General features: G+C 38.9%; 4 protein-coding genes across 8 annotated transcripts; all 4 read right to left on the bottom strand.

The window, feature by feature from the left end:
- Window positions 1–4,535: 4,535 nt before the first annotated feature.
- Window positions 4,536–24,787, bottom strand: LOC127511140 (tripartite motif-containing protein 16-like). Its single transcript, XM_051891751.1, has 6 exons — window positions 23,692–24,787; window positions 20,109–20,204; window positions 19,789–20,022; window positions 16,873–17,032; window positions 16,672–16,719; window positions 4,536–5,378 (listed from the first exon to the last, which is right to left on the bottom strand). The coding sequence occupies exons 1-6, from the start codon at window positions 24,262–24,264 to the stop codon at window positions 4,858–4,860; spliced, it is 1,632 nt and encodes a 543-aa protein (XP_051747711.1). The 5' UTR covers window positions 24,265–24,787; the 3' UTR covers window positions 4,536–4,857.
- A 12,597-nt stretch (window positions 24,788–37,384) lies between these two features.
- On the bottom strand, window positions 37,385–143,804 carry LOC127511084 (tripartite motif-containing protein 16-like). Of its 5 annotated transcripts, none has more exons than XM_051891527.1 (14): window positions 142,439–143,804; window positions 54,036–54,131; window positions 53,716–53,949; window positions 51,114–51,273; window positions 42,191–42,250; window positions 42,068–42,112; window positions 41,680–41,976; window positions 41,438–41,587; window positions 39,568–39,722; window positions 39,290–39,409; window positions 39,043–39,194; window positions 37,940–38,057; window positions 37,577–37,695; window positions 37,385–37,488 (listed from the first exon to the last, which is right to left on the bottom strand). In XM_051891527.1, the coding sequence occupies exons 1-13, from the start codon at window positions 143,009–143,011 to the stop codon at window positions 37,588–37,590; spliced, it is 2,268 nt and encodes a 755-aa protein (XP_051747487.1). In that variant the 5' UTR covers window positions 143,012–143,804; the 3' UTR covers window positions 37,385–37,488; window positions 37,577–37,587. The 5 variants fall into 5 exon arrangements, with proteins under 5 accessions (XP_051747487.1, XP_051747486.1, XP_051747485.1 ...); XM_051891526.1 differs by lacking the exon at window positions 54,036–54,131 and adding an exon at window positions 140,332–140,427 and having other exon boundaries at window positions 142,439–143,802; XM_051891525.1 differs by lacking the exons at window positions 53,716–53,949; window positions 54,036–54,131 and adding exons at window positions 140,012–140,245; window positions 140,332–140,427 and having other exon boundaries at window positions 142,439–143,799.
- On the bottom strand, window positions 66,367–89,767 carry LOC127511099 (tripartite motif-containing protein 16-like). The gene is made up of 6 exons (XM_051891614.1): window positions 89,113–89,767; window positions 83,531–83,626; window positions 83,211–83,444; window positions 76,517–76,676; window positions 76,316–76,363; window positions 66,367–68,851 (listed from the first exon to the last, which is right to left on the bottom strand). Exons 1-6 carry the CDS (start codon window positions 89,683–89,685, stop codon window positions 68,259–68,261), a joined length of 1,704 nt encoding a protein of 567 aa, XP_051747574.1. The 5' UTR covers window positions 89,686–89,767; the 3' UTR covers window positions 66,367–68,258.
- Window positions 100,213–116,251, bottom strand: LOC127511144 (tripartite motif-containing protein 16-like). Its single transcript, XM_051891756.1, has 6 exons — window positions 115,604–116,251; window positions 113,208–113,303; window positions 112,888–113,121; window positions 105,544–105,703; window positions 105,343–105,390; window positions 100,213–101,301 (listed from the first exon to the last, which is right to left on the bottom strand). The coding sequence occupies exons 1-6, from the start codon at window positions 116,165–116,167 to the stop codon at window positions 100,775–100,777; spliced, it is 1,629 nt and encodes a 542-aa protein (XP_051747716.1). The 5' UTR covers window positions 116,168–116,251; the 3' UTR covers window positions 100,213–100,774.
- Window positions 143,805–144,179: the final 375 nt, after the last annotated feature.

Below are 144,179 nucleotides of genomic sequence, written 5' to 3'. Positions count from 1 at the left end.
CAGATACATATTAGACAAAATGTCAAAAGCTGAAGGACTCAGCGCTTGGAACGAGTTTACTCAATCGCGACTCATATAAGTATTACATGTCTGCACACACTGAATTTTCATTACAAACATTTGGTTTTAATCTTTTCACGTACATATTTTTGTACGCTATCATTTTATCATTTTTAATATATTTGTCGCTATACATTTTTATCACGTTGTTATAGTCATAACCCCTGGCCATATGATACAGAAAAAACACACAGTGCTGTCCGCAAGTATCCGATTCAAAATCCTGGACGCGTCTGTCAAAATATATAGTGTCAACAGAGTTGGTTAGCAGAAAGTTTTTGATGGTGGGTGGAAAGCGGTCGCTGTCGAGGCGATTGCCAAAACTGTCGAAAAAACAAGCCAACGCATCATGCTTTAAATAAACAGCCATATTCTCCCGGTAACTCTGCTGGATGGGTGTTAATTATCGCCATGGACGGTAAGTTCCTTAGTGCTGTTTCAGGTAGTTGATCGCTCTGAAGAACACCGAGAAAATGAATGTTGCACAAAATTTTGTCCATGATAGCCGCGAGTTGCACAATGTTCATTTTTAATAGTAATCGACCAGGACCTGTCTGCGGTTACCTGTCTGATACTGTCAAATACGGCGTTGACAATTAAATTAATAGTATGCAGCAACGGCTGTCTGAAACGTGCTTTGAGTCTGATGTTGCCTGACTTGATGAGTGATATGTGCTGACCGCAGTCTTCGTCAGGCGTGAGGTTAAAGGCATAAAGGGTGTATCCCAGAGCGCCTGGTTTTTCAGATATCTTCCGGACGCCATCGCCAACTGATAAAATTCTCATACCGCTGACCCTGATTGAAAATTCGGCTGTAGCGGCTTGGCGGGTAATTGCTGACCGTCGACGTAGATGGCTAGGAACTCCAAATCATAATGTTTGAACGTGAATGGGTTTTTATCATACAATGCTGTGAATGCATCGTTATCGACCATACCCAGAAAGATAGATTTAGGTAGCATTCCTAAAAACTAATTTTTCCTTCAGTTCAATGGTAATATCTGCGATGAGCTCCTTGTTGATCGATGCGTAATGCGGTTTGTCATATCTAACACTGACGGTATCATTGTTTTCACCCGTTATGTGTACACATCTCAAAAGGGGGACATACGAATCACAGACGATTGATATTGAATAATATTGGTTTAAATGTACATCGTATAGAAACCTGCGTTGATATCGGCTTGATGAGGAGCGTATGTAATATGACTCGTTGTAAAATCAGCATCTTGATGGTAGGCCGAACGTCCGTGAGGATCATCCGGTTTAATTCCTAAAATAGTGGCAAGTTTCCCTTAGAAGGATACTGTGATGTTAGGTTTTGCAACCAGATACACTTTTTTTTTAAAGGATCGTAAGTCAAGACAGCCGATGGTACGAGAGCATTAATTATTGCATGGCTCACATCACGAATGTTCTCGTAGTACCCACCGTCTATCTGCATCTTCCTTGATACAAAAAACCCTGATAACTCTTTAAGCACTTTTTCGCCGGGTTTATTTGCATGTTTCTGGGATGGTGCTGGGGCAGTGTGTAGGATGAAAAATCCATCTTCATCATTAAAGGAGTACCAACTTCTAGGATATTCAATTTCAACGAGACCAACCTCCCATTTACCTTTCAAGTTGATAGGACTCGCTAACTTTGTTCTGTAATTAGAGATACGATTTTCCAGATAAACCGACGAAGAAGCGTTGCAAGGCAGCGTAACGTAGAAACCATCGTCGCCCATGGTAGCCCTTTACTCAAATGATCTTATCCTGTATGGGTTCAAGTGTTTTAAGGTGATTGCAAGTCCATCAGAGCTTTTTTGTCTACATAACTATTAAATTTTGATGGCCATCCTAACCATTTCACTAAAACAAGCGTGGATCCCCCGTTTTTTCTACCCTAAAATCTTTTCCACCTTAAACGTTTTGTTTTTGCTCACAATTATTTTTTGTAACTCTTTTTCATAAAAAACTCGATGACCTCCCCGTCATAATCAGACAGTCTGTAGACAGGCGGTTGGCATGGAATACATGAGGCTATAGTGAAAAATTCTTCTGTGTAGTTCTGTTCATATCCTTTGGTGAACGGGCCTCTCACTTTAGAAATTCGAACAACGTCTCCGACTTTATATTTAAATAAGACTTTTTCATTCTTCTTTATATCCCCGTAGAGATTTTGAAACACCAGAGCCTCATTTTCTCTGTTGACGTCCACCGGTCTCATCCTTATACTTCGGTGATAACTGGTGTTGTAGCCCTGCAAAATATCTTGTAAAATGTCTATGTATCGTCGGGAATTTGTAGCTGTTAAAAATCGCCACAATCAAATTTTTAGCGTTCTATTAAATCGTTCCACGATGCTGGCTTTCAAATCAGTAGCCATTGCAAAATGATTATATCTTGATTATCATCTTGAAAATATTTGTTGAAAAATTCCTTTCCCTGGTCCGTCTGCAATTTCTGAGGTACACAGCCATCTTCGAGTATAGACGAAAACGCTTTAGTCACTTCGACCCCGCTCTTATTCTTTAACATGCGAGCCCATGCATATTTGCTAAATACGTCGATGCACGTTAGTAAATACATATTATTGTCATTGTTCTTGGAATAGGCCGACATGTCAACAAGATCCACTTAAAACTGGGTATCCACACAGTACACGACGACTCTATTGCGTTTGTATTTTATAGGACAAATGCCATGGCAGTCCTTAACATACAGCTAATCAACATTATATCACTAGCATTAATGAAGACAAACAGGTTAACCATGGAAAACCAAACTTATTTTATTGAATTAATATAACAGCAATAAAACTACAAAGCTGACACAGGGGCATGTATAATCACAAACTAAAGTTACTATCACTGTTATCTATTTCTAAAGTAAGCTACATGCAGGATATATGTATGTGACAGCTGTTTCAGCTCCAGCTCTCTGACACACGGTGTAATACATCACTGTCTGAATTTATCACTTAATTTTGTTCACTCCTTGCTGATATAGTGCACTCAACTGCCATGCACTACATAGGGATCAATTTCAGACACAGAAACAGTCGACAATGAGAGTGGATTCCTGTGCTGGAGTCGTGACAATCAGAAGATTAAACTACAGTAACAAGGAAATAAGTAACATTTAATATACAAAAAATAAATGACAAATGAATAATAATAATAAAATGAATAAATGATAAAATGATAAAGTGATATGACAAATACAATCATGACTGATGATGATAAATGATTATACTGAATATAAAAAAAAAGAAAATAAAGCACAACACAGATGTATGGTTGAAGTAACACACACAGGTTTGAGATCCTCAGATCCTGCATTTACACAGGAATTGATCAATAAACTGTGGGATCGATTCATTCTCTTCAATCTGTCTTAATTCCCTCAACTTTGAGTTAGAAGCAACAATGAAAGAAATACATGAACAGAACGTCAATGTCTTCTTTAAACTCTGCAAATTCACTCTCCATTTGTCTTTTGAGATCATCTTTGAATGTGTTAAATTCAGTTTTGAAAGTCTTGGATTTGCTGGTTTCATCCAGACATGTTTGCAGTGAGTTTCATTGTGTCTCCATCTTCTTCTGTCTCATATTTCCTCTCTCTACTCTGTTAGTTTCCTTGCCTGTCTTTTCTGGGTTTCTCTTGCTCTTCATCTTGTTTCTCTCACTCATCCTTAAATGTTCTCTGACATTTATTATGGAGTTTAGTGGGATCTCATCGTTTACTCAACCAGTACAGCTCTAGAGCTCGACCGGAAGAACCTGAACATGTTTTTTCAGTGACAGAAGTTCAGCTGTAGTATTAATGTAATGAAGAGACTCCATTACATCTCACTGTTACTGTCAGGATTACCTGTATGTCTCTCTCTTAACGGAATCCTTACCAGTAAGGTTCATTCTCGTGCATTACGCAGCACGTTTGAGATTCCGGAAGAGGTTTGTTCTTGTGTGTTATTCAGGTTAGGTTGAGCTTCTGCTTATGTTCGCTGATCAGTGTTTACATGCGAGTAAAAGCCTAAATTAAATGTGTTCATCATAAGAAGTGATCAGAAATAAACCACTCGATTCATATGGATTCGTTTTCCGATCGCTTTATAAAGTTTTTGAAGCATCAAATTGGTAGTTACGAATGCAGTCTATGTTAGGAAATCTGAGCATTCTGTCATCAAAAAGATCTTCATTTGTCTTCAAAAGATGAACGAAAGTCTTAAAGGATTAGTTCACTTTGAAATTAAAATTAGCCCTTACTTTACTCACCCTCAAGCCATCCTAGGTGTATATTACTTTCCTCTTTCTGATAAACATAATCACAGAAATATTAATAAATATCCTGACACATCCGAGCTTTATAATGGCAGTGATAGGGATCAATGAGAATGAGCTGAAGAAAGTGCTTCCATCAATAAAGCTCGGATGTGTCAGGATATTTAATAATATTTCTGCGATTATGTTCATCAGAAAGAAGAAAGTCAAATACACCTAGGATGGCTTGAGGGTGAGTAAAGCTTGGGCTGATTTTCATTTTAAAGTGAACTAATCCTGGGGGTGAGTAATTAATAACAGGATTTACATTTTGGGGTGAACTAACCCTTTAAACCCTCAGTCATCTTATGTTCATTGTCTTGTGTTAATGTTTCCTGCTGGTGTTTATTAAATATAAGTGTTCATCGTCTTTCTGTGTCAAGCCTCTTATCTTGGATTATCTATTCAAGCCAGTGTGTGACAGTCACTGATTTATCATGAGCTCAAAGCATTATGGGTAGAATCTCTCTAGAATCTGTTCTGATTCATCAACACAGTTTCACTGATGATCCTTTATAAACCCTAAATCCAGGATAGAGCGGTTGAGTGAATGTGGTCTGGACTGTGTGGATGAGGCTCATTGTGTCTCCAGAGATGCTGTAGAAGGACAGAGTTCCTGCACTGTGATCCACATACACTCCTACTCTACTGCTGATGGACTCTACATTGAGTTCAGTCTCTTTGTTTTTGTGTATGAATAAGTCACTGTCAGTAGAGCAGAACAAACTCCAGGACTGATCATTACATCCAAACTGACACTCATTTCCCCGTCCCTTCCTGCTGATGCTCTTATATGACACTGATATAGCCACATTATACCCACTCCACTCAATCTCCCAGTAACAGCGTCGATCACTCACACTCTCTCTACAAAACACTTGACGATAATAATCAAATCTGTCTGGATGATCAGGATACAACTGATCTGTGCGAGTTGATTTAATCTCTCTGTTCCTCTCAGACAGGTATTTATGTGCTGTGTTTAGATCCAGAGTGAGCTGATGGGAATCTGATGGAGATAAAACACATGACAATCAAGAATTATCAATTTGATCTTTTAATGTACACTGTAAAAATGATTTTTGCTGCTTGTTAAATTTACTTAATTAAAATTAGTTTAAACCACACAATTACTGAACATTTTGTCTTTACTTAATTTTGTGTAAAATTCACTTAACTATGTAAAACTGAAGTTTACTTAATCCATTTGTGTTGGAACTACCTGAAAAATTAGTGTTGAATTAACTGAAACTGGGCAGTGGATTTTTAGTTCCCAGCATGCTTTGTATAGCTCTGGATCAGGAGAGTAAATGTTGAAATCAAGTGTTATTTTATGTTTTTGAGGGAAAGACCTGTTAGTGTTTAATGTTCAGTTACTGTGTTTGACATGTAAAGAGTTTCTGTTATGTTAGTTTTTGTTCAGAAGAGTGTTTGTGTTCAAGCTGTGAGAGGCGACATGACAAACATCATGTGTGTCGCTTCATTCAATGAGCAATAACTGTGCTCATACCAGTACTGAGACTATAGTCTCTTCTTACTTCCTTATCCTGTATATTACATACTATAATAATTAACATATCTTATTATATATCATATACTGTATATTAACATCACATGTCTTTAGCATTTGCTAGTAATTATGTAGAACAGGAAATGATAGCACCAGCGTAAATTCTACCAGGAAGACTTTAATGTCACGTCATTCATTCATAATAATAGGTCTGATCACTGCTTGACACCTGGAGTATATGAGCACTGAATTCTCTGTTTCACGTTTGCAGTTGATTACGCTGACGTTCCCTTCTCAGCATGGGATACAGCTCATTTAAAATTTAGTCTGACTTTATCGTAATCCATTAAATTACTGACATATTTTAATAAAAAATGTAAGCTTCTGTGAATGACTGCGTAAGCAATGTTCCTTTCACGATGCACGTTACAGGCCTATTATTGCGATTATATAGGCTAATAGTAATTACACAAATAATGCTGTCACAGCAATGAGAGCAAAAACTTGTGTTTCAAATTTCAGAAGCATGCAGGTCCTCTCTTCACGGATTTCTTTGTTCATTTTCGAATTTCGTTTCTGCAATCACTTTCATTGAGGACTCTCCGGGCCTATCATCTAAGACACGGCTGCAATCTTCACCATTCTGGCGTCATCACGACATCAGCCATTTCATCTCAGTGATATGTATTTTCATCATTTTATGCACTTTGATCTTGGTTTGGTGTAGAATTGTACTCTTTTGCTCTTTAACTCTTTCACATACATCAATGTCAAATTTATCATAAGTAGACCTGTACAGTGCAGTCACACATTTGTTTGAGACAGAACGCTCGTGCAACTTGAACACTTGTTGTGCTTGTTTGCACTGTAACCTATAGTGTGCTGTTAATGATCCACATGAAACAGGTTACCGTTTACGATAATATTTCGTTTTAGAAAAGCACAAAGCAGAGAATGGCGTAGCATATTCGCCTCCATCATTTGCAAGGCTCGGGGAAACCCCAAACATGGTTTTTAAAGCAACATACACCCAGACAGTAATTGGAGGCTGCATTATTGACTGGAATAGGGAAGTGGCTCAGTGAAATCGCTATGTTCTAATTAAATATGCTAAGTATATCTCAGCGTGTTTTTGAAGAAAACTTTCTGTGCTCATATTTTTTCAGTTAATATGTCTCTATCTGCATTTTATTCTGCTACAGCGTTACGTGCACCAGATTTTCTAAGCGTGTATGGAAAGGGACAGTCTATTTTTACGGCTTCAGATCATTCCCAACAAGACACAATAGACGCACAAGTATGTATCAAAGCTGACAGCAGCACTAATTTATTTCCATACACGACTCAACTCGTTTAACCTACTGCATCTGAACAGCACCCGGCATAGCAGCATGTAAAACATAATATTTATTCAAACTGTGAATGGATGCAGAAAACGAGCAAGTTCGCTCCCTTTATAAACACTGCAAAAGGTGTCGTAAATATAAACCTTCAACGCTCTTCAGAGCATAAACAAATATGCAGGGTAGCATTTAAACGGTTATATGATCCGCAGTCCGCTCGTTCCTATTGACTCCTGATCCGTACCGCAAAGGACATATGCACCTACCCACTTGCAGGACTCTAAGGGTGTACTCACACTAGGCATGGTTGCCTTGAAACAAGCCCGAGCGCGATTGTCCCCCCTCCCTACTCCCCCGCTGGCCTGCACTAACACTGCACTTAACGTTCCAGGCCGGAGCACGCTTACGTCATATACAATGCAACTTTTTGAATGGAAGAAAACAGGAAGAAATGCACTTTTGCTAAGATACTGCCTAATATATTATAATTTATGCCGCGCATCGAGTTTCACTTGCACGTATCAGAGGATTACAAAGGCAGCTGATGTTAATGGAGGAATTTGCAGCTTTACTCGCAAACTACTATTCCTGTTCATCAAAGGCAGACTCATTATAAACCCAAATACACTTGAATTAATTACATGAATTGAAAAGTGTACTATCAAAGTAGTAAAAAAGATGTTTGCTGTCGTAATGATGGCTGTAGTACACACAAATGTAGTAACTGTTCCGTGCTTAGGCACGGTTAGCGCTCACACTGCATGCGAACCGCGCTCGAGCCCAACTGAACCACGCTCTGGCCCACCTCTTCCAAGCGGGCCAGGGCCGGCTAAACGAACCGCGCCCGGGCACGGTTTGGAGCGATCACACTAGTCAAATGAACCGGGCTTTGGGGGTCAAACACGCTCGGGCACGGTTCAGAGCACCTAGGGTGAGTACACCCTAAGATGTTGTTTGGATTACGATTAGATATTTCAGGCTATTGTTCCTGCAGTCTGCCATTTTGGAACATGAAGAAAATTTTGTCTGGAAACAATTAAATTAAAATTCAGATTTTGTGTGTCCTCATTAATCCCATTTGTCAGTTGCATGCCTGTTTAAGTGATGAACTGCTTTACGGTTATTTTCAGAGATGGTAACAAATGTTTTTATACCTGTGCTACACTGGCGTGGCCTGTGCAAATTATTATGTATTTCTTTTTTCCAACCTTGGTAGCCACAGCAATGTACTATGTATCATTGCTGTAGGGGTGACCCCGAATAGAAGATTCAATGCTTTGATAGGAGGAGCCTGATTCGACTACAAATCTCACAGTCGAATATTCGCAGAGGTGTTATGAAATGAGGATCATGCCATTTTGGCCATATGGGGGTGCTCAATGTCTGATTTCACATAGTACTACCGGTTTTCACCCAATAAGCTAATATACAGCCTATTATTATAATGCTGTAAATAAAAATGTGAAAAGAAAGAAGCTTTTAATAAATATTTTTAATGTGCGTGAATAAATCCAACCACCCCTGTGGCCTATCAGGACCCTTCGTATAACACAGTTGACCAGAGCCCCTCGCATTACTTGGCCTATCACGGCCACCAAGTAAGACTGGTTATATTTGTAACCCGGCCTATCGTGGCCCTTCGTACAGCGCAGCCTATCGGGGCCCTCTGCATAGCACGGCCGATCATGGCCATCAGGTAAGACGGGCTGTTATTGTTTAATGTAACCCAGCCTATCATGGCCCATCGTATAGTACGGCCTATCGTGGCCATCAGGTAAGACGGACTATTATCATTTACGAAACCCAGCCTATTGTGGCCCTTCACATAATTGGCCCATCATGATCTTTCATCATTTACATAATTGGCATATCACGGTCCTTCGCACAGCATGGCCTATCGCGGCCTTTCATGTAATATAATCTACATGGTCTTTGTGTAAAGCTGGGTGCACGCTGTGCGATTTATATTAGTCCTTTACGATTGTTGCTTGTCAGACTGTATGAACATGATCCTCATGTCACACTGTGGGATCTCAGCTGTCATTTATGTCAGACCGTACGACAGTCAAGACACGTTAAAAACGGACGTGCACATGAAAACTCGTCCAGAGTTTTACATCATCAACCCACACACGTTCAGTGACTGTGAGCTGCATTACACACGGGACTGAAATGGTGGCTAACAAAGACATCTCTAGCGTTCATTTTGATCACAGTTTATCTTGAAAAACGAATACAATTTGACATTCGTCGTAGGAGAAGTCACACTGCAGAACTGTGTGCCAAATCTTCGTCGGAGGTAAAATTCGATCGCAACGGTCATTAATCGGCTGTCTGTGAACATGTCAAACTAGCGATCAACGACTACAGATTTTAGCCTAGGATTATAGGAATCTTTCAGGATTCTCAAAATTTGTCTCAGACGACCAAATCGTGGCCAAAATCGCACAGTGTGCACCAGCCTTTAATCGGCCTTATGTGGCCTCTCATGCCCATAGCCTATACAGTCATTCGTTCATAAATATTTACTATTACTAAATATGTACTATTACCAATATTTACTCATTAGTCACACAATTTTATACTAATTTTCGATTTTCCTTTTAGGTATTCTAATTAAGAAAAGCCTCAACTGGTGAGTATCAATTCGAATTTCTTTTGGGGGTAGGCTCTGCACCTGCCTTCATTTTCAGGCAGGATCAGCCAAATCTGCATCCCCAGGATTTGGACTAAGGACGGGGCCTACGCCAAAGAAGTTTTCTATACAACTAAACATGAATCATTGTATCTCACTACTATCTGTTTACACTTTGTGGAATAAACTGGCTTTTAAAAAGAATGGGAGATAAGACTCTGATTGGTTTATTGCACGTTATGCCCAAAACACACCCATTACTCATTAAGAGAATAGGGACAACCATTTTAGACCATGCGCCGGGTGCACCGACCATTTTTCCCATCGTTAAACTAGCAAAAGTGGATTCGGACATGCCTTAAGTGCACCTGCGCCGTGCGCTTTAGACTATGCAGTTCTATCGGTAAAATAGGGCCCTCTATGGTAGAACTTAAATCTATTAGGTTTGTTCAACAAAAAATTATTTGTTTAAATGAACTTGTTGTAGTCTTGTTGTAAGGACCTAAACTATTTTTGAGTGTACAGAATAATTTTAAATGATGACATTTCAAAAATATTTTGTTCAATCTGAAAAAAATAAAATAAAATAAAATAAAATAAAATAAAATAGCTGGCTCCAATTTTTTGAAAATGATTTTCCTTGGCAAAGAAGGAAATCAATGTTAGGGTTGAATCAATGTTAGGTAATACTTTATTTTAAGGGTCCATAATCACTTGGTAGCATTAACACACCAGTAGTTAATGATTAACTGAATATAAAGTAAAGGAATATTAGCCATTTTTTTATGCAGTAGTTAAGCATAAACACACCAGGAATTGTATTTAGTAGTACTGTATTACTGGCAACTTAGCCATAATTACTGGCTTATTCTGGCGAATAAACTTGAACATCACTCAATAAGTGCCATACAAATCAATAATTAATGTGGATATACTTTTCACTTTAGATCAGGGGGTCAAATTGTCTTTATGACACAATTTTAACAATTTATTACTCAAAAATTTAAAGGGGTGGCTCATTGTGATTTCACTTTTTTAACTTTAGTAAGTGTGTAATGTTGCTACTTGAGCATAAACAGTATCTGCAAAATTACAGTGCTGAAAGTTCAATGCAAACGGAGATACTGACTTTTAAAGTTATGGCAGTTTAATGCCTACAAAAATGACTGGTTTGGACTACAACAAGCTTCTTCCTGGGTTGGTGACGTCATAAACCCTGCAATTAACATAAACCCTGCCCACAGGAACACACAACAAAGTGGGCGAGGCCATGTCGCACGGCATTATGGAAGCGGAAGAGTTGTCTACACTGGACACGTCAAAAGATAATAGAACAAGTTATAATCAGTGATATTGTCTACACTGGATATGGCACAGAAGACAGCTTCCAGAATCTACACGAGTTCAATGCTGGATTTGCACAAAGGCTATTACTGAAAGATGGAGCAGTTCCCACTTTAAAAGCAGAAGCTGTTTGGTCTTGGTTTAATATATCTGCTACGCTGCTGCTGATTTTATTGCTGCTGCTGCTGCAGAGCAAGTACGGGACTTGCTACTGCCACTACATACACGACACACTGCTGTGAGCAAGTAAGACATGCTGCTACTGTACAATATAGCGTACATGAATTACCCCCCAAAAGAGCAGGTGACATGATTTTTAAACAATACAAGTCAAATGTACTATATGTCAGAAGCCCCCCATCACGCAGCAGGCAAGATGACAATCAGCCCTCACCCCCCAGCAGATCTACTGCCAAAACATACACTATATTGCCAAAAGTATTGGGACACCCCTCCAAATCACTGAATTCAGGTGTTCCGAACACTTCCATGGCCACAGGTGTATAAAATCAAGCACCTAGGCATGCAGACTATATGAACAACAGCAACACAGCCACGAAATGGTAGGCCATGTAAAATCACAAAGCGGGATCAGAGCATGCTGAGGAGCACAGTGCGCAGAAGTCGCCAACTTTCTGCAGAGTCAGTAGCTACAGACCTCTAAACTTTGTGTGGCCTTCAGATTAGCTCAAGAACAGTGCGTAGAGAGCTTCATGGAATAAGTTCCCATGGCCGAGCAGTTGCATCCAAACCTTACATCACCAAGTGCAATGAGAAGCATCAGATGCAGTGGTGTAAAGCACGCCGCTGCTGGACGCTGCCTGAATCATAATCCCGCACTGTTCGCTGTTGGCCAGAGGAGAACTGGCTCCTCGACTGAGCCTGGTTTCTCCCAAGGTTTTTTTTTTTCTCCATTTTTATCACCTGTTTGTCATCTGATGTTACCTGATGGAGTTTGGGTTCCTTGCCGCTGTTGCCTTTGGCTTGCTTAGTTGGGGACACTTGATATTCAGCAATGTTTTTGATCTGCCTGCATTGACACCATTGTATGGAAACAGAACTGAGCTGGATGATGACATCACTGTTTTCTCCAGTGCTGATATATAGATAAATTAACTAATTATTGATTCTTACAAAGGACTAAATCAATACTGAATTTACTTAAGCTAGACAATGACACCATTTTCTTTAAGCTGTGCAGCCAAATTATTTACCAGTTATCACTGTAAAGCTGCTTTGACACAATCTGCATTGTAAAAAGCGCTATATAAATAAAGGTGACTTGACTTGACTCTAGAGCAGTGGAGACGTGTTCTCTGGAGTGACGAATCACGCTTCTCTGTCTGGCAATCCGTTGGACGAGTCTGGGTTTGCTGGTTGCCAGGAGAACGGTACTTGCCTGACTGCATTGTGCCAAGTGTAAAGTTTGGTGGAGGGGGGATTATGGTGTGGGGTTGTTTTTCAGGGGTTGGTCTTGGCCCCTTAGTTCCAGTGAAAGGAACTCTTAATGCTTCAGCATACTGAGACATCTTGGACAATTTCATGCTCCCAACTTTGTGGGAATAGTTTGGGGATGGCCCCTTCCTGTTCCAACATGACCAGTGCACAAAGCAAGGTCCATAAAGACATGGATGAGCGAGTTTGGTGTGGAGGCACTTGACTGGCCTGCACAGAGTCCTGACCTCAACCTGAAAGAACACCTTTGGGATGAATTAGAGCGGAGACTGCGGGCCAGGCCTTCTTGTCCAACATCAGTGGATCACAAATGTGCTTCTAGAAGAATGGTCCAAAACTCCCATAAACACACTCCTAAACCTTGTGGAAAGCCTTCCCAGAAGAGTTGAAGATGTTATAGCTGCAAAGGGAGGGCCAACTCCATATAAAGCCCAACAGATTAAGAATGGGATGCCATTAATGTTCATGTGCATGTAAAGGCATACGTTCCATAACTTTTGGCAATATAGTGTATGCATCCCCGCTACCGACTTCCTCTCTTTTCCCCCTGACTCTAGTCACTGAAAGTTCACTAAGAATGTCTATATACTGTACCACATATGATGTATCTTGTGAATCTATTGTTTTTTTCCTTTTCATGTTTGGTATCATTTTAAATGTCTCATTTTAAAAGTGTGATTGGTAAAATGGTCTCAGTTTCACTGCAGTCACTTGTATTATGAGAAAGATTGACAACCTGAGAATTCTGTTCTCCTTTTTGGGTGGTGTCTCTTCAAGACATCTGATAATCCTCTCATCTCCCCCAAAACCAGGTGTCAGTATAGTAAATATTTACAATCCTTTGTTCTGGTCTGGGTATTTAAGGGAAGGTGGCAGAGCAGCCATTTGGGAAATTCTGTAGCCTGAAACCCCCATGCAGTGATGTGTGAGTGTCTTAAAAACACTCACCCACCACTGTGTCCCATGGTCACTCAGTCAGGTATGCATTTCTTACTCTTAGAGTCATCTTTGAGCAATTGGCATTATGTATCTATTATTTGTGAATTGCATTCTAATTGTTTAATTGTGTAATCGGCATGATACATTTTTACCTGACAAAATGTTTTTTTTAATTAATTCTGTATTGTTCTTAAATCATTATTTCTAGTAGATTAACGTGGAGTCTGGTGTTACCGCAAATCTGTTCAGAATAGATCATATGGAAGGCTTATGAATGAATGGAGCTATCACTGCCTTAGCAAGTTGCAGTTTTTGTGACCATAAAAAATTACACTTTTTGTTATGAGCAAGCAGAGCGCAGCCTACTAAAAGTTAAATAGTTCACCCTGCATCCTCTGTCTAGGATCAGAACTGACAAGTTTGTGTCCATGAGACTACCTTCCGGGCAGTGTAAGTTCTCTGTGCGTAAGTTCATCGGGTCCCTAATGAACGAATAATTAAAAGTATGTACCCAGAATGATCAAATATCTAAATTAATACATAACCATTAGTTATTATTAATTCCTAATTAGAAACACAATACAAATATAATAAGCATTTTAAATTGGAGTCAGATTAAACATGCAGGTAAAGTAAAATTAAACTAAATTCTAAAAATGTAGTGAACTTCACAGGAGCGCTGTAAAGACATACACACATTCGCCCACGCTGTTGGATTCCGTTGTTGGGCTGATGGGTGGTGATCCCTATACTAATTTATTGTATTAAATTATAATTTACGTGGCATCTGCTCTCACAACGACCCCTAGCCTACCTATTTGGCACACTTATTAGCCTACTTATTTAGCTGACCAACTCTCAAAATCTGTGTGCCGGAGCTGTGCGACGCATTGGAGAGGGCAGAGAGAATGGATAAGCTATTGTAGTGAAGCACAGAGCAGAATCGATTAAAGGGTAGACTATGAAATAACACTTTGAACAATAGAGCCAGAGATGAAGAGTATTTTTATATTTCTTGCCATCTATCACTGTCAGAAATTAATTAAGCCAACTACCTAGATTTTTTTCTAATCTTATGCATCTTGCGCTGCAGAGGTGGCATAGAAGCAGCATCTGAAGTTGCTTTTAGATGTATTTACACAATTTAATGCTGCTCAAAGAGGTCATTAAATGCATTTACACAGCAACTGCAAATGTATAATGGAATGAGATTAATTTTATGTTTTAAACATAATGTTTTAAATACAGAATCATGAAATAAATTACAAGATGAAACGAATAGGAAATATCACCAGTAGGTGGCAGCAAGTCACTGTGTTAATGAATGAGTCATTTTATTCAATTGATTCACTCAAAATGCTGATTCATTCAGTAATAAAAAGGCTGTATGTCTGGTGAATCACACACTCAACCAATTTGTTCAAAGACTCTATGCTGCGAGTCGCACAATGATCTGTGACTTTGCTTTAGAAGTTTAGCTGGCAGAACTGTGTGACATCACTTAGGCTAATACATACTGTTAATGAAATAAACTCAGTGTATTGCTCAAAACAACAGTCAGGACTGCTGCTCTGCACTTTACTACAATGTAATCTAACATTCTCTCTGCGCTGTTCAGTGCGTTGCACAGTTTTGGCACATAGATTTCAAAAATTGGTCAGCTAAATAAAACAGGTGGTGTTTCAAATAGGTAGGCTATGGGTAGTTGTGATAGCAGATGCAATGTAAATTAATAATTAATATGATAAAATAATTTCACAACACGCAAATTTATGTGTATGCAGAAAAAAGTGTCAAGCCATTCATTAGTCTGGTTGTTTGATGAGAAAGATGAATTGTCCTTGCAGTGGATGATTTAAGAATCTGTACAACTGTAGCAGATGACTATTATTCTGTTGTGTGGAACTGAGAAAGAACTGATGACAGCAGCTTGATCTTCACTGTAAATACATTCTCTCTGCGCTGTCCAGTGCGTCACGCAGCTTCAGCACACAGATTTTGAGAGTTGGTCAGCTAAATGTGCTACGTGCACTGTGTTATGTCTGAACTGATTGCACTGTATTTAATGTATCCTCTATTTTTACTCTAAAACTGTTTTAATACATTTTATATCAATTTTAATTCTCTACTTTTATTTCTATTTCTATTTTTAGGAACTGATTGCACTGCATTTTCTTAACTGTTTTAATGCATTTTATATCATTATTTAAATTCTTATGTATTTGTTTCCTTTCTATGTAAAGCACTTTGAATTACCATTGTGTATGAAATGTGCAATATAAATAAACTTGCCTTGCCTAAATAAAACAGCGGTGTGCCAAATAGGTAGGCTAGGGGTAGTTGTGGAAGCGGATGCCACGTAAATTAATATTTAATACGATAAATTAGTATTTCACAGTACCGAATTTATGTGTACACAGAGGAAAGCTCTGTCTAACACAGCTTGATCTTTTGTTGACCAATCAGCGGAAAGGGGCGTTTTATTCTTACACATGTAGAGATCGAATATTCAAGCTGTTTATCCATTTTGGTTTTATTGTTTTTCCATTTGGTGGATTAGAATAAAGTGTGATATAAACAAAAATAAAAATATTAAAAAACGACGCAAGATTTGTTTATTTATGTTCATGGGTCGAATATGTGATAAATTAATGGATTCTTCATTTTTCCATTAAAAAAAAAAAAAAAACGAGAAAACAAATTATCCGCAGGTACACGGACCTAGAAGGCATTTACTGTACATTCAGTTTACCATTAATTATTGGCTTATTTCTGCTTATGCTAATAAGCCCTTAATATATCTTCAGTTCATTATTAACTGTGGTTGTGTTAATGCTTAAATACTGCATAATTATGGACCCTTAATTGTTACTCAGCGTTATAATTTTTTTCAGTGTAGCTGAATTATGAATCTGTCTAAAATTTTAATGTAGCTGAACTCTTCATGTTCAATATATCAACAGTGTCTCAGACATGATCAACTATAAAACTCTTCTGTCATGTTTTCTTTCTCCTTCTACAGGAAGAACATGAACACACTCAGTGAGTTTTTCTGCTTGTTTTCTTAGTGACTTACATTGTAGGAAGTTGTTTCTGGTCCTGGGAACAATGTTGGTGAAAGTGACTGTGGAAATCAACAGACATGAAGAGTGTGATTATCATGTCAAGAGAAAATGATCCCTGCATCCGTTCCTAAGACATTTCTAATATGATCTTCTACATGATATGAGATGATGGAGGATCATTTCTGAGAGCAGATGAATCTCCAGGACTTTACCTCTGTCAGAGATCTTCTTGAGCTCCTCTTTGCAGAAATCCTCCAGTTTGTCTCTCAGCTGAAGGACAGATTCTCTCACGCCATCAAAAGAGGAGAGAGAACTGAAGGGATTGTCATTTACGTCTGTAGATTCAGGAGGAGCTGAGAGAGACTGGAAACTCTACAGAAAACAGAAATCAAAGCTCATCGCCTCCACACTTCAGCCAATAACCTGCACTACTGTCAGATTTGTGTGGCTCTTGTTGATCTTTAGTAACTCTCCTCAATCCAGCACTTCTCATATTCATTGTATGACATTACAGCTACAAATTCTAGCATTTGCCATTTACATTATATGTGAACTTTCTTGGAAATCATTTGGATGATAAAGCATCTGCCAATACACTGATGCTCCAGAAGGAAACACGATGCATTAAGAGCTGGGGGTGAAAACATTTGAAAAGGATGAAGATGTCCAAATTTTTCTTATTTTGTTTAAATATCTTTTTTTTTTTTTTTTTTTCATTTAGTACTGCCCTTCGGAAGCAACAGAAGATTCTTCCATGTTTTCCGGGAGACAAATTAAGAACAATTTACCTTGATCTTCAAATTCAAAATTCAAATGTTTTCACCCGCCGGCTCTTAATGCATTGTGTTTCCTTCTGGAGCATCAGTAAAAGTTTGAACTTTTTTTAATAGTTGTGTTTGAGTCCCTCAGTTGTCCTCAGTGTGAAAAGATGGATCTCAAAATCATACAGTCACTGCTGGAAAGGGCTCAAATATGCAGAAGATGCTGGAAAACCAAAGAATGTGCAAGATTTTTCTGAAGAACACTGGACAGTTTAACTGATCAGGACAAACACACAGTATAAATTCAGCTATTTTCTTGTCTTGTGGACTATATGTAAACATCTTTTATGTAAAATATCTAATTCAGGACGGTACTAAATAAAAGATAACATGCATTTTGTATGATCCCTCTTATTTTGTTAAAATGATTTTAATAATTAATTTAATTATATATATATATATATATATATATATATATAAAGTTTTCCATTTCTCATTATCTCTTTACCCATTTACCATTTTGTATTATCTAATAGACTACTTAACTACTTAATAAATAAATATATTTACACGCGGAAAGACGCGTTCGGCGCATGCGCACTATGTAGTGGACTTTTCAAGCGCCGAAGTCACTCGCACATGCGCTGTTGTGCGGTCACAAAAATACGGCTGCACACGGACGGGGTGTGCAAACATCCACCGACCCTCCTGATAAAACGCAGACGGACCAAGTATACTTTGGGCTTGAGTTAAGCCACCACAGTCAGCGCATGTCCTGAGCGAGATCCAAGTTCACATGAATGGCCTGTTCAGGGCACAAGCAAGAAAACTCACTGTTCAGAGAGTCAAAACTAGTCTAGTAAACGTTGGCAACCTCGTTTCCTGGCTGTGCTGATGAACATTGCATCGTGTGAAAGAAAATTTTCTTGCTCGCTTTGCTTGCGCTGACTGAAAACATACTTAAAAAACACCAGGAGACAGGAGAGACTCTCGGACATTGCAGCAGTCTATTGAACAGTGAATGGGCCATGCATGTGGATTTGGATATGGCGTGCCTGGTGGACACCGTTTAGTCCTTTGCCCCGCAATAATTTCATAGTGCATCACCACATAACCGACGCGCTGCGAGGATAATAAAAGATTAGTTAGAAAACAATGTCAAAAACATCTTGTTTAACACAAAATACTTATCGATTCATGAAAATTCTCATTTTTTCACTATGGCCCACAAGAGAAATATTAAAATTAGATTCATCTCTCATCTTCTCTAAGAGAATATGTGTCGTTAATGCAGCGCCAGATGGCAGATGCTCAGTCAATTTTTACTTTTTAGTTTCTGTAGTGAATAGTTGACTGGTGTTTGAGACTTCTGCACCGACATTTACTCTCACGCAAAGTTTGCATGACATTGCTTGTGATATCCACTGGCTCGCCTTCATGGATTAAAATGGAAATATTTTCAATATTGCAACGTGGCATTTTTCTTCATCACCAGTTGCTCGCAAAATGATTGATGAAATTATTAAATAAATGAGTAAATAAACAAGTAACAAGCAAACTTCAACTTGATTTCTTAAAATTTCTGTGAATAATTTGCTGATGCAGGTAAAAAAGTCCAGTAGGCCTGGTGGGACCGGTGGAGAAGAAGAGAGCTCAAGGTTGGGAGAATAGGCAGGAGTCCATTCCAGGATATGTAGGTCAGTGAGTGCTAGCTCCGGGAACACCGTATTTGGGATCCTTCTCCTCTTCACCCACTGTGAAGGGGCAACACAGCTGGAGAGCACAGTCTCCACATACTCACAGAATGTCCCTTGAGGGCCATCCAAAGGCAGGAACGCCTCTGACAGCTCTTTGAGGCCGGCATGATATAAGGTGCACAGGGAGTCATCTGGGTAGTGAGCCATGTGATCTAGATGGAGATACTCATGGTTGTGATCCTCATGCAAACAATTATGAAAATGCAAATCCATTTGATCAGGTTTGAAGATCACTTAAAGCAACTTTGGTGAACATTACTCAAAATTGGTACCATCAAGATTTCACCATGATGTAAGAAACCAGAAGGGAAAATTTGGTTAAAAAAAGTTTAAATGTTCTGGAAGTTTTCGTGGCACTAGTGGAGTTTGGCAGCTAAATATATATCCCAGAAGAGCTCAGAACATTTTTCCTAAGAGATTTCCAGAGCTGAAATGCATTTATAAGCGTTGTCTATTTTAAAACAATACGATCAGATGAGGATCTACCTTATGATTATATAACACAACACACAGAATTTCTGACAACGGCTCATTCTGCTCTCATGAAATGTTTCTCTGTGAGTCTCTTGCTCAAGTCCACTATGACCCTGTTCTTCTAGATCTCTGTTACCTGCAGGAAATGGATGTGATCCTGTGTGTGTGAAAGCTGCTCCAGCTCAGCGTCTCTCCTCCTCAGATCATTGATCTCCTGCTCCAGTCGCTCCAGTCGTCCTTCGGCTCGACTCAGTGCAGTCTTTTTCTGATCTCTGATCTGCTGTGTGGCCTCAGAGCAGCTTCTCTCAATGGAGCGGATGAGCTCAGTGAAGATCCTCTCACTGTCCTCCACTGCTGTCTGTGCAGAGCTCTGTTAGGATACACATCACAATCACACAGTGACTTCAGTGAGTCCTGACTGAGACTTCTCAAACTTCTCTTCTTCTCCAGACTCACCTTATGAGACTCCACAGCCTCTCTCAGCTGCTGAAGATCTTTCTCTCTCTGCTGGATCCTCTGCTGGAACGACTTCTGCGTCTCCTTCAGCTGGTTCTGCAGCACAAACCAATAACAGCAAATGTCATATTATACTACTGTCACTATATCTGTCAGGGTTCTGTCACTTCAGTCTAGTTTATTCTTGGTTTTGTGACAGCCCTGACGCTTCTGTATTATCTTGTCTTAGTGTGAGTGTGCAATCACTTTACTGTGTGCCCCCTAGTGAAAAAAAATATACTGAAATGTATTTGAAATACATTTATTTTATGCTAAGTATACTACAATTGCATTTACATATTTATGTACTTAATATAAATACCCCGCAATTGCTTTTATTATACTAAATTGGTATACTTAAAGTCTGTTAAACTGGAACAAGTATTTTTGTGTTGAGGTCCAACTACAGATATACTTAAGTATATTTGATTGTGCTAAAGTGGAACTATTGCAAGTATACTTTAGGTACACTTTATATATCTTGCATTCAAATTACACAGTGATCATACTATCCTTACTAATAGTGATATTAAACACATTTTAGGCTTAATATTAAGAAATATGCATTGTGCAATAAATAAGAACTCCAAATAAAGTTTAATTAAAATATTTATGTCAGTATGTCAGTAAATATAGTAGTCAACATTTGAAGTGGATCAAAACCTTTCATCAAAGTTGTCCTAAAACATTCTTCTTAGGACAGCTTAGTTCTTAGGACAACTTTGATTAACTTTTTTGATCCACTACAAATGTTGACTACTGTATATTAATGGGTGTGTAGTTAGTATGAAATGAATGTAGGCCTATTTTAAATATATTTTGGTAGGGTTTTTACTTGGGCAGACTCTGCATCCATTGCCTCTGACATGATTTCTCACCGTCACGCACCTAACTCTTAAGAAAATCTAGAGTTACCTAAACTCATAATTATGAGTTGTGCTGATGTTGTTACATGTGTCCTAGGTCCGTGTTCTATTTTCATCATATGGACTCCATTTCCCACAATTCCCCATCTAGGAACCAATCATGCACCTGTTTCCCATCAGTGACCCTTTATAAGCTGCACTCACACACACACACACACACACACATGGCTGAGTATTGTTTCTACCTTTGAATTTTACCTTGTCTCCATGTTCCTTGTCCTTGCCTAGCCTAGCCTTGCCTGTGTTTTGACTCTGGACTGTTTCCTTGTTTGATGAATGTTTGCTGTCTATCTTGACCTTTGCCTGTATTTGGATTACTCTTTCAACAAGCTCCGATGGCAGCGGAGCTTGTACCATTGCAAAGTTCTATGCCTTTCACTCTGATTATCGCGACCCCGATACTCTCCGCACCTCCAAACCCAGTAATTCCCTCACCAGGGCCTGTTCTTGTGATGGCTACATCGGAGTCCGTTCCTGTATTTGCAGCCATTCCAGAGCCTCGTCACGTCTCAACAGATCTTCAATCTATGAGTCCATTCCTGAGTCCACCTCTGTCCATGAGTCCAGTCCAGTGTCTGTCCCAGTCCTAGAATCCAGCCTCGTGGTTGTCCCTGAGTTTCCTGTCTGCCTTGACACGACCACGGAGATCATCCCTGAGTTTCCTGTCTGCCTTGACATGACCGCAGAGGTCGTACCAGAACTGTCTGTTCACCGCAACATGACCAGAGAGGATATGCCGGTCAGAGCTCTGGAGGGCTTTTCTGAGCTCCCCACCTGTACTGTCTCTCCTGGGTCCGTGTTCTATTTTCATCATATGGACTCCATTTCTCACAATTCCCCATCTAGGAACCAATCATGCACCCACACCTGTTTCCCATCAGTGACCTTTTATAAGCTGCACACACGCACGCACGCACGCACGGCTGAGTATAGTTTCTACCTTTGAATTTTGCCTTGTATTTTACCTTGTCTCTGTGTTCCTTGTCCTTGCCTAGCCTTGCCTGTGTTTTGACTCTGGACTGTTTCCTTGTTTGATGAACGGTTGCTGCCTGTCTTGACCTTTGCCTGTATTTGGATTACTCTTTTGCCTTGCCTTCCTGTATCTGTTTGCTGGTGTTTGACCCTCTGCCTGTACGACTACGCTCATTCTGTTTATTAAAGCATGCACGTGAATCTCCAACTCCGTTGTCCCGCTCCCTACATTACAGATGTTCATGTGCATTTTATCTCATAAATATATCCTTCCTGAAATGATTTGAAAACACTGTAACTGCTGATGCTAAACCTTGACCCTTATTGGCCTGCCCCAACGTCCTACCATTGGTTGAACCAGAAGTTGACACATATAGACCGCAATGATTGATGTAGGTTTCGAACACACCATAAAGCCAATGCCATCACACTCACCAACAATCGGTTTAGCTGTACTTGTGCTCAACAACCGAACTCTGGAGTGCACACTATTGGGAATCTGTGTTGCAGTTACATTTGTCAGAAAGAAGCTGGGTCTAGAAACTCATTGCAGCTAAAGACACAAGTCTTACCATGTATTTCACAATGATGAAATTATTTTTAGATGATGCTATATCATTTTTTAGATGAGACTTTCTTTTTGTGCAAACCAAAGAAAACGTGAGGTATGAACTGAAACATCTAGTTTGCTTCTGTTAACTGGCTGTAAAGGCAGAATTTTCAAACCCAACTTTTGCCTACAGCTCAAATGTAACAATGAGCAATTAATTAATGAGCAAATAAATTGATTTAATTTGTTAAATATTTAAGTAGCCTACTACTTCAGTAATTTATTTTTGTTAAATATTATGTTGACCTGTTATGATTAAATGTACAATTCAATTAACTGTATTTGAGTTATAAAAATAGTGTTGGCCTAGATAAAAATTTACAGGAAATGTATTTTGAGTTGCAAAAAATAATCATAAGTAAGTTTTATAATTATGACCTTTACCTTTTCAATAATTTGAAAACTTCACCAAAATGCATTTGAAGTTTATGCTGAGTGAATTCTGCATTTCAAAACTTAAATACAAGAGTATATTTAAAGTGTACTTAAGTATACTTGGAATAGTTCCAAACAAGTATTTTTAATACAACTTTAGTTGAACTTCGGCACTGCTTTTGGACAACTAAAATGCATTGTGTTTCTTCACAGTGTTTCTGCTGCATAACAGAGCTGTACATATTTTCATCAAAACTTGATTTTGAAAACACAGAACAGAAGCCAAAGCCTGAAGTGAAGCTATAAATAACTGAGTTCATATGGACTGAGACAGATTTACTCAAAAGAATAGTGTTGTCACTGCATTTAATTTGTTTTTCTTGACAGAGATATATTTTGTCAAACAACCGGTGAATATTTTATGTTGCTCCATCAAAGCCTGTTCTACAAAAATTTGTGTTGATAAATATGTTTATGGTGCCTTTCAATATATTTTCTGTTAAGTTCAATGTGGAGCACAAATACAGTCAGCAGTGAAAGTCCAGCAGCTACTGTTTACTTCTGCTGACGTCTGCAGTGTGAATGATGTTACCTGATCATATGGGTGACAATATAAATACTGTCAACATTATTCCATCAGTGTCTAGTTTATAGTTCATACCTGTTTCTCTGTCCTCTGTGCTGCAGCTGATACAGTGTCGTGGTTTTTATGTTCATCCATCGTACACAGCACACATATACACTTCTGGTCAGTGCGGCAGAAAACCTCAAGGAGTTTATCATGTGTTTGGCAGATCATCTCCTGCAGTCGTCCAGTGGCTTCAGTCAGATTGTGTCTCTTTCTTTTAAAGAAACTCTCATGTTCTTCAAGGTGATTCTGACAGTAAGAGTTCAGACACCCCAGACAGGACTTGATGGCTTTGTATTTTCTTCCAGTACAGACGTCACACTGCACATCTCCAGCTCCAGCGTAACAGTCAGCAGGAAGCTTAGTCTTCTTCAGTTTCTCCACCACTTCAGCCAGCATGGTGTTTTTAACTAAAGCAGGTCTTGGACTGAAGGTCTGTCTGCACTGAGGGCAGCTGTAGACTCTCATCTGATCCTCCTGATCCCAGCAGCCTGTAATACAGCTCTTACAGTAACTGTGTCCACAGGGAATGGTCACTGGATCCTTCAGGAGATCCAGACACACTGGACACTTGAACTCATCCTGAGAAATTCTGGCTTCTGCCATTTTACTGCATGAGTTTGAGTGTTTGAGTGACGTGTGAAAAACGTGTGTCTGCAATTTTATTTATTTTTTTTTTTTTTTGAACATTCTCTTTATTGGTTTTTAACATTGGCACATAGAAAAATTCCAACAAAATTCACTTTGCTGATACAGTATGCAATAATATTCTTCCATATGCAAATTATTTATATTTGAACACAGGTAATGATATAGAAGGAAAGAAAAAAAACAGTTTGACTGCATCTGAACAGAAAACATCTTAGAGAGCTTTAGTTTAGACAGGTGAAGTCTATGTAAGATCTTGAATTGTATTAAACCATGTCTAATGCACAAAGAAGAAGAGTGAACCCATTCTTGTGCTTCTTCCCATTGCCAGTCTGCAATATCTATTTCAAGATTTTCTTGCCATGCTGCTCTTAAATGCTCTAATGAAACATCACATTCCAACTGTGATAATTTATTATATATAATAGATATTCCTCCTTTAGTAAATGGATCCTGTAAAAACAGTGAGTCCATCTGAGAGGTTAACGGCTCATTAGGGAATGATGAAAAATTCTTTTGAGCAAAACTGTGAGCTTGTAGATATTTAAAAAAAAATGTGAATTAGGTAGATGGAATATCTGTTGTAACTACTGAAATGTTGGAAAGCATTTATTTATAAACAAATTTTGGAAAGAACGTATTCCTTATTCCAGGTCTGAAATACTGAATCAATTTGTAAAGGGGGAAATAAATGATTAGCAGTTAATGGGCTTAAAATAGAGCACATCTGCCATTTAAAATGCCTTCTTATCTGGTTCCAAATTTTGAGCAAGTTGGAAACCACCAGATTACTTAATCGAGTTAGAGGAGGAGTAGACAAAGCTGAATAAATTAAAGCTGGCCAAGAGGAAGGTGAGCATGATTTATTTTCCATATCACACCACTCTATCGACCCCTCCTGTAAACCAAATGAGAGTGCTCTTATATTACATGCAGTACAGCTGGAAATGAGGCAGACACATCCCACTTTTCGGTTTAGTCCTCTGTAAATATATCTTCTTGAGTCTGGGGGTCTTCCAGTCCCACTTTATATTAGGTGGCCTTAACTACTATGTACTTACATCAAAAAAATAAGAACAATGCACTTATTGTGTTTATATTGTATTGCAAAACACACTGCTATTGAGTTGGGATATGGGTAAGATTAAGGACAGGTTTGGTGGTATGGGTAGGTTTAAGGGTGGGTTAAGGTGTAAGAGAAGGGTCAACAGTGTAATTATAAAATTACAGAAATTAATTACAGATATAATAACATGCAGGTAATTACAATGTAAAAACATGCATGTACACAATAAGTGCATTGTATCAAATGATTAATTTAAATGTAAGTACATAGTAGTTAAGGCCACCTAATATAAAGTGGGACCCAGTTTCCTTATTCCTGGTTATTCCTGGATATTGATACTGCTATTTACCTGCTTCAAAGAAATGTTACTGAGTGGAAAGTACCTAAAACACTTAAATCCTTTAACGAGTTGAAAGTACATAAGATACTTCATGGAAATTACCTAAAAACCTAAAGAGATGGTTGTTGACTTCAGAAGAACCCGAGCCGCCCACATTCCTTTAATTGTTTATGGATCTGTTGTGTCAAGAGTCTACAGCATTAAGTTCCTTGGTGTGCAAATAGTGGAGGACCTCACCTGGACACTCAACACCACCACAATTGCCAAAAAATTCCAGCAGTGTCTACAGAGATTGAAGAAACCAGCCTCCCTCCTCCCATCCTCACCACCTTCCACCAGGAAACCACAGAGAGCATCCTCTGCAGCTGTATCTGTAATGGCACTTCCAGACACTCAAACAGCTTTTCCCTCAAGGCTGTTGGGCTGCTTAACTTCCTGCCAGTCCCTCCTACCCCACTGAACTGAACTCCAACAATCCTTAACCCCCCTCCGGCTGCTAATTGTTTACAGTTTACATTATTTAAATGACCATAGTTTACATTAAGACAAAAATGTTTACATGCCTCTTGCACATCTCTGGCTGTTTTCACATGAATTGCAGTCAGTACATTTATGTTGTCCTTTCTGAGTTCACTTATGTACATTTATTGTTGTTCATCATTTTTCTTGGCACCTGATGGTACGTGTTACCTTGATGTTCTGCACTGTCTCTCTATGTTGAGTCCATTTGAATGTTGTACCGCAGTAAAAAGCTGCATCCACAGGCAGCATACAGAGATAGGAAGGCAACAAGGCATGTCCGAATCCATCACTTGTCCATGTCACATCCTGTATTCCAATGCAGTCTCAATGTGTTTCATTTAGGATTAAGCTGTTCTTTGATTTAGTTAAGAGGTTTGTATGTGACAAAAATGTGAAAATCTAGTGGTGAAAAATGTTAATATCCCACAATCCTGTGCATTCTGTGACAGTTGAGCTAAAAAAAAGAAGATTAAAGGTGGCATCTGAAAGTTGTGATTGGTGGTCAGTTTGTGAGCAAATGTATGTCTTTTGATGTCATTTCTAGTGCAAATTAATATTGTAGTGATTAAATATTCACTTATTTATCACCAAAGCTCTCTCTATTTTCTTGTAGATCATTGAATTGCCTCAGAAGTCTGTCTGAAATCAGTTTCGTGAGGTAACTTCTTGCACAAACGCTGCCTTCAACTGAATTATGCATTATTTTATACACTTATTTAATTCAGCTGCTCAGGTAATGTCAATGGTGTGACCCATTTTAGTGGCGGCCAAATGACACATGAGTCAGAGCTATAGAAATGTATATTCATATTTTAGTAGCGAGCAGTGACTTCTTTAGAAATGAGACAGACAGTGTTTGAACGAATCTCTTGAATAAATGACTGAATGACAAATGAACAATTTTATCATTCACTTTATTTATCAGTTACTTTCAAAAGCTGCTTTACTCACTACTGTAGTGTTTATATCTGAACTATAAACTTTTATATACTTCTGTGAGATTTTTAATTATTATAAGACAGAAATAATGATATTGTGATGTTAAAAAGACTGTTTGTGAAGCTGTTTCATACCTGTACATGACAACTGCTCTCTTTGGCTCAATGGCAGCGGCGATAGACAGAGGCGAACCGTTGACATTTAGGAATAAAATCACGTCAGTGTTTGAGATCATGATCTTTTAACAATTAATCATGCAGGTCGAACTTATAGTATAATATAATAAATATATTATACTTTTAGTGTGATAAATACTTGTATATTAAATATAGGCTACTATAATAAAATAAAGTATTCTTTAAAAAGTGAGATAAAATGAAATGCAAATTGATGACTTTAACAAACGCATATACTATCATTAACAACCTCAGATAGTTACAGTATGTCTGTCTTTAACAGTTTTTAAGTTTTTGTAAAAAAAATATATTTCTCTATGGAGAAATTGAAATGCTATCAAATGCTTTTTTCCATTTGATTTAGTGTAGTTAGTTTTGTATCAAGTACAATGTGATTTTCTTTTAATCGAGATCTGGCAGCACCAGCACATTTTTCTGCTTGGGCGAGTGATTTGCGGACAGCTTTCCCTGCGCATGAAATCCCCCATATGCCAGCAAACCAAAGAGAACGCGGGACAATGATGGCGATACATAACAACAGAGCGTAGGCGCCAAAGCTGCTGTGGATCCGCTTACCTGAAACCCCCCGTAACTGGCAGATTTATAGAAAATTACCGTTGTTTGGTAAATAAATAAATGATGGACAGTTACATATGTATTACCAACATTTTATCATGAAATATGGTACACATCAAACAAGGGAATTTATGGTAATTTATAGTGTTATATCAATTAGCGAGTCCACAGACTCATTCTCTCAAATTGCTTGGGTATACAAAGCATTCACAGCTTATATGGACAGCACGCCCTGTCTTATTTACATTAAACCTAAAGATACATATTCATGAAGATATATATTTGCAAATATTCTGCCTGTTTTCATGTGTGTGATTGTCAGCTTCTGCTTTTCCGCTACACATGAAGCTGCCTTGTGAGTGTATAACGCACCTCGCCATTACTTTCATTTTCAAATCCTGTAATATTCCCAATGCAGAAGGGTCTTTCAGCTCCCTGGACTTCACACTCAGGGCTCATTACGAGTCCAGTAGAGACCCCGTCAAACATCCCATCAACCTCAGCACTTGCCTCAAGGTCAGGTCAGGGACATTTCTCTTTCACAAGGCCAGCATCATCTGAATCTGAGCTCGCAACACCAGCCCGTGCAAGCTGAACTTGGACAAGGTTTGAAAACATTTTTATTTGATAGATTCTGATATTATGATTGTTTTTAAGAGTTTCTGTTATGAGAACAGGGTTTATATGTAAATTAAATACTGTGTGAGGATTAATCAAATGTTGAATCTGTTTCCAAACATGAATGAACATCAAAAAGTATGTTGAAAGTACAACTTGCTGAAATGAATCCATCTCTAATGTAATCACTTAATCAGAGTTTCAACCACAGAAAGACATCAATAAAACAGCTTGCAAACAAGTATGTCACAAAATGTTACATTTACCTCAGGAAAGCCATTCAATGACTATAAATTCTATAGTTATTACAAAATAAATAAATAAATAAAGAAAGAAATCTAGAGAGTAGCATTTTTTCAAAAAATATGCACTATTACATATTCATATTTTTACTCTTATTAACAAGTTATTATTTCAATTCCCAGATTTAATAAAAACACAGTACCAGTCATTGTAACAGTTGGACTATTGATAACTTCTGAGGAGGAAAGAAAACCTGAAGGTGTATTCAGTTGGCTCAAAACTCATTAAAAACACACTTTCAAAAGCTGAAGTGATTCCCTTGTTTTATTTATTGAAGTATCTAGTAAGTAAGATCTAGAAAAAGGAAACTGAGACATTCTGCTTGTCTTCCTTATTTGAGTGTCTTTTGTAAATTTATGAATGATGTCTTAACAGTTTAGTCTCTTAGAAGGAAAAAGAAAAAAAAATCAATATAAATATAAAATAATTAAAATAAAATACAGTCAACCAAACATACAAAAACATTACACTGCTCAATTTAAATAGTCTGTAATACAATCTGTGCTGTTTACCACCCGTGACAACCACCTCACTGTGCTGTTATATGTGAAGGATGATGTTTTACGTCGATAATGTGAGTGAAGTACAAAGCTTACATAATAAATAATAGTTTAGCATGCGTTGGATTCGTGGCGAATGAGAATTTTTCCAAGATATTTTCAGAGATGTTAGACAAGATGTTATAGAATAATAATTGAATGAAAACCCAATTTTGACAAAAAAATTGACATTCAACCTATTTTCTGACCTTCCTGAAAACGTTCCATCGTGACATCTGACGGGTGTCATGCCTGTTACTGATCAAAATCATGATCAGTAACAGACATGACAATTTGGGAAATAGGGTCTTCATTCTGAACATCCGGTACAAGTCATGTCTCATTATTTGATGCAAGGCACAAGGACACCAAAGGATTAGACAGTCTTTCAGAAATGTCTTGACACTCCATCCCATCCCTGCAACTTCATCTAAATCAGCAATCCATTGAGAAGTTCGGTCTGCAATATCACTCTTCTGTCAGTCAATATATGATGAATCACACTTTGAACTTAATTCACAGTCTGAATTCACTAAATCATCCCAAGCAGGCAATGGTAAAAAGTTCACAAGGCATTAACAGATTCCAATGAACAGTTTTGACATGACCATTAACGGTGATGAATCTTGTATGTGTTTAAAGAACAGTTCTTACTGACTACAATATACATTGTGCTTTCCCAACGATCTGCTAATTTCATTTTTCCCCTGCTCCCCTTTGTTTTCCAAGAGGACATCACCCAATTCCAATGAATGACCATATGGCGTTCTGGTAAGTCTGTGCAAGATCTTAGAAGTAGCAAAAGGTTCCCGGCTCAAGCAAAACTTGCTTCACCAGCGCCGCCTTCAAATTCTCGGTAACACTTTATAATAACTGCACACTATGAAGCATTAGTTAAGCATTAGTAAACAGTCAATTCATCATTTATAAAGCATTAATAGACATTAATAAGCAGTTTATAAATACACCTATAAATGCTTTGTTCTTGATTCATAAGCATATCTATAATGTGTTTCATAATTGTATTTTCATACTTTACAATATTTACATTATTTACAAACCAGTTATTTAGGAGTTTCAGTGGTTCATAAGATCATTTAGGAAATGCAAGTAAATGATTAATAAACTATTTAAACATTCATTTATACATCTTATTATTTAGACATATAGTAATAGTTACTCAGTGTGTGAATAAATGCTTTATTAATACATATTCCTACTGTAATTCATGATTAATTCTAAAGTGAGGACTATTCATGACTCAAAGCTTTACAAAAGAGATTTAAAGGCTCAGTGATCTTCTGCACTGCTGTTCTCTAATGTTTTAAAGTTAGTACTGAGGTAGTTTTGACACTATGAAATATTTTATTACATTATTATTGTTTTATAAAAAACATTATTTGTTGTATTTTGGCACTGCTGTAATCCAGTGTTGGCACTGGTAAAATTTTATTCAGCAATGTTTACACTTTACAGAAATTTATTTTTATATCAGATTGTAAAAGCTTAGTTTCATTTTACTGCAGTTATTTTTTTCTGGAGGAGTACAGGGATTTTTATTTTCTTTGAAATTGCAGAGGTTTACTTTTAATCAAGTTACCTATCGTAAAGATTCATTTTTTTCCTTGAAATAAATATTTCTATGTTCTGTATCTCTTAAATCTCCTTTATAAAGGCTTTACGAGGCATGAATAGTCCTCACTTTAGATGAGCTCACAAAAATAGTTAACTGACAACTACTAAATGTTTTATAACTACCTGAATTAATCATAAATTGCAGTAGAAATATGTGTCAATAAAGCATTTATTAACACATGGAGTAACTATTACTATATGTCTAAACAATAAGATGCAAAAATGTACATTTAAATTGGTTATTAATCATTTACTTACACTTTATAAATGATCTTATGAACCACTGATGACAACTAAAGAACTGGTTTGTAAATAATGTAATACTTAATTTAGAAATGATAAATTGATCATTAATAAAGTATGAAAATACATTTATTAAACACATTATAGATATGTTTATAAATCAAGAACAAAGCATTTCTAGGTGTATTTATAAACTGCTTACTAATGTCTATTAATGCTTTATAAATGATGAACTAACTATTTACTAATGCTTAACTAATTCTTCATAGCATGAGTTATTCTTAAGTGTTACCAAATTCTCAAATGCCCCTTTACATTCATCTATCCAATCATCGGGAGTGAACTTCCAGACAGCCCCTGACCTTCTTCCTACACCCCTCACTTTCCTAGGTCTCTTCAGGCCAGACAACAGCTCAAAAAGAGGCCTCACAATCATGGAGCAATTCTCAATGAAATGCTGATAATATACAATCATGTCCAAAAATGACCTGATTTTACCATCGGCTTCCATCAAGTCTTCCTCCAATACATTCACAATAGCTTCTACCTTCATTGGGTCACTAGCCACATCCTCCTGTGAAACAATGTGTCCCAAAAATTTCACTGACCTGCGCAAAAACCTACACTTGGAAGGGGACAGTTTCAAATTATGATCCTTGAGATGTTGAAATGCCATTTCAAGTCTCTGCAAGCTTTCTTCCTCAGTCTTACCAAAACTAACAGGTCATCCAGGTAACAAAGCTCTGTAGTATTGTGTAGACTCTGTAGTAAGCGGTTGTACTCATGCAACTTAAGAGGAGAGCTGAAGGCCGTAAATTTCTTATCCTCCTCATGTAAAGGGATGTTGTAGTACCCAGACATTAAATCCATGGTACTAAACAAAGCATTCCCCCCAAAAGCTACCAGCATATCTGCCCGGTGAGGGAAAGGATGTGCGTCCTTTACCGTACAAGCATTCAGTCAGTGAAAGTCAGTGCACAACCGTAAATTACCGTTCTTCTTCCAAACTAACACTGACAGTGATGCAAATTCACTGGATGATTTCCTGATTATCTCCTTCTGTTCCATTTTAATCAAGCATCTCTCTCAACTTGTGATAGTGTGCTGGAGAAAGTTTACGGTAAGGCAGTCTGTCATCCGTCAAACAAATGCGATGACAGAACCCCTTCGCTTCACCACAATCCAACAAGTGCCTAGAGAAAACACACTCATATTTTTTTTTATCAGATCAACAAGCTTGTTTCTCCAGAAAGGAGACACCTCACAGTCATTCACTTTTAAATCTTTGAGGCCCAGTTCATCCAATCGAATGTCATTGATGAGCCTAACACCAAACACTGAGCTCTTTGCTGTCAAGCTTCCACAAGGACTGCCGCTTCTCATGGCCACATTCTGGAAAACTCTTTGCTCTGGCACATGGTCAAAATCTTCCAAAGCGATGCATGGGAACACATCAGCCAGTTTCGCATTCATGCACAACACAGTTTCAGAGTTAGTTGGGTTTATCATTTTCACTGGGAGCCAACCATCGCCCCATAAATGCAAGATCACTCTACCGACAAGAACGTTGCGGTGGACACAGCGATAAGTACTCAGCTCAATCACAACAGTGCTACCCACTGAGAGTTTCAGCCCTGGTGGCGGCTGACCAAAACCAGGTCACTCAAAGGCTGCAAGACCACTGCAAATTTGGACTTTGTGCTCACCTTGTCAGGGATCTTACTACCCCTCCACCTCTCAATTATGTCATAGACCCGCTGTTCCTGTGTAACAGGACCTGTATTGTACATACATCCACTAAGTAACTAACGATTATCCCAAATATAATCATAATATTGTCATATCTTACAGGTGAAAGGTGATCCCACCTGCACAAAAGCCTGGCATCTTCTCCTATAAAGCCAGCAATTTCCTGTATCATAATGTAAGATGTTTTTAACAAACCAAACCAATTGGAAATCATGTGCAACTTAAGTTATATTGAGAAGAAAGAGCCTCTCCCACTGATGTAAAATTGTTTTTCAAAAAGAAAAGCTGCAATTTCAACATGTTCAAGCATCCAGAATTATAGCCACGTTAATAACATTTGTAAGAAACCAAACCATTTGTAAATCCGTCAAGATTTCAGCGAGATAAGAGTATTTGTGTTCGTGCAGATCACTCACCTTACATCAGGTACCACAGAGCCCGCCAGAAAGCTTGCCTGTGACAAGATGGCCGTCGGTGATGACGTTAGAGACTCCGCCGTAAGACATCTAGCCTTTATTATGTATATCTATGGTTATGTCACTGTGCTCTCGCGTGAGTTTGAAAGTGAGATTTTCTTGTGAGTGATGGTGTGTGATGGTTTGCGCCACAACTAAAACCTTTAATTTCTGTTTTACAGGTAGGCTGGTGTGAAATGTGTGAGACTTGTGTATGTTCCTGAAGTGTTTGCATAGAGTGTGAAGCGTGTATGTGTTATATTTACCGTGCTATGCGTTGATTTGAGTTTGCATGTGTGTTTAAATGTTCATGATAACACGAATGTTGTTTAGAGAGACTAGAACAGAGATATTGTTACAATTATTTCATGCTGAAATGAGGATATTTGCACATTTAAAAAGAAATGTTTGGCACGTGTGTGTGTGGAGTCTCGTGTGAGTTCGAAAGCCAGATTTTCTCATGAGTGATGGTGTGTGATGGTTTGCGCCTCAACTAAAACTTTTAATTTCTGTTTTATAGAATAAATTCACTTTAAATGTGCAACCACCCTTTGTGATTTATTCACTGCACACTGGGAAGTGTTACAGGTGCATTATCAAGTATGATGAAGATATATACTCTGGGACTATTCTTGAAATCAGCTAAACATATGTGAGAGTGAAATGCATGCACAGAATCGCTTTTATTAGCCCAGTTGAGGCGATGTGCTGTGTTACTTGTTTGAGGATGTTCTCAGGTTAATTCCTCCCCCAAAGCGAGTGACATTAGTGATGTGACGTTCAACACCGAAGCTTCGATCAAAAAAACTTAACATCTCACAGTGAAGCACTGTATCGTAGCTTGATTCATTTTGCCATAACCACGTGATCTGTGACGTCCGAAGCTTCGCTTTCGAACACAACCACGTGACTACTTCAGATTCTGATTCAAATAACGCGAAACTTTGCCCAGGTGTCAAGTGTCATTCTCTTTTTTGATAAGAATAAATTATAATACGAATAAATATTTACATGTGTAGTTTTGTGCATGTTCAGTTTGTATTTATTCCCAGTTCATAAGTACTTCAACTGAACATTCTATGATAATCTTCGTTTATTTTGATAATATATGCCTAAGCTTGCCTATTTTTTCCCCAGAAATTTATTCACAGACTCATTTATTCAAGTTTTGTAAGTAAAATGACACGTGAAAGACAATTTTTTATATAGACAAATTATTTTTAATTTTTTTGTACGTTTTTCATAGCAGAAACAGATTTATTACATGAAACAGTCCAAAAATGGCTGGGTCTTCTGGGACACAAAGGCAGCCTTTTCCACCTTTTGACCACAAGATGTCGTTAGTGTGCACTGTTTTGAAAAGCTTCGAGTAATGAGCCTTTTTATGATACAGTTGAGGGGAAAACCTCGGTGCTTCCCAAAGCTTCATTTCGCCATCACTAAGTGACATCATGTCATGTTCAAATAAGCAGAGAAATATGGGAGGAGCTCTCAGAATATATGAGATTTGACTGCACATCACTTGCACATCGCATCTTTAAGCATTAAACTGTTCTGTCTCTTTCTTTCTTCTTTCCCACTCTCTCACAAACAGACACCAAATATGAGCTATTTTGGTGTTAGATCACTTGGAAGTTAGCATGCTGGATCTATATTTTTTTCAAGATTTTTTGAAGACTTTTCAATGAACGCAACACATAGACATTGTTTCATTCAAGAACTTGTTTAATAAACAATTTAAGTGGGTGCAAACTTGTTCAATAACCAAATTCTGTTCAATATCCAGCTGCAGTGTGTGCAACCTTGTTTAATAACAAATAATAAAAAAAATGTTGTTGCTGTTGTTGTAAATATAACCTGTGATCTATTGTTTCTTGCTCATTTCTCTACTTTTTCATGTCCAGGCAACTGTGTTACCTTTGTCAACTATGTTTCCGTATGGTCAGCTGTGTTACTGCTGAGTTTTTAATTTTCAAAAATACTTAGTTGCCTACTGTACAACATGTTTAGTGTTAATGATTATCAGAGGTGTCCTTCATCAAGGTATTTTTCTTCTGTTTGAGAAAATGTGATGACCATTTAACTACTTTTGTGAAAATAGAGAGGCATTATACCTCTAAATATTTTTTCCATAAAGTGTTAATGATTATAATTTTTTTTATTTTGGTAAGTGGATACATATTCTGTCAATCAGGTGACTAATTAAATTGTAGGTATTTTTCTAAGCTATAAACAAATACTTATTTTGTCAGTAAAGCTGGGTGTGATTTATAATAGTCCTTTATGATTGTTGCTTGTCAGACTGTACAAACATGATCCTCATGTCACACTGTGGGATCTCAGCTGTCCTATATGTCAGACTGTACAACAGTCGAGACGTGTTAAAAACAGACGCGCGCTTGAAAACTTGTCCGGAGTTTTACATCATCAACCCACACTCATTCGGTGACAGTGAGCTTCATTACACACGGGACTGAAATGGTGGCTAACAAAGAAATCTCTAGCGTTAATTTTGATCACAGCTTATCTTGAAAAACAAATACAATTTGACGTTTGTCATAGAAGTCACACTGCAGGACAGTGCGCCAAATCTTCTGACACTGCCAGAATTTCGTCGGAGGTAAATTTGATCGCAACGGTCATTAATTGGCTGTACTCCAGTTTGAACATAAAAGGCTAAACAGTTTCTGACATTTTCAGTGAGTCTGAGGTAATCAGCGCTGCTAACACAAGCTCTTGAAACTCCACCCTCTTCGTAGGAGCAGCAGCTCATTTGCATTTAAAGGGACACACACAAAAACTGAGCATTTTTGCTTACCCTCAAATAGTGACAAATTCAACATGCTATAAAAAATAATCTGTGGGGTATTTTGAGCTAAAACTTCACATACACACTCTGGGGACATCAGAGACTTATTTTACATCTTGTAAAAGTGGCATTATGTGACCCCTTTAAGACAACATCTAGATGACAGAACAAGAGGCAGAACCAGAACGACAGTTATGACAGAACAAGACGACAGTAAGGACGACAGAACAAATCGACATAAACTGAGAACATACAATCAACATATACTAATTTATCTGAAAAAGTAGGACCAACACAGTAAGGATGACAGAGCAAATCGACATAAAAATAGAACATAAACATCAACATATACTAATTTATCTGAACAACTAGGCAATGACTGTTGACAAGGACAAATGTATAGTACAAAGCACAAAGCAGTTGACTTATTTTTGGCACAAATGAAACCCCATATAACCCAACAGTCTACCAAAACTCTGCTAATACTCTAAATAGAGTTAGTGGACATGCTGTGGCAAAGTAACTTATAGTTAGTAGAATGTCTAAAGTGGACCATCAAAACAAAGTGTAACCCTAAAAGGCATTTACTGTACATTCAGTTACCTGTTAATTATTGGCAGCGGCTATTTGCACTAAGTTTGCACTAAGTGCAAATAGCGATAGATGCCATTTACACTTACCATACTTTTTTTGTTGCTATTTACGCTAAGTAAAAATAGCATTCATTGCTGTTTACACCATGTGTTAATAGAAGGTGGATGTTATTTACACTAGGTGCTTATATCAAGTTTTAAAAGATTCAGCAAGATGCTATTTCATATATTAGGCGGTTTATTTACACTTTGTAAAATTTGTAAAATGCTATTTGTGAGAAGGGTAATATGAGATATTGCACATCACCTACCAAAGAAAAAATAAAAGATGCTAGTCAGTGAAATACAGAGATGCGGGATTACTTAGTGTAATGTACAGCAGTGTCAATGATGCAGTGCATGAGAGGACATACTATACATGTACAAATGTTATGTTGTGTTATGTTATTTGCATTAAATATATATAAAACATTACAAAATTTAATACATTTTGATAGTAATAAACACAAGACACATTTTAAAATATACATCAATTTATTATGGTTTTGCCATCCAAGAAAAGTTTGTCTGTATTGTATTTTTTGAGCACATTATTTTTCTGCGGCAAGGACTTTACATTCTGGGAAGAAAAAAAAAACTTATGAGTGGCTTACTTGTAGTAGTCTCTGCATATTTAGCTGGGATAGGGGACACCAAAATGTACATACCTTGGGTTATATTACTTGCCTTCTTGCAAAAGTTTGTCTTTAATGTATTGTCTGAGTGTGCCAGTGTCTTTCTGCTGGGAGACATTGGGCTTTCCATTCTGCAGCAGGGACTCGGCATTCTGGGGAAAACAACAACAACAACAACAACACTACTTAGAATGGCTTGTTTGTAGTCATCTCTACATATTAATCTGGGATAGGATGGCACAGAAAAGGTTAAACCTTGGATTAAATTCTTAAGATTAATTCTAAACACAGTCAACATTTTAAAGAAAAAGACAAAATAGAACCAATAGAACCAATAGTTGAAACAAACTGCATTGTATAAATTGGCAGGCTGTCATCAAATAGTTGGCAACTAACCATCAAAAGAAAAATGCCACAGCTTGACCAATCTGTTTGGACTGCAACATCGATGGAACTCAGAGTCCAACCATCTAGGGTTTCAATTCCCAAAGAGGCTCGTGTCTTCATGAAATTACTGTTGGAAAGAGAAGAGTCAACGTACACCAGGTGAAATAAAGTAACCAAAAACTAAAGGCACTACAGTAAAAGACCAGCAATAAAGATTCACACAAAATGACAAGTAAGTCTAAATTATTCAATGGTTAAATAAATGATTCATATGTCCACCCTTACAAAAATAAATATACATCAAGTTCATTTTATTAAGAATAGCTAAGTAAAGTTCAAATATATTTTAAGTTTACTTTATGTAGTTAGTATAATATACGTATACTTGTAAGTGTTCTATTTCAATACTACTTGGGACTAAACTACCCAATTTTTAGTGTATAAAAACATACTTTTCTGTATACTTTAAGTGTAAAAATACCAAACTTTAAGTACACCACTAGTTTACATTTATGTTCTTTAAGCACAAATAGACTAAAACAAGATTTTTTTTTTCTTCTAATGATCCACAGACATCAATACTCGACATACAAAACACAACAATGGTGAGACTCACAAATAATAATAATAATAATAAAAAGATAAATTCTGAACATTACAAAATAAACAAACAACACAAACTGGTAAAAGTGAACCAAAAAAAAGTTCAGCAGCACAGATAAAACCATCAAGAATCAAGAAACTCCACAGCATAATCTATTCATGCCGCACTGCATGCTGGGGTGCCTTCATAGTACATACGCACTGTAGAATTACAGTATGATATTCCAAGAGTGCAGTTAGATACAAGAGAAGTCCTGCTGTGCAATTACTGTGAAAGTCATGCAATTATTAACCTGGAATATACTGTAATTTCACACTAAAATTTTGAGCAGTGTATGAATTAAAGATAACCAGGGTACTGAAGACAGGTCAAGCGTTTAAGTCTAAGCATCTGACAATAAATGAAGCAAAGAAATGAGTCTTAAGCCTGACTGTAGACATGTGAAAGAGGGGTAATAAACACAACCTCCATACATTACAAAATGTTGAGTATAGCATACAGTACATACCACCAATACGTCAGGAATTCATCGTGCTTTGATGTGCTTTTGAGTGAATCAAGTACACAGACTTTGCGCTCTGGTATATTAAATGCAATTAAGAACCAGTGATTGAACCTGCACACTGGCAGAAAAGCCCAATGAAAATCCTGAAACTGCACCTGTCAAAAAACAGAAAGATGTACTTATTAAAAAAAAAACAATTTATATATATATATATATATATATATAAAAATACTTAAGAGTAATTATCTGCCTTGTGATATTTCCAGTGTGTATAGTCTTCCTTCCTCCACAATTGCACAAGGAAGGACTGAAAGACAAAAACTTTAGTCTCCGACTTCGAGGCCAGGAGGTGAAGATAAGCATGAACAACCTGAACAAGATGACGAAAAGACAACGGTTATTGAAAAACAATCTGCATTGATTGCTCCATTAGTACAATAAACCAAAGAAAACAAGGTACTCTTTACTCTTGAATATTAAAAACTGAAACACATTTACATACTGAAGTAAATAAATGTAAAACTTTACATTGTCATTGAGCCATTGACCAGGATTCAGAGTTTCTAAGTCTTCTGAGGACAGTGTTATCCCTCCTACTGACAGGGTTTCAGTGGCAGAGACAGCTGGTTGTTCTTTCACTGGGGTTAAAGTGTCTTCATCTGGCAAAGTCACACTGCATTCAACTGATGCCATAAAAATAAAAAAGTCACACTTTAGATTAGGGTCCAATTCTCACTATTAACTACGACTTTTGCCTCAAACTCCTAATTACTGCTTATTAATAGCAGTGGTGTAAAGTATTTGAGTAAATGTAGTTACTGTACTTATTGAGTATCAAAGATATTAGCAACTTTTACTCTCTACTTGACTACATTTTTGAACAAGCTGTTTATTTCTGCTATAAAGAAGCGATATCGCCATCTACAGGGCATTGAAGGTACAGCACTATATCTTGTGCGTTTTGCCTTTACTCACCAAAACTTGTCAACAAAGTTACTTTACATGAATGTGAGTGCATGAGCAGGTAGTTGCTGAATCACACGTGTTTGATATAAGAGATGAGGTCATGACTGCAGCCGGTGATGAGGCAGAAACCAGCACATCCAGTGCAAGAAGGCTTACTTTCTTATCTTATTTATCCACTATACTGACGAGACCTTTATGAAGGATATTGGTTCACTTATGGCCTTTTTGTGCACTTGAGCTTAACTGAGACTTGAGAATCTGTAGATGTTTAAGAGGCTGTTGTGTCGACCTTGATTTATTGCAATATTGAGGTGTTGAGTTTTATTAGAGCAAGACAATACAAGACATACAAAGTACAAAGAAAAGAAACATATAAGTACAAAACAAAAACAATTTAGTTTTATTTAGATTTTAGAAAATAAACATGATTTCTCATCTTATAAATCAAGTTTATTATTTTCACTGGCATATCTCTTAGTTGTCGAGGACTAGTGCATCTTTGAGCCTATATTCAGCATGAATAAAAGAAGAGAAATCACGTTTATTTTCTAAAATCAAAATAAAACAACACAATATTGCAATAAATCAAGGTCGACACAACAGCCTCCTAAACGTCTACAAACTCTCAAGTCTCAGTTAAGCTCAAGTGCACAAAAAGGCCATAAGTGAACCAATATCTTTCAAAAAGGTCTTGTCAGTATAGTGCATATAAGATAAAAAAGTAAGTCTACTTGCACTGGAAGTGCTGGTTTCTGCCTCATCACCGGCTGCAGTCATCATCTCCTAAATCAAACACCTGTGATTCAGCAACTACCTGCTAATGCACTCGCATTCATGTAAAGTAACTTGTTGACAAGTTTTGGTGAGTAACGCACAAGATATAGTACCTTCAATGCCTTTATGTAGCAGGGATATGTTGTTACACCAGAATATAAACCATTTTTATTTCTTTTATATTATATAATATAGATTATTTGTTTTTGTTATTATTTGTTTTAGGGCATTTTATTTTGAAAAATTTGTGCTACTATTAAATAGCAGTGTGTACGTCGGCTGACGTCATACGTAGGTGAGGGGTTCAAATCGCAGCGCAATTGGAAGTTCGTTCTCTTTCCTGCAATGACACTAGAGAGGAGAGGTACAGATAACATTGCCAGTCTGTTTGTGTGTTTTACCACACAGGCACTGAAATTAAATCACCCATAAAAAAACATTTTTGTGTGGAAAATCCTTTTATTAACATCAAAAATCAACACAACGCAGAGGAACAACCGCTACACTTAGACAGTGATATCGCTTCTTTATAACAGAAATAAACAGTTGGGTGCCATGAAAAATGTAATGTGTAATTGCATCACTCATCACAAACGTATGGGTGTAAAAAGTACATTTACTTGTTCAAAAATTCTTTCAAAGTTATGGTTAGCCTTACTTATCATCTCGTAACTAAGTCGTGAGATGGCTCGTTCGATTGGAGGACCTGGGTCGCTCTCATCCGAGCTGGACTCGTCAAAATCAGCATTGCACACCTCCAACTGAGATTCCTTATGAAGTTCTAGCCCTCTATCCTCGTAATCTTGTTCTGAGGGGAAAATAATATTTAATGATTATTTTTTTAAATAAGTCTGTGGCAGGTAAAAATTATAATAAGCCAGGCGCTGTTTAATATCTTACCGTTATCTTCCAACGTCCTTAAACGTGAAGCGCTGGGTAGCTCACCTGCACCGGGTACGTCCCTAAGTTGCTTATGCCCACGTCTGGGCGTGGACAGGGTACATTTCTTAACATGTCCGCTGGTCTGCGAATGTGATATGATAGGATCACAGGACGTCTCGCGAACAGGGTCTTCTGGGGGAGATACACAGGAGCTGGACCTCTCAGTGACGCTGTTTGGCGAGTGATCTGATTCCGCGACAGGAGGTTCACCTGGCTGATTTTCATGAGATTCTCCTGATGCAACATCACCATCTACTGATGTATTGTAAGCATATGATTATAAACTGTAGAAAATCTTTCAACACATTAACAAAAACCTAATTGTACTTAGACATAGCCTACTCACCATGAACAATATTCTGGACACTCTCTCCAGAAAGCAGTACATCAACTAAAGAGCACATACATTATTTAGTATAGAGTCGTTATCAACCATAAAATCATTTTAATATAGAAAGAGAATACTTACGAATCTCATCCAAGGTGATGTCTGACCCTATGTCAAAATGCAGATCCGGTTCATTCACATCTGGTGATGTTAAAAACAGTGAAAAATCATGATAATCGAAGCATGATGTATAACCTAATTATGAAATAAAGTGTTACTTATCAACATGATTTGCAGTCATCATACAAGCTGATGATAAATTTTGTGCGAAAGATCCTGTCAAGATTTTTGTTGTAAATGTTGTTCTGACATTTTTAAACTGTAATCTGGCTGAAGGCATTTCTGCTATGCCATAAAGTTTGGGGGTATCCTAGATTGTCACCTAATGATATCACAAAGGCCTAATGGAAGGAAACTGCTGGAACATTGAAAATGATGGACTGGCCCCCTTAAAGTTCTGGCCTCAACTCCATTTATCAGAAAATAAGTGTACTGATGTTTGAAAGTGTTGGGCTTGAAAAGATGTACAAGCTAATAACTGTAGTGAACTAGACATGTTAAAGCAATTTTATGATTTTTATAAACCTTACTTCATTTATTTACCATTTTTCAACCTGTACCTCATGATCATGTTAGCAAGCAAAGGAGCTATCTATCTATCTAAGATACTATCTAAAATATTAATAAAGATAACAAGTTATATCATTAGAAAGTTCTAAAGGTTTACTGTCAATCAACAGTTTTTTTTTTTTTTTTTTTTTTTTTTAAGATATAGATGCTCCAACACCTGTAATTAATTTGTGTCAGGTGTGCAAATAACAACATGAAAAATTAAATGGGATTTCATACCTTTATAATGAAATAGGGATCGTAAAATATGAGTGTCCATTGCAAAACAAAAAACAGTACTTTTTGTCCACAAAAGTGTTAAATCCATGAAATATTGATATATTATCCATTGTTTGCATCACATTTCTTATGAATGATCTGCCCTCCATTATCGTTATTCAAGAAATAATGCAATCTGAGCAGCGTTTATGATGTAAAACTGTATCGTATCTAACAAACAAATGAGCCCGCGTCCAAAGGATAATTTTTCAAAATAGCGCAGCAGTTTTAGTTATAATATCGAAGCAGTGCTGTCGGAGTTTTATATCCTCCAAAAGTGAATTTTGCATAATAGGTCCCCTTTAAAGGGTCATGAAACCCCAAAACACTTTTTTTGAGATGTAAACAGATATGTATAGGCTGCACATCATTGAAAACACTAAAGGTAATCATTAATGTTATTCATAAGTGAAAAATAGTTATTTTTGCATTTTTCAGAGCGATTTCTGTCTTCCGGTTTGAAAAGCTGAGTCGGAGCAACGGCACAAATCTGACGTAATCGTGTACTTTCGGCCCAAGTATGGGCATGGTCGAACATGCTGACATAGACCGTTTCGAGCGATTCTCGACATATATTCATGACATAAAGCTCATTTAATCCAATCACTGCGCTGTAGTATGCATAAGATTATAATTGCGGTATTATGCATGAGGAAGTATCACTTTTCTCGCCTCGGTCTCTTGTCATTCAGAGAGGTGTCGTTGGTGCTACAACACAATGCGTTCCCTTTCGAAAGGGAACTTCAACTCTGCGTTTACTGCATATGGGGAACGGTCACTCGTGACAGGTGTTCGAAATGCCAAGAATCACACCACTCCAATCCTATTGGCCGGCGACAGCCTATGATGTCATTACAGCGCGAACCGTGACGTATAAAGGGAGCGCCTGGGGAAGCAGTCAACATCTTCTTGTCTTTTCGGGACTATCTTGTTCATGCCATTGTTTCATAATACCGGTAAGGAATTACTCCGTTTATGTATGCAAACGTTCAGGAGAATGTGTTCATCCGTGTCCCAGGGGTTTGACACTTGATTTACACGTTTCTGGCGTTTTTTCTGTCTGGAGAGGAGCGAACGCATAGACTGCTTGAGGATGTCGTCTGTGTGTGTTTGTCTACTGTTCACTGTGAGCGTCTCTCCTATCGGGACGCTCCGTTCTCGTTTGACACTCTTCCCAAGGGAGGAGGTGTCTGCTTCTGTGCCTGGTGATTCTAGCCCCGTGTGTGCTGAGGCAATACGGCGGCTGCAATCATAGGGCTCACAGGTGAGCTCGTTGGGAAGTTTGAGAGAATTGTATTCTCCCTCGGCTTCCCCGGGGCTGCAAGGATGCATGGCTTTTGATGAATGTGTTTGACGTCACCGCGTCCGGCAGCGAGCGCTCCTCTGGCTGCTGGGTATGTGAGCTGCTGTGTTTTTGGGACGCGCTTTTCGGCGGGCTGCAGCTGCCGTGAGGGCGCGTTAAGAAAGTGGCCGCGCGCGGACGGCTCGACGAACGGTTCCTTTCCGTCCATGAATGTTGCAGCTCCCATAGACTTTCCATTCTCTCCTGATCTCCGCGTTTGAGATCGGGAGGGCATGGAAAACCCCTAGCCATTCAGATTTGGATCTGAGCCCAGACAGACGGGAGGAGGAAGAAGCGAGAGTATGGGCGATTGATTGTAAACACCGTTGCGTTTGTAATCGATCCCCCAGCAATTTAAAGGGACGATTTATATCTACCCTCTCTTCTTCTTCTTCTTTCACCTCCCATATATATATATATATATATACAATGGTGATCAGAATTATTGGCACCCTTGGTAAATATGATCAAAGGTGACTGTAAAAATAAATCTGCATTGTTTATCCTTTTGATCTTTAATTCATAAAATTAGCAAAAGTCTAATCTTTCATTGAAGGGAAAGAATTGAAAGTAGGGGGAAATCACATTATGAAATAAATGTTTTTTCTCCAAAACACGTTGGCCACAATTATTGGCACCCCTAGAATTTTTTATGAGTAAAATATCTCTGAAGTATATTCCCATTGATATTTAAATTTTTTTAGCAATTTTTTTTTTTCATGAACATGAAATTGTCCAGCCATGACTTCCTTTTCCACAGGAGTATAAACATGAGGAAACACAAAGGCCAAATTCCCTTAATCATTCATCACAATGAGTAAAACCAAAGAATATAGTTCTGATGTGCAGCAAAAGATTTTTGAACTTCACAAAATAGAAAGTGGATGTAGGAAAATAGCTAAAGCATTGAAAATCCCCGTTTCCACCATCAGGGCAATAATTGAGAAGTTCCAATTAAGTAAAGATGTTACAAATCTGCCTGGAAGAGGACATGTCTAAATCGTCCTGATGCGCAGTGAGGAGGAAAGTTTGAGTAGCCAAAGATTCTCCAAGGATCACAGTTGGAGAACTGCAGAGATTAGTTGAGTCTTGAGTCTCAGAAAGCCTAAAAAATGATCAAACAGCACCTACATCCCCACAAGTTGTTCAGGAGGGTTTCAAGAAAAATCCTCTGCTCTCATCCAGAAACAATCTCCAACATATTCAGTTGTCAGACAAGACTGGAACTTCAAACGGGAACGGCTTCTATGGTCAGATGAAACTACAAAAAGAGCTTTTTGGCAGTAAAACCACCAGATGGGTTTACAATGAATGCCCACGGTTAAATATCCTGCTGGATCTTTAATGTTGTGGGCCTGTTTATCTGCTGGAGGTCCTGGACATCTTGTTCAGATACATGGTATCATGGATTCTATCAAATACCAACAGATAAAAATTCAAAACCTGACCACTTCTGCTAGAAATCCAATAATGGGCCGTGGTTGGATCTTCCATCAGAACAATGATCCAAAACAAACATCAAAACCAACACAAAAATGTGTAACTGAGCACAAAAAGAAGCTTCTGCCATGGTCTTCCCAGTCCCCTGACCTGAACCCTAAAGAAAATGAGTAGAGTGAACTGAAGAGAAGAAGCACCAACATGGAGCTGGGAATCTGAAGGATCTGGAGAGATTCTGTATGAAGGAATTGTCTCTGATCTCTTGTCAGGTGTTCTCCAACCTCATCAGGCATTATAGGTGAAGACTCAGAGCTGTTATCTTGGGAAAAGGAGGTTGCAAAAAAGTATTGAATAAAAGGGTGCCAATAATTGTGGCCAACATGTTTTGGAGAAAAACATTTATTTCATAATGTGACTTTCCCCCCACTTTAAATTATTTTTCTTCAATGAAAGATTAGACTTTTGTTAATTTTATTAATTAAAGATCAAAAGGATAATCAATGCAGATTTATTTTTACAGTCACATTTGATCATATTTACCAAGGGTGCCAATAATTCTGATCTCTGTAGCATTATGTTGGCTAGTTTTCAAAACATGCAGGCCGCTTTATGGCCGCTATTTTGTAGCCTCCTATGTTAGAGTAGCTTCTCAGCTGATACTTTAGTTTGGTTTGAGTTAGCACTCGTCACTTCAGTTGTTTGTGTGCAGGACGGCTTATCGGCCGCCTGACACTGTTTGCTTGCAGTGTTTGGTGTTTGTTTGTCACATCACCCTTATTATTACTATCCCCCTGAGGTTGTATAGTTCCTAGTTCTGGCCTCCTCCTGAGGGAGTTGCTGGCCGTATGCCCATTTCCCCTTCGATGTGAAAATGTAGGTGCTATGGCTGAGGTTAACAGCTAAGGTTATAGGCTGTTATTAGCCTTCCTGGTGCTGTTTTTCCCAGGTGTTAGGCCCTTATCTTTGAGAAGATAAGTTATGCATTGCTGCTAGGCCCCACTTTTTAGAACTTTGTCATGCCTATAATGTCTTCACATGAGCCCCTTGAATTTTATTCAAGTTTGAGCATACGGTGCTAAATGTTTTTAGCTTTCGGTCTCAAGCGTTCAATACAGATCTCAGATCTGTTTTGTGAAAGCATTTATCCTATTTGGATGGCATGTATTACAAAGCATTTGCGTTTGTTTTGGGTTCTAAGCTTTAGCCCTACATACTTTTCAATATATGTGAGCTTACTCTAGTGCTGCCACAGGTTAGCGCCTGTTTCTGTGATAGCAGGCTGTGTTTAGCCTCTATCTATGAACGTGGTGTTTTGTTGTACTCCCCGGTTAGGGTTTGTGTTTCACTGAGTGCATCACCTGTTGGATTGCACACTCAGGTTGAGTGTAGAGAGTCTTATTCTGGTAGAATAGAAATGATCTCTGTTAGCTCCCAGTCGATCATGACCACAGCAGCTGTTTTACATATGCTGTTAGATTGTTGGCTCTTTATGGGTAGCCTCTTTCTTATACAGCTTGTTTCTTGGGCGCTGTTGGTTTACGATCACGAGTTGGCTCACGTATCTTAGCACTGCCTCAGGCTTATGCTTATGTTTGTTTGAGGTGGTAGGCCTCGTGGGCCTCCCTTAGACCACGATAGCATGTTTATGTGTACTATGTACATTGCCTGTTGGAATGTGTAGGCTTAGCTCAGTTTGTGTAGCTAGTTACCCACAATTAGCTTGTTGGGTCTAGAGCTGGTCCCCTTTGAGCTTGGGCCCTATATATGACCACTGGCTGGAGCCACATGGTGCTGAAAGTAGTAGACCCTGCCAGGCCTTCTTTTCAGTTTCTATGTTGGCCCAGCTGGGCTGGTGCTCACTTAGCTTAGCACTACCTCAGGCTTATGCTCATGTTGTTTGAGGTAGCAGGCCTTGCAGGCCTTCCTTAGACCATGAAAGCATATTATGTGTACTGGGTACATTGCCTGTTGGAATGTGTACACCTAAGTTCAGATTGTGTAAGCTAGTTACCCTCAGTAACTTTAGGGTTTAGTGCTGGTCCCTTTTTTGAGCTCGGGTCCTGTATATGACCACTGGCTGGCGCCACATGGTGCTAAAAGTAGTAGGCCTTGCCAGGCCTCCTTTGTAGCCTCTGTGTTGGCCCAGCTGGGTTGGTTATATCTAGACTCATTCCATGGTTGAGTTTTGTCTTATGACTCACGCCGCCATCGGCCACGCACAACTCTGTATGAGTAGGCCCTAGGTCAGGCCTCTTGTAGAGTTCTGCGGTGCAGTGTTTACTTTTCTTACCTAAGGGGTTTCTCAAGTACTTGGCCTGCTGGCTGGTCTTAGTCATGAAGCTACTACTGGCTGATGCCATGTGTTCATGGAGGTCGAAGGCCCCACCAGGGCCTCCTTTCAGTCTGCATGTTGGCACAGCTTTGTGTGGGTTTCTATGTGACTCATCACCATGGATGGGTCATGATTGCCACTAGCTGATGCCGCGTGTTTACGGGTTGTAGGCCTTCACAGGCCTCCTATGTATCACGCTGGAGTTTGGCTTTGTACTCCTCTCGCTTAGAGAGTAAAAGGTGCTTTTACTGAGTACATTTTCTGAGTGGCTTGCCTCTCAAGGTGAGATCTTGTGTTAAAACCAACTGTTTGTCTGGTTTTATGCATTTGCTTCCTTGAGCTTGGTTTCCTTTAGCTCCAGTTGAGCTAAGTAGCTACCTTGTTTGTTACTCAGTTCTATTTTGCTCCTAGAACTTTAGTGGCCGCTTTAAGGGCCTCCTTTGGGAGCATGTTGGCATGTACCTTTTTGTGTTTTCTCTGACATTTTTACTGAAAACAGTAAAAAGGGATTTGTGTCGCTGGCTGGCCAGGGCTCTGGCTGACTGATGACCTCCTTTGTAGTCGGTTTGTTTAGCCTGGAGCTTGATAACGCTGCCACGAGCTGATGCCACGTGTCTGCTGAGGTTATAGGCCCATGGGGCCTTCTTTTGCTTAAAGAGTAAAAAGGTGCTTTTACCGAGTACACTGCTCGTTGGATTGTGTTGGACGGACTGTTTCGTGGGCACTCACAGCTACCTAATTACTTGATTGGTCATGTGCTCATCATGCTATGTTTTCATTCGAATCCTGAATACCACCATTTGAATTGGGTTCTTGGTGTTATATTAGTTCATTTGTAAGAACTTTGGTTATGTTGTAGGCCCCTTCTGGTCGGCCTCCATGACTATGTGCCTACAGTATGGTCTGTCTGTTAGGTTGAGCTTCGTACTTCCCTTTGGGTTGACTGCGTAATTGTGCTTAGCTCCCTAAGCTGGTCATTGGTTGTAGACTTCTATGAAGTCTCCCGTTCTAGCCCTAGGCTGGTTTGTGCTCCCCTGTACCAGGGTTTTTTCTAGGCTTTAATCAGACACTGAATAGATCCTAGGATGAGTGGATTATACTCAATATGAGGGTTCATAGCGCTCAGCTGAGTTCCACTCTCCAGGATGCCCATCTCTGCGCGTGGGTTTGAGTTGCTTACTGCTCTTTCGCAGTCGCTCTTATCTGCTCTCTTCTTTGAAGAATGCGCTTTGGAGATTCTGTGTATCAGACAGGGCTGGCCCAGACTATGTTTGGCTTTCGCTAGATTAGTACGGCCTCCTTGGTGGCGTTGGGGGTGACTTCGTTCCCCTCTAGTGACTGGCCAGGGTTCCGTTTGGTTTCCTGGCCACATTCCCTTTAAGGGACCACTTTCCACGGATTGCTGGTCACAAATGCCTTGAGCAGCCTTGGAAGGCTTTCTGCGGATGGCCTCTTTTAGGCTCAGCTTGGGCTGTTGGCCGTAGGGAATGCACAGAGTTAAAGTTCCCTTTTGAAAGGGAACGTCTCAGGTTACGTATGTAACCATGGTTTCCTGAGAACAGGGAACGAGACTCTGCGTTTCACTGCCATGCTTCGGGCTGCCTGCTGAACAGTCCCTCAAAGATGAGTAGGTGTTGACTGCTTTCCCAGGTGCTCCCTTTATACATCACGGTTCGCGCTGTAATGACGTCATAGGCTGTCGCCGGCCAATAGGATTGGAGTGGTGTGATTCTTGGCATTTCTGTCACGAGTGACAGTTCCCCATATACGGTAAACACAGAGTCTCGTTCCCTGTTCTCAGGGAACCATGGTTACATACATAACCTGAGACGTTTTCCTGCGACACAACCAGAGCAGAGGTTTGTGTGCATGCAGATTGTTTTACCAGCACAAATGGAAAATATGTTCGCATGAGATCGCATTATAGCAGAGAATTCAAATGTCACAAAAGTGCGGCTCATTCACCTCTGCCTGCTCTAGCTGCATTCAAAAACGCGAGCCGTAGGCTATGTTTACTTAAGCGCAGCAGCACGTGTTGTTTGTATTTTGCTCGCGATGTGGTCAGAACTGGAGTTTGAATACGAACGCATGAAAAATACGACTGTTATGATATACACACGGAGCGCGCATATGATCAGTTTCAGCGTGGAGCTTCGCGTTGTTTAACAACACTAGTCACGTGGCACATAGCTCATACAGAATAAAGTGTCCGTGTTTAAAGTTTTTATTTAACACATTCTCCTGCACTAAACATTAACCAGCACGGTGTAGTTATGCACACATATTTCATCAAGTCTTCTTCAAATTAATTATATGTGCAAACTGGACACTGATACAGTGTTGTAGCCTATCTGAACGCAACGAGACGATTATTCTAATAGACAAAAGACTGATTTTGAGTGCAGTCCTTGTAAACATAATCAAAGTAGCCTATTATTAGCCCTATTAAATATTCTTTCGCATTTCTCCCTTGTGCTTGGGAGTTTGTTGTCATTTTCTCCGTGCTCATATATTAATATCCATTATTCTGTATAATGAGTGTGTTCTATGTCTGTGCCTCATTGGTTGTTCTCTCCCCTCTTCCCCCCCCTCTACACTCCCACTTTTCCAGAGCTTTACACGCCTATTTTAACAGACTTTTTCCAACTCAGAGGTGTGAACGACCAGGCTAAAACAGGGGGGTTTCATGACCCTTTAATATTTCTGGCATGAGGAATCCATCTGATCTAGCAAACTACAACAAGGATTACTTGGCACGTGACAATTCCACTTTAAATGGTGTTCTAAATAACAGAACTCATGTTCTGAGGAAATATTTTTGTGCGAATAATGATCAGTGATGCGCTCTTGACTCAGCAGATGGCTTAATAACATAAATGGAATAAATGACAGACAATGAAGAACTCGCTTAGTGTTCGAACGTTCCATTGGCCGGTTTGAATAAGTCCTATGATACAGTACTGTACAACCTTCACTGTTGGAGTTTTTTATATGGACTTTACCTCTGTCAGTGATCTTCTTGAGCTCCTCTTCGCAGAAATCCTCTAGTTTGTCTCTAAACTGAAGTACAGCTTCTCTCACGCCATCAAAAGAGGAGAGAGAACTGAAGGGATCGTCATTTACGTCTGTAGATTCAAGAGGAGCTGAGAGAGACTGGAAACTCTACAGAAAACAGAAATCAAAGCTCATCACCTCCACACTTCAGCCAATAACCTGCACTACTGTCTGATTTGAGCAGCTCTTGTTGATCTTTAGTAACTCTCCACAATCCAGCCAAAGAAAGACAGCGATCATTAATCAAAATATTTAGTGTATATTGAAATTATATATCTAAAAAATGAATGACAGCAACAAAAAAACAAATGTTGCGTTGGGTACAACCAAAAACAAAATTGTTCAGAACCCATGAAAGTGATCCATTCACATGTAGAAACAAAATCTAAAGGTTGGTAATATACTGACATCTATCTAATAAGAAATGTTTTAAATAATATTATCTGGTAACACTTTACAATAATGTTCAGTTATACATTATTATTTAATGATGAACTAATAATTTACAAAACTATATTCGGCATATTCAGTGTTTGACTATACATTCATCAATAATTAAAGGAACACTCCACTTTTTTTGAAAATAGGCTCATTTTCCATCTCCCCTAGAGTTTAGTTAACAGTTTAGTTTTACCATTTTTGAATCCATTCAGCTGATCTCCGGGTATTTCTCAATATTTTTCCTATTTAAAACTTGACTCTTCTGTAGTTACATCGTGTACTAAGACCGACAGAAAATGAAAAGTTGTGATTTTCTAGGCCGATATGACTAGGAACTATACTCTCATTCCAGCATAATAATCAAGGAACTTTGCTGCCGTACCATGGGTGCAGCAGGCGCAATGATATTACACAGCGTCTCTCACAAATGTCTCCATGGTTGCAAGGCACGCTCCCTGTGCAAACGGGGTCACAGGAGCTGCATAATATCATTGCCCCTGCTGCAGCCATGGTACGGAAGCAAAGTTCCTTGATTATTATGCTATCATCATTATCATCAGATTCAATGAATAATGAATAAATAAAGGTAAGTTGCTTATGAAAACCTTTAATACCAACTTAAATCCAAATAACATTATTAGGGCTGGGCGATATGACAATAAATATATATCAGCTTTTTTTGTGCACAGTCACACAATTAAAGCGTGCAGACAGAAATGAGGCTGCCTCAGTGCATCATTAGACATATGGTCTGATCAAACCATGCGATCTTTCTCTGGCGTTACAGGCCATGGATTAAACCAAAAGGGAAATCAGCTGGAGTCTTTTTTTTTTTTTTTTTAGGCTGTAGGAGGTTTTGTGGCAGACACAGTGGAGACAACATAGCCATGGCATTTGACAAGATCACTGATGAATATAACATAGCAAGTAAAGTCAGGTACGTTATTACTGATAACGCAGCCAATATGAAGTGTGCATTCAAAGTCATATGTTCATATTTTTCAGATACTTTGACTGCAGAGGTTGAGGCCACAGCAGATGGAGACATGCTGAATTCAGAAGTTAACAGTGATGCTGATGCAACCACAGATTCTCCTCCTGGCAAATGCCCACGACTTCTAGCTCGCTATCGAGCCCACAAGCACCTGAGCCACTCAGCTAAGGATGCATGCATTTCAGTACAGATACATAAGTACTTTGATGCCATTCAAGACACAGACACAAATACATCACTTGAATTTTGGTCTACAAACAGGGAGAGATTCCCACAGCTCCACTCTCTTGCAGTAAAAGTGCTGTCTATACCAGCATCATCTGCACCAGAAGAGCGTGTCTTTAGCAAAGGTGGTCTCATCATGAGACCTTGTGCACGCTTAACTCAGAAAATAGTCAAAGCGCTTGTATTTCTGAAAAGCAATATGGCCCTGGTTTAGTGCTTGACTGTGTTCAACAGTACATTGCATTTTAAGTGTTCGTTACAGCTCGTCAGAAATGAGTCATTCATAGGCATATTAAGCACTGTAATAAAGCTTGAAGCTTGTTATGACTAGCTGATAGATTTATCTCTACTCTGAGTATTCTCTCAGCCTATTTAGATGTGGGGGAGAGACATTAAGTAATTGAAATGTCAGCTTGAATATAGTGTGATGCAATAATAAACGGGCTAATTTTTATTTTCATGCATATTATAATAAAACTTCTACATATAGCTCTAAATCCCTTTTCTTTGAAACCATTTTTTTATAGGAAACGGGGGCTCTATTGAAATAAAATAAAAATATTAAATGGCAATGGCAAGATGTAATAGTGGTATTTTGTTACAGGTTTTATATTGCCATTGGTTGAAAGGTTAAAATATTAATAAAAGGTAAATATTTACAACGCAATCAAATATTTCATTTATTTTTCATTTGAATTAATTTATGGACTCAGGCGGACTCAACTCGGCCGTTAAGAACTTGGACTTGAGTCCAACTCTGCCCCTTTTGGACTCTGACTCAATTGTTTAAGGACTTGGCCTTAACTCGAACTCGACAAAGGTGGATGTGGAGCCAACACTAGTCTCGTGCTCAAGTCCACTATGATCCTGTTCTTCTAGATCTCTGTTACCTGCAGGAAATGGATGTGATCCTGTGTGTGTGAAAGCTGCTCCAGCTCAGCGTCTCTCCTTCTCAGATCATTGATCTCTTGCTCCAGTCGCTTCAGTCTTCCTTCAGCTTGACTTACTGCAGTCTTTTCCTGATCTCTGATCCACTGTGTGGCCTCAGAGCGGCTTCTCTCAATGGAGCGGATGAGCTCAGTGAAGATCCTCTCACTGTCCTCCACTGCTGTCTGTGCAGAGCGCTGTTAGGACACACATCACAATCACACAGTGGCTTCAGTGAGTCCTGACTGAGACTTCTCAAACTTCTCTTCTTCTCCAGACTCACCTTATGAGACTCCACAGCCTCTCTCAGCTGCTGAAGATCTTTCTCTCTCTGCTGGATCCTCTGCTGGAACGACCTCTGCGTCTCCTTCAGCTGCTTCTGCAGCACACACCAATAAAAAGATGTCACATCATACTCTGAACCCTGACAGATATAATGACAGAGTCACTTCAGTCTTGCTCGTTCTCGTGTGAGCGTGCAGTTTTGAGTTTGCTCTGGCTGTACACTCTACTATTCACGTGTGTTGCTGTGTAGCACGTGGTTTGTTTACACTGGCTGCGTGCTTTCATGTTATATTTTGTCTTGTGCTGCGTAGCATGCGGCTTGTGTTTTTCACTGGCTGCATGCTTTCATATTGTTATGTTTTGTGTGAACACGTGGCTTATGAGCGTTATCATCAGCTGTGTGTTCGTGTATTGTTTCATTTGAGCACATGGCTTGTGATTATGTTACAGACCGGCACCTGATCTCGTGGGGTTCGCAAATGAATCTAACAGAGGGTTTTGAGATGGGTGCTGCCCTATCTCAGCCCTCACCTGTTGATTTAATGTCTCTATTCGGAGTCAGGAAGCATGCGCTGCGGTTTCTTCCACTCCAGTTGAGACAGCTGCACTGATGAGATCCAGTTCTGAGGAGTTGAATGTTGTTAGTGTGGAAACAGGTGAAGCTGAAGACTTGCCACTTCAGTTTTCTTGTTAGTGAGGAGTTCGTGGAGGTCTTTACTCATGCTTGATTTTAATATTGAATGGCCAACCGAGAAACAAGAGCTGCAAGTCAAAAGAAAAATTAGATGAAAGTTTTTTCCATCTAGATGAGCTCAACCTCCACATCACAGCTTACCGTTTTTCCCGACCTCCACACTGAGGTGTCGGGGTCGTGGAATAAGCCTGTCTCATACCATATATTTTACATCATACAGTGATGTGTTAGGTATGAGAAGACACGGTTATGGCGGCTGCTGAACTTCTCACACAGACAACACCAGACAGAGCGTTGCTACCCATACTCCCCCTCCAAGGAGCTAGGAGGCGGGGCAGCACTCGCAGGCGAAATCTTTGAAGGGGAAGACGGATCTGAGGACCGTCATTGCTGCTAAGAGCTTCGTCGAAGAATCCTGAACGCCAGAGGTATCAGGATACTGAGGGTGGTCCCCTCCGAAGCCGGACAGCGTTCACCTCATTATTTGGTGCCTGTCTGCCTTTCGGTACCCTCAGGAGGGGTGCTCTGCCAACCCCGCCTCAATGTCGGGGCGCAGTATTTCTTTCGGGGGCGAAGCATTCCAATATTGGGTTCTTCCCTTCGGACTAGCACTGTCACCCCGCACCTTCACCAAATGTGTAGACGTGGCTCTGATGCCTTTATGTATGCACGGCATCCGCATTCTAACTACATAGACGATTGGTTGATTCTGGCTCAATCAGAACAGATGGCAGTTCAACATCGAGATGTTGTTCTTGCTCACATGAAAAGGTTAGGGTTGAGATTAAACGCAAAGAAAAGTGTGCTTTCTCCAGCTCAGAGGACCACTTATCTAGGCGTGGTGTGGGATTCGAATGTCGTGCGTGCTCGTCTATCTCCTGCTTGCATAACATCAATTCTCTCCACCGTCTCAGACATAAAGCTAGGCCAGTCACTCACTGTAAAACAGTTCCAGAGACTGTTAGGTCTTATGGCAGCAGCGTCCAACATAATACATTTGGCCTGCTGAACATGAGACCACTGCAGTGGTGGCTCAAAGCCAAGGGTATTTTTCGAACGATCAGGGTCATGCGGCAATGCCTTCGTGCCCTAGTTATATGGAAGCAACCTTGGTTTCTGTTCCAGGGACCTGTGTTGGGAGCTCTCGGTCGTTGCGTCACACTAACGACAGATGCATCACAGGCTGGGGGGGGCGATCGTGAGCGGTCGCTCGGTTCAAGGTCTTTGGCAGGACCATTATCTTTCGTGGAACATAAACTGCCTGGAGATGTTGGCGGTGTTTCTAGCTCTGAAATACTTCCTTTCGGACCTCAGGGACCATCATGTACTAGTTCGATCAGACAACACATCGGTGGTCTCATATATAAATCACCAGGGTGTCTGAGATCGTGCCCGTTATACAAACTGGCTCATCAGATCCTCCTGTGGTCCCAAGGGAAACTGCTCTCTAATCAGGGCAGTGTACATCACTGGGTACCTGAATGTGGGAGCAGACATTCTGTCGAGGCAGGGGCCAAGGCACGGGGAGTGGAGACTTCATCCTGAGGTGGTGAAGCTCCTATGGGAGAACTATGGCGAAGCCCAAGTGGATCTGTTTGCGACTCGAGAGACGATTCACTGTCCACTATGGTTCTCAAATACAAACCCAGAACCTTTTGGGCTGGATGCTATGGTACAGCCGTGGCCAAGGCTGCCGCTGTACGCATTTCCTCCGATTGCGCTGCTCCCAGTTTTTATTGTTATTAGTAGCCCCGTTCTGGAAGGCCCGAATATGGTTCTTGAACCTCATGTCCTTGCTAGACGGCTTTCCGATGGAGATTCCAATCAGGAAGGACCTTCTCTCTCAGGCGAGTGGGTCGATCCTTCACCCCTGCCCGGTGTTATGGAAGCTGTGGGCTTGGCCTCTGAGGGGGCCCAGCTCATAAGCTCCAGTCTCTCAACTGAGATTGTTAAAACCATTCTCCAATCCAGAGCTCCCTCCACGAGGAAACTTTACTCCCTGAAGTGGAAATTATTCACTTCATGGTGGGAAAATCACCATTGGGATCCGGTTAACTGCCCCATTGGCATGGTGCTGGAATTCCTGCAGGAAAGATTTTCTACAGGGTTATCTCCATACTGAAGGTGTACGTGGCAGCCTTAGCTGCTTCCCATGCTTCTTTAAGTGGGGTATCTTTGGGGAGACACCCTGCTTATAACTCGTTTCCTCCATGGCACTTTGAGGCTCAGACCTGCAGTTCGCACAAGAGTACCGACTTGGGATTTGGCCGTTGAATTACAAGGCCTTTCTGTAGCCCCCTTTGAGCCTATCGAAGAGATTCCCGAGAAATTTCTCAGACTCAAAACAGTGTCTCTCCTTGCTATTACGTCTCTTAAGAATTGGAGACATTCAAGCACTCTCTGTATCTCCATCGTGCCTGGAATTTGTGCCCGGTATGGTCAAGGTTTCTTTCATCCTAGACCGGGATACATTCCAAAGGTTCTCACTAATATTGTGAGACCTATTGTGCTGCAGGCTTTCTGTCCTCCTCCATTTATGACGTCGGACCAGGAAAAGCTTAATCTGCTGTGCCTGGCTAGGGCATTGGATGCCTGTGTCCACAGACCTGCCATGTGGAGAAAATCAGATCAATTATTTGTATTTTTCAGGTCACCTAGGAAAGGTCTCCCTGCATCCAAGCAGAGAATGAGCAAGTGGGTGTTCAAGGCCATCTCATTTGCTTATGAGTCAGCTGGTCAGCCTTCACCTTTGGCTGTTCGAGCCCACTCTACAAGGAGTATGCCTGCCTCTAAGCCTTTAATTTCGGGTGTGTCCCTACAAGATGTTTGTGATGCGGCAGGCTGGTCCTCACCGCACACATTTGTGAGGTTCTACGAGCTAGACCTCGGCTCCACTCTAGGAGCGCAGGTGTTATCATGAGTTGGCGCTTTGGCTTCACATGAACGGTCACTTTCTCTTATGACGTTGGGATTGTCGTTCCCATAGCGATTGATGCAGCACGAGTTCCCTTGAAAGGGAACGTCTCGGTTACTTATGTAACCTTAGTTCCCTGAATAGGGAACGAGACGCTGTGTCGCCCTGCTATACTCCCGGCATGCCCGTAAGCGCTTTGCTTCAGAATTCAGAAGCTGAGTGTGTTTTCGGGTAGGCTTGATAGTTCCTGGTCAGTGACGTCACCCGCCTATGACGTTCCGTCACTCTATTGGACGACGCAGTCATGTAGAGGTGTTCCCATAGCGACTGACGCAGTGTCTCGTTCCCTATTCAGGGAACTAAGGTTACATACATAACCGAGACGTTTTATTATTATTTGTTAGTTTACTTTATTATTATACTTTGAAACGATGAACCACGTGAACTTTACTTTGAATTTTGATCTTTTAATCGATGACCTTTCACATATCAGCACAAAAAACAAAGGATCGACATTCTTAGAGATGGGGCACCCGCGTCCAGACCTCTGTCAACCTGGTCATTAGGTTTCTTTGGGGAGTGAGGAGATTAAATCCACCTCGTCCTCCTTTCATATTCTCTTGGGGTTGAGGGTGGCACACAGCGGCTGGCTTGACTGAAGTAAGCAAATTTTTGTGAGGATTTATAGTTTATGGACTGTTTTGATAATTATATCTAGAAAGGGAAAAGGATTGATGACATCAATAAAAGAGATCTCAGAAAGCTAAACTAAAACGATGTTTGCCTCAGCCAGTGGCGCAGATGAGACAAGGACGCTATTGAAGAGGAACCAGCACATTAGGTATGTATATACTGCATTTACAATGCTTATACTCATTTTTGATAGAATTATTATTACGTTGAAATGTGAAAGCACAGCAACCAATCTGACAAAAAAAGAAGTCAAATTTGACAAAAAAAAGTCAAAACTCTGTTTAGGATATGGCAAGGTTGCTTGCATAGCAGTCTGCAAGTATACATCTTAAATAAAATTTCAGTAAAATTTCATTTCAGTAAATCCACATTTTGATATTGTGAAATGGATATGATTACAGTACAGTACATATGAAACAAAATTTCTTTGTTTAAGTTTCTGTTGAAGATTAGTAAGCATCAGCTTGCACAGCTGACATCACATCTCCAGAAGGCAGACAGGTGATGCTCAGCAAGGAGTTATATAAATCCTTAGGATGTAGATCCTGTTTTAGATTTTAATAGACCACATTTATTTTATAATTTATAGAATCTTGTGTCTTCTGAAAGAATACAACTGATCACAATCAAAAAGTGCCTGTTTTTTGTTTGTTTATTATAGCACAGGCAACATATACTATAATATTTATCACTTTCAACAGTGTTTTTGTCATTTCAAAGGGTTTTCTGTGAAATGACACTGGGATATTGCATTTAAACCACTGTATAATGGGGAGACTTTAGATTTGGGTAGGCAGAAATTACATTACTACAATAATATTCTTCCCATCAGGTGCATTTGAATAACTCTAGCATACAACATGATAAAGACAAAATTCTTTTTCTGAAATCTAGTGGAAACAAGCAAAACTGCCTAGAGGGTGCTAGAGCACTCAGGGCCTGAATACACTTTCTGTTTTATGTAAAATTACACACATTTCAGCGCGGAAATCCCCAAGAATTCTCTGATGATCAAACACCAGCAGAACACTGATCTGGGGCCGTATTCAAAAGTAGCTCCTAACTTGCTGATTTAGGAGAAACTAAATAATGGGCGTGTCAGTCTGTAATGTCTTGTTTTGGTTTTGTTTTCTTGTTCATGTTTTCATGTCTTTTATTTTGTAGTTTGATTCATGTTGCTTGTTTGGGTCATGTATTGTTTTATGTAACCTGCTTTTGGTGAGTGTAGTATCTGTTTTCAAGTCTAGTCAAGTCAAGTCACGTCACGTCACATCAAGCCAAGCCATGTCAAGTCACATCATTGTTTTTGTTCCTGTTCACGTTCATGTTTTGGATTTATGTCAATAAACTGCACTTGGGTTCTTCACTACACTCGCCTCCAGTGGACTCTCCGTTACAGAATACATGACCACACCATGAACCCAGCAGTTGCTCTCTTGACTCTTCGCCAAGGCCATCACACCATTGAAGACTACGTCCAGGACTTTTGTGAACTCTGCCACCTGGTAAATTTCAATGATGTTGCCCTAAAAGACATTTTTCGGTTTGGACTAAATGAACCTGTTAGTTCGAGGCTGCCAGGGGGAAAAATTCATTTTTCCCTGGCCCAGTACATTGACCACGCCTTGCTTATAAGTGGATCCTCATTTACTGTGGGGTTTGTGGATGAGGAGCCCCACAATCACACAGTACCATCCTCATCAGACTGTCTCCATGCCCCTACGTTCATGTCAGTTATTTATGCCACGGCAGGGCCTGCTCCCTCCATGCCTGCCACGCCAGAGCCTCACCATGCCATGGCCGCCACACCTGCCACACCAGAGCCCCCTCTCATAAAACCTGCCTTAGTTTTCCCCAAGTATTTTTTTTGGGGGGGGGGGGGGGTTATAGGTACCAAGCTCCTGTGTGATTTAGCCTGTACATCAAATTTAAAATCTCTGTAAATCTCTAGTTTAGCTTTCACAACCATCATCTGTACATTTGATGTACAATTTGCAATTGAAACAACTTATATAGACAGGTTTATAATTGTTATTATGAAATTGTGTATTTTTATGATAAATGATGTGATATTTTAATTATGCATACCACTGATAAATATACTAGTTAAATTGATTTTCAGCTACCTATCATTTAATTCATTCAGACCAAGTCTAAATTCCACTGCCATGTCACAGTGGTAGTGAAGAATCTGGTGATTAAATGAGACCTGCTCACTAATTATGTGACTCTGTTTAACCAACAACTCTATATTATTCATTTTACAATAATACTAAATTCATGTGTTGAAAGTGTTGCATGGTCATTCAGAAGTTGTTTAGGTGTCTCACATGCAATGGAGCATCATCAGTGGAAATATTCCTTCACCTATGGAGATTTGACCTGCCCAGCAAACCAACCTTCTGCTTGAAGGTGACTAAAGACTTCTCAAGAGGGTTAATTAAGCATCCTGGGGAGGACACAGATGCTTCCACAAAGTGTAATGACACTTTCCACTGACACCTTCTGATGATGCTGACTAAAACAACAACTTGATACATGACATTCTGCAGACTTACAATATTTAGTTTATAGTTCTTACCTGATTCTCTTTCCTTTGTCCTGCAGCTGATACAGTGTCATGGTTTTTATGTTCATCAATTGTACACAGCACACATATACACTTCTGATCAGTGCGGCAGAAAACCTCAAGGATCTTGTTATGTGTTTGGCACATCATCTCTTGCAGTCGTCCTGTGGCTTCAGTCAGATTCTGTCTCTCTCTTTTAAAGAAAATCTCACGTTTTTCATGGTGATTCTGACAGTCAGAATCCAGACAGGACTTGACAGCTTTGTGTTTTCTTCCAGTACAGACGTCATAGTGCACATCTCCATCTCCAGTGTAACAGTCCACAAGTTTTCTCTTCTTCGGACTCTCCACCACTTCAGGCAGCATGGTGTTTTCAGCTAAAGCAGCTCTAGGACTGAAGAGACAGAATCATTCAGCAGCTCAACTTCAGTTTCATTTTCTCTTCAGTTTCGTTTTTCATGGTGGGGTGGGGTGGGGGGTTCCCCACTTACAAGGCCACTCAACTGGAATCACTGTATTCAGCCACAATGATGTGAGAAACAAGTATGTACATGTTTGTATTTTGAGAGAACCACATATATGCATGGTTTTTGAAAAAAATAAAATAAGTCACTGAAATAAGGCCTCAAAATGCATACAAAATACCCACATAATGAGCCATTAGGTCAGGAATGTGGCTGACTCAACTAAGGAATGCAATTACAAAATAAATATATCATTTTTTGTTTTAAGTTTATATAAAATATAATTAACTATCTAAATGAGAGTCAAAGACACATTTTGAGTCCACAGTTATACCTGTAAATACATTCTGTTTAGAGATGTGAACATCAAATACCTGGTATTTGTATTTTAAATTACAGTACCGATCAAAAGATTGGATGCATTACTAATTATAATGTTTTTGAAATAAGTCTCATGATCATCAAGTCTGCATTTATTTGATCAAAAATATAGAAAAAAACAGCAATACTGTGACTTATTATCACAATTTAAAATAACATTTTTTTTAATATACTTTAAAATATATTTCTGTGATGCAAAGAATCTAAACATTCATATTACCTCTTTGCCATTTCATAGATTATATTTGTTATATTATAGAGCCTAAATATTAATATGCTGTTTAATAAATTGCTAACACATTTTATTTCAGTATTTATTACATATTTAAGTCGATTTCACTCATCTCAGTATAGCAATATAATTTGGGAATATCCATGGCAATTTACTAATGTAAGTCGATCTGCCCCATTAATTCACACTGAGACACACAAAACTTGCAGGATTCATATTTAAACAGTGCGGTTCAAAACAGACACTATATTGCAATTAGAATAAAGAACTAAAGAATAAAAAAAAACCTTACCATTCACAATCAATGGCTCGATCTAGTTGATCCTCAAAATAAATAGTGAAACTAGCTCTTCCACTGAGGTAAATCCTTTTAGAATTATTCTTCACCGCATCTCAAGCCTTCCGAGCTGATGTGGGTGTTTACTCTGTTGAATGTATGGCCTCAGAATTTGTTTCTGAATAGGCACACTCTCCGTGGGTGTGGCTGAATTAGTGGATAATGAGCAGACTCGCATACGTCTGACAACCTTCTCTTTTCATATAGATTACATAAACAGAGAATATTTGTTTTCGATTTGACTTACATGATTTAAAACCTGACATTTCAACGTTTCTTTAGACATATGTCACATATGTTAAAGTTCATTTTCTGAGGACTATCAGAATGGACTTTGTTCAGAGGGAGACGACAGATCACGCATCATGTTAGTTTTCTTTAAACTAACATACACAACATTTTGTGGTTACACCTTATTTTAAGGTGTCAGTATTACAGTGTAATTATACATTTAAGTACTGAGTAATAATAACTATATGTACTTACATTAGGGTTAGGGTTAGGATGAGGGTTTGGTTTAGGGTTAATGCACGTAATTATGCATAATTTCTAGTTATTACTACAATAAATATATGTAACATATGTAACAATGACACTGTAGAATAAAGTGTTACCCATTTTGTTTTTACTCTGAGTGTACACAAATAAAAGAAGACATTCTAGTTTCAGTTGATATATTACTTCTGTCTCTATGACAAAAAGTATATTTTTTTGTCATATTTTAAGTTGATTTTGCTGCTATGTGAAAAAAATCCAGCAAAACGTGCTGGCGTGTTTCCCGAATCCAGAGTGTTAAGGTGTAAGAGAAGGGTCAAAAATGTAATTATAAATGTAATTACAGATGTAATTTTATGCAGGTAATTACAATATAAAAACACGCATGTACACAACAAGTGCATTGTATCAAATGATTAATTTAAATGTAAGTTCATAGTAGTTAAGGCCGTCCAATATAAAGTGGGACCCAGGTTCCTCATTCCTGGTCCTGGAGAGCCTCATTCCTACTGAGTTAACTAAACTCTGTTGTGTCTCTCCAGGAATAGAAAGAGGAACCCTGCTGTAAAGTCACTGATAATAAAACGTCCACTAGATATCAGTCTCAGACAGTCACTCAAAGAACACAAGTTATTGACAATCAGGACTTTTACTATCTGCAGCAATACTGCATCCTTATTACTACACTTGTACTGCAGGGCAGAAAAGTTTGTCCAGTTCCATCATTACCTTAATTTCTAAAACTTGTACGCAGTGTTGTAGGAAATGTTATTTCCCTGGTTTAAACTATATATAAGAAAAACTTTTGTCTGTAGCAAACAGGGTCACATAGTGTTATCTAGTTGAGGGGGCAACATTTTTGCTCTCCCATTCACCCCCACAATAAATGTAGGAATCAATTTCACTTTGTTTGGATATTGATACTGCTATTTACCTGTTTTAAAGAAATGTTAATGAGTGGAAAGTACCTAAAAAACTTAAATCCTTTAACGAGTTGAAAGTACATAAGATACTTCATGGAAATTACCTAAAAACCTAAAGAGATGGTTGTTGACTTCAGAAGAACCCGAGCCGCCCACATTCCTTTAACTGTTTATGGTCTGTTGTGTCAAGAGTCTACAGCATTAAGTTCCTTGGTGTGCAAATAGTGGAGGACCTCACCTGGACGACACTCAGCACCACCACAGTTGCCAAAAAAATACCAGCAGTGTCTACTAGAGATTGAAGAAACCAGCCAGGAAACCAGGAAACCATAGAGCAGTGGTCGCCAACCCGTCGATCGCGATCGACTGGTCGATCTTTATCACTGTTCCAGCAGCTCGCGAAAATAACAGAAATATGATTACAGAAATACATTACAAATTTAACTTCACTGCATTTGAAAGACAAATATCATAGCTACAGTCTTTGTACTGTATTTTTGTATCATCTTTATGTTATTTTAGGGAGCTACTGGGACAGTGCTAAAAGTAAATAGCCCACATTATGTCTGAGTCTGTAAACGGCTGTTAACAAGAGGCCAGAGACGCTGAAGACAGATGTGAAGAGGAGAAAATTGTGTAGCAGGCAGAGCAGCTCACTGTTCACGATGCTGATGCTCGAAATATAGGAAGAAAATACAAATATTGAATTGGGGGTGACAGGTTATGAATTGGTCCATGTACTTTTGCGTCCATTCCTTTTCGTTTTTTTAACCACATCAAGAAAAACAAAAAAAGAACGGTTGTTGTATTTTTAAATGCTATGGTGAATACCAAAATTTAAATTAAAACCGAATACACAAATTTTATGTGCACAAAATAAATATTAACTTCTTTTCAAATTTTTTTTAATACATTTTGCATCTTTATAAACCAAAATTAAAAAAGGACCGATTAAAGTCGAAGAAATGTCAATTTACAAGTTTTCTTTTGTAAAATTGTTGTTTCTCCCACATTATCGAGAGCCATGTCTCTGAAACATGATAATAATTGACTTTTCCACCCAATTCTCACTCATGAGGGGTCCGATACTGTATAAGAGATGCTATTGTAAGGAACTCACCATCGGCCCAAAAACGGAATCCGACGGCCTGGGCGAAGGTTAACGCGTGTATGTCTTTTCAGCGCCTCTGTGAAGTTCATTTAATTTCACTCGTTTAATATGACTCCAATTTCAAATTATTCTTATTCTTAGGTTGTGTTTCCAATTAGAAATTAATCATTTGTTATTTATTAATTTAGATATTTGATTATTCTGGGTATCTCATATTTTCAATTATTCTTTCATTACGGAACCATATCACTTAGAAAAGTCACTTTGGCCATTGATTGCCTTTCACGATCACAAACTCGCCAGTTCTGATCTTAGTCAGAGGGTGCAGAGTTTATTAATGCATTTGAGTCAAACCGCCACATGCTTGTTCATACAAAAATACAGTTTACTTAGTCACGGTACTGCAACGGTACTGCAACTTGCTAAGCCAGTTGATAGACAAAAATCAAAAGGTCCCATGATGCACAACATGCTCCTTTCATTGAACCTTTAGTTTTAATCGATCCTGACGCAGATTTGCGGAAATATGGACTCCAATAATCTACTGATCATAATGATTTCAGAAGAATCCAGAGTAAATCAAATATAACATTTTATTTGTCCGGCAAAAGTGTATCGTGCCAATTACACAAATAACCAATTAAAGCCAATTCAGAAATAATAAATGTATAACATACACACAGTGATGTGTGAATGTCTTCAGACATTCGCCCATCCCTGTGTGGGGGCCTCTGGCTACAGAAGATCCCGCATGACTGCTGTGCACTTTACCTTTTATACCAGGACCAGAACAAAAGGGTTATAAATATTTACTACACCAACACCTGCTTTGGGGGGAGAGAAGAAGAGACACCACCCAAAAAGAGGACAGAATTTTCTTTAGTTTTCAGTCTTCCTCATAATACCAGTGACTGCAGTGAAATTGAGACCATTTTACCAATCGCACTGAGACATTTAAAATAATACCAAACATAAAAAGGGAAAAACTTTCAGTGACTTGAGTCAAGGGGAAGGGAAGGTGTGTTTGTGTGTGTGGTGGGTGAGGCGTTGTCCTTTTGGGGTTAGGGCAAGGCGTTGTCCTTTCTTACTTCTTTGAGATCTTCTTGCCAGATGAGTTTTATTATTTTATTGCAGGGCACTTGATCTCAGTTTTTGTCTGAGCAGGAAAATCAAGTCTTACACTCAGATAAGTCATAAAATGAGCTACACAACTTTGTTGAAGCCGTCTGCTTGTAAGGCTCACTCCCTGTATTATATCTGTATCCAGATAAGAGCTCTTGCATAAACAGACATAAATAAAACTCTTTTTTATTTCACAGTCTGCATGTACAGACTTCACCTGTTGCAGCCTTGGAAGTGTACGTGGCTGTAAACGTTAATAATAATAATATCACTTTAACTTCTCAATCAGAAGGTCTGTTTTCAAGTGTTTGAATGTAAAACTGAAGCCCAGAAAAAGTGTAGTTGGAGACAATTGTTACGTGTGGTGCTGCAGGGATCAGGCAATACACGGTAATCCACAAAGTAAGGGTCTTTAATGAACGTAGGAGCAGAAACAACACTAACACATGGAAAGCTAACAATATAACGGACAAGGAGTGCAGGGAGTGAGTCCAACTTAAAGGGAGTGCTGACGAGGACAACAGGTGCTGGGAATCCGGGGAGATGGCAGGAAGACTGATGAGGGAAGTGCAAACAGGAGTGCGGAACAGGAGGATTCTGGGAAACGGAGTCCGGGAAGGCGTGGATGTGACAACAATACAACGATAATAAAGAATAAGCAGGGTTTATTGAAAAATCTCAGTTGTGTATGTTTCAATGATCAGGCTTCATCTGACCATAGCGGTGTTTGATTCCAGGTTTTGTCAGAGTCGACTCCCGAATCCCACCGTAGGAGTCAGTGGAATCAAGTACTCAACTCCATTTACTTTACACAAAAACAGTGTCAGGAATAATACAAGATTGCAGTGCTTACACACTTGATTCAGTTATTTTCCCTCCAACACAAAGCCTTAAAATACCCTCAGTAAAACAGTGATGGTACAAATTAGCCCAATTTAGTGAAGACATTACCTTGACTTGATGAGTAGCTATCAAGGTTGTTACCTAGCTCTTGCAGATACCTTATTTTACAGATGGAAAAGTCATGAGAAACAGCAGTGGTCAAATATTATGTCAGAATTAAATACATGATCATTGTGTTAAAATGTGCTCAGTCTAAAATAAATACAATACATACAAAAATACACACAATAATGTACACTCATTGATGTGTTTATTCTTGACATGAGTTTTTAATGATTTATGGTCAGTTTAATGAAGTCAAAAAGGTTAACCATGGAAAACCAAATCTATATTTATTGCATTAACATTACATCAATCAAAATACAAAGCTGTCGAAAAACTATGTATAATGTATAATCACAATCTAAAGTCACTATGACTGTTAATAATAATAAAATGAATAAATGATAAAATGTGTAAATTAAAAACATACATGACTGATGATGATAAATGATTATACTGAATATAAAAACAAAGAAAATAAAGCACAACACAGATGTATGGTTGAAGTAACACACAGGTTTTTGATCCTCAGATCCTTCATTTACAGGAATTGATCTTCAAACTGTGCGATTGATTCATTCTCTTCAATCTGTCTATATTCCCTCGACTTTGACGTTCTGTTCCTGTATTTCTTTCTTTAAAAAAATCAGCAAATTCACTCTCCATTTGTCTTTTGAGATCATCTTTGAATGTGTTAAATTCAGTTTTGAAAGTCTTGTATTTGCTGGTATCATCCAGACATGTTTGCAGTGAGTCTCATTGTGTCTCCATCTTCTTCTGTTTCATATTTCCTCTCTCTACTCTGTTAGTTTCCTTGCTTTGTTTTTTTTTCTGGATTTCTCTTACTCTCTATATCTTGTATCTCTCACTCATCCTTAAACCTTCATTTAGGTTAGGTTGAGCTTCTGCTTATGTTCGCGGATCAATGTTTACATGAGTAAAATCCTAAATTAAATGTGTTCATCATAAGAAGCGATTTATTCTCTTCAGAAAATTTGAAATAAACCATTCTTTCTGATGAACATAATCGCAGAAATATTGATAAGTGTCCTGACGCATTCAAGCTTTATAATGGCAGTGATAGGGATCAATGAGTATGAGCCGAACAAAGCGTGTCCATAAAGCTTGGATGCATCAGGATATTTATTAATATTTCTGCAGTTGTGTTCATCAGAAAGAAGAAAGTCATATACTCCTAGGATGGCTTGAGGGTGAGTAAAGCTTTTCATTTAAAAAGTGAACCAATTCTTCAAGGATTTGGAATGACATGGGGGTGAGTAATTAATGACAGGATTTCCATTTTGGGGTGAAGAGAATCTCTCTAGAATCTGTTCTGATTCATCAACACAGTTTCACTGATGATCGTTTACAAACCCTAAACCCAGGATAGAGCGGTTGAGTGAATGTGGTCTGGACTGTGTGGATGAGGATCATTGTGTCTCCAGAGATGCTGTAGAAGGACAGAGTTCCTGCACTGTGATCCACATACACTCCTACTCTACTGCTGATGGGCTCTAAATCATAATCATCATCATCATCATCATCATCATCATACACTCCTGTTCTGCTGCTGATGAACTCTACAGGGAGATCGGTCTCTATGTTATTGTGTCTGAATGAGTATCTGTCAATAGAGCAGATCAAACTCCAGGACTGATCATTAGATCCAAACTGACACTCATTACCCCGTCCCTTCCTGCTGATGCTCTTATATGACACTGATATAGACACAGTATTCCCCTTCCACTCAATCTCCCAGTAACAGCGTCGATCACACACTCTGTCTCTACACAACACCTGACGATAATAATCAAATCTGTATGGATGATCAGGATACGACTGATCTCTGCTAGCTACTTTAATCACTGTGTTCCCCTCAGACAGACGGAGCCATTTATGTGCTGTGTTGAAATCCAGAGTGAACTGATGGGAATCTGATGGAAACAAAACACATCAGGAATTATCAATCTGATCTATTAATGTACACCATAAAAAAGATTTTTGCTACTTCGTTCCCTTGGAATTATAAGGTTCTATCTCACATATTTGTCAAAATTGAGTTATTCACATATTCATATTCTGTGACAACTTATTTACATTATGTGATGTTTCTTTTTTTAAGTTGTGTACATTTTGGTACTTTTTTTTAGAAAACAAAAAGGTTCTAACGACAAAGTCGCATTCTAACCGCGTGAGCCAATCAGCATACACGAGGACCAATCAGGATCAGCGTTCTTTGTCATGTCTATAAAGCTCTATGCTATGGCATACTGGGTTAAAGTGTATACTAGATTAAGTGAGAAATGGTCAATTTGACATTGTTGGTAAAAACTGAGTTGTTGCATAGTTGAAGAAATTTAAATATTTTAAATGTGAAATATTTTTAATTATATTTAGTCAGTGAAACATTTTTCAATGTTTATTAAACTTTGTTAAACACCTTTGATGAAGCATTGTCGTTTTCTTGCAGTTTTTTAGTCTTAAAATGTCTTAAATTTTACAATATTAAGCCTTAAAGGTATTTAAAGTTGTATTACAGAAGCTGCTTTCTGTCCAAACAATAGGAAACTTAAACTTAAATGTTTCCTGCAATAATGTGTTAAATTACCCATAATATTCCTACCTAAAATTTAACATCTGCACTGGACAAAATATTTAGCATTGCCTTTTATGCAGAAAATAAGAAAATAATATTCATTTAAAATATGAAATAAATGTTAATTCTCATGCATGTCAACACATTGTTACAACACTAATTTTATGTTTTAAAACAATTTATAAGCAAACTGTTTGTGTTTCTTAAAAATTATTGCTTCAATTAATTTTTTGTCAGATAGAATCGTATAATTCTAAGCGAAAAGTGGTTTTTTTTTTTAGAATTAGGTTCTATCTGCATTTGACCGTTCCAAAAATCCCCTTTTACAAATTTTGATATTGAGGATTTTGATATTGTACATTAAGAATACATTTAGGGTCCCTGTCATTGTCATGTTTTAAAGAAACTTGTTCCCCATATAGTTTTTGCTATATGGAATGCAAAAACTTTGAAGCTCAATATCTCAAAACTGCTCAGAATGCAGATAGAACCTTATAATTCCAAGGGGACGAGTTGTTAAATTTACATCACAACAATTTGTCTTTACTTAATTATGTAAAACTTAACCCATTTTACTTAACCCATTTGTGTGGAAACTACCTGAATAATTTGTGTTGAATTAACTGAAACTGGGCAGATGATTTTTAGTTCCCAGCATGCTTTGCACAAGTCTGGATCAGGAGAGTAAATGTTGAAATTAAGTGTTATTTCATGTGTTTTTGAGGGAAAGAGCTGTCAGTGTTTAAAGTAACACTCCACTTTTTTTGAAAATAGGCTCATTTTCCAACTGCCCATAGAGCTAAACAGTTGAGTTTTACCATTTTTGCATCCATTCAGCCGATCTCCAGGTCTGGCGGTAACACTTTAGCTGCAGCTTAGCATAAATCATTGAATCTGATTAGACCATTAGCATCTCGCTCAAAAATGAACGAAGAGTTTCGATATTTTTCCTATTTAAAACTTGACTAAGACCGTGTACTAAGACCGACGGAAAATGAAAAGTTCTCTAGATTTTCTAGGCTGATATGGCTAGGAACTATATTCTCATTCTGGCGTAATAATCAAGGAACTTTGCTGCCGTACCATGGGTGCAGCAGGTGCAATGATATTACGGTAATGACCAACAAGACACAATAGACGCACAAGCATGTGTCAAAGCTGACAGCAGCACTAATTTATTTCCATACTCGACTCGACTTGTTTAATATGAACAGCATAGCAGCATGTAAAGCCTTTTTATTCAAACTGTGAATAGATACAGAAAGTGAGCAAGATCGCTCCCTTTATTAACACTGCAAAAGGTGTTTTATAAATATAAACCTTCAGCACTCTTCAGAGCGTAAACAAATATGTAAGGGAGCATTTGAAAGCAGCACTATCAGCTGGTACCGAAAACAGCATCAGTTATATGACCCGCAGTCCGCTCGTTCCTATTGACTCCTGACCTGCAAAGGACAAACGCAACCCCTCTTGCAGGACTCTAAGATGTTGTTTGGATTACTAGTGTTGTAGTACTCAAGACCAGTCTTAATACCATTTTGGAAGGTCTTGTCTTGGTCTTGGTCTTGTCTTGGTCTCAAACTAAAAGGACTCAAGATTTTATTTCAAGACCGGTCAAGACCACAGTTGCGGGGATACCGCAAAATTGCCGTTGCATTGTCTTAACATCATTAATTTCAGTGGATGTAAAACCTCCTGCTTCAAATGCAATCAATAACTTATTCCACACAAAACTAATGCTCAACAGCCGATGGCCAAGTAGCACGTCCGTTCTGCGCCTGCGTAAGATTAAATGACTTTCAGTACTAGCAGGTGGCAGAAGCTGGACAGCCAGTCAGAATGATCAGATGCCCCGACGGACCAATGAGCTCCAACGCTGATTCAACATGTCGAATCGCCCGAAAAAAGCAGACAAGGACCAAAATGTCACCAAAATTAATACAAATACCCACAAAATTCAAGATATGATTGCAAAAAAGTACTTGTATAAGATCTTGATATTTATGTTATAACATATGATACAATTAAGCAATATCACAAGAAAGAGGTCTGTTTTCTCAAATATGAGCACAATTGCAACCATGATATTGATTTTTTACAAATTTTCAATAAACAAAATTTTATTTTTAAAACATTAATCTCAACATTATTTATGTATTTGTAATTGTAACAACTCAGATGCAACTTCTGTTCCACCTCTGCAGTGTAAACATGAATTTTGTTGTTAACAGCTTAATATAGTGTCTTATTATTCTAATTGTAATTATTGATTAAAAATGAGGCATTTCTCAGGCAGTAAATGTGGATCTTTCAGATAAATTTGAGGAGTGCTAGTCTGGTCTTGGTCTTGACTCGGTCTCAACTTGCCTTGGTCTTGTCTTGGTCTTGTCTTGGTCTGAGTTTAGGTGGTCTTGACTATAACACTATGGATTACGATTAGATATATTGGGCTATTGTTCCTGCAGTCTGCCATTATGGAATATAAAGAAATAACTTTTCCATACAACTAAACATGATTCATTGTAGCTCACTACTATCTGTTTACACTTTCTGGAATAAATACCATGTAAACATTCACCTGTCCTCTAAGTCTTTGGGCCCTATCATACATTCGGTGCAATGCAGCACCAGGTGTGACTCAAGTGTTTTTAGCTAGCATCATTTTCATGTCCTGCACCAGATTGTTTAAATAGCAAATGCATTCTCTCTGGGTGTGCTGGTCTGAAAGTGAAGTGTGTTCAGGCGCATTGTTGGCGTGTTGCTATTTTGAGGCAACTGAAAATGACTGCACCATTGAACGTTAAACCAGCAAAAGTGGATTCAGACACGCCCTAAGTGCACCTGCGCTGTGTGCTTTAGACCATGCAGTTTGATCATTAAAATAGGGCCCTCTATGGTAGAACTTACATCTATTAGGTTTGTTTAACAAACAATTATTTGTTTAAATAAACCTGTTTTAGTGTTGTTGTACAGACCTAAACTAATTGTGTGAAAAAGTTGTTCTTAATTTAATTAAGTTCATTGAACAAACTATTTTTAAGTGTACAGAATAATTTCAAATGATGACATTTCAAAAATATTTTGTCAGTTCAATCTGGAAAAAAAAAATAGCTGGCTCCAATTTTTTGAAAATGATATTCCTTGGCAAACAAATTACAAGTTCAACCCGGTTGAATCAATGTTAGGTAATACTTTATTTTAAGGGTCCATAATCACTTGGTAGCATTAACACACCAGTAGTTAATGATTATCTTAACCAGGAATTGTATTAGTAGTACTGTATTACTGGCAACTTAACCATAATTACTGGCTTATTTTGGTGAATAAACTTGAACATCACTCAATAAGTGCCAAACAAATCAATAATTAATGTGGATATACTTTTCACTTTAGATCAGGGGCTCAAATTGTCTTTGAAACAATTTTAGCTTTTTATTTAAAACTTAAAAAAAAAACACTAATTAAACATGATTCATATTGTTCAGTTTACTTGATAGTTGGTAAATCACAGAAATATAACTTTATGTAAATCACACACACACACACACACAAAATGTGTTGTAAAAGTTGTAAATAATGGCTAAAAGCGGTGAAACATTATTTCAATAGTCCACTTTAGACATTATACTGACTATAAGTAACTTTGCAACTACATGTCAACTTTTTCTACTAACTCTAACATTCTACCAATACTCTACTAATACTCTAAATAGTGTTCTGTCATGACAACTCTGTGTGATATGTTGACATGCTGCTGCTGCTGTACAATATAGCGTACATGAATTACCCCTCAACAGAGCAGGTGATGTTATATTTGAACAATACAAGCCAAATGTACTGTACATCAAAAATCCCCCCCCCCCTCCCCCCCCCTCAGGCCATATAAAATCACAGAGCGGGGTCAGCGCATGCTGAGGTGCACAGTGCGCAGTAGTCGTCAACTTTCTGCAGAATAGCTACAGACCTCCAAACTTTGTGTGGCCATCAAATTAGCTCAAGAACAGTGCGTCTTCATGGAATGGGTTTCCATGGCCTAGCAGCTGCATCCAAGCCTTACATCACCAAGTGCAGTGCAAAGCGTCGGATGCAGTGGTGTAAAGCACGCTACCACTGGACTCTAGAGCATGGATGGACGAGTCTGGGTTTGGCGGTTGCCAGGAGAACGGTACTTCCCTGACCGCATTGTGCCAAGTGTAAAGTTTAGTGGAGGGGATATTATTGTGTGGAGTTGTTTTTCAGGGGTTGGGCTTGGCCCCTTAGTCCCAGTGAAAGGAACTCTTAATGCTTCAGCATACCAAGACATTTTGGACAATTTCATGCTCCCAACTTTGTGGGAACAGTTTGGGGATGGCCCCTTACTTTTCCAACATGACCAGTGCACAAAGCAAGGTCAATAAAGACATGGATAAGCGAGTTTGGTGCCTTCTTGTCCAACATTACTGCCTGACCTCACAAATGTGCTTCTAGAAGAATGGTCAAAAGCTTCCATTAACACACTCCTAAACCTTGTGGAAAGCCTTCCCAGAAGACTTGAAGATGTTATAGCTGCAAAGGGTGGGCCAACTCCATATTAAACCCTACAGATTAAGAATGGGATGCCATTAAATTTCATGTGCATATAAAGGCAAACGTCCCATAACTTTTGGCAATATAGTATATGCATCCCCGCTACCGACTTCCTTTCTTTTCCCCTTGACTCAAGTCACTGAAGGTTCAATATGAATGTCTATCAATTGTACCACATATCATCATGTGAATCTATTGTTTTTTCCCTTACATGCTTGGTATCATTTTAAATGTCTCATTTTAAAAGTGTGATTAACAAAATGGTCTCAATTTCACAGCAGTCTTAAGATTGAAAATTTATTGAAAATTTAGAATAATTCTGTTCTCTTTTTTGGGTGGTGTCTCTTCAAGACATCTGATAATCTTCTCATCTCCCCCAAAACTCTTCAAGTCATATTTGAGGAATTGACATTATTTATCTATTATTTGTGAGTTTGAAGTTATCATCATCTACAGTGCATAATATCATCCAAAGATTCAGAGAATCTGGAACAATCTTTGTATGTAAGGGTCAAGGCCGGAAAACCATACTGGATGCCCATGATCTTCGGGCCCTTAGATGGCACTGCATCACATACAGGAATGCTGCTGTAATAGAAATCACAACATGGGCTCAGGAATACTTCCAGAAAACATTGTCGGTGAACACAATCCACCGTGCCATTCGCCGTTGCCGGCTAAAACTCTATAGGTCAAAAAAGAAGCCATATCTAAACAAGTGCAGGCATTTTCTCTGGGCCAAGGCTCATTTAAAATGGACTGTGGCAAAGTGGAAAACTGTTCTGTGGTCAGACGAATCAAAATTTGAAGTTCTTTTTGGAAAACTGGGACGCCATGTTATCTGGACTAAAGAGGACAAGGACAACCCAAGTTGTTATCAGTGCTCAGTTCAGAAGCCTGCATCTTTGATGGTATGGGGTTGCATGAGTGCGTGTGGCATGGGCAGCTTACACATCTGGAAAGGCATTATCAATGCTGAAAGGTATATCCAAGTTCTAGAACAACATATGCTCCCATCCAGACATCATCTCTTTCAGGGAAGACCTTGCATTTTCCAACATGACAACCTGCAGTCCAGATCTTTCACCCATAGAAAACATTTGGCGCATGATAAAGAGGAAGATGCGACAAAGAAGACCTAAGACAGTTGAGCAACTAGAAGCCTGTATTAGACAAGAATGGGACAACATTCCTATTCCTAAACTTGAGCAACTTGTCTCCTCAGTCCCCAGATGTTTGCAGACTGTTATAAAAAGAAGAGGGGATGCCACACAGTGGTAAACATGGCCTTGTCCCAACTTTTTTGAGATGTGTTGATGCCATGAAATTTAAAATCAACTTATTTTTTCCTTAAAATGATACATTTTCTCAGTTTAAACATTTGATATGTCATCTATGTTGTATTCTGAATAAAATATTGAAATTTGAAACTTCCACATCATTGCGTTCTGTTTTTATTCACAATTTGTACAGTGTCTCAACTTTTTTGGAATCGGGTTTGTATTTCACAGCACAGAATTTATGTGTACACAGAAGAAAGCTCTGTCTAGCATAGCTTGATCTTTGGTTGACCAATCAGGGCGTTTTTATTCCCACACATGTAGAGATCGAATATTCAAGCTGTTTATCCATTTTGGTTTTATGTTTTTACATTTGGAAGATTAGAATAACATGTGATATAAACAAAAATAAAAATATGAAAAAATGCAATATTTGTTTATTGTTTATATGTTCATGGGTGGAATATGTGATAAATGAACAGATTCTTCATTTTTCCATTTCAAAGAAAAAAACGAGAAAACAAATTATCCTATAATTATCCTATAATGTGTAGCTATGCTACACAGACCTTGAAGGCATTTACTGTACATTCAGTTTACCATTAATTATTGGCTTATTTCCGTTATTTATCCTTCAAATGTATGATAAGTTGTAAATAATGCTAATAAGCCCTTAATATATCTTCAGTTCATTATTCACTGTGGCTGTGTTAATGCTTAACTACTGCATAATTATGGACCCTTAATTGTTTCTCAGCGTTATAATTTTTTCAGTGTAGCTGAATTATGAATGTGCCTGATCTTTTAATGTATCTGAACTCTTCATGTTCAATATATCAACAGTGTCTCAGACTTGATCAGCTATAAAACTCTTCTGTCATGTTTTCTTTTTCCTTCTGCAGAAAGAACATGAAAACACTCAGTGAGTTTTTCTGCTTGTTTTCTGAGTGACTTACATTGTAGGAAGTCGGTTCTGGTCCTGGGAACAATGTTGGTGAAAGTGACTGTGGAAATCAACAGACATGAAGAGTGTGATTACTATGTCAAGGGAAAATTATCACTGCATCCGTTCCTAAGACATTTCTGATATGATCTTCTACATGATATAAGATGATGGAGGATCATTTCTGAGAGCAGATGAATCTCCAGAACTTTACCTCTGTCAAAGATCTTCTTGAGCTCCTCTTTGCAGAAATCCTCCAGTTTGTCTCTCAGCTGACGGACAGATTCTCTCATGCCATCAAAAGAGGAGAGAGAACTGAAGGGATTGTCATTTACATCTGTAGATCCAGGAGGAGCTGAGAGGGACTGGAAACTCTACAGAAAACAGAAATCAAAGCTCATCACCTCCACACTTCAGCCAATATCCTGCACTACTGTCAGATTTGTGTGGCTCTTGTTGATCTTTAGTAACTCTCCTCAATCCAGCACTTCTCATATTCATTGTATGACATTAGAGCTACACATTCGAGCATTTGCTGTTTACATTATATGTGAACTTTCTTGGAAATCACTGATGCTCCAGAAGGAAACACGATGCATTAAGAGCTGGGGGTTGAAAACTTTTGAACAGAATGATGTCCAAATTTTTCTTATTTTGTTTAAATATCTTTAAAAAAAAAAAAAAAAAAATGGTACTGTCCTTTGGAAGCAACAGAAGATACTTCCATGTTTTCCGGAACAATTTACCTTGATCTTCAAATTCAAATTTCAAAAAGTTTTCACCCTCCGGCTCTTGAACAGGTCATTTTTATAAATTCACATATTTTCTAGTCTTGTGGACTATATGTAAACATCTTTTATGTAAAATATCTTATTCAGGACAGTAATAAATGAAAGATAACATGCATTTCGTATGATCTCTTTTATTTTGTTAATATATATTATATATATACAGGTGCTGGTCATATAATTAGAATATCATCAAAAAGTTCATTTTTTTATTATAAATTATTTTTAAAAATGAAACTTTCATATATTCTAGATTCCCTACATGTAAAGTAAAACATTTCAAAAGTTTTTTTTTTTAAATTTTGATGACTAGAGCGTACAGCTCATGAAAGTCCAAAATCCAGTATTTCAAAATATTAGAATATTTCCTAAGATCAATCAAAAAATGGATTTGCAAAACAGAAAAGTTCAAGTTCTTTAAAGTATGTTCTTTTGTGCACTCAATACTTGATCGGCAGGACATATTACAGCAAATGACTTGCTCCTAGCACAAATTACTGCATCAGTGAAGTGTGGCATGGAAGTGATCAGCCTGTGGCACTGCTGAGGCACTATTGAGCCTTCAGATCATCTGTATATTGTTGGATCGACTGTTTCTCATCTTTCTCTTGAAAATATCCCATAGATTCAGGTCAGGCATATTGGCTGGCCAATAAAGCACAGTAATATCATGGTCAGCAAACCACTTGGAAGTGGTTTTTGCACTGTGGGCAGGTGCTAAAGTCCTGCTGGAAAAGGAAATCAGCATCTCCATAAAGCTTGTCAGCAGATGGAAGCATAAAGTGCTCCAAAATCTCCTGGAAGATGGCTGCATTGACTTTGCACTTGATAAAACACAATGGACCAACACCAGCAGACGTCACGGCCCCCCCAAATCATTATTGACTTCAGAAACTTCACACTAGACTTCAAGCAGCTTGGATTCTGTGCCTCTTCAGTCTTCCTTCAGACTCTGGGACCATGATTTCAACATGAAATGCAAAATTTTCTTTTATCTGAAAAGAGGACTTTCGACCACTGTTCACTGTCCAGTTCTTTTTCTCCTTAGCCCAGGTAAGATGCTTCTGACGTTGTCTCTGGTTCAGAAGTGGCTTGGTAGTCCTTTTCCTGAAGATGTCTGAGTGTGGTGACTCTTGATGCGCTGACTCCGGCTTCACTCTACTCATTGTGAAGCTCTCCCAAGTGTTTGAATCGGCTTTACTTGACAGTATTCTCAAGCTTGCGGTCATCCCTGTTGCTTGTGCACCTTTGCCTACCCAATTTCTTCCTTCCAGTCAACTTTGCATTTAATATGCTTTGATACATCACTCTGTAAACAGCCACCCCATTCAGTAATGACCTTCTGTGACTTACTCTCTTTGTGGAGGGTGTCAATGATTGTCTGCTGGACCATTGCCAAGTCAGCAGTCTTCCCCATTAGTGTGGTTTCAAAGAACAAAAGATACCCGGAATTTATACTGTAGGGATGGTCATTTAATGAAACTCAAATGTAAATATTCTAATATTTTGAGATACTGGATTTTGGACTTTCATTAGCTGTACGCTCTAATCAACAAATTAAAAAAAAAAACCTTTTGAAATGTTTTACTTTACATGTAGGGAATCTAGAATATATGAAAGTTTCATTTTTTTAAATAATTTACAATAAAAAAATGAACTTTTTTACGATATTCTAATTATATGACCAGCACCTGTATTTAGTGGTGTGAAAACGTGTTTGCCCTAATTTTTTTTCCTGATTTTTTATTTTTTTGCATGTTTGTCACACTTTAATATTTCAGATCATCAAACAAATTTAAATATGAATCAGAGATAACACAAGTAAGCACAACATGCAGTTTTTTAAGGAAGGTATTTATTAGGAAAGGAAAACAAAATCCAAACCCACATGGCCCTGTGTGAAAAAGTGCTTGCCCCCTTAACCTAATAACTGGTTGTTCCACCCTTAGAAGCAACAACTGCAATCAAGCGTTTGCGATAACTTGCAATGAGTCTGTTACAGCGCTGTGGAGAAATTTTGGCCCATTCATCTTTGCAGAATTGTTGTAATTCAGCCACACTGGAGGGTTTTCGAGCATGAACCGCCTAAGGTTATAATGGGTTAAGGTTATGCCACAGCATCTCAGTAGGATTGAGGTCAGGACTTTGACTAGGCCACTCCAAAGTCTTCATTTTGTTTTTCTTCAGTCATTCAGAGGTGAACTTGCTGGTGTGTTTTGGATCATTGTCCTGCTGCAGAACCCAAGTTCACTTCAGCCTGAGGTCACGAACAGATGGCCGGACTTTGTCCTTCAGGATTTTTTGCTACAGCAGAACAGCAGAATTCATGGTTCCATTTATCACAGCAAGTAAGCAGCAAAACAGCCCCAGACCACCACACTACTACCACCATATTTTACTGTTGGTATGATGCTCTTTTTCTGAAATGCTGTGTTACTTTTATGCCAGACGTAATGGGACACACACCTTCCAAAATGTTTAACTTTTGTCTCGCATTTTCCCAAAAGTCTTAGGGATCATCAAGATGTTTTCTGGCAAAACTGAGAATAACCTTTATGTTCTTTTTGCTCAGCAGTGGTTTTCATCTTGGAACCCCATGCAGGCCATTTTTGCCCAGTCTCTTTCTTATGGTGGAGTCATGAACACTGACCTTAACTGAAGCAAGTGAGGCCTGCAGTTCTTTGGATGTTGTTGTGGGGTCTTTTGTGACCTCTTGGATGAGTCGTCGCTGCACTCTTGGGGTAATTTTGGTCGGCCGGCCACTCCTGGGAAGGTTCACCACTGTTCCATGTTTTCGTTATTTGTGGATGATGACTCTCACTGTGGTTCGCTGGAGTCCCAAAGCTTTAGAAATGGCCTTATAACCTTTTCCAGACTGATAGATCTCAATTACTTTCTTTCTCATTTGTTCCTGAATTTCTTTGGATCTTAACATGATGTGTAGCTTTTGAGGATCTTTTGGTCTACTTCACTTTGTCAGGCAGGTCCAATTTAAGTGATTTCTTTATTGTGAACAGGTGTGACAGTAATCAGGCCTGGGTGTAGCTAGAGAAACTGAACTCAGGTGTGATAAACCACAGTTAAGTTATGTTTTAACAGCGGGGGGCAAGCACTTTTTCACACAGGGCCATATGGGTTTGGATTTTGTTTTCCCTTCATAATAGAAACCTTAATTTAAAAACTGCATGTTGTGTTTACTTGTGTTATCTTTGATTCATATTTAAATTTGTTTGATGATCTGAAACATTAAAGTATGGAAGCCTGTTTCAGCCACTAAAAAAAAAAAAAAAAAAAAAAAAAAAATGCCACTAAAAAAAAAGGCCACTAAATAAAAAAAAGATTAATTGCGACTTCGGACAGTCAGAATTCTGAAATAAAAAGTCGCAATTGCGTGATATAAAGTCAGAATTCTGACTTTATAACTCACAATTGCGAGAAAAAAAGTCAGAATTGCGAGAAAAAAGTCAGAATTCAGACTTTATATCACGCAATTGCGACTTTATATCTCAGAATTCTGAGATAAAAAGTCGCAATTAATTTTTTTATTTTAGTGGCTTTTTTTTTTCTAGTGGCGGAAACGGGCTTCCATATTAAAGTGTGACAAACATGCAAAATAAATAAATAAATAAATATATATAAACCAAAAATTATACATTATAATTCATTTATTTAATTTTCATTATATATATATATATAAAATTTTCCATTTGATCTCATTATTTCATTACCCAATTATCATTTTGTATTATCTAATAGACTACTTAACTACTTTAAAAATAAATAAATTTACACGCAGAAAGAGGCATTCGGCACATGCGCACTATGTAGTGGACTTTTCAAGCGCCCAAGTCACTCGCAGATGTGATGTTGTGCGGTCACAAAAACGGATGGTGTGTGCAAACGTCCATTGACCCTCCTGATGGTGAAAATTACACAGAAAAAACCCAGATAGACCAAGTATACTTTGGGCTTGAGTCAAGCCACCACTGACAGTGCACGTCCCTCAACAAATGTCACTCATCATTATAGGCCTATCCATTTCTGATAATTTCAGGTTGCTCAGGTTGTTTACCCATTTAATTCCTGGCCAAGAGACATAGATGTCATTCCCTCAACATTGGATCTCGAGGCCATGATTTTACACTTTACACTTTCCCACAAGTTAATATGACATGGCCACAAGAAGACTAAATGAACCGAACATGTCCCTGCCTGTTCACTGTAATATACTTGTCATGATCACCGTCAGTTCCTGGACTACACTTCCCATAATCCTCCCTGCCAATCACCTGCACTCACTCCACCAGTCACTAACACTAATCACCACACCCAGCTGCCATGCATTACCTGGACTATAAAAGACTCACACACACACCACCTCATTGCGAAGTCTTGATTCACCCTTGTGTTCAATTCTGAGCGGTTTCCTGTATTGATTGATTGATTGATTGATTGATTGATTGATTGATTGCCTGCCTGCCTGTTTCTGATCCTGTTTGCCTTTCGTGTACGATCCTCTGCTGCCTGACTTTGGACTGTGTATTGTTTCCTGACCTGTGAGTGATTTCTGCCTGTCCTGACTACTGCCGGTATCCTGACCACGATTCTGCCTGTCCCTGCTTTTCCTGTTTGCCCCTGCTTTGACCCTGCCTGTACGACCACGCTCTTTTATAATAAAGCTTGCAAATGGATCTCTGCCTGAGTCTCGCTTCGTTACAAATGGTTTATCATTTTTTTCACGATCAACCATTGTTTATTGAGATAATGATACTAAAACAATTTTAACATAAATGTTTGAATGATTTGTAAGCAATTAATATATCAACTAATAACATATTTATCATCTACTAGCAATCTGTTTGATTATTTCATGATTTACTATTTTTTAAAATAACTTACAACATATAAATCTTTTATTAATCATTTATGAACGTATAGTCATGTTTTGTAAATGATTAGATTATCATAAACTAATAACTTAAAAATCACTTGTAATTGAACAATTATTAAGTGGCGCCCATTATCCTAGTAAAATGCATCAGTCATCATCTCAGCTGTGTTGCGTAAATTGAAATTATAGAATTTTAGTGCAAGCACAGTGTGGTCAAAAAAGAAGAGGAGATGAGGATCTAAATGAGGATGGTGAAACATGGGTGGAATCTGAATGAAGCTAGTGGAAAGGGAGGAGCCGAGAAGCTGGATGGAACTTGTGAGGATGACGGGGCTTTGGATGACCTCCATGGTTGGAATGCAGGAGCTTGGGGGTTGGACAGGACCAGCGAAGACAAACGAGCCAGGAGGCTTGGCAGGACCAGCAGAGGAAGTTGGACCAGGGAACTATTCAGAACCAGAAAGTCCAGTAGGCCTGGTGGGACCGGTGGAGAAGAAGAGAGCTCAAGGTTGGGAGAATAGGCAGGAGTCCATTCCAGAATATGTAGGTCAAAGAGTGCTAGCTCCAGGACCACCATATTTGGGATCCTCCTCCTCTTCACCCACTGTGAAGGGGGAAACACAGCTGGAGAGCACTGGCTCCACATACTCACAGAATGTCCCTTGAGGGCCATCCACTGACAGGCACACCTCTGTCTGCTCTTTGAGGCCGGCATGATATAAGGTGCACAGGAGTCATCTGGGTAGAGCACCATGCGATCTAGTTGGAGATACTCATGGGTGTGATCCTCAAGGAAACAGTCAAACAATTATGAAAATGCAAATCCATTTGATCAGGTTTGAAGATCACTTGAAGCAACTTTGGTAAACATTACTTAAAATTGGTATCAACAAGATTTCACCATGATGTAAGAAACCAGAAGGGAAAATGTGGTTAATTTTTTTTTTTTTAAATATTCTGGAAGTTTTTGTGGCACTAGTGGAGTTTGGCAGCTAAATATATATCTCAGAAGAGCTCAGAACATTTTTCCTGAGAGATTTTCAGAGCTGAAATGCATTTTTAAGTGTTGTCTATTTTAAAACAATACGATCAGATGAGGATCTACCTTATGATTATATAACACAACACACAGAATTCCTGACAACGGCTCATTCTGCTCTCATGAAATGTTTCTCTGTGAGTCTCTTGCTCAAGTCCACTATGATCCTGTTCTTCTAGATCTCTGTTACCTGCAGGAAATGGATGTGATCCTGTGTGTGTGAAAGCTGCTCCAGCTCAGCGTCTCTCCTCCTCAGATCATTGATCTCCTGCTCCAGTCGCTCCAGTCGTCCTTCAGCTCGACTCACTGCAGTCTTTTCCTGATCTCTGATCCGCTGTGTGGCCTCAGAGCAGCTTCTCTCAATGGAGCGGATGAGCTCAGTGAAGATATTCTCACTGTCCTCCACTGCTGTCTGTGCAGAGCTCTGTTAGGACACACATCACAATCACACAGTGACTTCAGTGAGTCCTGACTGAGACTTCTCAAACTTCTCTTCTTCTCCAGACTCACCTTATGAGACTTCACAGCCTCTCTCAGCTGCTGAAGATCTTTCTCTCTATGCTGGATCCTCTTATGGAACAAACTCTGCATCTCCTTCAGCTGGTTCTGGAGCACAAACCAATAACAGAGATGTCACATTACACTATTGTCACTATATCTGTCAGGGTTCTGTCACTTCTTGGTTTTGTGAGAGCCCTGACGCTTCTGTATTATCTTGTCTTTGTGTGAGCATGCGATCACTTGTCTGTGTGCCCCCTAGTGAAAAATAAATATACTAAAATGTATTTGAAATACATTTATTTTATGCTAAGTATACTACAATTGTATTTACATTTTTATGTACTTAATATAAATACCCTGCAATTGTACTTTATTATACTAAATTGGTATACTTACAGTCTGTCTGTTAAACTGGAACAAGTATTTTTGTGTTGAGGTCCAACTAAAGATATACTTAAGTATATTTGATTGTGCTATAGTGGAATTATTGCAAGTATACTTTAGGTACACTTTATATATCTTGCATTCAAATTACACAGGGATTATACTATCCTTACTAATAGTGATATTAAACACATTTCATGCTTAATATTAAGAAATATGCATTGTGCAATAAAGAAGAACTCCAAATAAAGTTTAATTAAAATATTTATGTCAGTAAATATAGTAATCAACATTTGAAGTGGATCAGAACCAAAAATAAAAGTTGTCCTTAAACCTTCTTCTTAGGACAACTTAGTTCTTAGGACAACTTTGATTAACTTTTTCGATCCACTTCAAATGTTGACTACTGTATATTAATGGGTGTGTAGTGTGTAGTATAAAATGAATGTAGGCCTATTTTAAATATATTTTGGTAGGATTTTTACTTGAGCAGACTCTGCATCCATTGCCTCTGACATGATTTCTCACGCACCTAACTCAGAAACTCTTAAGAAAATCCAGAGTTACCTAAACTCATAATTATGAGTTGTGCTGATGTTGTTACATGTGCCCTGGGTCCATATTTTAATCATATTGACTCCATTTCCCACAATTCCCCATCTAGGAACTAATCATGCACTCACACCTGTTTCCCATCAGTGACCCTTTATAAGATGTACTCACACACACGCCTGAGTATTGTTTCTACCTTTGAATTTTATCTTGTCTCCGTGTTCCTTGTCCTTGCCTAGGCTTGCCTGTGTTTTGACTCTGGACTGTTTCCTTGTTTGATGAACGTTTTCTGCCTGTCTTGACCTTTGCCTGTATTTGGATTACTCTTACTGCTTTCCTGTATCTGTTTGCTGGTGTTTGATCCTCTGCCTGTACGACTACACTCATTCTGTTTATTAAAGCATGCACGTGAATCTCCAACTTGTTGTCCCGCTCCCTACATTACAGAATACTCAGCCATACCAAGATCCAGCAGCTTTTATGAGCATTTCCAGTTCAACCATGAATCCAGTCAACCAGCTACTACAGCTTCAGCAAAGAGACTGACTTATTGAAGAATGTTCACCAATTCTGTGAGTTATCTTTTCAAGTTCCATTTGCCGATGTGGCTTTGAAGGACAATGGCTACGTTTACATGCAACCAAATAATCCATTTGTAATCGGCTTGACGGCTCAATCGGATTGAAAAACGCTCATGTAAACACCTTAATCGATCCGATTGAGCTCGATACGAATGAAATTTCGATCGGATTGGAAGGGGTGGTTTATTCCTTTTCTAATCTGATCCAACAGCAAAAAATGACCATGTAAACGCTTGAATCCGACTACTTTCTCAATCGTATTCGGAAGTCTCTGGAGCACGTGCGCAGTGCGCAAATTCAAGTTCACGTCTTTAGTTGTAAAGATGTATGCCAACAGGCAGTGCCGTATGTATCCCTTCGTCATAATATTGTAAATCTTTCCGTTTAAAACAAGAATGGGAGCCAATGGATATCACACAAGAAGCAACGTGCAAACTTTGCGCAAGAGTTATGCCGGTGAAAAAGTCTCAACCTCGGTCAGTATTCACTACAGAAAGTGAAAGTAGTCTATATAACTGTCTTTTTAATCAGAATATATATAAAACATATATAAACAGATATTTAAATCAGATTACAATGTTTAGAGTACATGTAAACAGATCTGCAGTCGGATTCAATTCATTCGGATTGACGAAAATTAGTGCATGTAAACGTAGCCATTTTCTGTTTTGGCCTAAATGAGCCCATAAAATCCTGGTTTCCTGAAGGGAAGTTCAATTGCAGTCTAAGAGACTTTATGGATTATGCCTTAATATTGTGTGGTTCATTGTTCACTGTGGTGGAGAAAGAGAACTTTAAAAACCCAAAGAATTTTTTTCAACAAGCTGCGGTGGCAGCAGGGCTTGTACCATTGCAAAGTTCTATGCCTTCCACTCTGATTGTCGTGACCCCGATTCTCTCTGCACCTCCAAACCCAGTAATTCCCTCACCAGGGCCTGTTCATGTGATGGCTGCTTTGGAGTCTGTTCCTGTATTTGCAGCCATTCCAGAGCCTCGTCACGTTTCAGCAGATCTTCCAGAGCCTCATGTCTCAAGCAGATCTTCCAGAGCCCTCAGCCGAGATGGCTGCCACGTCTGAGCCCTCAGCTGAGATGGCTGCCACGTCTGAGCCCTCACATGAGATGGCTGCCACGCCTGAGCCCTCAGCCGGAATGGCTGCCACGTCTGAGCCCTCAGCCAGGATGGCTGCCACGTCTGAGCCCTCAGCCGAGATGGCTGCCACGTCTGAGCCCTCAGCCGATATGGCTGCCACGTCTGAGCCCTCAGCCGAGATGGCTGCCACGCCTGAGCCCTCAGCCGAGATGGCTGCCATGCCTGATCCCTCAGCCGAGATGGCTGCCACGCCTGATCCCTCAGCTGAGATGGCTGCCACATCTGAGCCCTCAGCCGAGATGGCTGTCACGCCTAATCCCTCAGCTGAGATGGCTGCCACATATGAGCCCTCAGCCGAGATGGCTGCCACGCCTGAGCCCTCAGCCGTGGTACACCTGTCTGCATGAGTCCAGTCCTGTGTCTGCCCCAGTCCTAGAATCCAGCCTCGTGGTCAGCCCTGAGTTTCCAGTCTGCCTTGACACAACCACGGAGGTCATCCCTGAGTTTCCTATCTGCCTTGACATGACCACAGAGGTCGTACCAGAACTGTCTGTTCACCACAACATGACCAGAGAGGACATGCCAGTCAGAGCTCTGGAGGGCTTTTCTGAGCTCCCCGCCTGTACTGTCATGGCCCTAGGGACCAATGCTAACCTCTCTGTGTTTCATGTTTCAGTTTCTCCTGTTCAGCCATGTGGGTTCCCAGTGTTACCTGATCTGCTTTTGTGGTCATCTGCTCCGCTGTGGGGGTCTTCAAGCCCGCCTGAACTGCTTTGGTGGTTGTCTGCTCTGCCGTGGAGGTCTTCAAGCCTGTGTTTTGACTCTGGACTGTTTCCTTGTTTGATGAACGTTTGATGAACTTTTTCAATTTCGTTTGAACAAATGAAACAAAACTGTACTTAAAGGGTAAGTTCACCCAAAAATGAAAATTATGTCATTAATGACTCACCCTCATGTCGTTCCAAACCCGTTAGACCTCCGTTCATCTTAGGAAAACAGTTTAAAATATTTTAGATTTAGTCCAAGAGCTTCTTGCCCCTCCATTGAAAATGTATGTACGGTATACTGTCCATGTCCAGAAAGGTAATAAAAACATCATCAAAGTAGTCCATGTGACATCAGTGGGTTAGTTAGAAGTTTTTGAAGCATCGAAAATACATTTTGGTCCAGAAATAACAAAAACTACGACTTTATTCAGCATTGTCTTCTCTTCCGGGTCTGTTGTCAATCCGCGTTCACGACTCATGACTCAGACGCTGCTGACGTGTTATCTGGTGCGCCCGAGCCTCGTTTACAGTCTCAGGGAGATGCATGTTGTATTCAAGCTATTCTACATTGTTTGTATTTTGGTATTGCTATATTTTTTAAAATGGTGCATAAGTGTGCATGTCGCAGATGTCCTAATCGCCAAAAACAACCACGGCAACGTAAAAGTGCATTACCAACGCCAACAGACCCGGAAGAGAATACAATGCTGAATAAAGTCGTAGTTTTTGTTATTTTTGGACCAAAATGCATTTTCAATGCTTCAAAAACTTCTAACTAACCCACTGATGTCACATGGACTACTTTGATGATGTTTTTATTACCTTTCTGGACATGGACAGTATACCGTACATACATTTTCAATGGAGGGACAGAAAGCTCTCTGACTAAATCTAAAATATCTTAAACTGTGTTCCGAAGATGAACGGAGGTCTTACGGGACTGGAACGACATGAGGGTGAGTCATTAATGACATAATTTTCATTTTTGGGTGAACTAACCCTTTAAACTCAAAGGAAACACGAGAGTATTCAACTCCTACGCCGGATCACTTGCTAACTGCTAGTAGGCCTTTTTCACAGCTTCACGCACACACAAAGACACAATGACAAACTTGTTGTGTCACGTTCAATAAACAACTCGTAAGCATGAACGGAGACTTGAAAACAGCTTCATGCATCTGTAATGCGTGTCGCACGTCCTGATATTGCTGAGTTAGATGCGTTCCTGGGTCAACATATTTTGCTGATCCTGGAACAACATTCTAGTCTGAAAATTTAGTCTTAACCCTATTTCTACCCCTAAACCTAACCCTACCCATAAGTTATCCCAAAAATCAGAGGGAAATGATAGATGAATAACACTGATGTAGAAGCACCAATTCATGATTTTAAGCCTAAACTTGACATAATCTGTAAACTTGTCCCTCAAATCTGATTGGTTGATTTGAATGTTGTTCCAGGATCAACAAAAATGTTGACCCAGGAACATGTTGAACTCAGCAATATCAGGTTATGCAATGCGGCTCACAGGTCTAAACATAACTTTGAAATTGTAAACTACCCAAAAAATGAACAAATTCGTCTTCAGTGCATCACAGCTCATTTCACCATCTCACCGTTCTCTCTTCACTCTTCGAGTGCATGTAATGATGGCACCCACAGAAAAAATCAAAATAAAAGTTTCTTTCAAATAAAATTATGTAGATCCCCTACACTCTTTTGCCTTGCCTTCCTGTATCCGTTTGCTGGTGTTTGACTCTCTGCTTGTACGACTACGCTCATTCTGTTTATTAAAGCCTGCACGTGGATATCCAACTCTGTTGTCCCTCTCCCTACATTACAGATGTTCATGTGCATTTTACTCATAAATGCATACATCCTGAAATGATTTGAAAACACTGTAACTGCTGACGATAAACCTTGACCCTCATTGGCCTGCCCCAACGTCCTACCATTGGTTGAACCAGAAGCTGACATATATAGACCGCAATCATTGATGTATGTTTTGAACACGCCATAAAGCCAATGCCATCACACTTACCACCAATCGGTTTAGCTGTACTTTTGCTCAACAACCGAACTCTGCACACTATTGGGAATCTGTGTTGTAGTTATGACACATTTGTCAAAAGGAAACTGGGTCAAGAAACTCATTGCAGCTAAAGACACAAGTCTCACCTTGTATTTCACATCTGAGAATGCTTATAGTTCATACCTGTTTCTCTGTCCTCTCTGCTGCAGCTGATACAGTGTCATGGTTTTTGTGTTCATCCATCGTACAAAGCAGGCATATACACTTCTGATCGGTCCGGCAGAAAACCTCAAGGAGTTTATCATGTGTTTGGCAGATCATCTCCTGCAGTCGTTCAGTGGCTTCAGTCAGATTGTGTCTCTTTCTTTTAAAGAAACTCTCATGTTCTTCAAGGTGATTCTGACAGTAAGAGTTCAGACACTCCAAACAGGACTTGACGGCTTTGTGTTTTCTTCCAGTACAGACGTCACACTGCACATCTCCAGCTCCAGCGTAACAGTCAGCAGGAAGTTTTCTCTTCTTCAGTTTGTCCACCACTTCAGCCAGCATGGTGTTTTCAGCTAAAGCAGGTCTTGGACTGAAGGTCTGTTTGCACTGAGGGCAGCTGTAGACTCTCATCTGATCCTCCTGATCCCAGTGGCCTGTAATACAGCTCTTACAGTAACTGTGTCCACAGGGAATGGTCACTGGATCCTTCAGGAGATCCAGACACACTGAACACTTGAACTCATCCTGAGAAATTCCGACTTCTGCCATTTTACTGCATAAATACAGAGATACAAACGCACAACAGCTCAATTTCAGTTCAGTTTCAGTTTCTCTGAATTGAAGAGTTTCCTGTTTCCTGGTTCTGTGTTTGAGTGACATGTGAAAAATGTGTCGGCAAATCTGTAAAGCAGATTCCGGTCCCACTTTATATTAGGTGGCCTTAACTACTATGTACTTACGTCAACAACAAAAAAAAGAAAGTACAATGCGCTTATTGTGTTTATATTGTATTGCAAAACACGCTGCTATTGAGTTGGGATATGGGTAAGGTTAAGGACAGGTTTGGTGGTATGGGAAGGTTTAAGGGTGGCTTAAGGTGTAAGAGAAGGGTCAACAGTGTAATTATAAAATTACAGAAATTAATTACAGATGTAATTACATGCAAGTAATTACAATGTATAAATATGCATGTACACAATAAGTGCATTGTTTTCACATGAAAAGCAGTCAACACACTAATGTTGTCCTTTCTGACTTACATTTATTGTTGTTCATCATTTTTTCCTAGCACCTGATGGTACGTATTACCTTGATATTTTGCACTGTCTCTCTATGTTGAGTCCATTTGAATGTTGCACTGCAGTAAATAACTGCATCTAGCTGTAAAAGCCGCATCCACAGGCAGCATACAGAGATAGGAAGGCAACAAGGCATGTCCGAATCCATCACTTGTCCATGTCACATCCTGTATTCCATACAGTCTCATTGCGTTTCATTTAGAATTAAGCTGTTCTTTGATTTAGTTAAGAGGTTTGTATGTGAAAAAATGTGAAAATTTAGTGGTGAAAAATGTTATCCCACAATCCTGTGCATTCTGTGACAGTTGAGCTAAAAAAAGATTAAAGGTGGCATCTGAAAGTTGTGATTAGTGGTCAGTTTGTGAGTAAATGTATGTCTTTTGATGTAATTTCTAGTGCAAATTAATATTGTAGTGATTAAATATTCACTTATTTATCAAAGCCCTGTTTTCTTGTAGATCATTGAATTGCCTCAGAGGTAACTTCTTGCACAAACGCTGCTTGCAATGTCATTGCCTGATAGGCCAGTAAGGCAACAAGTCAGCTGCTTAAGCTTTCAGACGCAGCCTGTAACTCGGCGGCGACGGAAGACAAATTCAGTAAATTTGCAAAGAATCTTCATGCTACTGCTTCAAAAGTTCAGGACAAGTGTGCAGCTGGGGGAGTTGGAAAGCCACGTTTCTGACACAGAAGATAATGTGAAACTCAGAGGATTCTAGACTGGCCATGTACATAATGGAAGTTGATGAGATGACAGGGAGATGTAGACTTAGAAAATCAGAGTAGATGGGGCAATACCATTATCACTAACTTACCTGAGGAGTTGACCAGCAGCCGGTGGAGTTTTTCAAGTCATAGCTACCACAATTTCTTGATCTGGAGTGTCATGATGGTCAGCAGAAGATAGACAGGCTCACAGGTTGCGGAGCAAAAAGGCCTTCACATCACAACAACAAAAACGGTCCTGGGTGGTGATTATAAAGCTACACAGTTTTTACAGCAAGGGACAGTAGCAGTAGCTGTTTGAGAGTTGATTTAATATTCAACAGTATCTCTTGCATATGGTTTGCCAGAAGTGACGCAGATATAATCATATTTGCAGCGCTCTTTTACAGTGACAACAGTGCTAATAATAATAGGTTTCATTTATATAGTGACTTTTCAAATCTAAATGCTTTAAATAGTACAACAAAAATATTCAAAGACAATGAGTAATCCAAGGCAAACACAAAATATATCATTACGGAGCACATTACATAGTACAAAACATGTAATGTGATAACATAACATGATAACATTGTATAAACAAGGTGACCAAGTGCCACTTTGAGAGCAATTACATGCATCACTTTATGACAAATAAAAAAGAGAGAAAACAGAAAACAGGTTTTGAATAGAGATTTGAATTCCCAGATTGATGTGATTCAGTGAAGAGACTGGAGGAGTGAGTTCCAGATCTACACTGAAGTTGAGACGTGAAAATATGAATGCATGTATCAGTGTTTTGGCATCCCTAAGGCTGATGAGGGGGAGAAGTTTAGAAATGCAGCCAAGCTGATAGATTGTGGCCTTAATTCAAATGTTTTGAGAATTGTACTTTTTCTCTTTTTCTTTATTTAATAAGTTGTTTATGTTCCTTCTTTCTTCTTTCAGTCTTGCCTAATGTCTAAACTAAGTAAATTGTATTGTGTTTCTTTAGCTTTTTTGAGTGCAGACACAGTGAATCCACCTCTCCATTGGGTGGGGGACAGATCCCAAAGTTTATACCAAACATTTTGTTTCAGGCTCAGTTGCCTGTTTATTGATGAACTGCAATACATCAGAAATAATTCCATAAGCATAACGCATCCAAGTCTATCAGTTAAGCCGAGTCTTGATGGTCTTGTCCAGTACCCTGCTACCACGCTGCCCGTGGTGCTGTGCGTCCCCATATGGAAATGTAATATATGTACATGTATGAAATTTACAAATATAAAATATATCCACATATACAGTGAAAACATATGAGACCTATTCGAAAATGGAACAATTTCATATATTGACATATAAAACTAGCCCATATAAATATATATGTTAATGTATGTATAAAACAGTCTTATATACATATATGTCACATATAAATATCAATATACATGACATATTTCTTTGTATAAATGTTCAATATACAAATTACACATATATGTATAGCATATTGCTTACAATGCACATGGCCTTAAATGTTAAACGGTGCAGTTCGGAAAAATAGAATACAGTAAAACAGTTAAAACATTAAATCTTTATTAAAACATTAAATTATTTAAAAAAAAAATAATAATAATAAGTTGTGCAAAATTAGAAAACTAATGAACACACAACAAAACAAGCCCAGAACAGGAAAATCCACCAACAGGGGCCTGTACCATGAAGCTGGATTAGCTGGCTAGCCAGGTAAGTTTCAGATTAGTTTGCCCCAATTCTTGGTTTTAGGTACCATGAAAGTGACTTGGCTTTTAGCGGTGTTCATCACCATAAAAACTTGCACCCCACGGCTAACCTATCAACCGGTAATAAAATTGTCTGGCTTATAATTACTTAGAATTATTATATGATTTATATTATATGATATTATTATTATTATTATTAATTCATTAAACAAGCGATTTTATTTTAGCAGTTATTATTAAGCATTTAGTTTCAATGAATATTTAATATATACAGATCATATGTAATATAAATAAGCTGTAAATAAACTTTAAATATGATGTGACCTTACATGTTTGAGTCTCTATCGCTATTATCAACTATACAAACTAACTTCACAAGTTACTAATCCTATAACACTGAGTTTGTTCAACTACCTTCATGGTACAGGCCCCAGGTATATGATGCATACTGTTCATTTTTTAAGTTTTAGAGTCTTTTTGGATGTCCGCAGCTCAGTGACCTTTCGATTAATAGCGACCCTTAGTTATGCCCCTGGTGGTTCCAGGAGATCTCTGGATCACTGCATCTGTAAAAGAGACAAAGAAATGTCTTTTAGTTTTACAACATTTATCTAAGGACATCCAAATTATAATCCCCTAAAACACATTAAATGAACATGGGCATACTTCGTTAGGTAGATCAACTAAATGTTACTGAAATTTAGGCATTTTTCAGAACCAGGTGTAATCCCAATTCTATTTTATACCCCTTCGCCCTTCCGCTTGAAACAGAGTGGCAAGGTGTAGGGGTGAAAATATTCATCTAAGAAATTGGAAACCACTACTACACGTCATCATAGTATCTTTTATTAGTGTCCTGTAACATTTAACCAGTATGAACAGCAATGAAGTGTGCATATCAACAGAAATCAGGCACAAGCTCATTTAACAGATTACTCACTCCCAACATTGTTTTGCATTGTATTTTGGAAGGCGCTCTGTTTCAGTTAGAAAACGTATGAGCCTTCGAGTTTCCCAAGACTGTTGAAGCCGCTTTTCCATCGGGCCTGTTTGTTTAACCGTTGCATTTCGTGCCGAGTCGGCCGGTACGGATATGGTTTCATTTTCTGTGGCGCTGCGATAACGGAGCTCTTTGCTAGAGATGCACCGATTGATTGGCCAGGGATCGGATCAGTCTCACTTTTACCGATTCCGAGCCGTTACCGTTACCAACGGCACAGGCAATAACGTCTCAGGTTATGACTATAACCATGGTTCCCTGAGAGAGGGAACGAGACACTGCGTCCCGAAAGGGACGCTATGGGAACGCCCTCAGCGTGAATGCGTCTGATACACGTGTGTCAACTAGTCCAATGGCGAGAGTGAACGTCACTGGTGGGTGACGTCACGACCAGGAATGGATAAATACACATCCGGAAAGACCGGCTTCAGCTTAAATTGCCGAAGCAAATCGATCACAGGGATGCAGGGAGTATGGCAACGCGATGCAGTGTCTCGTTCCCTCTCTCAGGGAACCATGGTTATAGTCATAACCTGAGACGTTCCCTTTCGAGGGAACTCGCACTGCGTCCCGAAAGGGGCGCTATGGGAACGATATCCCAAAACGCCATAATTCCAAAATGTCTGTCCGTGTGAAACTGTGGCACACTAAGACGAGAGCACTGATGAGCCTGGAGCTGCGTCCAGGTCGAGATATATCATCTCACAACGTGAGTGGCGAGGATCAGCCCACCACAATCACAGACTTCCTTGAGGAAAACCCCCAACAACAAGGCCGTGGAAGCCACCATACTCCTAGAAGAGTGAGCTCTGACAGACAGTGGATACTGCTGACCAGAGACCTCATACGCAAGTGACATAGTCTCAACTATCCACTTGCTAACCATGGACGCAGGGAGACCCCTTATAGCGCGGTCCAAAACAAACAGTTGATCTGAAGTCCTCCACAGGGCAGCTCTGTGGACATTAGGTGTCCAGTGCTCACACTGGACACACAAGATTCAACTTTTCCTGGTCTGGATCTGAGAACAGAGGACAGAAAGCTTGCAGCACTATAGGCCATGGAATATTGGTCAGAACCTTAGGTATATAACCCTGTAGGCTAAAGGAACACTTTGACCATCCCTGGTGCACACTCAAGGCATGTAGGGGATACAGATAGGGCCTAAAGGTCTCCTACTCTTTTTAGGGGAGAAATGGCAAGGAGGAAAACAGTTTTCAACGTCAGAATTTTTTCTGAGACAGAATCAAGTGGCTCAAATGGAGCTGCAGATAAGCCCTCCAACACAAAGGCCAACTCCCAAGCAGGAACCCTAGTGCATGCTGCAGGCCTCAGCCTCAGAGTGCCACGAAGGAAACGATACCTCAAAGGGTTATACCCCACAATTATACCATCCACAAGGACATGGAATGCAGAAATACAAGGATAGTTTCCTTGTGGCTGGAGTTCTGGAGTAAAGTATGGTTTCCACAACCTCGGTTGAGAGACCAGATACTATGAGTTGGGCCCCCTCAGGGGCCAAACCCACAGGTTCAATACTTCTGGGCGGGGTGAAAAATCAAGCCCTTCACCTGAGATAGAAGGTCTCTCCTGATCAGAATCTCCGAGGGAGAGCCGTCGAGGACAGACACAAGTTCCAAGAACCATATCAGACTTGGCCAGTAAGGTGCTACTAACAGTACACTTATCCCTTCCTGGCGAATTTTGTCCAGAACTCCTGGGAGCAGAACAATTGGGGAAAAAAAACAAAAAAACAAAAACATACAGGTACAGACATGGCCCCGGCCATGTCTGTACCATGGCATCCAGTCCAAGAGGAACTGGATGCGTAAGGGATAACCACAGTGGACAGTCGTATCCTGAGACGCGAAAGATCCACTTCCACGTGGCTATAAATCTCCCATATGAGCTTCACCACTTTGGGGTGAAGTCTCCATTCCCCTGGCCTCAGCCCCTGTCTCAAAAGGACGTCTGCTCCTATATTCTAGGTCCCTGGAATAAGATTGTTCTCACGGAGAGCATCTTTCCCAGGGACCACAGGAGGATCTGGTGTGCCAGATAGTGGGCGCGAGCGCAGACCCCCCTGTTGATTTATACAAGAAACCATCGATGCACTGTCTGTCCAGACAGCTCGATGACCTCTTAGGTCTGGGAGAAAGAACTTCAACGCATTGAAGACTGCCATCATCTCCAGGCAATTATGTGCCACAAAAGATGACTCCTCCACAGCCCTTGAGCTGAGCGGCCTTCCATTACCACTCCCCAGCCTGTGAGAGAAACATCTATCATGAGAATGACTCAATGATATTAAGCTCCTAACACAGGGCCCTGGGACAGGAACCAACTTTTCTTCCATATAACCAAGGCGCGGAGACACCGCCGTGTGATCTTGATCATACGAAGTGGGTTCCCCCTCAGGGAAAACCCTTGGTCCTGAGCCACTACTGTAAGGGTCTCATGAACAGCAGGCCAGAAGGTATCACCATTGGACGCAGCTGACACCAGACCCAACAGTTTTAGAAAACTGTTTTACAGTGAGTGACTGGCCTAGATATATCTCCTGTGTGACTGAAAAGATTGCAGAAATACGAGTGGGCGACAGAACGGCCCGCAGCGTCACTGAATCCATACCATGCCCAGGAAGGTGGTTCTCTGTAATGGAGAAAGCACACTCTTCTTGGCGTTCAGCCACAACCCCAATTTTTATATGAGCAAGAACGACATCTCGTTGTCGAACTGACCATCTGTTCCGACTGCGCTAATATTAGCCAGTCATCTAATCAGTTCAGAATGCGTATGCCCTGCAGCCTGAGCAAGGCCAGAGCTGCATCTACGCATTTCATGAACGTGTGAGGTGATAGAGCTAGACCGAATGGAAGAACCTAATATTGGTATACTTTGCCCCTGAAAACAAACCTGAGGAACTTCCTATGCTGTGGAAGGATAGAGACATGGAAGTATACATCCTTTAGAACTATCATGACAAACCAGTCCTCGGATCTGGTTTAGCGTCAACATTTTGAACCCAAGTCTCCTGACTGAACGATTCAAATGATTAAGATCTAATATAGGACGCAACCCTCCATCCTTCTTTGGAACAAAATAGTAGCGGCCCTAAAAACCCTAACTCTCTGCTGGGAGGAGGAACCCATTTTGTAGCTCCTTTCGCAAAAGAGTTTACTTTCTGTTCCATTACCAGAGCCTGCCCAGTGAGATAAATTTGGCAGAAGCCTCAACTCTGCCAGAAAATCCACAAAAGGGAACCAGCCTCTCAAAGCTGGTCTCTGGTATACCTAGAGCAGCCACTTTGGTGACCTGAAATACACTGGCAGGAAACAACCCATTTGACTGCTTTTCGACCCTCCTCAGAGGGTGCGAACCTGACGCAACGTCGTGTGAACGCTGAGTCATAGCTTGCTGGAAACTGCTGCGCCATGAAGCACCAAGGGTGCCAGGGTTGGTAGAACGGCCCCATACAGACAATGAAGTTGAGCGGGCACCGTATATTGAGGTGTACACCGCTCTATCCCGTATGGGGCTGCCCTTAGATTTCATTCAGAGGGTGCGAGCCTGATGCAACGTCATGTGAGCGCTGAATCAAAGCTTGCTGGAAACTGCTGCGCCCCAAAGCACCGAGAGTGATGGGGTTAGCAGATCGGTCCCCTGAGGGCAACGAAGTGGCACGGGCACCGTATACTGAGGTGTACACCCCGCAGGGGGCTGCCCTAAGAAGCCTAACACCACTGGCGTCAGGATCTACATGAAAGGCTGAACTAATACATGAATCTAACTACTTAAAGTCAAATAAATATGTATTATTTTAATTTCTCAAAATTAAATTACAGCCAACTGTCCATTTAATTCCTGAAAAATTAAATGCAGCAAATGATCTATCAGACAAGTTAATACTGTCTGAAAGAAATACTAAATATAGTATGCATATAGGCCATACACACATCAAATAAAGAGTTATTAGTGCAGACATATAGCTTTTAAAAACCAGGCAATATCCCATTTAACTCCTCAAATTAAATGCATCAATGAATCACCAGACAAGTGTACACGGTCTGAATGATTGGTTGAATATTTATAACTGCCGTCTGCACACCCTAATCTACGCGTTGCCTCGGCAGACGCGAGATGAGAGCCACTAGATTCTTTATTGCAGTTTGCAGACACGAAATCTACGCGTCGTCTCGGCAGACGCGAGATGAGAGCCACTAGAATCTTTAATGCAGTTTGCAGACTCGAAATCTACGCGTCGCCTCGGCAGACGCGAGATGAGAGCCACTAGAATCTTCATTGCAGTTTTGCAGACCCGTAATCTACGCGTCGCCTCGACAGACGCGAGATCAGAGCCACTAGATTCTTTATTGCAGTTTGCAGACCCGAAAACAACGCGTCGCCTCTGCAAACGCAAGATCCAAGCCATAGATTCTTTATTGCTCAAGACTTTATTCCCTCAAGAAAAAAGCCAAGTGGAGCAGAGCTAAAAAATCTCGATAGTGCATCACATCGGGAAATTTATGAATGAACACTGTCAGATCCCAATACAAGAGCTGACATGTATGCTCTGCTCTCAAACAAACAACACATGAATCGCGTGTATCCCCACTCGTATAGTAGCGAGGGCAGGGAAGCACACACGACTCAAGTTGCTATTTGCTCGCCAATAAACTCCTGTCTAGAAATATATAATGCTTGAGGACAAACAACAATAAATAGACAGAGACAGTTTCACACAGATCGCTTTGCTGAGGCACAAAAGCTGAACCCGGTCTTTCCGGATGTGTATTTATCCTTTCCTGGTCGTGACGTCACCCACCAGTGACGTTCACTCTCGCCATTGGACTAGTTGACACACGTGCATCAGACGCATTCACGCTGAGGGCGTTCCCATAGCGCCCCCTTCGGGATGCAGTGCGAGTTCCCTCGAAAGGGAACGTCAGCTGCGCGTTCGCTCTCTTCTCTGTCACGGTGAAGTGACACACACCCGCGCCGGCGCCTCCTCTCTCTCACTCGTCTCATTCGCTCCGGTTAAACAGTGCTTGTGTTGCGCATAATTGTAGTCATTCCCGCAGGTTTCGCCCTCACACCAAAAGCACGCGCAACACTGATCTATATTAGTGGAGCGAACAAGCCACGCTCAGTCTAACGGAGACAGAAGTCAAACAGAGCCACAACAGTACCAAAATGAGTGGCTTACTGCGCTTAAACTGTCAAATACATACAAAAGTATGTCAAAACCAGCGGCACAGGCAATCTTATTCAGATAAACAGTCAGTTTTGAATCGTTAAATAGCTAAGAAAGTGAACCCATGTTGTGTGTAACAGTTTTGGGTCTGCTGAACACCGTTCATAAACTCTTAAAGGGACAGCAGTCCAATATTACTGCTGCTGTCTGTCATGTTAATCAAAGAACAAAAGACACACACAAAAAAAAAAACAAATCACTTTCTGCTCTTGACTAAATACGTTTTATAACTTTAATGGTAAGAATTGATCTGAATTAATATTTACAATAAAGACTACAGAAATTAAGGTAACCAATGTAAAATAACACTGAATGTGTCATTTTACATGTGATTACTTTAATTTCTGTAGTATTTCTTACCTGAATAGAAACCCAGTTAACCTGAAAAACTGTTACTGACTTTTTACTTGTGTTTTTTTTGTTTGTTTGTTTGTTTTTTATGAATATAAAACTTTGTGTTGAAGAAAAGTAGATTTTTGTTTGTATATGTTGTCAATTGTAGTTCTTAAAAAGAAAATCGGAATTGGCCGATCACACTAACAAAAAAAACGGAAATCGGAATCGGCCAAGAAAATTGCAATCGGCGCATCTCTACTCTTTGCAAAGTAATACAAACGAGTTAGTAGAAAAGGAATAAACCACCCCTCCCAATCCGATTGAAATTTCATTTGGATCGAGCTCAATCGGATCAATTGAGGTGTTTACATGGAAGTTTTTCAATCCGATTGAGATGTCAATCCGATTACAAATGCATTATTTGGGTGCATGTAAACGTAGCCATTGAGTCTCCATCTTCTTCTGTCTCAAATTTCTTTTCTCTTCTCTGTTAGTTTCCTTGCCTGTTTTTTCTGGGTTTCTCTTGCTCTTCACCTTGTTTTTCTTTCAATCATCCTTAAACATTCTCTGACTTTTCATTAATTTATTCATTCTTTATTTAACCAGGTAAAAAAAAAAAAAAAAACTCATTAAAATCTCTTTTACAAGAGTGACCTGGTCAAGAAAGCAACAACAATAACATAAACATACAAATACACATCAAGACAGAAAATTACAATCAAGGATCACAACAGCAATTTACCAAAGGATAAAACACATAATCTGTTAAAAGTAACTTAAACTCGTTTAGTGATGGAAGCATAGTCAGCTTTAAGATGTTTTGTAAATTATTCCAAGCAGTAGAAGCATTATATTTAAAGCTTTTTTTCACTAGCTCTGTTCAAACTCGAGGAATATAATAATAAATTGTTTGAATGAAGATTGTAACAGACATTTGTATTTGAAAAGCTGAGAGACAAGTAAGATGGAGCTAGACCACAAATAGACTTTTTAATTGGTAATGTTTTATTTATAATTTCTTCGAGTATACAAAGATGGCAACTCAGCCTTATCATATAAAGTACAATGAAGTGCTTGATAGCTATAACCAGTAATAAAACGTAAAGCACTATGATAAACAGTATCAAGTTTTTTTAAATAATGTACTTTTATTAGAGTTTAGTGGGATCTCTTCGTTTACTCAAACAATATGGCTCTAGGGCTCGGGCAGTGACAGAAGTTCAGCTGTAATATTAATGTAATGAAGAGACTCCCGTTTCCACTGCTATCTTGTTAATTTCCATAGCAACCCTTGCCTCTAACCATGACTTATCTTATCACCATCACCCATCCTTCATTTAGTCCCTTTAAACCCTCAAGTCATCTTATGTTCATTGTTTTGTGTTAATGTTTCCTGCTGGTGTTTATTAAATATAAGTCTTCATCGTCTTGCTCCATCAAGCCTCTTAACTTGGATTATCTATTCAAGTCAGTGTGAGACAGTCACTGAATTATCATGAGCTCAAAGCATTATGGGTAGAATCTCTCTAGAATCTGTTCTGATTCATCAACACAGCCTCACTGATCCATTATAAACCCAAAACCCAGGATAGAGCGGTTGAGTGAATGTGGTCTGGACTGTGTGGATGAGGATCATTGTGTCTCCAGAGACGCTGTAGAAGGACAGAGTTCCTGCTCTGTGATCCACATACACTCCTATTCTACTGCTGATGATGGACTCTACAGGGAGTTTAGTCTCTATGTTATTGTGTATGAATGAGTAACTGTCAGGAGAGCAGTACAAACTCCAGGACTGATCATTACGTCCAAACGCACACTCATTACCCCATCCCTTCCTGCTGATGCTCGTATATGACACTGATATAGACACATGTTCTCCACTCCACTCAGTCTCCCAGTAACAGCGTCGATCACACACACTCTCTCTACACAACACCTGACGATAATAATCAAATCTGTCTGGATGATCAGGATATGACTGGACTGTGTCAGTGACAGTAATCACTCTGTTCCTCTCAGTCAGATGGAGGCGTTTATTCACTGTGTTCAGATCCAGAGTGAGCTGATGAGAATCTGATGGAGATAAAAACACATCACAATCGGGAATTATGAATCTGATCTTTTAATGTACACCATAAAAATAATTTTTGCTGCTTGTTAAATTTACTTAATTAAAATAAGTTAAACCCACATACTGTATTAATGGACATTTTGTCTTTACTTAATTTTATTGTGTAAAATCCACTTAAATATGTAAAACTGAAGTTTACTTAATCCATTTGGTTTGCAACTACCTGAATAATTAGTGTTGAATTAACTGAAACTGGGCAGATGATTTTTAGTTCCCAGCATGCTTTGTATAGGTCTGGATCAGGAGAGTAAATGTTGAAATCAAATGTTATTTTATGTGTTTTTGAGGAAAAGACCTGTTAGTGTTTAATGTTTAGTTACTTTAAGTTTGACATGGAAATAGTTTCTATTAGTTTTTCTGCAGAAGAGTGTTTGTGTTCAGGCTGTGTGAGGCGACATGACAAACATCATGTGTGTCGCTTCTCTCAATGAGCAATAACTGCACTCATACCAGTACTGAGACTATAGTGTCTTCTTATGTCCTTATCTTGTATGTTACATAAAATAATAAAAATTAGTGTCTTAAGCATTTGCTAGTTATTATGTAGAACAGGAAATAATTGTGCCAGTTTAAGTTCTACCAGGAAGACTTTAATCCCAGGTGAAAAGAAAGTACACTTCTATAATGTACTTAAAGTGCTCTATTTTCGCACACTATTTTTGTACTTGATATACTAAAAATTCTTCTTTAGTATTTCTTAAGATAATCTTAAGAATATCTAAGTGTACTCAACTGTGCTATTTTAAAACACCATGAATATGAACTAAAATGTGCTTTTAACATACTATCTCTGTATTAAAAATGTATTTAGTTACCTCTTGTAGTACACTTTGGGTTCAAATGTACTATAAGTGGTAACTAAATACATTTTAAATACAGAGAGCACATTTTAGTTCATATTCATGGTGTCTCAAAATAGCACAGATGTGTACACTTAGATGTTCTTAAGATTATCTTAAAGAGTTCTAAAGAAGAATTTTTAGTATATTAAGTACAAAATTAGTGCGTGAAAACAGAATATTAAGAAACGTACAAAGAAAGTGTAAAACTCTCGCAGTTCACAAAGCTTAAGCTACGTCCTACACCTTAATTATTCAACTTACGGAAAAAGTGTAACTGACGTGATGCCAGTTTACACTTCCTTAGTAACTTGAATACAGAAGGCGGTCTGGTGGAAGCTAGATATTTTACTTCATAACTTGTTAAATGTGGATTTTTTATTTATTTTTTTTAACACAAACGCATCGCTTCACTTTGCTTCAGAAGGCCTTTATTAACCCCCTGAAGCCGTGTGGAGATGGATGTGGATAGAGGCACTTTCTTCAGCTCATACTTATTGGTCCCATTCATTGCCATTATAAAGCTCGGATGCTTCTGGATATTTATTCATATTTCTCTGTCATTTAAGTTGCTTACTTGTAAATGTAACTAATGAACAACAATTCCTGTAGTAATAATAATACTAATAAAAAAAAAAAAAACAGAAATAATTTATACAATGTTACATACTAGCAAAACACTGCAACAATATTTTTAAAGTATAATTTTAAACTGCTATAAGCAATTCCATGCATATGGCTGAGGAGATATAGATTTTAACACATCATGATTTATGACCTCTAAGGCAAACTTTAGCTATTTAAGACATAATAAATAATTGGTACAGCAAACAAATGGAACTATTTTATATATGATCATTTATAAAGCAGTGTATAATGGATTATGAGCATGAGCATTGAAAAAGCAAATGCATGGCTTATAAGTAATTATAAAAATAATATAAATGTATCTATAACTGTTCTTATAATGCAGTATATGTAATAATGAGTCTTTATAAATGTATTTATAGAATATTAATACTTATAAATAAGTATAAATGGGCCTATAAATCATTATAAGCATGGTCTTCATAGAAAGTGTTACCCACATCTCTTTAACTTGGAATACACATAAACCATTATCTACTTCTATAATTCAAATCATATTGCTAGGATGCATAGGTTAGGTCAGCTGGAACCAGGAACACTTCCCATAACACCTGATGTACTCGCTACATCATAAGAAGAATGGCATCTATGCTAATATTAGTCTTTCTCTGTTTATCCCGAGGTTTGCCGCAGCCTGCCAGATCCAGGCCATATCCAGATGAGATGAAGGACCTGCGCCTAGACACGATGACAATACAGCCCCGACGTTTTAACTAAACTATCCCCTGCGACGTCCTCCTTCTCTTTCCTTTCCCTATGTATAAATACAACGTTATCAAAATGATTCCAGTTCGCATGGATCTGCGGAAACGACTAATAATTCTGTATTATGTGGGCCTGACAGGTAATTTGCCGATGTCACTTTGTAAAGAAAGAGTAAGCATCTGCGCACATACACTTTCAAAGGTGCATACCTAGACTAAACACTCTGTGCACCTATGCTGCGAGTCGCACAATGATCTGTGACTTTGCTTTAGAAGTTTATCTGGCAGAAAAAAAATAAAACATTGTTTTGAGTGACATCAATTAGGCTAATACTCAGTGTTAATGAAATAAACTCAGTGTATTGCTCAAAACAACAGTCAGGACTGCTGCTCTGCACTTCACTACAATGTAATCTAACATTCTCTCTGCGCTGTTCAGTGCGTCGCACAGTTTTGGCACATAGATTTCAAAAGTTGGTCAGCTAAATAAAACAGGCGGTGATATGATATAATCATTTCACTACACACAAATTTATGTGTAGGCAGAAGAAATCTCTGTGTGGTGTTTTATAGTAAGCCACTAGAGACTTTTCTACACCCTGAATGTGAGTCAACAGGAAGATGATACATATGCTTCTGCTTTGAGTGCAGTTCAGGACTTTTTTGTTCCTAAAGTTAATGTGGTTGCTGAACGTTACCACTTCTGCCAACGGAGAGCCTGTTCGCATGGATCTGTGGCCAACATTTCTGGGTGTAGGCCTACTGTATTTTCTTTTAATACATAATACAGAATTGCACTGTATTTTTTTATTTGTTTTAATGGAATTTTTAAATACGTCTTTGAACACTCTTTAAATATGTCTGTATTTGTTTTCTTTCTATGTAAAGCACTTTGAATTACCATTGTGTATGTTGCTAATGCAAATGTGCTATATAAATAAACTTGCCTTGCGCCAAATAGGTAGGCTAGGGGTATTTGTGAGAGCAGATGCCATGTAAATTAATATTTAATACGATAAATTAGAATTTCTTTATGTGTACAAAGAACAGAAGAAACCTCTGCTCTGAGTCATTTATTAGTCTGGCTGTTTGATGAGAAAGAAATTAAATGTAGTTGCAATAAACTCTGTAATAATCCGAACAAATGTATCTAAATGTAGAAAATGTAGAACTGATGACAGCATGGCCTGATCTTTGGTTGACCAATCAGCGGAAAGGGGCGTTTTATTCCCGCCCATGTAGAGATCTACTATTCGAGCTGTTTATCCATTTTGGTTTTATTGTTTTTTTCATTTGGCAGATTAGAACAAAGTGTGATGAAAATAAAAATATGGAAAAATGATGCGAGATTTGTTTATTTATGTTCATGGGTCGAATATGTGATAAATGAACAGTTTCTTTGTTTTTCCATTTCAAAGAAAAAAGAAACGATCAATTATCCGAAGGTACACGCACCTAGAAGTCATTTACTGTACATTCAGTTAACTATTAATTGTTGCTGCTTATTTATCCTTCAAATGTTTGATAAGTAGTAAAAAAAATGCTAATAAGCCCTTAATATATGTTCAGTTCTTTATTAGTTCGAGTGTGTTAATGCTTAACTACTGCATAATTATGGACCTTTAATGTCAGTATATCAGCAGGGTTTCAGTAAAGTTTACCAGTTATTATGTGCTAATCATCATTTATGTGATCAACTATAAAACTCTTCTGTCATGTTTTCTTTCTCCTTCTACAGGAAGAACATGAACACACTCAGTGAGTTTTTCTGCTTGTTTTCTGAGTGACTTACATTGTAGGAAGTTGTTTCTGGTCCTGGGAACAATGTTGGTGAAAGTGACTGTGGAAATCAACAGACATGAAGAGTGTGATTATCATGTTAAGAGAAAATTATCCCTGCATCCGTTCCTAAGACATTTCTAATATGATCTTCTACATGATATGAGATGATGGAGGATCATTTCTGAGAGCAGATGAATCTCCAGGAATTTACCTCTGTCAGAGATCTTCTCGAGCTCCTCTTTGCAGAAATCCTCCAGTTTGTCTCTCAGCTGACGGACAGATTCTCTCACACCATCAAAAGAGGAGAGAGAACTGAAGAGATCATCATTTATGTCTGTAGATTCAGGAGGAGCTGAGAGAGACTGGAAACTCTACAGAAAACAGAAATCAAAGCTCATCACCTCCACACTTCAGCCAATAACCTGCACTACTGTCAGATTTGAGAAGCTCTTGTTGATCTTTAGAAACGCTCCTCAATCCAGCACTTCTCATATTCATTGTATGACAAATGGTTTAGCTCCCCAGTACCTGAGCGAGCTCCTAATTCATTATAGTCCTTCACGTCTATTGCGATCTCAGAATTCAGGCCAGCTGATAATACCTAGAATATCAAAATCAACTGCAGGTGGTAGATCCTTCTCCTATTTGGCACCTAAACTCTGGAACAATCTTCCTAGCATTGTTCGGGAAGCAGACACACTCTGTCAGTTTAAATCTAGACTAAAAACGCATCTCTTTAACCTGGCATACACATAACACATTACCAATTTATATTTTCAAATCTGTTAAAGGATTATTAGGCTGCATAAATTAGGTCAGCCGGAACCGGGAACACTTCCTATAACACCTGATGTACTCGTTACATCAGAAGAAGAATGGCATCTACGCTAATATTAGTCTTTCTGTTTATCCCGAGGTTCACCGTAGTCAGCCGGATCCGGGCCGTATCCAGGTGAGACCAAGGACCTGCACCTTGACACGACCATAACGCAGCCCTGACGTATCAGCAGAGATTGAGTCAACTAGATCATCCACTGTGAGGGCCTCATCGACACGACAGCCACGACACAGTTCCTCAACAACCGTCCATACCGGCATGATGAATACGATCCTCAATTGGATGGAACTGAAATAAATACTTTTAATGTTGCGATCCTATTGGACTTATGATAGCAACCTGAATTGTAACAAAGCACTGTTGGCCAGAGGAGAACTGGCACCCCGACTAAGCCTGGTTTCTCCCAAGGTTTTTTTCTCCATTTTAACACCAATTTGCCACTTGTCTGCCACCTGATGTCACCTGATGGAGTTTGGGTTCCTTGCCGCTGTCGCCTCTGGCTTGCTTAGTTGGGGACACTTGACTTGACATTTGATATTCAACAGTGCTTTGATCTGCCTGCATTGACACTATTCTTTAAGAGCTGCTGTGCAGCCAAACAATGTACCAGTTATCAATGTAAAGCTGCTTTGACACAATCTACATTGTAAAAAGCGCTATATAAATAAAGGTGACTTGACTTGACTTGACTTGACATTAGAGCTACAAATTCTAGCGTTTGCAATTTACATTATATGTGAACTTTCTAAGAATCATTTGGATGATAAATCATCTGCCAATAACATAAATGTAACAGATCAAGTGCATCAGTGGTGTCACATTCAGGGCCGTTTCTAGACACAGGTAAACTAGATAACATGGTAACATAATGACACTGCATTTTAGCAGAAAATCACCATGTGCTAATAACATTAAAGCAGCTGAATATTAGCATAAGAAACATATCAGTTTTAAACATTATTAGAAAGTCTGTGATCATGAATCCAAATATTTAGTGTGTATTGAAATTATGAATTTAAAAAAATTAATGACATCAACAGCAAAATACCATTTTGGGTTGGTTATGACCACATTTTTAAAAATATTTGTCCAGAAACTATGAAAGTGATCCATTCACATGTGGAAATAAAGTCAAGTCATCTTCATTTATATAGCACTTTTCACAATACAGATTGCTTCAAAGCAACTTCACAATGATAATAGACTATAATGTGTTAAGAGCTCACTCAGGTACTGGGGAGCTAAACCATTTAGTGCTTTGTAAGTAATTAGCAAGATATTAAAATCAATACAATGTTTAACAGGGAGCCAATGCAGTGTTGACAGAACTGGGCTAATATGGTCATACTTCCTGGTTCTAGTAAGGACTCTAGATGTTTTGGACCAGCTGTAGTTTGTTTATCAGGCGAGCAGAACAACCACCCAGTAAAGCGTTACAGTAATCTAGCCTTGAGGTCATAAACGTATGAACTAACTGTTCTGCATTTTTCATTGAGAGCATATGTCGTAGTTTAGATATATTTTTAAGATGAAAGAATGCGGTTTTGCAAATGCTAGTAAGATGGCCTTCAAATGAAAGATTGGTATCAAAGAGCACACCCAGGTTCCTAACTGACGACGAAGACTTAACAGAGCAGCCATCAAGTGTTAGACAATATTCTAGGTTATTACGTGAAGAAGTTTTTGGTCCAAAAATTTGAATCTCTGTTTTTTCTGAATTTAGTAGTAGGAAATTACTGGTCATCCAATTTTTTTATATCAGCTATGCATTCTGTTAATTTTGTGAATTGGTAAGTTTCGTCAGGGCGCGAAGAAATATAGAGCTGAGTATCATCAGCGTAACAATGAAAACTAACGCCATGCTTCCTAATGATATCTCCCAAGGGTAGCATGAACAGCAACGGTCCTAGTACTGAGCCTTGCGGTACTCCATACTGAACTTGTGATCGATATGATCAGTTTGTTTACTGATACAAACTGATAACGGTCAGATAATTATGATTTGAACCATGACAATGCAATTCCACTAATAATAACATAATTTTCGAAATCTAAGCAATAAGATCCAGGAACACTAATGGAGAGATACAGCCGTGATCTTATGATAAGAGCAAATCATTTGTAACTCTAATGAAAACCGTCTCAGTACTATGGTACGGTCTAAATCCTGACTGGAAATCCTCACAGATACTATTTCTTTTTAAAAAGGAACATAGTTGGGATGATACTGCCTTTTCTAGTATTTTTGACAGAAAAGGTAGATTTGAAATTGTCCTGTAATTAACTAATTCTCAAGGATCAAATTGTGTTTTTTTTAATAAGAGGTTTAATAACAGCCAGCTTAAAAGTTTTTGGTATGTGTCCTAGTGACAAAGATGAATTAATGATATTAAAGGGGCTATAGAGGATGTTTTTGACGACTGAGAAACCAAAGACTGTTAGTGAGGTTTTGAAATGAGCGCATGCGTAAGAACAACCTCCCTCCTACACAGCTCATTTCGAGGGAACGCCTCCCAAAACTTGTGCATGAGTATTGGAACACGAGTGTTTGTTTACCACTGGCATTCGCTGTGTCGTGTTAGTGGATTCATTATGTCGGACTCACCTCATCAAAAATGTATAAAACAAAACAGCCTCTATAGCACCTTTAAGAAGAGGATCTATGATCTCTGGAAGCATCTTTTTCAATAGCTTAGTCGGCATAGGGTCTAACATACATGTTGTTGATTTTAATGTTTTAACAATTTAGACAATTCTTCCTCTCCTATAGAAATGAATGAATGGTCCTCAGGGATACCATTCATGAATGGTATCCCTGCAATGAATGAATTTTCATCAGGGATACTACAGTGCACTGTCTGACGTGATACTGTAGTAGATGGGTGCATGGTAATATTTTTCTCTCGGTCCCACTTTATATTAAGTGGCCTTAACTACTATGTACTTACATCAAAAAATAAGTACAATGTACTTATTGGGTTCATATTGAATTGCAAAACACATTTGCTGCTATTGAGATGGGGTACGGGTATGGTTAGGGAAAGCTTTGGTGGTATGGGTAGGTTTAAGGGTAGGGGTAAGGGTTAAGGGATAAGTCAACAGTGTAATTATAAATGTAATTACAGAAATTAATTACAGATGTAATTACATGCAGGTGTTTTTAAAATATAAGTACAATGTAAAAACATGTATGTACACAATAAGTGCATTGTATCAAATGATTAATTTAAATGTAAGTACATAGTAGTTAAGGCCACTTAATATAAAGTGGGTCCTTTCTCTCTAATATTATCAATCTTGCAAGTAAAGAAGTTCATAAAGTCATTACTGCTATGCTGATTGGAAACATCAGAAGCTTTATTTTTTTATTAATATAGCCACTGTATCAAATAAATTCTTAGGGTTGTGTTTGTTTTCTTCTAAGAGATTTGAAAAATAAGCAGATCTAGCAGTTTTTAACAGTGCTCGTTGTACCATGGTGTTGGACTAATTTCCTTAATCTTCTTTAAGCGCAAAGGAGCAACTGAGTCTAGTGTGAAAGAGAGTCAATAGATTATGTTGTAACACTGAGGTCTTCTAAGCTATCTGGTATGCTAAGGAGATGAAAGATTATTTATTATTAGATTGTTTATGAAGCAATCTTTAGTGGTAGAAGTGATGGTTCTACCATATTGGTGGCAGAATGGCAGTTTTGCAGCCTTGGCTAAATGTATTATACACAAGACTAGATAATGATCTGAGATGTCATCACTCTGCTGCAGAATTTCTATGGTATCAATATCGATTCCATGTGACAATATTAGATTTAAAGTATGATTATGACAATGAGTGGTTCCCGACATATTTTGTCTAACTCCAATTGAGTTTAGAATGTCTGTAAATGCCAATCTCAATGAGTCTTTTTCATTATCTCTATGGATATTAAAATCACCAACAATTAGGACTTTATCCACAGCCAGTACTAACTCCAACAGAAAATAAGCAAATTCTTTGATAAAGTCTGTATGGTGCCCTGGTGGCCTGTATACAGTAGCTCTTATCATCAGATCATGGTTGTATCTCTCTATTAGTGTTACTAGATTGATCAACCACAACATTCTTTTGAATAGATTCGAAAATTACGTTGGCATTAGTGGAATTGCATTGGCAATTCCATGTTGATAAAAATAAGAAAATAAATTACATTAATATCTCACCGTCTCTAAGAGAATATGCGTTGTTAATGCAGCGCCAGATGGCGGACCCTCTGTCAGTTTTTATTTTTAGGTTCTGTAGTAAATAGTTGACTTGTGTTTGATACTTCTGCACCGGCATTTACTCTCACGCAAAGTTTGCACATTGCTTGTGATATCCACTGGCTCGCCTTCATGGTTTAAAATGGAAATATTTTCAATATTGCAACATGGCATTTTTCTTCATCACTAGTTGCTCGCAAAATGATGGACAATGATTCACATTTTGTGGGTGTCATTTGCCGTGATAATAAAATTAAGTAATTAAATAAATGAGTAAATAAACAAGTAACAAGCAAACTTGGAAATCACATGACCCTTTTGCAGCAAAGCATGCGTAGTCCTTCGCTCGTCTCACTTTGCCAGAAATTGTATATATCCTGTCAGTAAATTCTGAACCAATCTTCACCTAGCCCACTATGAGTACCCCAGCAGTCAAGGACAGACGGAAAAGAGAGACTGAACAATCGCCAATAAAGAAAAAATGAAAAGACGCCACCATCTCCAGAGAGGATCTCGACGCTGCTATTGCTAACGGTATCAAGCTAGCGCTCAAAGAGCCACAAAGTACTCTCGATTCGATTGTGGCTTTGAAGCGATAGACTCTGTACTGACCCCAGCACTCCGTGATCTACCTTTGGATATACAAATGACCAACGATTCTGTTAAAGAACTAAAAGCAGAAGGTGCGGACACAGTTAGCGGACAGTCTTCTGAACTGTGTCCATAGCAAATTTGGAGTCTCTAACTCAATCCCTCTAGCGCCACCAGCTGTCCAAATTTGCACTCATGTTTATGTTTATAGCTTCTGAACTGCAAGGGTTAGAAACAAAGTGGCCTTAACTACTATGTACTTACGTCAAAAAATTAGTACAATGTACTTATTGGGTTCATATTGAATTGCAAAACACTTTTGCAGCTATTGAGGTGGGTTACGGGTAAGGTTAGGGAAAGCTTTGGTGGTATGGGTAGGTTTAAGGGTAGGGGTAAGGTGTGAGGGATGGGTCAACAGTGTAATTATAAATGTAATTACAGAAATTAATTACAGATGTAATTACATGCAGGCATTTTTATAATATAATTACAATGTAAAAACATGTATGTGCACAATAAGTGCATTGTATCAAATGATTAATTTAAATGTAAGTACATAGTAGATAAGGCCACTTAATATAAAGTGGGACCGAAACAAAATTTTTCTCTGATTCCTTGGCTCAAGACGAATCGATTGCATTCTATGACGTCATTTACCATCATGAAATTTTTTCCGCCATTTAGAATTTTCTGAAAAACCTACTTTTTCAAACTCCTCCTAGGCTGACTAGATCATCTGGCTCATCATGGAATTCAAGTCGATCTCCCAAACCATTTACAAAAAATGCACAAACTAATTTTACGCTCCACCTCTGGAACTGGGGGCTCGAAAGACAGAAGCAGATCCAATGGGAGGAACTGGAGGGAAGCATGAGCACTGTGGAGCCAAAGGGGTGGAGGGCTGAGGTGCAGCCAGAGGTCTAGAGGTTGGTTGTGAAACATGGATGTAAGCTGAATGAAGCCAGTGGAAAGGGAGGAGCCGAGGAGCTGGACAAAACTTGCGAGGACGACGGGGCTTTGGATGACCTCCATGGTTGGAATGCTGGAGCTTGGAGGATGGATGGGACCAGCGGAGACAAAGGAGCCAGGAGGCTGGGCAGGACCAGCAGAGGAAGGAGGGCCAGGAGGCTGGGCGGGACCAGCAGAGGAAGGAGGGCCAGGGAACTATTCGGAACCAGAAAGTCTAGTAGGCCTCATGGGACCGGTGGAGAAGGTGAGATCTCAAGGTTGGGAGAATAGGCAGCTCTAGGACCAACATATTTGGGATCCTTCTCTTCTTCACCCACTGTGAAGGGGGAAACACAGCTGGAGGTCACAGATTCCTCATACAACATTCACAGAATGTTCCTTGAGGGCCATCCACAGGCAGGCACACCTCTGTCTGCTCTTTGAGGCCAGCGTGATATAGGGTGCACATGGAGTCATCTGGGTAGAGCACCATGCGATCCAGATGGAGATACTCATGGGTGTGATCCTCATGCAAACAATTATGAAAATGCAAATCCATTTGATCAGATTTGAAGATCACTTGAAGTAAATTTGGTGAAATTACTCAAAACTGGTACCATCAAGATTTGACCATGATGTAAACCAAAAGGGAAAATTTGGATAAAAAAGTTTAAATGTTCTGGTAGTTTTTAACTTTTTGTTGCATTAGTGGAGTTTGGCAGCTAAAAATATATGTCCCAGAAAGAATATTTTTCTAAGAGATTTCCAGAGCTGAAATGCATTATATATATATATATATATATATATATATATATATAAAACAACACTTCAGTCAAAGGCTCGATCAGCTCTCATGAAATCTCTGTGAGATCTCTGTGAGAAATTTCTCTGTGAGTCTCTTGTTCAAGTTCACTTTGATCCTGTTCTTCTGGATCTCTGTTACCTGCAAGAAATGGATGTGATCCTGTGTGTGTGAAAGCTGCTCCAGCTCAGCGTCTCTCCTCCTCATATCATTGATCTCCTGCTCCAGTTGCTCCAGTCGTCCTTCAGCTCGACTCACTGCAGTCTTTTCCTGATCTCTGATCCGCTGTGTGACCTCAGAGCGGCTTCTCTCAATGGAGCGGATGAGCTCAGTGAAGATCCTCTCACTGTCCTCCACTGCTGTCTGTGCAGAGTGCTGTTAGGACACACATCACAATCACACAGTGGCTCCAGTGAGTCCTGACTGAGACTTCTCAAACTTCTCTTCTTCTCCAGACTCACCTTATGAGACTCCACAGCCTCTCTCAGCTGCTGAAGATCTTTCTCTCTCTGCTGGATCCTCTGCTGGAACGACCTCTGCGTCTCCTTCAGCTGGTTCTGGAGCACAAACCAATAACAGAGATGTCACATTATACTACTGTCACTATATCTGTCAGGGTTCTGTCACTTTGAGCTTATTCTTGGTTTTGTGACAGAGCCCTGATGCTTCTGTATTATCTTGTCTTTGTGTGAGCGTGCAATCTCTTGTCTGTGTGCCTTTTTTCATGTTCAAAGCGTGGTGTTCGGATTCCCGCACTCATGTCTAGTTTGATTTCGGTTCTGTGGTTATTCTGTGGCTTATTCATGTTCTCATTAGGTGCGTATTCGTGTTGTATTTGAGCGCATGGCTTGTGATTGTGTTTATTGGCTATGAGTTCTTGTTTTTGTCATGTTCGGTGTGAGCACATGGCTTGTCATATTTGTTTCCTTGTGCCACATGCTATCCTGTCTATTGTCTCAACCCGCCTATTTGTTACCTGTTTATTGGTTCATTAGCCCCACCTGTTTTCTCTCATAACCTGCCTTGTTTGCTCTGTATTTATTCTCCTTGTATTTGCAGTCCTGTACCAGATCGTTGTCGAATGTTCCCCTTGTGTCCTGCCCTGCCAGATCCTGTTTGCTTAGCCAGGTCATGGCTTGTCCAGTTGTTGGTCTTGTTTCCCCCCATGGGGTGGTTTTTGTTGGTTTTTGTGGTAACACTTTACAACAAGGTTCATTAGTTAACATGAACTAATAATGAACTGCACTTCTACTGCATTTATTAATCTTTTTTAATGTTACTTTCAACATTTACTAATACATTATTAAAATCTTGTATCTTGTATAAAATCTTAAAGGTGCCCTAGAACCCTTTTTTACAAGATGTAATATAAGTCTAAGGTGTCCCCTGAATGTGTCTGTGAAGTTTCAGCTCAAAATACCCCATTGATTTTGGGGCAAAATTAAAAATGCGCTGATTCAGCACGTGTGCCCTTTAAATGCTACGCTCCCCGCCCCCAAGCTCGCAACTCTATAATACATTGCATAAACAAAGTTCACAAAGCTAACATAACCCTCAGAAAAATCTTTACAAAGTGTTCGTCATGCAGCATATCAGATTATGTAAGTATGGTATTTATTTGGATGTTTACATTTGACTCTGAATGAGTTTGATTGTGTAACGTTAGCTTTAGACCTATTAACTGCAGCAAACTCTGTTCGAGAGATTTATAAAGAATGAAGTTGTGTTTATGAATTATACAGACTGCAAGTGTTTAAAAATGAAAATAACGACATGGCTCTGGTCTCCGTGAATACAGTAAGAAACAATGGTAACTTTAACCACATTTAACAGTACATTAGCAACATGCTAACAAAACATTTAGAAAGACAATTTACAAATATCACTAAAAATATCATGATATCATGGATCATGTCAATTATTGCTCCATCTGCCATTTTTCACTATTGTTCTTGCTTGCTTGCCTGCATAAAGTCAGTTGCAGATCCAGACGTTAATACTGGCTTGTCTAATGCCTTAAACATGGGCTGGCATATGCAAATATTGGGGGCGTACATATTAATGATCCCGACTGTTGCGTCACAGTTGGTGTTATGTTGAGATTCACCTGTTCTTCAGAGGTCTTTTGCACAAATCAAATTACATAAGAAGGAGGAAACCATGTTCTTTGAGACTCACTGTATGTCATTTCCATGTACAGAACACTAATTATTTAACTATGCCAAGGTAAATTCAATTTTCAATACTACGGCACCTTTAAATCTTGCATTAATATTAGTTAATGCACTGTGAACCAACATGAACAAACAATGAACAATTCTAGTTTAAGTAACATTAAAAAGATTAGTTAATACATTAACTAATGTTTAACTAATAAACCTTATTGTAAAGTGTTACCCTTTTTGTTTTATTTTTATAACTAATAAAAGCCCTTAACTTATGCATTACTGAGTCCTCGCTTCATCCCTTCACCTGACCCTTGACAGAATCATCATGTGAAGAGTTGAAAATTAATTTTGAAAACACAGAACAGAAGCCAAAACCTGAAGTGATTTGTATTATTCTTTACAGAGATATATTTTGTCAAACAACCGGTGAATATTTTCTATTATTTCATGTTGCTTCATCAAAGCCTGTTTTACAAAAGTTTGTGTTGATCAGTATGTTTACTGTGTCTTTCAATAAATATTTTTTGTTAAGTTCAGTGTGGAGCACAAATACATTCAGCAGTGAAAGTCAAGCAGCTCCTGTTCACTTCTGCTGACGTCTGCAGTGTGAATGATGTTACCTGATCATATGGGTGACAATTTATATAGTGTCAACATTATTTAATCAGTGTCTAGATTATATTTCATACCTGTTTCTCTGTCCTCTGTGCTGCAGCTGATACAGTGTCGTGGTTTTTATGTTCATCCATCGTACACAGCACACATATTTCCTTCTGGTCAGTGCGGCAGAAAACCTCAAGGAGTTTATCATGTGTTTGGCAGATCATCTCCTGCAGTCGTTCAGTGGCTTCAGTCAAATTGTGTCTCTTTCTTTTAAAGAAACTCTCATGTTCTTCGTGGTGATTCTGACAATAAGACTCCAGACACACCAGACAAGACTTGACAGCTTTGTATTTTCTTCCAGTACAGACGTCACACTGCACATCTCCAGCTCCAGCGTAACAGTCAGCAGGAAGTTTTCTCTTCTTCAGTTTGTCCACCACTTCAGCCAGCATGGTGTTTTCTGCTAAAGCAGGTCTTGGGCTGAAGGTCTGTCTGCACTGAGGGCATTTGTAGACACTCACCTGATCCCAGCAGCCTGTAATACAGCTCTTACAGTAACTGTGTCCACAGGGAATGGTCACTGGATCCTTCAGGAGATCCAGACACTCTGAACACTTGAACTCATCCTGAGAAATTCTGGTTTCTGCCATTTTACTGCATGAACACAGAGACACAAGCACACAACAGCTCAACTACACTTCAGTTTCAGTTTCTCTGAACTGAAGATTTTCCTGTTTCCTGGTTCTGTGTTTGAGTGACGTGAAAAACGTGTCTGCAAATCTGCAAAGCACTTTATATTAGGTGGCCTTAACGACTATGTTACATCAAAAATATAAGTACAATGCACTTATTGTGTTCGTATTGTATTTTAAAACACTTTTGCTGCTATTGAGGGGGAATATGGGTAAAGTTAAGGACAGATTTGGTGGTATGGGTAGGTTTAAGGGTGGGTTAAGGTGTAAGAGAAGGGTCAACAGTGTAATTATAAATGTAATTACATGCAGATAATTACAATTTAAAAACATGCGTGTACACAATAAGTGCATTGTATCAAATGATTCATTTAAATGTAACTATATAGTAGTTAAGGCTGCCTAATATAAAGTGGGACCCAGGTTCCTCATTCCTGGTACTGGAGAGCCTCATTCCTACTGAGTTCAGTTTTGACTGTGCTTCAACACACCTCTCTGTTATTTTAAATGTAAAAACTTTTCTTAGTTGATCCAGGTGTGTTCAGTAACAGCTGGAACTAAACTCTGTTGTGTCTCTCCAGGAATAGAAAGAGGAACCCTGCTGTAAAGTCACTGATAATAAAACGTCCACTAGATATCAGTCTCAGACAGTCACTCAAAGAACACAAGTTATTGACAATCAGGACTTTTACTATCTGCAGCAATACTGCATCCTTATTACTACACTTGTACTGCAGGGCAGAAAAGTTTGTCCAGTTCCATCATTACCTTAATTTCTAAAACTTGTATGCAGTGTTGTAGGAAATGTTATTTCCCTGGTTTAAACTATATATAAGAAAAACTTTTGTCTGTAGCAAACAGGGTCACATAGTGTTATCAAGTTGAGAGGGGCAACATTTTTGCTCTCCCACTCACCACCACCATAAATATATGAATCATTTTCCCTTTATTTTGGATTTTGACATTGCTATTTACCTGTTTCAAATAAATATCAATTTGCTTGCTTTTAAGATAATGCCATATATGCTTAAATCTATGTGAGTGGAAATAACCTAAAATACTTAAATGCAATTTGAGTGGAAAGTACCTAAAATGCTTGAATGCTATATGAGTGGAAATCACCTAAAATAATTTACCTGTAATAATAGCAGGGAAAAATGCCCAGAGAAAATCCAGCAGCATCTCAATACAAGTAAATACCTGGGGGATCACCGGGTAAAAGTTTGGGAGGAAAAAGGCCTTAAGGGCAGAAACCTTACGTCACCTATTAGTTTAGATCTAACCAATCATTATCTTACACTTGGAGTATAAAAGATCAGTACTTACATGTCTGAGTTTGCAGATGCTGACGCCAACCTTCACCTCCATCCTCCCCACCACTACCAGGATGGTCCCTGTCCATACCTCCCAGGGGGTCGGCTATGCCCCTGCCTTCATCTCCAGGCAGGAAATGCAGAGTCCACAACCCTTTAGGATGTGAGCTATGAATGGGGCCTATGCCAAAGAACTTTATCTTACAGTATATTGCTTGCTGATTGTTAACCCTCTGAGGTCTGAGGATTTTGGGGGCCCTGGAGAAGTTTTGACATGCCCTGACATTTGTGCTTTTTTCAGTTGTTCATAAACATATTAATGGAAAAAGTGTTATTACACTGTATTCAGCACAAACTAGGCTATAATAATATGTGAGGAACATGTATGTACATGCTTGTTTCCTTGAAGGAATAACGTTTATGCATGGTTATTGAAAAAACAAATAACTTAAGTCACTGAAATAAGGCCAAAAAAATAATATTAAATCTGTGTTCACAAGACTTCTGGGTATTGGAGGTTGTAGACTAGAGTTTTTGCTTAAAAATTATGTAAAAATGATCCTGCCTACTCATTCATATAAAACAATATATTAATTTAAATTTTGTAAGACATTTTTTGTCAAGAAACACAGTATGCGTGGAGGCGTGAATCTTCATGAATAATGCTGTGATTCACACCTGAGAAGACAAAAGATCCACATAATGACCTGCAAAAGGACCCGCATAATAATGAGGCCTTTCAGTCAGGTAGGCTATGTGAAAAAACCCTCTGTGATCATGCTGATAACAGGATTAATGTCCAATCTTGAGAAAAAACAAAACAAAAAAAAAAAAAAACCACGATTTTTGTGATCTCATGCATGCACGTATTATTGCACATCATGTGAAGAAAATTTTGTATTTAGTGTACACAAATAATAGAAGATATTTCACACATTAAAATGGAGTATAACTCTTAATTGTATGTGCAAAATTGACAGTATTTTTAGTCTCTTTTACACTGGTAAGAAAAAAACCGAGATGGTATTGCTGGCGATACCGCAGACTCCAGAGTGTTAAGATTGTTTTTCTGTTATGACGATCGACATTTACTTAAAGGGTTAGTTCACCCAAAAATAAAAATTCTGTCATTTATTACTCACCCTCATGCCGTTCCACACCCGTAAGACCTGTAAGACGAGAATATTTTTGGAGTGCCAAAAAAAACAAAATAACGACTTATTTATTGATGGCCGATTTCAAAACACTGCTTCATGAAGCTTCGGAGCACAAATGAATCAGAGTATCAAATCTGCTGTTCGGAGCGCCAAAGTCACGTGATTTCAGCCGTTGGCAGTTTGACACGCGATCTGAATCATGATTTGATACACTGATTAATTTGTGCTCCGAATCTTCCTGAAGCAGTGTTTTAAAATCGGCCATCACTAAATAAGTCGTTATTTTGGTTTTTTTGGTGCACCAAAAATATTCTCGTCGCTTTATAATATTAATATTGAACCACTGCACTGTACTGATTTAAATATGTTTTTAGTACATTAATGGATCTTGAGAGAGGAAATGTCATTGCTGGCTATGCAGGATTCATGGAGCCATCGGATTTCAACTAAAATATCTTAATTTGTGCTCTGAAGATGAATGAAGGTCTTACGGGTGTGGAACGGCATGAGGGTGAGTAATAAATTACATTATTTTCATTTTTGGGTGAACTAACCCTTTAATGTCATTGTTTAATGACCTATGTTCGTTATTTTCTCAACATCATTATTTTGATAGCCACGTTGTTTGAATCAGTGTTTTCATAATTGATCCAATGATTTTCTGTTGTGTTAAATCCGCTTTTTTAATCGTCTTAACAGTCGGTTGGTTAGATAAGCATCTTATGTCTTGTCATGAGCAAGAGTATTTTCTTAATGATGCATTTAAATACAATGGCTTTTCGCATTTTCACATGGAGACATTTATGAGAGACGGTGCGTAATATCATTGACATGAGTCCCATGTCAGGAGTGCCCTATGGGGTTCTCAGGAGTCAATTTGACGATAAGGCTGATATTCTGCGGAATGCGTACGGTTTGCAAATTGAGGTTCTTTGGGAGTGTGAATGGGAAAAGATGAAGAGGACCGATCCTTCTGTGATGGAATTTATAAATAACTATTCAGCTCCTAAGAGACTGAAACCGAGAGATGCACTGTTTGGGGAGTGTACTAATGCTTATAAACTCTATCACAAAATGGTAGATGGTGAGAAAATAAGTTACATAGATTTTACCAGCTTTATATCCCTCTTGTCAGGCTAGAAAAAGCTATCTGATCGGTCACCTCCAAATCATTTTCAATGATTTTGAACCGATCGAAAATTATTATGGCCTTATCAGAGCAACCATTTATCCGCCCCACAAATTACTGCACCCCGTTCTCCCTTACCGATGCAGTGGGAAACTTATGTTTCTGTTATGTTGTACCAGTGCTCACGTTCAAAACCAGACAACAAACTGTAGTCATACGGATGAAGAGAGGGTGCTTAGGGGTGTTGGGTCAGTCTGGAACTTTTAAAAGCCATCAAGAAGGGTTTGTGGTTGCCAGGATTAATGAAGTTTGGAATTTTCCACAATGGTCGGATACATAGTTTTGTGAGTATGTAAAGATTTTTTTACTTTTGAAACAGCAGGCATCTGGTTACCCATAAAATGGCTGCTGACAAAGAGTCTTACATTCGTGAGTATTATGAAAAAGAGTGTATTCATCTCGACCCAGAAAAGATCTCCCACAACCCCGCTCAGAGGTCTATAAACAAGTTTTTGTTTAACAGTCTGTGGGGTCGGTTCTCTATGAGAGAGAATCTACCTGAAACTACTCTTGTGATAGACCCTGAACATTTCACCAGAATTGATTTTGGTGAAACCGACAGACTGTCATATTTTATATTCTTCTCGGATGACGTTGCTCTTGTCCAGCATTGTCCCACAAAAGGTGAAGTTTGGGAGACTCTAACATTAACGTGTTTGTCGGGCATTTACAACGGCTCACACATGCTTGGAGTTGTACGAACTAATGGACAAACTCGACAACCATTTGTTATACTTAGACAATCTAGGGAGACTGACTGGGACCCACCTCTGGGGGATCATTTGGGAGAGCTGACAAATGAGATAGATGACAGAGATTATATTACGGAATTTTGCTCTAGCGGTTCAAAATCTTACGGGTATCGCAGGTATAATATATGCATGAAGGCAAAGGGTATAACGCTCAACGTTAAAAATTCCCAAGCTATTAGGTTGGAGAGTCTTATTGGTCTGGTTGACAGCTACGTGACAGCGCACAATGCATCCTGGCCCACACTTAAAACATTTTGAGGAATAAAACCACTCTCACATTGCACAACAAAACAGTCGTTAAAAGGTTTAGGGTGGTGTATAATAAACATCCGATTTCACTACTCTCCCTTATGGCTACTGATCCGATGATGGACAGAGGGTCATGGGATGCTTCTGATTTTTATTTCTCAGCAGTGATCAGTGGCCTTCAAATTCGGGGAAGAGTTATTTCCTTAAAAACTCTGCTGGAAAATGGTTTAAATTTGATTAAAAATATATATATATATTTTTTTGTACAATTGTTTGCAACCTCTGTATGATGAATTACTTAAATTGTATGACATTAAATTTGTGGAAGGAATACCAGAGAGTCTGAATGCTGATGGTTTACTACCTATGAACAAAACTAACCTACTAATTATCAACAACGTGATGCGTGAGGTGAGCGGGAACAAAGAAATCAAAAGGGTCTTCACACCATAATCTCAGTGCGATTTATATCATGCAAAATTTATTTGTTCAAGGAAAATCCAGCAGAACCATTAGCTTTAACACCAATTATTTGATTCTGTTTAAAAAACCCTGGGACACCAATCAAGTTGCTGTGCTAGGTCATCAAATGTATCCTGGAAATGTAAAATACTTTATGGAGTGTAATCAAGACACTACCATCCGGCCTTTTGGATATTTAATGATAGACTATTAAGAAAAACTCCTGAACAATACTGCCTCAAAACCGGTTTGCTTTCCGACCGCCAAGTGGTTTATCTCCCGAAAAAAACTTTGTAACATGTTAAAACTGATACATAAAGCTACGCCTAAACAACATAGCAGCTTATTTTACAATCAGCGTCCGACAAACATATTTTAACATTGTGCAAAGTGGCCCTTAACATTCTCTATGGTACGATTCCTATCAACCGACAACAGCAACAAAAACTTAAATGGAGAAAAGGGCAATTACATTTGTCGCCAATAAAAAAATTGGTATATCCGCCAAGAAGCGAGTCTTCAATCAGACTGGAGAATTTCTTTTACCGCTCCTTAGCATCGCAGTACCCTTTATTTCCAGCTTAATATCTTCTAGATGGGGTTGAGGATGGAGTATGCAGAGAAAATGTATTTAGTACCCCAGCATCAGCTGGAAAAGCTGAAAAATGAAAATGTTAGTGAGAATATTCAACAGGTCATAGAGAACGATCTGGATGCATCCATAAGAAATATCTTACTCAGGTTTGATTTGAATCAGTACGAAAAAGCCAAACTCTACACAAACATCCTGAGCAGGTTTTTGACGATTGTTAAACAAGGCAATCGGGAGAGTAACATTTTAGCACTCTCGCTACCATATTCTGAACGACCACCAACTATACCTGAAGACGACGGGGGTGTGGATGACGTTGTGAGTGAAGTTCTAAAGAATGTACTGTCAAGAAGCATGAAAAACAGCAGATACATATTAGACAAAATGTCTAAAGCTAAAGGACTCAGCTCATGGAACAAGTCGGGGGAGTTTGTGTTCAGGGGTAAAGCTAGTTAAACATTCCATATTCTAAAATACCTAATCATTATGTTAGACACATAATTACTTTTTTAAAAAGTAAACCTGGTATGACTATGCCTGAACATGATCGTCCTTCTAAAAAAGCAAAAAGAAAAAGAGTATGTTGGTTGGTTGCTTCAATATATATATGCTTCAATATAAATAATATATTCGTCACTATACAGTTTCATCACGTTGTTATAGTCATGACTCCTGGCCATATGATACAGAAAAAACACAGTGCTGTCCGCAAGTGTCAAAATCCTGGATGTGTCTGTCAGAATATATAGTGTCAACAGCGGTCGCTGTTGGGGTGATTGCCAAAACTGTCGAAAAAACAAGCGACCACATCATGCGTTAAATGAACAGCCAATCAATGTTCTCCCGGTAACTCTGCTGGATGGGTGTTAATTATTGCCATGGATGGTAAGTTCCTTAGCACTATTTCAGGTAGGTGATCGCTCAGAAGAACACAGAGAAAATGAATGTAGCACGAAATTTTGTTCATGATAGCCGCAAGTTGCACAGTGTTCATTTTTAATAGTAATTGACCAGGACCTGTCTTCGATGTCCTCAATGATACTGTCAAATACGGCATAGACAATCAAATTAATAGTATGCGACAACAGCTATCTGAAACGTGCTTCGAGTCTGATATTGCCTGACTTGATGAGTGATATGTGCTGACCGCAGTCTATGCAGTGTATCCGTTCAGAAAATCATTCCTGTCAATAGAGAGCGTCTGGTTTTTAAGATATCATCTGGATGCCATCGCCAACTGATACAATTCTCATACCGCTGACTCTGATTGAAAATTCGGCTGTAGCGGCTTGGCGGGGAATTGCTGACCGTCAACATAGACGGCTAGGAACTCTAAATCATAATGTTTGAACGCGAATGGGTTTTTATCACACGATCCTGTGAATGCATCGTTTTCGACCATATCCAGAACGATAGATTTAGGAAGCGTTCCTAAAAACAAATTTTCCTGATTGGAAACGCGGACCCCCGCAGGTATGGAGAAATTGTTTAGACAAACTCTGTCTATTGGATACTTGGCAGTTGTCGAGAGCAGCGTCTGGGCAAGCCCCAGTCTCAGATGCAGTGATGTGGTTACTTTCTTGATGAATAGGGATGCTGACAGAATATTTAATTTGTACGCCACATCATTGCACTTCATCAGACAGAATTCGTCTTTGGCTCTGATCATCGTATTTTAATATCCACACCATTCAGCATTACTTCACTGTGAAAATATCACTGTGTTTTTGGTAATAGTTAACATATTCTGTAGTGTCCATTCCACGTATGTGTGAATATGTAATTTTTTTTAAAAAAATGTTTTGTTTCATCGGTTTAAAGAGAAGTTTTATGACGACTTTCCCGTAAGAAAATGGTATTCCTTGGAGCTCCTTGTTGATCGATGTGTAATGCAGTTTGACGTATCTAACACTGACGGTATCATTGTTTTCACCCGTTATGTGTACGCATGTCAAAAGAAGGACATACAAATCACCAACGATTGATATTGGATAATGTTGGTGTAAACATACATCGTATTAATTATTGCGCGGGTCACATCATCTTCCGAGATACAAAAATCCCTGATAACTCTTTAAAACCTTTTTCGCCAGGTTTATTTGCATGTTTCTGGGATGGTACTGGGGCGGTGTGTGGGATGAAAAATCCAGCTTCATCATTAAAGGAGTACCAACATCTAGGATATTCAATTTCAATGAGACCGACCTCGCATTTACCTTTCAAGTTGATAGGACTCGCTAACTTTGTTCTGTAACTAGAGATACGATTTTCCGGATAAACTGACAAAGAAGCATTGCAAGGCAGCGTAACGTAAAAACCATTGTCGCCCATGGTAGCTCTTTACTCAAATGATCTTATCCTGGATGGGTTCAAGTGTTTTAAGGTGATTGCAAGTCCATCAGAGCTTTTTTGTCTACATAAATATTAAATTTAAAATAACCATTTCACTAAAACAAGCATTGATCCCCCCCTATTTTTTCTGCCCTAAAATCTTTTCCACCTTAAACATTTTGTTTTCGCTCACAATTATTTGTTGTAACTCTTTTCCATAAAAAACTCAGTTGATGACCTCCCCGTCATAATTAGACAGTCTGTAGACAGGCGGTTGGCGCGGAATACATGAGGCTATAGTGAAAAATTCTTCTGTGTAGTTCTGTTCATATCCTTTGGTGAACGGGCCTCTCACTTTAGAAATTCGAACGACGTCTCCGACTTTATATTTAAATACGACTTTTTCATTCTTCTTTATATCCCCATAGAGATTTTGAAACACCAGAGCCTCATTAACGTACTATTAAATCGTTCCACGACACTGGCTTTCAAATCAGTAGCCGTTGCAAAATGATTAATGTCATGCTTTTTCATCACATCTTGAAAATGTTTGTTGAAAAATTCCTTTCCCTGGTCCTTCTGCAATTTCTGAGGTACGCGGCCATCTTCGAGTATAAATGAAAACGCTTTAGTCACTTCAACCCTGCTCTTATTCTTTAACACGCTCTTATTCTTATTCTTTAGACCATGCATACTTGCTACATACGTCGATACATGTTAGCAAATATGTATTATTGTCATTGTCCTTGGAATAGGCCGACATGTCAATGAGATCTGCTTGGAACTGGGTATCCACACCGTACACAGCGACTCAATTGCGTTTGTATTTTATAGGACAAATGCCATGGCAGTCCTTAACATACGGCTAATCAACATTATATTACTAGCATTAATGTTGTTATTGTTACAGCTTAACAGACTGCAGCTGACCTTTGATAGCTAACTAAACTATTACAATAATGGCATTCCATTAGTGCAGACATTTTATCGATTTACCAAAAACCAATTTCATAAAAACTTTTTTGAGTGGTGAATATATCATAACTTACCTGAGATGATGTTACCAATTTTTTGTGAATGTGACATGGGCTGTGTAAATGTTTCTCTTTGTGAAGTTTGTTTAGTGGTGGCTGAAATGCAATTTTACACACAACTGCCAGCATGCATGGAGAGCTTCTCAAAACTCCAGTGACACCAGCAGCTTCAAATACCTGTTTGCTGCTGAACATTGTTTTTTTTTATAGCTGTCCTTTTAATACAATTAACTTGTTTGACAGAAACTTTCCTTAATAAGCCTTTATCTGACCAAGTTCTGCTGTGCTCTAAATCACTCACAAATCTTATGATAGTTTGATAATCTGCATTCAGTTTTCACAAAATATTAGTTGTTTTCATGCCTTGCACAACATTGCACCATTTCATGCTTTTCATCTTCAGAAAGATCTTTCTTCCTCTCCATATTGCATGAGAACTGTACCTTGCTTCATAATGTGGAACAACATCTTTAAGTAGGGTTTCCATTTACCTAAGTACCTGGAAAATTATTTTGTCTGAGATTGAAACCAGTTATCTAAAAAGACATTGATAAATAAACAAACACTTCCTTATAAAAACTAAAATCTGAATGTTTATTGTACTGAAATTGTACTGATATGTCACTTGCATAATAATTTGAAACACAGTGTATTTCTAAAGTAAGCTGCATACAGGATAAATGTATGTAAAAGTTGTTTCAGCTCCAGCTTTCTGACACATGGTGTAATACGTCACTGTCTGAATTCCTCGCTTCATTTCCTTCACTCCTTGCTGATATAGTGCACTCGACTGCCATGCACTATATTAGGAATCAGAGAATCAGTCAGCGAGAGATTTCAGACACAGAAACAGTCGACAACGAGAGTGGATTCCTGTGCTGGAGTCGAGCCTGACTCTATGGCTATTCAGAGTCCAAGAATCTACTCTTTTTTTAGTCGACTCCGCGGGCCTCATTTATAAAGCGTATGTGTGCACAAATTTGATCTTAGAGTGTGCGTACGCTTAAATCCACACCAAAGCTCATATTTAAAAAAAACGATCTTTGACGTGGAAAAGTGCATATGTACATACGCACTTTTCCTTGTCAGATTACTGCAGGTTTTTGGAAATCTAAGCTATTCTTGCAGTTTGCCATTCTAAATTAAAGCATTTGGACAATGACTGGTGATCTTTTATATGTAAATGACATTAGTTAAGTGTCGTTTTACAACGCAGAGAACTGAAACCATTTAGCTGTGCGCAAGTTCAAGATAATTTGCGATTTATAGATTTCACATCTGAAAGAGAGGCGTATACTTGTTTTCTGTGTGTACGGTGAATCACACGTACGCACATCTGAGAAATTTTGTAATATCAAATTTAGGATGGTTTCTGTGCAACATTTTATAAATGAGGCCCCACATCACTATCTGACCAGCACAAATACAACAAGTGTGTTTATTCCAGACTGCTTCACATCAACATCCCATAAAACCCTGAAACTGTGATATTCCTCTGATCTCTTATTCATGAAGACAAACATGCCACATTCTGTGAAACCCCACAATCAGAAGATTAAACTACAGTAACAAGGAAATAAGTAACATAAAATATACAAAAATAAATGAATAATAATAATAAAATGAATAAATGATGAAATGATAAAGTGTGTAAATCAAATGACAAATACATACATGACTGATGATGATAAATGATTATTCTGAATATAAAACAAAGAAAATAAAGCACAACACAGATGTATGGTTGAAGTTACACACTTATAGGTTTTTGATCCTCAGATCCTTAATTTACACAGGAATTGATCTTTAAACTCTGCGATTAATTCATTCTCTTCAATCTGTCTATATTCCCTCGACTTTGACTTTCTGTTCCTGTATTTCTTTCCTTGTTACTTCTAACTCAGTGTCTTCTTTAAACTCTGCAAATTCACTCTTCATTTGTCTTTTGAGATCATCTTTGAATGTGTTAAATTCAGTTTTGAAAGTCTTGGATTTGCTGGTTTCATCCAGACATGTTTGCAGTGAGTCTCATTGTGTCTCCATCTTCTTCTGTCCCACATTTCCTCTCTTTTCTCTGTTAGTTTCCTTTGCCTGTTTTTTTCTGGGTTTCTCTTGCTCTTGACCTTGTTTTTCTCACTCATCCTTAAACCTTCTCTGACTTTTATTATGGAGTTTAGTGGGAGCTCATTGTTTACTCAACCAATATTGCTCTAGGGCTCGACCGGAAGAACCTGAACATGTTTTTTCAGTGACAGAAGTTCAGCTGTAGTATTAATGTAATGAAGAGACTCTATAACATCTCACTGTTACTGTCAGAATTACCTGTATGTCTCTGTCTTCATGTAGTGCCTGTGAATTAGTTTCTGGATCCCGTTTCCATTGCTATCTTGTTCAGTTCCATAGCAACCCTTGTTTATAACCATGACAACTTATCACCATCATCTGTCCTTCATTTAGTCTCTTGTTATCTAGTTTATTTAAACCCTCAGTCATTTTATGTTCTTTGTCTTGTGTTAAAGTTGTGTTAAAGTGTTCATCATCTTTCTGCATCAAGCCTCTTATCTTGGATCATCTAGTCAAGCCAGTGTGTGACAGTCACTGATTTATCATAAGCTCTAAGTATTATGAGTAGAATCTCTCTACAATCTATTCTGACTCATCAACACAGTTTCACTGATGATCCTTTACAAAGCCTAAACCCAGGATAGAGCGTCTGAGTGAATGTGGTCTGGACTGTGTGGATGAGACTCATTGTGTCTCCAGAGATGCTGTAGAAGGACAGAGTTCCTGCACTGTGATCCACATACACTCCTATTCTACTGCTGATGGACACTATGGTGAGTTCAGTCTCTATGTTATTGTGTATGAATGAGTAACTGTCAGGAGTGCAGTACAAACTCCAGGACTGATCATTACGTCCAAACTCGCACTCATTACCCCGTCCCTTCCTGCTGATTTTCTTATATGACACTGATATAAACACATATTCTCCACTCCACTCAATCTCCCAGTAACAGCGTCGATCACACACACTCTCTCTACACAACACCTGTTTGTAATAATCAAATCTGTCTGGATGATCAGGATACGGCTGGACTGTGTCAATACCAGTAATCACTCTGTTCCTCTCAGTCAGATGGAGGCGTTTATTCACTGTTTTCAGATCCAGAGTGAACTGATGAGAATCTGATGGAGATAAAACACATCACAATCAGGAATTATGAATATGATCTTTTAATGTACACCATAAAAATTGTTAAATTTACTTAATTAAAATTAGTTAAATCCATACAATTAAAATTAGTGAACATTTTGTCTTTACTTAATTTTATTGTGTAAAATTCACTTAAATATGTAAAACTGTTTATTGTAAAAAAGTTTACTTAATCCATTTATATTGGAATTACCTGAATAATTTGTGTTGAATTAACTGAAACTGGGCAGGGGATTTTTAGTTCCCAGCATTCTTTTTATAGGTCTGGATCAGAAGAGTAAATGCTGAAATTAAGTGTAATTTTTTGTGTTTTTGAGGGAACGACCTATTAGTGTTTAATGTTTAGTTATGTTTGACATGTAAAGAGTATCTGTTATGGTAATTTGTCTGCAGAAGAGTGTTTGTGTTCAGGCTGTGTGAGGCAACATGACAAACATCATGTTTGAGACAACACTCATGCAACGTGAGCACTTGTCCTGCTTGTTTGCATTGTAACCTATAGTGCATTGTTAATGATCCACATGACACAGGTTACCGTTTACCATCATATTTTGTTTTAGAAAAGCACAAAGCAGAGAATGGTGTAACATATTCGCCTCCATCATTTGCAAGGCTCAGGGAAACCCCAAACACGGTTTTTAAAGCAACATACACCCAGATCATTACAACGTAATCCGAGGCTGCGTGATTGACTGGAATTGTGAATTGGCTCAGTGAAATCGCTATGTTCTAATTAAATAGTGCTATTCTTCAAAAACATGCTGAGATATACTTAGCATGACATCAGTGCATCAATCTGTTAATTCCCATTAAATGCTGCTCGATTCATCTTCGTAAGCGCCGTGAGTTTGTCACTTATAACGTGCAATTGAAAGTAATATGACCCTAACATCTTTTCAAGCTTTGAAGTGTTTACGGGCCTGTTGTCCAGCAAAAGATATATTTAACGACAAGCTTTTGTCAAACTAATGGGGCATCTAGTGTTGAAATAACTTCCTTTTGCAATCTGCCATAGCTTTGTATCATTATGAGACAGAAACAATATTATATATACTGTTTTGTGTGGTGATAAAGGGCTATGACGTTTTCATATTGCATTATAAACATGTTTTATTCTTGTAAAAAATACCTTTTATGTGTAGCAGAGTGGAAATTTATATTTATAGTAACCTACAGCTGCTTTTTTGTGCTCATATTTTTTTCAGTTAATATGTCTCTATCTGCGTTTTATTCTGCAACAGCATTACGTGCACCAGATTTTCTAAGCGTGTGTGGAAAGGGACAGTCTATTTCTACGGCTTCAGATCATTCCCAACAAGACACAATAGATGCACAAGTATGTATCAAAGCTGACAGCACTAATTTATTTCCATACACGACTCAACTCGTTTAACCTACTGCATCTGAACAGCACCCGGCATAGCAGCATGTAAAACATAATATTTATTCAAACTGTGAATGGATACAGAAAGCAAACAAGTTCGCTCCCTTTAAAAAACACTGCAAAATGTGTCATAAATATAAACCTTCAACGCTTTTCAGAGCGTAAACAAATATGCAGGGGAACATTTGAAAGCAGCGCTATCAGCCGGTAACGAAAACAGCATCGGTTATATGACATGCAGTCCGCTTGTTCCTATCGGCTCCTGACCCGCACCGGAAAAGACCAGTGCACTTGCCCACTTGCAGGACTATAAGATGATATTTGGATTACGATTGGATATTTCAGGACTATTGTTCCTGCAGTCTGCCATTTTGGAACATAAAAAAATTTAGTCTGGAAACAACCAAATTAAAATTCAGATTTTGTGTGTCCTGTGGAACATTAATTTCATATGTCAGTTGCATGCCTATTTACGTGATTAACTGCTTTATGGTCATTTAAGAGATGGTAACAAATGGTTTTATACCTGTGCTACACTGGCGTAGCCTGTGCAAATTATTATTTTTTTTATTTTTTCCAACTTTGGTAGCACCAGCGATGTAGTACTTATCATTGCTGTAGAGGTGACCCCGAATAGTCGAAGATTCAATGCTTTTTATAGGAGGATCCTGATTTGACTACTAATCTCACAACTGAATATTCACAGAGGTGTTATGAAATGAGGATCATGCCATTTTGGCGGTGCTAAATGTCTGATTTCACATAGGACTACTGTTTTCTCCTAATAAGCTAATATACAGCCTATTATTATAATGCTGTAAATAAAAATATGAAAAAAAGGCTCTTTTAATAAATATTTTTAATGTGCGTGAATAAATCCAACCACCCCTGTGGCCTATCTGGGCCTTTCACATTACATGGTTGACCGGAGCCCCTCGCATTACTTGGCCTATCACGGCCACCAAGTAAAACTGGTTATATTTGTAACCCGGCCTTCGTACAGCGCAGCCTATCGTGGCCCCATTTGTACAGCGCAGCCTACACTTTACTTATTACACACACAGGGATGCACAACAGCACACAAACATGGCAAATATTTAAAAAAAAAACAATTACAATGTAAAAGATTATTATTGTGTGCATAAAGATAAAAATGCTTTGGTGGAATCCGGCTTGGCCTGTAGATGGTCTTTAACCTTGCGTACAAGCAGATCCATTTACACGCTAGAGAAGCATTCAGTTTTTGCACTTGCAAATTCCACCATGTAAATAGCGAATCCGCCATGGCACGAGCGCAACTGGCTTTTAAAGGGAATGGGAGATGAGACTCCGTCTGGTTTATTGCACTTTATGCCCAAAACACACCCATTACTCATTAAGAGAATAGGGACAACCCTTTTAGACCATGCGCCGGACGCGCCGACCATTTTTCCCATCATTAAACTAGCAAAATTTGATTTGCCCTAAGTGCACCTGCGCCGTGCGCTTTAGACTATGCTCTTAGATCATTAAAATAGGGCCCTCTATGGTTTCTTCAACAATTTTTTTTTTGTTTAAATGAACTTGTTTTCGTCTTGTTGTATGGACCTAAACTAATTGTGTGGAAAAGTTGTTCTTAATTTATTTAAGTTCATTAAACAAACTATTTTTGAGTGTACAGAATAATTTAAAATGATGACATTTCAAAAACATTTTGTCTGTTTAATCTCAAGAAAAAAAAAATGCTGGCTCCAGTTTTTGGAAAATAATTTTCCTTGGCAAAGAAATTACAGGTTCAACCAGGTTGAATCAATGTTAGGTAATACTTTATTTTAAGGGTCCATCATCCCTTGGTAGCATTAACACACAAGTAGTTAATAACTATCTGAACATAAAGTAAATTAATATTTGCCATGTTAAGCATGAACACACCAGGAATTGTATTTAGTAGTACTGTATTACTGGCAACTTAGCCATAATTACTGGCTTATTCTGGCGAATAAACTTGAACATCACTTAATAAGTGCCATACAAATCAATAATTAATGTGGATATACTTTTCACTTTAGATCAGGGGGTCAAATTGTCTTTATGACACAATTTTAGCAATTTATTATTTAAAACTTTAAAGTCTGCATGAACCGGAAGTTGCAAACGACTTTTCTCCACTGTTATGACGTATTTCCAAGTGAAACTGAATATTGAATAGAGGGCAGGGTTTTACTTTAGCGCTCCTCCTCTCCATTTCTCGCTCATAGCAGATGAACGGTTGCAGAGGAGTGGTTTACGCATTTTCAACCCAAGCCGTCAAACTGACGTTATCAGAGAAGGAACGCTATTCCAGACCGGAAGTAACTTTTCAGATTTTGATTAAAGATTACCATGACAAACAATTTTTTTCTGTGTTTTAACTTGCACTGATTAATTGTTTACCACAAGACTAGTAATATGCACCAACAAAGTAAATAAGGTCAAATTTAATTTCATGTGTTCTTTAAAACCAACACTAATTAAACGATTCATATTGTTCAGTTTACTTGATAGATGGTAAATCACAGAAATATAATATTATTTTTGTTTGGGGATGGCCCCTTCCTGTTCCAACATGACTGTGAATCAGTGCACAAAGCAAGGTCAATAAAGACATGGATGAGTTTGGTGTGGAGGAACTTGACTGGACTGCACAGAGTCCTGACCTCAAACCGAAATTATTTTCTAATCTTATGCATCTTGTGCTGCAGAGAGGGCATTGAAGCAGCATCTGAAGTTAATGCTGCTCAGAGTTCAGTAAATGAATTTACACAGCAACTGCAAATGCATAATACAATTAGATTCATTTTGTTTTAAACATAACATTTTAAATACAGAAATATGAATTAAATTACAATATAAAACGAATATGAAATATCACCAGTAGGTGGCAGCAAGTCACTGTGTTAATGAATGAGTCATTTTATTCAATCGATTCACTCAAAACACTGATTCATTCAGTAATAAAAAGCTGCATTGCTGGTGAATCACACACTCAACTGATTTGTTCAAAGACTCTGATTCATTCAGGAATGAACAACTACTCTGTGCACCTATGCTGCGAGTCGCACAATGATCTGTGACTTTGCTTTAGAAGTTTAGCTGGAAGAACTGTGTGACATGTTAGGCTAATACTCACTGTTAATGAAATAAACTCAGTGTATTGCTCAAAACAACAGTCAGGACTGCTGCTCTGCACTTCACTACAATGTAAATACATTCTCTCTGCGCTGTGCTGAGCGTTGTGCAGTTTTGGCACACAGATTTCAAAAGCTGGTCAGCTAAATAAAACAGACGATGTGCCAAATAGGTAGGCTAGGGGTAGTTGTGACATCCAGTGTAATGTAAATTAATATTTAAAATGATAAACTAATTTCACAGCATGCAAATTTATGTGTATACAGAAAAAAGTGTTGAGCCATTCATTAGGCTGGTTGTTTGATGAGAAAAATTAAATGTCCTTGCAAAGGACGAGTTAAGAATCCGCACAACTGTAGCAGATGACTACTATTATTCTGTTGTGCGGAACTGAGAATGAACTGATGACAGCAGCTTGATCTGCACTGTAAATACATTCTCTCTGCGCTGTGCTATGTCTGAATTGATTGCTAGGGGTAGTTGTGAGAGCAGATGCCACATAAATTCTTTGGTTGATCAATCAGCGAATAGGGGCGTTTTAATCCCACCCATGTAGAGATTGAATATTCAAGCTGTTTATCCATTTTGGATTTATTGTTTTTCCATTTGATGGATTAGAACAAAGTGTGATGAAAACAAAAATAAAAATAAAAAAAAAAACAACAACACGAGATTTGTTTATTTATGTTCATGGTTTGAATATGTGATAAATGAATGGATTCCTAATTTTTCCATTTCAAAGAAAAAAACGAGAAAACAAATTATCCAAAGGTACACGCACCTAGAAGGCATTTACTGTACATTCAGTTTACCATTAATTATTGGCTTATTTCTGCTTATTTTTCCCTTTAAATGTTTGATAAGTTGTAAATAATGCTAGTAAGCCCTTAAAGGTGCCATAGAATTGAAAATTGAATGTACCTTGTCATAGTTGAATATCAAGAGTTCTGTACATGGAAATTACATACAGTGAGTCTCAAACACCATTGTTTCCTCCTTCTTATGTAACTCTCATTTGTTTAAAAGACCTCCAAAGAACAGGTGAATCGCAACATAACACTGACTGTTACGTAACAGTCGGGATCATTAATATGTACGTCCCCAATATTTGCATATGCCAGCCCATGTTCAAGGCATTAGACAAGGGCATGCAGTATTAATGTCTGGATGTGCACAGCTGAATCAACAGACTTTATGCAGGTAAGCAAGCAAGGACAATAGCGAAAAATGGCAGATGTAGCAATAGTAACTGACATGATCCATGATATCATGATATTTTTAGTGATATTTGTAAATTGTCTTTCTAAATGTTTTGTTAGCATGTTGCTAATGTACTGTTAAAAGTGGTTAAAGTTACCATTGTTTCTTACTGTATTGACGGAGATCAGAGCCATGTCGTTATTTTCATTTTTAAACACTTGCAGTCTGTATAATTCATAAACACAACTTCATTCTTTATAAATCTCTCGAACAGTGTGTAATGTTAGCTTTAGCCCATTAGCCACGGAGCACAGCCTCAAACTCATTCAGAATCAAATGTAAACATCCAAATAAATACTATACTGACATGATCTGATGCATGCATGCAGCATGCATGACGAACATTTTGTAAAGATCCATTTTGAGGGTTATATTAGCTTTGTAAACTTTGTTTATGCAATGTATTATAGAGTTGCAAGCTCAGGGGCGGGGAGCACGAGGATTTAAAGGGGATGTGCGCTGAATCGGCGCATATTTAATGATGCCCCAAAATACGCAGTTACAAAAATTAATGAAAAAATCTATGGGGTATTTTGAGCTGAAACTTCACAGACACATTCAGTGGACACCTTAGACTTATATTACATCTTGTGAAAAAGCACTCTAGGGCACCTTTAATATATCTTCAGTTCATTATTAACTACAAGTGTGTTAATGCTGAACTACTGCATAATTATGGACCCTTAATTGTTACTCAGTGTTGAGTGGAACATGAACATGAACACACTACTGTTTTCATATTGACTTACATTGTAGGAAGTCGTTCCTGGTCCTGGGAACAATGTTGGTGAAAGTGACTGTGGAAATCAACAGACATGAAGAGTGTGATTACCATGTCAAGAGAAAATAATCCCTGCATCTGTTCCTAAGACATTCTTAATATAATGTTCTACATGATATGAGATGATGGAGGGTCATTTCTGAGAGCAGATGAATCTCCCGGACTTTACCTCTGTCAGAGATCTTCTTGAGCTCCTCTTTGCAGAAATCCTCCAGTTTGTCTCTCAGCTGATGGACAGATTCTCTCACACCAACAAAAAAGGAGAGAGAACTGAAGGGATCGTCATTTACGTCTGTAGATTCAGGAGGAGCTGAGAGAGACTGGAAACTCTACAGAAAACAGAAAAAAAGCTCATGACCTCCACACTTCAGCTAATAACCTGCACTACTGTCAGATTTGAGCAGCTCTTGTTGATCCATTGTCTCCTCAATCCAGCACTTTCACAGTATCAGCTTCATTCTTCTCATAATTATTATATCATGTTAGAGCTACAAATTCTAGCATTTTCTATTTACATAATATGTGAATATAGTTCTGATGTGCAGCAAAAGATTTTTGAACTTCACAAAATAGAAAGTGGATGTAGAAAAATAGCTAAAGCATTGAAAATCCCCGTTTCCACCATCAGGGCAATAATTGAGAAGTTCCAATTAACTAAAGATGTTACAAATCTGCCTGGAAGAGGACGTGTGTCTAAATCGTCCTAATGCGCAGTGAGGAGGAAAGTTTGAGTAACCAAAGATTCTCCAAGGATCACAGTTGGAGAACTGCAGAGATTAGTTGAGTCTTGAGTCTCAGAAAGCCTAAAAAAATTATTAAACAGCACCTACATCCCCACAAGTTGTTCAGGAGGGTTTCAAGAAAAATCCTCTGCTCTCATTCAGAAACAATCTCCAGCATATTCAGTTGTCAGACAAGACTGGAACTTCAAACAGGACCGGCTTCTATGGTCAGATGAAACTACAAAAAGAGCTTTTTGGCAGCAAAACCACCAGATGGGTTTGGTGCACACATGGATAAAAAGTACCCCATGCCCACTGTTAAATATACTGCTGGATCTTTAATATTGTGGGCCTATTTATCTGCTGGAGGTCCTGGACATCTTGTTCAGATACATGGTATCATGGATTCTATCAAATACCAACAGATAAAAATTCAAAACCTGACCACTTCTGCTAGAAATCCAATAATGGGCCGTGGTTAGATCTTCCATCAGGACAATGATCCAAAACCAACACAAAAATGTGTAACTGAGCACAAAATGAAGCTTCTGACATGGTCTTCCCAGTTCCCTGACCTGAACTCTAAAGAAAATGAGTGGAGTGAACTGAAGAGAAGAAGCACCAACATGGAGCTGGGAAACTGAAGGATCTGGAGAGATTCTGTATGAAGGAATGGTCTCTGACCTCTTGTCAGGTGTTCTCCAAACTCATCAGGCATTATAGGAGACGACTCAGAGCTGTTATCTTGGGAAAAGGAGGTTGCAAAAAGTATTGAATAAAAGGGTGCCAATAATTGTGGCCAACATGTTTTGGAGAAAAACATTTATTTCATAATGTGACTTTCCCCCCACTTTCAATTATTTTTCTTCAATGAAAGATTAGACTTTTGCTAATTTTATTAATTAAAGATCAAAAGGATAAACAATGCAGATTTATTTTTACAGTCACCTTTGATCATATTTACCAAGGGTGCCAATAATTCTGATCACCACTGTAGACAATGATTCACATTTTGTGTGCATCATTTTATTTGTAAATTATTAAATAAATGAGTAAATAAACAAGTAACAAGCAAACAAACATGATTTCTTAAAATGTCTGTGAATAATTTAGTGATGCAGGTGAAAAAAGACCCCCCCCAACAAATGTCACTCATGATTACTGGTGCTGGTCATATAATTAGAATATCATCAAAAAGTTGATTTATTTCACTAATTCCATTCAAAAAGTGAAACTTTTATATTATATTCATTCATTACACACAGACTGATATATTTCAAATGTTTATTTCTTTTAATTTTGATGATTATAACTGATTCAGTATCTCAGAAAATTAGAATATTGTGAAAAGGTTCAATATTGAAGACACCTGGTGCCACACTGCAATCAGCTAATTAACTCAAAACACCTGCAAAGGCCTTTCAATGGTCTCTCAGTTTAGTTCTGTAGGCTACACAATCATGGGGAAGACTGCTGACTTGACAGTTGTCCAAAAGACGACCATTGACACCTTGCACAAGGAGGGCAAGACACAAAATGTCATTGCAAAAGAGGCTGGCTGTTCACAGAGCTCTGTGTCCAAGCACATTAATAGAGAGGCGAAGGGAAGGAAAAGATGTGGTAGAAAAAAAGTGTACAAGCAATAGGGATAACCGCACCCTGGAGAGGATTGTGAAACAAAACCCATTCAAAAATGTGGGGGAGATTCACAAAGAGTGGGCTGCACCTGGAGTCAGTGCTTCAAGAACCACTACGCACAGACGTATGCAAGACATGGGTTTCAGTTGTCGCATTACTTGTGTCAAGACACTCTTGAACAACAGACAGCGTCAGAAGCGTGTCGCCTAAACTAAAAGGACTGGACTGCTGCTGAGTGGTCCAAAGTTATGTTCTCTGATGAAAGTAAATTTTGCATTTCCTTTGGAAATCAGGGTCCCCGAGTCTGGAGGAAGAGAGGAGAGGCACACGATCCCGTTGCTTGAGGTCCAGTGTAAAGTTTCCACAGTCAGTGATGGTTTGGGGTGCCATGTCATCTGCTGGTGTTGGTCCAGTGTGTTTTCTTAAGTCCAAGGTCAGTGCAGCCGTATACCAGGAAGTTTTAGAGCACTTCATGCTTCCTGCTGTTGACCAACTTTATGGAGATGCAGATTTCATTTTCCAACAGGACTTGGCACCTGCACACAGTGCCAAAGCTACCAGTACCTGGTTTAGGGACCATGGTATCCCTGTTCTTAATTGGCCAGCAAACTCGCCTAACCTTAACCCCATAGAAAATCTATGGGGTATTGTGAAGAGGAAGATGCGATATGCCAGACCCAACAATGCAGAAGAGCTGAAGGCCACTATTACTATCACTATCATAACAACTGAGCAGTGCCACAGACTGATCGACTCCATGCCACGCTGCATTGCTGCAGTAATTCAGGCAAAAGGAGCCCCAACTAAGTATTGAGTGCTGTACATGCTCATACATTTCATGTTCATACTTTTCAGTTGGCCAAGATTTCTAAAAATCCTTTCTTTGTATTGGTCTTAAGTAACATTCTAATTTTCTGAGATACTGAATTTGGGATTTTCCTTGGTTGTCAGTTATAATCATCAAAATTAAAAGAAATAAACATTTGAAATATATCAGTCTGTGTGTAATGAATGAATATAATATACAAGTTTCACTTTTTGAATGGAATTAGTGAAATAAATCAACTTTTTAATGATATTCTAATTATATGACCAGCACCTGTATATGCCTATCCATTTCTGATAATTCCAGGTTGTGCAGGTTGTTTGCGCATTTAATTCCTGGTCATGAGAAATAGATGTCATTCCCTCAACATAAATAAGTCGTGCCCACGAGAAAATGAACGTATAGTCATGTTTTGTAAATGATTAGATCATCATTAACTTATAACTTAAAAATGACTTATATTTGAACATTATTATAAAGTATTACCCATTATCCTAATCAAATGCATTAGTCATTATCTTAGCTGTATAGCATAAATTAAAATTATTATATTTTAGAGCAAGCTGTAACAGTGTGGTCAAAAAAGGAGAGCAGCACAGGACACAGGTACTAAACGCAGGAAAAGGAATCAAACTAGTTTTTATTTATGGACTCCCCGACTCCACCATTGGAACTGGGGGCTCAGACGACAGAGGCAGATCTGGTGGGAGCAAGGATGAAGCAGGAACCGGAGGGAAGCAGGAGCCCTGTGGAGCCAAAGGGGTGGAGGGCTGAGGCACAGCTAGAGGTCAGGAAGTCCTTGGTGAAACATGGATGGAAGCTGAATGAAGCTAGTGGAAAGGGAGAAGCCAAGGAGCTGGATGGAACTTGCAAGGACAACAGGGCTTTGGATGACCTCCATGGTTGGAATGCAGGAGCCAGGAAGCTGGGTGGGACCAGCAGAGGAAGGAGGACCAGGGAACTAATCGGAACCAGAAAGTCCAGTAGGCCTTGTGGGACTGGTGGAGAAGAATAGAGCTCAAGGTTGGGAGAATAGGCAGGAATCCATTCCAGAATGTGTAGGTCAAAGAGTGCTAGCTCTGGGACCACTTTATTTGGGATCCTCCTCCTCTTCACCCACTGTGAAGGGGGAAAAACAGCTGGAGAGCACCGGCTCCACATACTAAACGCCTCTGTCTGCTCTTTGAGGCCGGCGTAATATAAGGTGCACAGGAGTCATCTGGGTTTTGCACCGTGCGATCTAGATAGAGATACTCATGGGTGTGATCCTCAAGCAAACAATTATGAAAATGCAAATACATTTGATCAGGTTTGAAGATCACTTGAAGCAACTTTGTTGAACATTACTTAAAATTGGTATCATCAAGGTTTCACCATGATGTAAGAAACCAGAAGGGAAAATTTGGTTAAAAAAGTTTAAATGTTCTGGAAGTTTTGAACTGTTCATGGCACTAGTGGAGTTTGGCAGCTAAATATACTGTATATCCCAGAAGAGCTCAGAACATTTTTCCTAAGAGATTTCCAGAGCTGAAATGCATTTCATCTATCATATCATCTATTTTAAACCAAGATGATTAGATGAGGATCTGTGATTATGATGTGATTAGATGAGGATCTTATGATTATATAACATAACACACAGAATTTCTGACAACACTTCAGTCAAAAGCTCATTCTACTCTCATGAAATGTTTCTCTGTGAGTCTCTTGCTTAAGTCCACTATGATTCTGTTCTTCTAGATCTCTGTTACCTGCAGGAAATGGATGTGATCCTGTGTGTGTGAAAGCTGCTCCAGCTCAGCGTCTCTCCTCCTCAGATCATTGATCTCCTGCTCCAGTCGCTCCAGTCGTCCTTCAGCTCGACTCACTGCAGTCTTTTCCTGATCTCTGATCCGCTGTGTGGCCTCAGAGCGGCTTTTTTCAATGGAGCTGATGAGCTCAGTGAAGATCCTCTCACTGTCCTCCACTGCTGTCTGTGCAGAGCGCTGTTAGGACACACATCACAATCACACAGTGGCTTCAGTGAGTCCTGACTGAGACTTCTCAAACTTCTCTTCTTCTCCAGACTCACCTTATGAGACTCCACAGCCTCTCTCAGCTGCTGAAGATCTTTCTCTCTCTGCTGGATCCTCTGCTGGAACGACTTCTGCGTCTCCTTCAGCTGCTTCTGCAACACAAACCAAGAGCAGAGATGTCAGTTTGTACTACTTTTACTATAACTGTCAGGGTTCTGTCACTTCAGTCTAGTTTATTCTTGGTTTTTGTGACCGAGCCCTGTTGCTTCTGTATTGTCTTGTCTTTGTGTGAGAGTGCGATCTCGTCTGTGTGCCTTGTAACGTGTTAAAAAGTGTGGTGTTCGAATTCCGGCGCTCATGTCTAGTTTGGTTTTGGTTCTGTGACAGGATTCAGACATTCATGCTCCATGTGTTTGTCTTCTGTTGTGAGTGCACAGGATAAGTATTTGCTCATTCTTGTGTACTCTTGTCTTGTCTTGTTGTGTGAGTGTGTTTCGAGTTCACTCTGGCCGTTCGCTCTTCTGCTTGCGTGTGTTGTTGTTTTCTGTGAAGCATGCAGCTCTTGTTTACTTGGGCCGTGTGCTTTCTTGTTATGTTTTTTTTTTTTGTGCTTTGTAGCACACCGCTTGTGTTTTTCACTGGCTGTGTGTTTTCATGTTGCCATGTTTTTTGTGAACACATGGCTTATTCGTGTTCTCATTAGGTGCGTGTTCGCGTTGTATTTCTCCAGTCGCTGAGCCCGCTCCAGAGCCCACTCCACTCCACGATCTAGGCTATCCGTCTCCGAACTTGGTGGCCGAGCCTGGGTTCTGGGCCAAGGCCATGGAACTAAAGGAGCCTGACCCACCATGGCGACCCGAGTGGCCAGCACCTCCAGGGTCTCCCGACTGGTCAGCACCTCCATGGTCTCCCGACAGGTCCGCACCTCCATGGCTTCCCAAGCTGCCAGATCCACCAGGGCGCCCCGGTCAGCCAGTACTGTCCAGGACGCCCACCCTCCCTCCCGGTTATCTATCCACAACGCGAGGTCGCGCCTACCAGGAGGGGGGAGTAAAGGCTGATTTATACTTCTGTGTCGGACCTACGCCGGAGCCTCTGCACCGTAGGCTATGCGTCTGTTTTCATTTATACTTCTGCGTCATTGTCCGCGTCGATGTGCATGCAGACCACTAGGAGGCAGTGTCCGCAGTCATGTTGAATATCAAAACAAAAGCCGAAGAAGAAGCAGCTTATCATGTACATTGTCAGAGAAGCTTACATACAGAAACGGCAGAGAAGCGGCAAATAAAGGTAACGACTTTTGTTGCAGTTTGACTGCATGTGTCCACTCCTATGGAAGTTGAAAGCGCTCGCTCTTCTCCGAGTGCTCCGCGGCAGTTTTTTAACCCGCGGGAGGGGTTCTAGCAGACCAATCACAGCGCTTGCGGTCCACATAGAATTGACGCGTTGTTAAATTTTTGAAGAGGTGCACATCAGGCAACGTCGTAGGCTACACATGGTACAAACAGCCTACGCCGTAGCTACGGCATACACTCGACGCAGAAGTATAAATAAGCCTTAATGTCACAGTCACCGTCTGTCTCACCTTCCCCGGGCTCCACTTCCCATAATCCCTTCTGAACCTGTTTCACACTGCAAGCATAAGTATCATAAAAGCAAAACTGACACAGATGGATTACTGGATGTAAAATGGATTACTGGATCACTACATTGTGTATATTTCTGTTAATAACTAATAACTGCCATCAGTTATAAAATGTTGATTAGGAATAAGTCATTCTAATTTACATGAAGAAGGGCATCACAAATTTCATAAAAAATTGATTTTTAAGACACAGAACAGAAGCCAATGCCTGAAGTGATTTGTGTTAACCTTTGCAGAGATATATTTTGTCAAACAAACTGTGAATATTTTCTATTCATGCTGCTTTATCAAAGCCTGTTTTACAAAAGCTTGTGTTGATCAATGTGTTTACAGTGTTTTTCAATCTTTTTTTTTTGTTAAGTTCATTGTGGAGCACAAATACATTCAGCAGTCAAAGTCCAGCATCTACTGTTCACTTCTGCTGACGTCTGCAGTGTGAATGATGTTACCTGATCATATGGGTGCCAATATAAATAGTGTCAACATTATTTCATCTGTGTCTAGTTTATAGTTCATACCTGTTTCTCTGTCCTCTGTGCTGCAGCTGATACAGTGTTGTGGTTTTTATGTTCATCCATCGTACACAGCACACATATAAACTTCTGGTCAGTGCGGCAGAAAATCTCAAGGAGTTTATCATGTGTTTGGCAGATCATCTCCTGCAGTCGTCCAGTGGCTTCAGTCAGATTGTGCCTCTTTCTTTTAAAGAAACTTTCATGTTCTTCATGGTGATTCTGACAGTAAGACTCCAGACACACCAGACAAGACTTGACAGCTTTGTGTTTTCTTCCAGTACAGACATCACACTGCACATCTCCAGCTCCAGCGTAACAGTCAGCAGGAAGTTCTCTCTTCTTCAGTTTCTCCACCACTTCAGCCAGCATGGTGTTTTTAGCTAAAGCAGGTCTTGGACTGAAGGTCTGTCTGCACTGAGGGCATTTGTAGACAATCATATGATCCTCCTGATCCCAGCAGCCTGTAATACAGCTCCTACAGTAACTGTGTCCACAGGGAATGGTCACTGGATCCTTCAGGAGATCCAGACACACTGGACACTTGAACTCATCCTGAGAAATTCTGGCTTCTCCCATTTTAGTGCATGAATACAGAGACACAAGCACTCAACAGCTCAACTACACTTCAGTTTCAGTTTCTCTGAACTGAAAAGTTTCCTGTTTCCTGGTTCTGTGTTTGAGTGACGTGTGAAAAATGTGTGTCTGCAAATCTGTAAAGCACTTTATATTAGGTGGCCTTAAATACTATGTTACATCAAAAAAATAAGTACAATGCACTTATTGTGTTCATATTGTATTTCAAAACACTTTGCTGCTATTGAGTTGGGATATGGGTAAAGTTATGGACAGGTTTGGTGGTATGGGTAGGTTTAAGGGTGAGTTAAGGTGTAAGAGAAGGGTCAAAAATGTAATTATAAATGTAATTACATGCAGGTAATTACAATGTAAAAACATGCATGTACACAATAAGTGCATTGTATCAAATGATTAATTTAAATATAAGTACATAGTAGTTAAGGCCACCAAATATAAAGTGGGACCCAGGTTTCTTATTCCTTGTCCTGGAGAGCCTCATTCCTACTGAGTTCAGTTTTGACTGTGCTTCAACACACCTGCCTGTTATTTTAAATGTAAAAACTATTCTTAGTTGATTCAGGTGTGTTCAGTAACAGCTGGACTGGTTCAGTAACTCTGTTGTGTCTCTCCAGGAATAGAAAGAGGAACGCTGCTGTAAAGTCACTGATAATAAAACGTCCACTAGATATTAGTCTCAGACAGTCACTCAAAGAACACAAGTTATTGAGACTTTCACTATCTGCAGCAATACTGCATCCTTATTACTACACTTGTACTGCAGGGCAGAAAAGTTTGTCTAGTTCCTTCATTACCTTAATTTCTAAAACTTGTATGCAGTGTTGTAAGAAATGTTATTTCCCTTGTTTAAGCTATATATAAGAAAAGTTCTTTGTCTGTAGCAAACAGGGTCACGTGGTGTTATCAAGTTGAGAGGGGCAAAATTTTTGCTCTCCCACTCACCCCCACAATAAATGTAGGAATCATTTTCCCTTTATTTTGGATATTGATATTGCTATTTACCTGTTTCAAAGAAATATTAATTTGCTTGCTTTTAAGATAATGCCATATATGCTTAAACATAGAAATGCTTAAATCTATATGAGTGGAAAGTACCTAAAATACTGAAATGCCATATGAGTGGAAAGTACCTGAAATGCTTGAATGCTAT

This window comes from Ctenopharyngodon idella, chromosome 4 (assembly GCF_019924925.1).
Source record: "Ctenopharyngodon idella isolate HZGC_01 chromosome 4, HZGC01, whole genome shotgun sequence".
In the NCBI taxonomy this organism is placed as follows: domain Eukaryota; kingdom Metazoa; phylum Chordata; class Actinopteri; order Cypriniformes; family Xenocyprididae; genus Ctenopharyngodon; species Ctenopharyngodon idella.
Note: the sequence above shows the minus strand (reverse complement) of the source record. Positions and strands in the feature narration are given on the sequence as shown.

What these genes read in the sequence shown, in the direction of transcription:
- LOC127511144 (XM_051891756.1), bottom strand. Translation starts at nt 116,167, where the DNA reads ATGGCAGAAACCAGAATTTCTCAGGATGAGTTCAAGTGTTCAGAGTGT. An exon ending in AGGCTGTGGAGTCTCATAAG is followed by an intron (nt 113,122 to 113,207) that starts GTGAGTCTGGAG and finishes GTGTCCTAACAG; the next exon opens with CACTCTGCACAGACAGCAGT. An exon ending in CGAGAAGATCTCTGACAGAG is followed by an intron (nt 105,391 to 105,543) that starts GTAAATTCCTGG and finishes TGATTTCCACAG; the next exon opens with TCACTTTCACCAACATTGTT.
- LOC127511084 (XM_051891527.1), bottom strand. Translation starts at nt 143,011, where the DNA reads ATGGGAGAAGCCAGAATTTCTCAGGATGAGTTCAAGTGTCCAGTGTGT. An exon ending in CACACTGGAAATATCACAAG is followed by an intron (nt 39,195 to 39,289) that starts GCAGATAATTAC and finishes GTTTTTTGACAG; the next exon opens with GTGCAGTTTCAGGATTTTCA. An exon ending in GTGGCATTTTTCTTTTGATG is followed by an intron (nt 37,696 to 37,939) that starts GTTAGTTGCCAA and finishes TGTTTTCCCCAG; the next exon opens with AATGCCGAGTCCCTGCTGCA.
- LOC127511140 (XM_051891751.1), bottom strand. Translation starts at nt 24,264, where the DNA reads ATGGCAGAAGCCAGAATTTCTCAGGATGAGTTCAAGTGTCCAGTGTGT. An exon ending in ATCACATCCATTTCCTGCAG is followed by an intron (nt 17,033 to 19,788) that starts GTAACAGAGATC and finishes TGTTTTCTGTAG; the next exon opens with AGTTTCCAGTCTCTCTCAGC. An exon ending in CAGAAACAACTTCCTACAAT is followed by an intron (nt 5,379 to 16,671) that starts GTAAGTCACTAA and finishes TATCTCCATCAG; the next exon opens with ATTCCCATCAGCTCACTCTG.
- LOC127511099 (XM_051891614.1), bottom strand. Translation starts at nt 89,685, where the DNA reads ATGGCAGAAGTCGGAATTTCTCAGGATGAGTTCAAGTGTTCAGTGTGT. An exon ending in ATCACATCCATTTCCTGCAG is followed by an intron (nt 76,677 to 83,210) that starts GTAACAGAGATC and finishes TGTTTTCTGTAG; the next exon opens with AGTTTCCAGTCCCTCTCAGC. An exon ending in CAGAACCGACTTCCTACAAT is followed by an intron (nt 68,852 to 76,315) that starts GTAAGTCACTCA and finishes TGTTTCCATCAG; the next exon opens with ATTCCCATCAGTTCACTCTG.